The sequence below is a fragment of the Oryza sativa genome, chromosome 12, assembly GCF_034140825.1.
Source record: "Oryza sativa Japonica Group chromosome 12, ASM3414082v1".
Taxonomy (NCBI): domain Eukaryota; kingdom Viridiplantae; phylum Streptophyta; class Magnoliopsida; order Poales; family Poaceae; genus Oryza; species Oryza sativa.
Window position 1 is genome coordinate 23,585,116 of NC_089046.1, and position 117,372 is coordinate 23,702,487.

Consider the following 117,372-nt stretch of genomic DNA (forward strand, 5'->3'; position numbering starts at 1 on the left):
TTTGGCTGTCCCAAGAAAATTGTGTCAGACCGAGGCACTCAGTTCACCTCAAGGTTCTGGAAACAGTTGCATGAAGCCCTCGGAACCGATCTAAATTTTAGTACAGCCTACCATCCGCAGACCGATGGTCAGACAGAAAGGGTAAACCAAGTCCTAGAAGACATGCTACGAGCGTGTGCCCTGGATTTCGAAGGTACTTGGGATCGTTGTTTGCCGTATGCCGAGTTCTCATACAACAACAGTTACCAGGCTAGTATTCAGATGTCGCCGAATGAGGCAATGTTCGGAAGAAAGTGCCGCACCCCCTTGTGCTGGAATGAGGTGGGCGAAGCACTGGTATTCGGTCCTGACATACTCAAGTTAGCAGAAGAACAAGTTAAGCTGATCCGAGAACGTTTAAAGACAGCGCAGAACCGTCAGAAAAATTACGCTGACAATCGGAGACGTGACCTTGAGTTCGAAAAAGGAGATCATGTGTACCTGCGGGTATCACCCCTCCGTGGTATGAAGAGGTTTGGGATGTCCGGCAAGTTAGCACCCCGCTACATCGGCCCCTACCTCATAACCGCCAGACGTGGCGAAGTGGCTTATCAGCTCGAGTTACCTGAAGGTCTTGCAGATGTGCACAACGTGTTCCACGTATCCCAGTTAAAGAAATGTCTTCGAGTTCCAGAAGAGCAAGTTCCCCTGGGTAATATCCAGCTGGAAAAGAATCTAACCTACAAGGAAAGACCGGTCAAGGTTCTTGAAGAGGCAGAACGTCAGACTCGAAGGAAGACCATCAAGTTCTACAAAGTCCAATGGAGCAATCATTCTGAAGACGAGGCAACCTGGGAGCGAGAAGATCTTCTCCGCGCCGAGTTCCCGGAGCTGCTCCCTTAAGTGCTGAATCTCGGGGTCGAGATTCTTGTTAGGGGGGTTGGTCTGTAGCGCCCGTTCCGTCGTGGCGCCTAGCGGGAAAATTATCTCTTAAAAACCCTAATTGCGAAATATGTTTCTTTGCTTGTTGCCTAGTGTCCGTGCCATCTCAAGATCTCAATCCCCGATCTATCGCCGAGTCCAATTCCGAATCCAATCCTTCCAAATCAAATTCCTCCGCAAAAGACTATTTTGCCTCCCCTAGGGTCGACGGGCCGAATTTCGCTCGGCCCATCTTCCCCTCTCCCCGGCCCATCTCCCCCTCCCTCCCGGCTCTCTCTCTCTCTCCCTCTCTCCCTCCGCCCCGCGCCGCGCCGCGCGCGGGAGCGCGCGTCGCCGCGCCAAGCGCCCCTCCCTCGCGCGCCGCGCGCAAGCGCGTGAGCCGCGCCGCCGCGCCGAGCGCCTCCCTCCTCCTCCGCTCTGCCCGCGCGCGAGCGCGAGAGCCGCCCGCGCCGAGCCGAGCCCTCCTTTCTGCTCCCTCACTGCCGCTCCCCGCGCGCCGTTGTTCGCGCGCACGCCCGCGTGGTCGCCGCCCGGCCCCGCTGCCCTGCCGCGCGCGCGTGCCGAGTGGCCGACCGCCTGGTCGCCGCCGTCGTCAGCGCCTGCCGCGTCTGTCGCCCGTGTCGACGCGCCGCTCCAAACCGCCCGCCGTCATCGCCGTCGTCACCGCCTGGCCCCCGCCACTCCGCGCGCAAGCCACCAAGGGACGGAGGCAGCGCCCCTCCTCTCTCTGCCGCGACACCCCCGCTCCCCTCCTCTTTTTTCCCAAATCGGCAAAGGGGCAAGCCCCCTTTCTCCCCCTCCTTTTCCCCTTTTCCTCCTCGCCGGCGTCATCCTCCCTGTCGCCGCTTTGGCCGCGACCGCCGAGCGCCAGCTCACGCCTTTGACCGCCCTAAGTCGGTTCCCAAACCGACATTGCCGCCCCCTTTAAACCCCAGCTCCTTCCCCTCCAATCTCCCTCGTTTTCGCCTCCTCGCCATAGCTGCCGCCCCCGTGCTCTGTCTCGCCTCCGCCGTCCAACGCCAAGCGCCGGGAGAGCCGGTGCGTTCGAGGACGCGGAAGGGCACTTCGGCCGCGCCCTCTCCTTCCTCTTCCCCGGCCCGAGGCCGGAGAGATTACTCCCGCGCCGTCGGCCTCTCGTCACAGCGCCCCTCCTCTTCTCGGTGATGCCTCCCTCCGTTCTTCCTCCTCGCTCCATCTCCTCCCCCTAGCTTTCGGTAGTAGCTTGAGTAGCCTCCCCGTAGTTAGCCGGCGCCGCCCCGACCGTTGCCGTCGCTCGCCGTGTGCTCGCCGCCGTCGCCGCTCGAGCTCCGTAGCACCCGCACGTCGCCAGCCTCGCTCGGCGTAGCTCCGCCCAATCCGACGCTAGCATCGGATTCCCGTGGCCGCGTGGATGCTCTCACCGCCGGGAATCGACCCCTCGTGGCCTCGTCGCGGTTTCCCTCTTCCCTCCCCGCCGGTTGTCGTCGCCGCGATTCGCCGCCGTCAAGCTCCCTCCGGCGAATCCGAGCCGTTGGCTCGTCTCCCCTTGTCACGTGCAACCACCCGGTGTGCTCGCTTTTGCCCGTATCGCCGTGGTTCGCTCCGCCGCTCGCCGCCGCCGCCCGCCGTCCATTCGCGGCCGGGTCGTCGTCTACCTCCCGCCAGCCCACGTGGCCGCCACGTAGGCGCCACGTCGGCGCCAGCTCAGCCTAGACCGGGTCGAGCCGACCCCGGTCAGTCCCTCCCCGTGCGCGCGTTCCACCGCGAACCGTGAGGCTATGCGTGGGCCCGCCGCATCCGCGTCCTCCGCGAACCGCGCGCGTGCACCGCGTCCCTCCCCCGCCCGCGCGCATGAGCCGCGTACTCCCTCCGCACGGTGAGCTGCGCCGCTGACAAGCGGGTCCCGCCCGGGACCGCGCGTGGTGAGCCCGGTCCACCGGACTCTCTCTCCTCCCTCCGCGCGCGCGCGTCTTGGGCCGCTCTGGGCCGCCTTCTTGGGCCGGCCGGCCCGTTAAGCTCGGCCGAGCCACCCCATTTCCCTTGGGCCGTGCCTTAGCCGCCCGAGGAAAAGTCTATAATCCCTCCCTCTTTTCTTTTCTTTTCTTTTCTTTTCCAAAAGGATTTAATTAAATCCTTTTCCTTTAGACCAAAAATCCAATAATCTTAGAAATTCAATATCTTCCCAACCGTAAATCCGTTTGACTCCGTTCAACTTCCAAAATTCCTCAAATCTCGAGATCTTTCTAATCGCACGCTTAGAGGTCATTAATAGGGCTTTATTTTTCACCGTTTGTTGAGTTGTCCCGTTTCGCGTGTAGTTTCGGAGCCCGAAGACCCGCAGTGCGAGGATTTCGAGGATCAAGCTCCAGATCTCGAGCAAGGCAAGCCACCTTTGAACATCTTGAGCCTATATTTGAAATTTAATTATGTTGCTTGAAAAATATTATGCATTGATAGGATCGCACTTAATCTGTTTGTCCCGTCTGCAAGGCAGATTGGCGGACCTACCTAATTTGTCGCATTTGATCCTTCCTTTGTTAATTGCTATATCTTGTCCCCTTGTAACCATCTAGTTGCGTCTCGATATTCGTGCACCCTGTGCGAGTATCGACGGACGCCTTCAAACTTAAAATCTGAATAACAACTTGGGTAAAACTGGAGTTTTACAAAAGTCTTGGAAAAACCCAACACCTGGGTCGGTGTTTGTGAACTAAATGAATTTCCAAAACCGCGGATCGGGGAACGTACCGGGTGTACGGTTTTCCCGCTCTCGCACTTAAGGACCGATTCCTTGGAATTTCATCCAAACATAAGACAAGTACGACCACATGGGTGGAATGGGACACCCCCTGGCTGAGTAATTAGCTTATCAGGGGAGCCTTGATGCCGAGAGACATGTGGATTCGCCGGGGTGGTGTCGGGGAGGACCCCTGGGCTTCCTGGCACAGTATGGTCTGGGACCTAACCTGTTGTTGGTCTGGGACCCCTCTCGTCGGCATATGGTAAACCTGTATCGGCTTTCGAAATGCCTTGTCATGAAAGCTTGGAGGTCTCCCGACGTGGCTGATCCCCACGGGCTGGATGATCCGGGTTAGTAATGTCATGTGGGTAAAGTGTACCCCCTCTGCAGAGGTTAACAAACTGTTCGAACAGCCGTGCCCACGGTCATGGGCGGATGTGAGGTGATTCCTAGCGTAGTTTAGTTTGACTACTGCTTGTGAAATTGCTGTTGTGAAAAGGGGTTCGATGTTTGAAAAAAATCTGCAGCTGACGGGATCAGCTAGGCCTGGGTGGCCGTTTAAAAAGTTGTTGGCCCGGGTGGCCGTTTGAAAAGCTGTTGGCTGGGTGCCAACCTTGTTTCAAAATCTAAAGACTGATACATTGCACATACTCCGACCGGACGAGACGCACCGTCTCATCCGTGTCGTTTGAGAAGCACTCACCTAGATGTTTTTAGAAAAGAGTTCAAATAAAATCAATTACGAAAACAACAGCCTTTCCTTGAAGCCTGCATTAAACACTTAATTTCCATGGCTTGCTGAGTACTCCCGTACTCACCCTTGCTCTATATAAATAATCCCCCCCAGTTGCTGAAGAAGATGAAGCGCATCCTGCTGATGAGGAGTTCTTCCAGGAGCAAGCCGGCTACGATGAGTTTTAGGGTTTTGGCCTAGTTCCCAAGTCGCGCCTGTATTGTTTGGTCCAAGTCCTGGCTTCCGTTTCCCTTTTGTAATGCAGTTGTGAGCTCGGGATCTGTCCGCAGCCCAACATGACTGTACTCCTACTCTATAATAAAGAGACCTCTGTTGCTGTGATATTCTGTCTCCCTGTGATACCAGCACTGTTTCCTGGGACTGGTATCGATTAACAGGTTAATTTTGGAGCGTCACGGGCTAGTTCCAGTCGGGACTAGTTCGGGGCGTGACAGGGTACTGGAAAACCGGTTGCTCAGCATGAATTACTCGCGGTTACGGGCGTTGACGACGGCACGCAGCACGCGAGCGAAGAGGAAGACGAGCTGTTACGGTCGAACAGGGAGCAGTCGCGCGAAGCGCTTCTCAAAAACAGTATTGCTGCCTTCTCCCGGTGCAGGTTGTCGAAGGCGGAGGTTCCGGAGACCTGCTCTCCCGATTGTCGGTGCACGCCGACGAGCGGGATGGAATAGACTACGAGCGACGATGCAGTACAGAGGAGGAGGCAAACCCTAGATTGATTTCGTGTGTGTTGCGTGGAGGCGGCGGCTCAGCTTATATAGAGATATCAGGACGCCTGCAGAATCTCCACTCTGTGTAACCGAATAGGATAAGTCGCGCGAAACTTATCCGGACTACACGCCATTTCATGCACCGGATTTTTCGGAGTGCTTCCAAACAAACAAATCCGAATTTCACGCCGCAAAACAAAACTGCAAAAGGAGGCTGCATCTGCGCAAGGGTGAGGAGCCAATTTTGGCGGACCATTCGACGCGTACGCCGTGCACACGCGCCGCCAGGCCAGGCTAGGCCAGGCGAGCATGCATGTGTTCCCCCTCTTCTCTCCACCTCATATGCTTCAAGTGGCTAGAAGAGCATCCTCTCTTATAAGGAGATCTACCTCTCCTAGAATAAACAAGGTTGTTCTAAACTCCGTATACATGCCATCCTATGAGGTGGCTTTTATAATTTTCAAAAGAATTAATCTTCAAATGGGCTAAGGCCCATGTATTAATTCCAACACCATATATGTTTGACAGTAAATTCGAAGAAAACTATTGATCGGCACCCGATTCCTAAAAAAAGTCAAATAGTCAAATGTTTTAGTTGATCAATGAGTGCAACATTAAGTTATATACGCTGAAAAAAAATAGCAGTTGAAAACTTTAAATATTTTGTGAAACAAACGAAAACACATGTTGAAACATGTCACTCTCACATATGAAACAATGAGTTTTAACGATTTGAAACATATATTTTTCTTTCATCAAAATATAATCATGTGGCACCTTGTTGTAAATATTTAATTCCAACGAATATAATGATATGGTCGAATTATAGATCAGATAATTAGTTTAGGAGAGATTATTTTGAAGATCACTATATGCATGCATGCATAAATGGTGTGGAGAAAGAGAAAGTAGTATGGCATGAGAAAGAGTAAGAGTAGTTGCATAATGTTTGCAAAACACGGTGAAAACACATGCTGAAACACGTCGGTGTAGCCTATAAAACATGAAGTTTTAACAATTTGAAACATATATGTTTATCTTTAGTTAAAATATAAGCATGTGATATCTTGTTGTAAAGATTTAATTACAAGGAATATAATTGTGTAATCAGATCATAGATCGCATAAGTTGTTTAGGAGAAAAAATATTTGAAACATTAATACATGTATATATGGATGGATGGAGTGGAAAAAGTAGTGTTGTAGGTAGTTATTGGAGCGGCCGATAATTCTTCTTGCATCGGTCGACCGATCGGGAGTATTCTTACTCCGTAGTTTTTTCCCATGTGATTGCCCAACAAACCCTATTTATACAGTCTACACATACTGAACTAACCGAATTTTGTTCAATCAAATCGGTCATGGGCTTTGGTTAACCAAATTGACCAAATTAACCGAAATACCCTCCAAGCCTAATATACTCACCCATTAAGCTCAATAGAGAAACCCTAATTTCCTACCCCTATCAAGTCCAAAAACACCCCATGTCGCCACCCACCTGGCCTCCTGGTTGCTGCGTTCCTGCCTCCTTCTGCACCACTTCTTCCTACCTCTGCCCGACGATCGAGCCGGCTACCGCCTCCTGCTCCAACTCTGCCCAACAAGAATCGCCTCATCGTCGCCGCGTCGCACTCCCGCCTTCTCCTCGTACCATGCCGCCACCGTATAGCACGCGTCTGTCTTTTCCTCTAGCCACGAGTTCTGTGATTTTCTTAGTTTCTCTCTTGATTATTTCGATCATGACCTAGACCGAATTTGCTGCTTGACAATTTTTCCATTGTTATTTGGTTTTACCTTTTAGTGATCGAACTGACTGAAAGACCAAAAACCAAGACCAAAATTTTTAGTCGAACCGAATGCCCACCCCTACGTTTTGATTTTTGTGGAAATTGATTTTTGTATGTGGGGCTCTTAAGGAGCCGTATGCAACCGTATGCAAAAATACAAGCCGATTTTTGCAAACTCACCAATTACGGTCCGTCTGTAATTGTAATCTGAAGAGGGTCTCATCCAGAAAAATCATTTCTCTATTATTATTTTAATATCAATTGAATTAATTAGTTTTTGATAAATAAATTGTATCCAAACACATGTACAATTAAATTTTAATTAAAATATTTGCATTACAATAACATGTGGAATGAACATGTCGAAAATTTGTATTAAATAAAACATGCCATTGGAAATAGTATGAACCCTTTTGTTTTTAGTTTAACTAGAACTCAATAATATTAAATTTAGAATTAACAAATATGAAGTTGTAACTATGTTGGACCCTCGATTAAGCATTTTATTAACTTATTTTTTAATTTAGAATTAATTAATAATTAGCAAGTCGGTGGGCTCTTCTTTTGAATAATGCCTCCAAAATTTGGAAATTGACTACAAAAATGTAAAAGATTAGTATAATACAAGTAAATCGCCTGTGCAACGCACGAGTTTAGTGACTAGTATCATTAATTTGTGTTAGAGTTATCGCACCTACTACCAAGAGTCCAAGACTAACAACTAGCCATAACCGTACTTTTACATAAGTGAGTTTCCCATACATCTTGTACTACGTGTAGATTGTGAGAATTGTGAGAGAAAGATGATCCAATTAAGGAGATCATGCAAATAGGAGAAGCATTGGCCACACACCGAGTGAAGCAGAGCTTAGAGGCTGTCCTTGTCCTCTCTCTCTCTCTCTCTCTTTCTATCTCTCTCTCTGTGGGAACAGGAGCTGATAAGAAACGTGACTCAGGCCGGTGTGCTAGCCTGAGTGAGATTTCGGAGAGCCGACCGAACGTACGTATATACAGTATTACATACCGATCGGCAATGGCGACAGGCTACTCCCTTAGTGTGATGCCCCGAGTTTCATATTAGTATATTTCGTGGAATATTAGAACAAATACACAAAAGTTTAATTTTTTAAAACCGTTGTTCGAATAGGCGATCAGGAACCGTGGATGCGCAGAGCTCGTCGAGTAGTGCAAAATAGACTATAAGTTTATAGAAATCGTAGTCCGAACGAAGTCCCGGGGATTGAAACGATGTGGGCCGTTGGATCTCTATTTTGTCTCTTTATATAACTAACAAAAAAAAAGAAAAAAAAACTATCGCTACAGCCAGCCCTAGCCGCTCCTGTGCGCTTGCCGTCGCCGCCCTCGTCCCAGTTGCCGCCGCCGTCTTTGCGCCGCCGCCACGGGCCATAGCCGGAGACCGCAGCCACCATCATCCATCACAACTGGTGTTTTCTTTCCATTTTCCTTCTTCCAGGTGAGTTCCTGCTGCTGCTCCTTCTATCGTTGCCGATCTGCTGTTGCTGCTGCGGTTGCTGCCGATCTGCTGTTGCTGCTGCTTGTGCGTTGCTGCTGCTATTGGGTGTTGAGCCGATCTGCTGTTGCTGCTGCTTGATCAGAGAGAAGGGTACAGAGAGATTGTACAGGGGGAAGAAGGAAAGGAAAAGACAGAGTAACGTTGAGGAATTTCAGCGATTTCGCAAATTAGGGTAATTTGTCGCAAGGTAGTGTTCCTCCCTTGTAAAGGCAACTTCTCTTTAGTCCCTAGAAGTATAAGATTCAAATAGAAATTGATTTGATAGCTGCTCGTGCAATTTTTGAGGTGCTTGAATATAGGCTGAAACTGTATTTTCAATTCTGGTATTAAATCATTGGGATTCAGGTTAGTTGTCCTAAATAAAGTTTGTAGTCATCGCCGATGTCTTTCTAACGCCGCTGGTTTCGCTCTATTCTGATAAACGCTTTAGGAGAAACAACAGAAACAGTGCTACTGACCGGGTCCGGAAATCAGGACAGCACTTCGTTTTCCTTAATCTGGGATTTTCAGAGGCATAATCTGATTTTGTGCTCAACATGAAAGTGGTAGAAAATTTTGTCTAGATGTCCAAAGTTGTATTATTTGCTAGGTTCCATTAGACGGTTTGTGAGTTACGCATAAAACAGTAATGGAACAGTTATAGGTTATTTAATACAAATCGGTAAAAAAATTATATGAACTGGGTTTCGATTTTAGTAAATATCCTTGTAACTATCATTAGTTGAATATAGTGGTTTATGCGTAGTTTTGGCTCCACAGTTGTTGAGGGTTCCAACATTGGAGGAGTTGAGTCGGATTATCGAAGGAGTTAAGGCAAGTACAATACGGACTTGTGTGATGGATAAACTGTGTTACTTTGTTTGGTTTCACTTACCCAATTATTATTCAAAGCTTCCTATTATCAATTATGTGGTGTTGGTATTATGCTACATATTCATATTTCACTTTATGTTCAAGTTCACGACGTTATTCATGTTTCATTCTTCCGGAAGTTTTTGTTTACATTATTCAAATACCATGCGTAGTCATGGAAGTGCAATTTGGATCTTTATTCATGATCCTTGAGAAGCGATGATCACGCTTGCTCGGCTTACCGGTAATGCTAAAAGGATATTCACACCTGCCCGGGAGGGAACTACTACTTTTTGCCTCCTTCGTTTTAAATTAAAGGAAGTCAAATGTTCCATATTGGTTTTCTTATTGCATTAAACCTGTGTATATTTTACTAGTTCAATATTGTACTTGCTGAGTATTCTTTACTCACTCTTGTGTTTTATTTGGTTTTTAGGTACCTAATGATATTGATTGGCATGGGAAGGGAGTAGCACCCTTGAACTACACATTATTATTGCACACTATTGAAATTTAGTTTTAGACTATGTTTCTGCTTAGCATAATGTAACGCTCCGCTTTTCGTGAGTCGTTAAAAACTAATTCGGCAAAAATCCTAATTGCGAAAATTTCCGTTCTTTGTGTGCGAGTCTAAGTTGTGCCAAGATCTCAATTCAAATCCGTCCTTGATCCCTCTCATCACCATCAAAAATTGCCTCCTCGAAATTCCTCTTCCGACTCAAGTCTCCAAATCAAACTCTGAAATTCTATCCCTCTCTTTGAATCATCGCCAAATACTTCCCCAGATCCAAAATATCCAAAACCCCATCTTGAATCCTCCGTCTACTCCTTCCTCTCATCGAGATCACAATTCCAAAATCTAAGTCAAATTCCAAGTTCAAATTCTCTTCGAATCAAACTCCTCCGAAAAAGTCTATTTTGCCTCCCTCGGATTTTTGTGGGCCGTTTTCTCATCGGCCCATCTCCTCTCAGCCGCTCCTCCTCCTCCCCCTCGCACGTGCGTTGCGCGTGCGCCACGCTCGAGAGAGAGAGCGCCCACTCTCTTCTCATCCTCGCTCTCTCTCTCTCTGTTTCTCTCTCTCTCCGTTTCTCTCTCTCCCCCGTAGAAGCTCCCCCACCGGCGCCGATTTCCCGCCGCCGCCGTTCGAAATCCGGCCGCTCCCTCGCATCCGCGCGCGCGCGCTCGTGCGTGGCCGACCGCCCGGTCGCCGCCGCGTCGGCCCTGCCGCGCCTGCGCCTCCCGGCCCCGCTGCCCTGCCGCGCTGCAGCTGCACGGCCCCGCGCGCGTGCCTGAGCCGCTCCACGCGCGTCCTGCCAAAACCCGGAGGCCGAGCTCTCCCTCTCCCTCCTACTCCCTTCCCGAATCGGCTCGGAGCGAGCCTCTCTTTTCTCCCCCTCCTTTTTCCTTTTGCCCGACCACCATCGGCGTCACCGCCTGCCACCGCCTGGACCACGGGCGCGACCGCTAGCTCGCCGCCCCCACCTTGACCCAGCGTCAGCTCGCCCCGCGCCAGCCGGTGCTGCTCCTCCCGCTCCCGCGGTTCAATTTCGGCCGTCCGATCCACCGCCTTCGCCGCCCAAAGCATCCACGCCGTCGCCGCTTTCGCACCGCCCACAAAACCGCCGCTGCCGCCAGCCGAGCGCTTGACCGCCAAGGTCGGTTCTCCCCCTCCCAAACCGCTTCTTCTCCATCTATAAAGCCCAGGCCGAGCCTCCCTATCTCATTCTCTCTCGGCATCTCTCTTCCATCGCCGTCGCGCCTTTGTTGCCGCCTTGCAGCTGCCGACCCTCCCTTCGCCGTCGCGCGTGCTGGTGAAGCCGGCGTGTGCGCGAGGAGCCGAAGAGGACTCCGGCCACCCTTCTTCTTCCCCTTCCCTGGCCCAAGGCCGGAGAACTCGCCCCGCGCCGTCGACCGCCCATCACTGCCCGCCCGGCTCGGTAGTGCCTCCTCCCGTTTCCCTTCCTCGCTCTTCCTCGCCCCCTCTAGTCTGCGTGATAGCTCGGTGGCACTCCCGAACACGCGTAGACGCCGCCCCTAGACCCGCCGCCGCCCGGCATGGCCTCGCCGCCGTTGCCGCCCGCTCCCGGAGGCCGCCGCTCGTCGCCAGCCCTCCTTGGTGCTCTTCCGCCCCATCCGACGCCGGAAGCGGACTCCTTGAACCCCGGAGATGCTTCCACCGCCTCGAATTGAATCCTCGTCGCCCCTCCGCCGTTTGCCCTTTTTCTCACCGCCGGCGAGGGCCGCCGCGATTCGTCGTCGCCGGTCTCCCTTCCGTGAATTCGAGCCGGTGGCGCACTTTATCTCCTCCGTCTCATTATTCCGGTGTGCTCCCTCCCTCTCGAATCGTCGCGACAAGCACCGGTGAACTCGGCCGCCGTCCGCCGTCCATCTCGGCCTCCCCTTCTTCCTCCTCCCGCCGGCCCGCGTGGCTGCCACGTAGGCGCCACGTCAGAGCCACATCGGCCGCGACCGGGTCAGCACGACCAGCCTGCCGCCTCCCCCTCCCTCGATCGGTGCGCGCGGTCCACGGAGAGCCTTATGGCTGCGCGTGGGCCCGCCGCCTCTCGGTCCATCCGGCGCACCGCCCGTGCGCCATCTTCACCAAACCCTAGCGCCGCCCCCGCGTGAACGCATTCCTCCATGAACCCAGCCGCCGACAGGTGGGCCCGTCCCGGGACCCCGCATGGTGGACCGCGGTCCACCCGGTCGGTCTCCTCCCCCTCCCATGCCCCATTGGGCCGCCCTCCTCGCGGCCGTGCCGGCCCATTAGGCTCGCCCGAGCTGCGCAAGTCCCTCGGGCCGCGCCAATGCCACCCGAGACAAGTCTGATTGACATCCCTCCATCCTTTTCTTTTTCTAGGGATTTAATAAATCCTTTTTCCTTTGTCCCATAAATCAATTCCTTATTCCAAAATTCCATAAACCATTTCCTTTGGTCCCGTATGACAGTGACTGTCAATAATATTCTTGAGAATATTATTTCTATAAAATTCCATAAACCATTTCTCCTATTCCAAAAACTCCATTTAAACTTCCAAAATTCATATCACCCAATTCGCAACTCCGATTGACTCCGTTCAACTTCCAGTAATTCCGTAAAATTGAGATCTATTTAATGGCACTACTAATTAGTCTAAATATGATCTTTCTTTTGGTCCTTGTTTAGGTTTTCGATTGTTTGCGTATAGTTGCGGTTATCGGATTTTCGTCGATCGCGGGTTTTCTTGAAGGTTCGTGAAGCTTCGTGAAGACCTTGAGCAAGGCAAGTCACCCTTTGATCAATTGCCCCTATAATTGAAAAGTCATTATTATTTTGTTTGCAACTTGCATTATTAGAATCACACACTTAACTTGCTTGGCCTCGGTTTGCGTGCCAAACCGACGGACCTACCCAGTAGTCGCACTAATTTCCGTAGGTCGTACTACCCTGATTTCCTTGTCACTCCACCCTTGTGGTACCTCGGTATTCGTGCCCTCTGAGCGCGTATACCAAATATCCCACATACACCATTGTTTGTCGAAAACTTGGGAAATGGGTTTGTGAAGCCTTTAAAACCCGACATGTGGTGTCGGTGTGTTTGAAAATAAAATGAATTGTGAAAACTCGCGATGCGGGGGTTGTGCCTATGTGGCACTGTCCCGTATTCGCATATAAGGACCGATTCCTGTGGGAAACTCATCGAACATAATCAAAGTGCAACCACAAGGTGGAATGGGACACCCTGGCTAAGTAACTAGTCGGTTCAGGGAAACCTCGCATGCCAATAGTTGGGAACGCCGGGGCGGGGTCGGTTGGAGCCAAACCGGGTTCCTGGTAATGCAAGAACGAGAAGCTTGCTGAATTACCGATCGAGGTGGTTGGAGTTTGATTTGTGAACGCCTAAAATGGCCTATGTTTATGTGAGGATTTGATCCTTCTATGTGGCATGAGGTATCCCTGGGTCGGCTTGGGAAAGGCTTTGTCGCGAACCTCTGACACCGGCCAGTGTCTGGAGTAAGTTCGTGTCTTGTGGGTAAAGTGTACCCCTCTGCAGAGGTTAACTAACTGTTCGAACAGCCGTGCCCACGGTCATGGGCGGATGTGAGGTGGTTCCCGTTGCGTAGATTTGTTTGCCTGTGCTTTGTGAAAAGTTGTTGTGGTGTGGGAATCATAACCAGAATCAGCCTATGTGGCAGATGGATGACCTAAGTGGTCAGAAACGAATCTGTGTGATTCGGGATGTCTGTGGACATCATAGACTAGGCTTCCCGAGTGGAAGCGGATTGTTGTGCTGCTGGGCAGCTGGACTCTGGGAGTCCGAGAAAATGAAAAAGGCTCTGGGAGCCGATTAACCAAGTGAAATGGCTCTGGGAGCCGAGAAGTAATGATCTGACCCGGGAGGTCGGTACATTACCAAATGAGCTGTTGAAAAACATCTCTTAAAGTCGAATCGAGACGCAAGTCTCTTTTCGCCCCAAACTTAGAAAGAAATAAATCACTTAGTGATTTCAAAATGTCTTCAAATAAAAGATTTGCAAAACAACCTTACCTCTCTTCCAAGCTTGCATTAAACACCTAAGTTCCCGTGACTTGCTGAGTACGAAAGTACTCACCCTTGCTCTATATAAATATATAAATATATATAGTTCCCCGGCCCTGAAGAGAAGATAAAGTGAAGTGAAGATTAGGGTTTCGTCCTGGTTCCCAGCCGTCGCCTGTGGTGTTGGGTGTTAGTCCGTTGGTTCCGCTGCTGCTGCTGTTGTTGGTGTTTGCCTCGTCCGTGTCGTCGGTTGCATTCTCGGGCTGTCTGAGCTGCAACCTAAGTTAAGGTAAATAAGTCCTCTATTTATTTTAAGGATTTGCAATGATTCATATTTGTCACCGTGGGTATCAGCACTAAGTCCTGGGACTGGTACCGAGATCGCGGTTTCGTAGGAAGCGGTTCGCGCCGTTTTTCCTACGACACGCTCCTATCAGGTGCCGTTGTGCGGCGGTGCCGGATTGGGGTGTGACACATAAGTTTTGCGTAGAACTTGTAACGGTCATTTAAAGTTCTGGTCCTTATTTTCGAGTGGAATTTGTGGAGGTAGGATGGTTTGGATTGCGTGGATTATATTGTTATTGAGTTATCTTATAACTTTCTGTCGTGGATGTCCGTATTTTTAGGGGAGACTCTCCCGAAATTTCTAATAATTTTTGGAGTTAGTGATTTTTGAGTGTATTTTGGTGTGGCACTCTAGGTACGTGGCTACCTGGGGTGTTACACTTAGCAGCTCGTCCGAGACCCATCATTATTTATTTATGCTTATGTTTACAAGATAAATTTTAAGTTGTAAAATTTAATTTAAAGTTGATTATGCAGTATTTGCATCGTAATTTATTTTACAGCATTCGCTTTTAAATCGTTAAAGACACGTATATAAATATTTCACGTAAAATTATCTTTTAAATATCAATAAACCATATAGATATAAGCATTACTGGCTAAGTTCGTTAGAAGAAGATGGGAACAAATATCCTGCGCACAGAAATAAAGTGGTCTATTAGCGCGTGATTAATTAAATATTAGCTAACTTTTTTAAAAAAAAAAGGTTCGGTATGGTTTTTTTAAGCAACTTTCGTATATGAATTTTTAAAAAACACACTGTATACCAGTTTGAAAAATGTGCGCGTGGAACAAGAGAGAGAAGTTGGGAACACAGGTTGCCGAACACCGTTAGTGTTGGTTGGTAACCTTCCCCCTCCAGCACATAAAACGGAGCAGCTCATTAGTACATAAATTAATTAATTATTAACTAAAACAAACATGAAAAATAGATTAATACGATTTCCTATAGAAACTTTTGAAAAAAAAATACAACGTTTAACCGTTTGAAAAGCGTGCACAAACTAGCCAAAGGAGATGGAAACACAAACAAACAAACACAACATAATAAATTTTATGATGAATAAGCATAAACTAAATGTTGTGATAGTCAATTAGTGGAGAAGGAAGGAATCGTGTGCCACGTAATGTACACAAGCGGGCTGCGACGTGTCGACCGATCGATGGATCGCCTCGGTGAAAACCGGCGGTGCCTACCTGGACGGCTTTGTCGGACGCACGAGGTTTTTTCTTTTGTTGGGCCTGTGTCGTAGTAGAAGTACTTCCCACCACTCATCGGCGCGCACGGATATTATCCACTCACAAATTCAACGCATTTTTCATCTGCTCGTACGATGGAGTCATGTCATCTCTTTTTAATCTAATTGCTCTTAAAAATATTTATCGTTTTATACCATACTTATATTGAACTTTAAAATATTTGACTATGTATAACTCATAAATATATTATAAATATATTCTAGAGAATATAGATTAATCTTAAAAGTAACGATGAATGAAGCCCGCGCACATCTTATTTAGTGTTATTTACATATGATTTTTTAATGCATATGGGATTATTAAAAATATATTATAAACTTAGGAAAGAGTACGAATTACCCCCTCCCACAAACTATCGCGGCCATCCAAATTACCCCCTGAACCACAAAACCGGACATTCTTCACCCCCAACTATACAAACCGGACAAATTACCCTCCTCGACCCAATCCGTGGTGGTTTTGGTCTACGTGGCGTACGCGTGGCAGTCCAGTCAGCATTCTATATAAAAAAATTTGTGGGACCGACCTGTCATACGCTCTTCTCTCCAATCTCTCCCTCTCTCTCGGGGTGATGCAGGGCAGGAAGAGGGCGGCGGGGGTGCGCGGGGGCGGATGGTCAGTGGGCGGCGGTGGCAGAGGTGGGGATGATGGAGACGGCGGCGGCGGCGATGCTGGAGACCGGGGTGGGAAGGTTCCGGGGGCCGAGCCCCGACGATGACGACGACGAGGAGGGATCCGAGGCGAGCTCCTCCGGCGAGGAGGAGAAGGGGCGGCGGCGATAGAGGTGGATTGTGTACTACGAGGGCGTTGTCGCCGCCGACGACGACGGCTGCTTCTCGTGGGGTGGCGTCGTGGTGCGGACGTGCAGGATCTTCCCCGCCGCATCTCCGGCGGTGCAAGGCTGCTCGCGTCGGGGGCCTCCTCCGACGCAGCCCGCGCGCCCACGCGCGCCATCCGCTCGTCCGCCCCCGCGTGCCGTCCGGCCATCCGCCGCCGCCCTCCACCAGCCGCGCCCGCCGCTACCGCTCACATCGCCGCCCGCGAGAGAAAGAGGAGAAGAGAGAGGTGGGGGCGCCGCCGTCCTCCCTATTCCCTCCTCCTCGCTTCCGCTTCCGGCCACCGTTGGTCACAGCGGTGGAGACGGGGTCGTCTAGGCCGAGCGGCGATGTCACGCCCCCGAACTAATCCCGACCGGAATTAGCCCGAGACGCTCCAAATTAACCTGTTAATCGATACAAGTCCCAGGAAACAGTGCTGGTATCACAGGGAGACAGAATATCACAACAACAGAGGTCTCTTTATTATAAAGTAGAGGTACAGTCATGTTGGGCTGCGGACAGATCCCGAGCTCACAACTGCATTACAAAAGGGAAACGGAAGCCAGGACTAGGACCAAACAACACAGGCGCGACTTGGGAACTAGGCCGAAACCCTAAAACTCATCGTAGCCGGCTTGCTCCTGGAAGAACTCCTCATCAGCAGGGTCCGCTTCATCTTCTTCAGCAACTGGGGGGGATTATTTATATAGAGCAAGGGTGAGTACGGGAGTACTCAGCAAGCAAAGGAAAATAAGTGTTTAATGCAGGCTTCAAGGAAAGGCTGTTGTTTTTGCAATTGATTTTATTTGAACTCTTTTCTAAAAACAACTAAGTGAGTGCTTCTCAAACGACACGGATGAGACAGTGCGTCTCGTCCGGTCGGAGTATGTGCAATGTATCAGTCTTTAGAATTGGAACAAGGTTGGCACCCAGCCAACAGCTTTTCAAACGGCCACCCGGGCCAACAACTTTTCAAACGGCCACCCGGGCCTAGCTGATCCCATCAGCTGCAGATTTTTCAAACATCGAACCCCTTTCCACAACAGCAATTTCACAAGCAGTAGTCAAACAAAACTACGCTAGGAATCACCTCACATCCGCCCATGACCGTGGGCACGGCTGTTCGAACAGTTTGTTAACCTCTGCAGAGGGGGTACACTTTACCCACACGACATTACTAACCCGGATCACCCAGCCCGTGGGGATCAGCCACGTCGGGAGACCTCCAAGCTTTCATGACAAGGCATTTCCAAAGCCGACACAGGTTTATCATATGCCGACGAGAGGGGTCCCAGACCAACAACAGGTTAGGTCCCAGACCATACTGTGCTAGGAAGCCCAGGGGTCCTCCCCGACACCACCCCGGCAAATCCACATGTCTCTCGGCATCAAGGCTCCCCTGATAAGCTAGTTACTCAGCCAGGGGTGTCCCATTCCACCTATGTGGTCGTACTTGTCTTATGTTTGGATGAAATTCCAAGGAATCGGTCCTTAAGTGCGAGAGCGGGAAACCGTACACCCGGTACGTTCCCTGGTCCGCGGTTTTGGAAATTCATTTAGTTCGCAAGCACCGACCCAGGTGTCGGGTTTTCCAAATCTTTTGTAAAACCCAAGTTTTACCCAAGTTGTATTTCAGATTTTAAGTTTGAAGGCGTCCACTGATACTCGCACAGGGTGCGCGAATGTCGAGACGCAACTAGATGGTTACAAGGGGACATGATATAACAATTAACAAAGGAAGGGTCAAATGCAACGAATTAGGTAGGTCTGCCAATCTGCCTTGCAGACGGGACAACAGATCAAGTGCGATCCTATCAATGCATAATATTTCTCAGGCAACATAATTAAATTCAAATATAGGCTCGAGATGTTCAAAGGTGGCTTGCCTTGCTCGAGATCTGGAGCTTGATCCTCGAAATCCTCGCACTACGGGTCTTCGGGCTCCGAAGCTACACGCGAAACGGGACAACTCAACAAACGACGAGAATAAAGTCCTATTAACGACCTCTAAGTGTGCCATTAGATAGATCTCGAGATTTGAGGAATTTTGGAAGTTGAACGGAGTCAAACGGATTTACGGTTGGGAAGATATTGAATTTCTAAGATTATTGGATTTTTGGTCTAAAGGAAAAGGATTTAATTAAATCCTTTTTGGAAAAGAAAAAGAAAAGAAAAGAGGGAGGGAATATAGACTTTTCCTTGGGCGGCTAGGGCGCGGCCCAAGGGAAATGGAGCGGACCGGCCGAGCTAAATGGGCCGGCCGGCCCAAGGCGGCCCAAATGCGCGCGCGCAGGAGGGGAGGAGAGAGAGGGCCGGTGGACCGGGCTCACCGTGCGCGGTCCCGGGTGGGACCCGCTTGTCAGCGGCTCGGCTCACCGTGCGGAGGGAGCACGCGGCGCACGCGCGCGGGCGGGGGAGGGACGTGGTGCACGCGCGCGGTTCGCGGTGGATGCGGTGCGGCGGGCCCACGCGCAGCCTCATGGCTCGCGGTGGAACGCGCGCACTGGGAGGGGCTGACCGGGGTCGGCTCGACCCGGTCTTGGCTGAGCTGGCACCGACGTGGCGCCTACGTGGCTGCCACGCGGGCCGGCGGGAGGTAGACGACGACGCCGGCCGGAACGGACGGCGGACAACAGCGGCGAGCGGCGGAGCGAACCACGGCGATACAGGCGAAAGCGAGCACACCGGGTGGTTGCACGAGAAGAGGAGAGACGAGCCAACGGCTCGGATTCGCCGGAGGAAGCTTGACGGCGGCGAATCGCGGCGGCGGCAACCGGCGGGGAGGGAAGAGGGAAAGGGCGACGAGGTCACGAGGAGCCGATTCCCGGCGGTGAGAGCATCTACGCGGCTACGGGAATCCGATGCTAGCGTCGGATTGGGCGGAGCTACGCCGAGCGAGGCTGGCGACGAGCGGGTGCTACGGAGCTCGAGCGGCGACGGCGGCGAGCACACGGCGAGCGACGGCAACGGTCGGGGCGGCGCCGGCTAGCTACGGGGAGGCTACTCGTGCTACCACCGAAAACTAAGGGGGGGAGATGGAGCGAGGAGGAAGAACGGAGAGAGGCACTACCGTGCGGGTCGGGGCGCAGTGACGAGAGGCCGACGGCGCGGGAGTAATCTCTCCGGCCTCGGGCCGGGGAAGAGGAAGGAGAGGGTGCGGCCGAAGTCCCCTTCCGCGTCCACGAACGCACCGGCTCTCCCGGTGCTTGGCGATGAACGGCGGAGGCGAGACAGAGCACGGAAGGCGGCGGCAATGGCGCGGAGGCGAAAACGAGGGAGATTGGAGGAGAAGGAGCTGGGGTTTAAATGGGCGACAAGGTCGGTTTGGAAGAGAGGAACCGACATTGGACGGTCAAGCCGGCGAGCTGGCGCTCTGGCTAGCGGCCAAAACGGCGACAGGAGGAGGGAGGAGGATGATGCCGGCGGGGGAGAAAAAGGGGAAAAGAGGGAGAGAAAAGGGGGCTTGCCCCTTGCCTCTTTGGGAAAAGGAGGAGGGAGCGGAGGCGTCGCGGCAGAGGGAGGAGGGAGGCTCTGCCTCCGTCCCTTGGAGGCTAGCGCGGGAGTGGCGGGGCCGAGGCGATGACGACGGCGATGACGGCGGGGCGGTTTGGAGCGGCGCGATGACACGGGCGACAGGCGTGGGCTGGCGCGGCAGAGGGTGACGGCGGCGGCGACCAGGCGGTCGGCCACTCGGCACGCGCGCGCGGGAAACAACGGGCGGCGCGGCTGGGCACGCGCGCTGGCTCGCGGGGCCGAGTGGCTGCGCGGCTGCAGGCGCGGCAGGGCAGCGGGACCGGGTGACGCGGACGGCGCAGATGACGCGGCTCGGGCGGGGAACCACGCGGGCGCGCGCGCGAACAACGGCGCGCGGGAGCCGTCTTCGTGAGCGGGGAGCTCGCCAGGGATGGGGAGAAGGAGAGCAAGGGGAGGGGGCGCTCGGCGCGGGCGACTCACGCGCACGCGCGCGCGGCGCGCAGGCGGAGCGGAGGGGGAGGGGAGAGAGAGAGAGAGAGTCGGGGAGGGAGGGAGAGATGGGCCGAGCGAGATTCGGCCCATCGACCCCGGGGGAGGCAAAATAGACTTTTGCGGAGGAATTTGATTTGGAAGGATTGGATTCGGAATTGAACTCGACGATAGATCGGGGATTGAGATCTTGAGATGGCACGGACACTAGACAACAAGCAAAGAAACAAATTTCGCAATTAGGGTTTTTTTTTAGAGATAATTTTCCCGCTAGGCGCCACGACGGAACGGGCGCTACAGGCGACGCGGCGGCAACACCACCACCGGCACCTCCACCGCCCTCAGCCGCCGCCTCCGCGTTACCGTCCGACGCCACCGCAGCTCCGCGCCGAGGCCGCCGCCCTCAGCCGCTGCCCCTGCCTGCCGCTGACCATGAGAAAGAGAGGAAGAGTGAAGAGAGTGAGAGAGAAGAGCGTATGACAGGTAGGCCCACAATTTTTTTATATAGAATGCTGACTGGACTGCCACGCGTATGCCACGTAGACCAAAACCACCGCGGATTGGGTCGAGGGGGGTAATTCGTCCGGTTTGTATAGTTGGGGGTGAAGAATGTCTGGTTTTGTGGTTCAGGGGGTAATTCGGACAACCACGATAGTTCGGGGGTAATTCGTACTTTTTCCTTTAAACTTGTTATCTTTTCTCAGTATAATTTCTTTCAGGCTTCTTTGAATTTGGATAAGACGATTTTATTTTAGTTACCCTGTAGCATATAAGTTGTAAATTATAATTACTCGAATCCGTGGAATCTTAAACATATTATAGTATTTGTCACAAGAATGGAGTTGATTCCATTACAGTTCGTGCTATATGTGTTTTTATTTTTTGACTGTTCAATATATCTGGTTTTGAGTTTCCAAATTTTAGTAAGTACTGTAACATTTTTATGGATTTTACGATATATTAATTGAAGATATTTTTGTTCAAAATCATGGCTAGTACGGCAAAATTTGCTATACATCGTACTACCTCAGTACTAAAATATAAGTATTTTTAGCATAGTAATAAATCAAACATTTTTAACTTTGACCACTAATATGGATGTTACTAGATTTATCATTAAACAAACTATCATAATATGTAACACTTTTTATTTAAAACATCTTACTTTTATAGATATTGTTGGTCAAAGTAGCATCTTGAAGACCATATCCGGGTCTAAAAATGTTTATATTTTGTGATGGAGCGAGTAGATCTTTGGCATTTGTCATAGGACATCGTGGCAAATATAATACATTCTGGCTTAGTGCCAATATATTAAAATACACTATCACGATTATTTTAATATTTTTGGTTTACTTGGAGAACGGATTTTTTATGACCCTTTTACCCATGCCAAGTTAAAGTCAAATTTTCATACAATTGAATGTTATTCCCCCCCAAAATTCAGTTTTTCTATTTAAAAATTTTATTTAAATTCAGTCAAAACCACATGCGTTGTTTTGATGCCATGATTATTTGATGCAACCAGCGTGCTGTGCAAGGCTAGGCATGCTTGCTGATGTCAGCCATGATTAATTTAAATTTTAAAACTTAATTGTTGAATTTATTTTGAGTGTCTTTATTATAGTTTATTTTTAGTATCTGTTTTCTAGATCATAAATAACAGATTTACAGAAGTTTTACCAGAAAATTTTACAAAACTATGGATACTCAAAATTATTATAAAACTATAAATTTAAAGCGTTGTATCACAAATGTACATATTTAACATAAAATTTATCATAAAGACCAAGTATCACAAAGCTGTTATTGTATTATTGGAGTTTTCACAAAACTACAATTTTTATAGTTTAAATCCATGGCACTATTTTTTATGTTAGAGTTATCATATCTTACTATAAAGTTATAACCCGCTAATGCTAAAGCTCAACATGCAAACATGCTACCTCATCATCTACTAGTAATAATTACATGCAAAACTTATGCAAGCATGCAACATCATCTATAATTCATTGAATTCTACAAATCAACATCCAATCATCTTCCTTCATATTATTTTTCACAATATTTTTAATATTTATATATCCATCATTTTTATAATAACATATATTCATCCATATAATCAAAGTGCGGGATATCATATTTCATTCATCTACAATCTCATACAGAGTCTACTAAATGTATTTCTCTCTAAACATAGTTTGATAAATCAGTTTTATTTGTTGTTAATAACTAATATAATTTTTACTTTTAGCTTGATTATTAAAAATATTAAAAGTTACTTAGGAATTTCGGCGACAAAGCGCGGGGAATCACCTAGTAAATGTTATAGTCTTGTACTTGGTGAAAAACCTATAACTTTGCAACACTTTAATTTATTACTAAATCTGTTTTATGATATATATATATATATATATATATATATATATATATATATATATATATATATATATATATATATATATATATATATATATATATATATATATATATATACACACACACACACATATACATATACATACATATACACATACATATATATACACATACATATATACATACATATATATATACATATATGTATGTATGTATGTATGTATGTATGTATGGTTCTATGATAAATTTGGTTATAAATCTATGGTTTTATGAAAAAACATCTTTAGTTTTGTAAAATTTACTCGTTATTTTTGTTTGCTATGTCTTTTTTTTCTCTTCGGCGTGAATGACCTTATTGTACTCTCATTTATCTATATAACACGTGTCCACAATCCAGCCACAATTTTTTTTTAAAAAAAAAGTAGAAACATTTTGTGTAACATAGACCAAGCATCGCAGGTGTTCCCACATGTAGCATGTGCAGAGTTACATGCATGTACTGTGGTACGTTCCCTAGTCCGTCGTCCCTATAAATTGACATCCTGAGCATATGATCTTTCAAACATCTCTACCCTTCTTTACCTACTTTCATACGTTTGAAAGTGGAAGTAACACACACTAGCTACTTAGCCATAATGCTTATGGCCACACAGCCTCTAGGGCCAGTGCTATCCCCTAGCCATGGCGGCCCTTCTTCCTTCTCCAGCTCGGTCTCGCTAGGAGGCCAGTGGGCGCCTCGCCGCCCCGCTGTCTCCTCCAAAGTAAGCTGCACCCGCATCGGCTTGTCCGAGGTCGATAATAGAAAAGTAGTAGGCCATATAGACGTCGATGAAGAAGAACAGACCATGCAGGTACAGGGCATAACCACGGTGACGGCCACTGTGGCGGTGCGCTTGAAAGAGGGGATATCCACTCCCGAGAAGGTGGCCAACATGGTTAACCGAAACTGGCTTTTCCTTGATTTCTTTAGCTCGAGTACAGGTAAGAAACTCCCTATAGAGTACTCCATTTAGGAAAAGTCTAAATTATCCCCTAAACTATCACAGTCATTTGAATTACCCACCTAAATTCAAATACCAGACATTTTGTTCCCTCAACTATTCAAATCGAACAAATTATTATTGACTTTGATCTGCCGCACTTTTTAGTTTTACAAAAGTTTTACCTTGGGTATTATGGTCATGAAGTTTTACAAAACCACACTTTGATCATTTTGATCTACCATGCTTTTAGTTATACAATCACATCTCAAATTTATAAGTTCATCACATAAATGTTACATCTATGTAAGTATAGCTTTTAAAAATTTTGATATATAGCTAGGAGTGTATTAAATTGGTTAACGACATAGTTTTGTGAAACTTTAGGACCATAATACCTAGGGTTATATCTCACGTGTCAAAATTCCTATGATTTTCAGTAACTTGAACAATAATAGATACTACCTCCATCCTAAAATATAAGCATTTTTGAACTTCGACACAGTCTTCAATATACTACTTTGACCAATAATATTTTCAAAAATAAGTTAATTTAAATAAATGGAGTAGAATATTATGATAGTTTGTTTAGGGATAAATATAGTAACATCATTCTATCAATCTTTTTTTTTATTTTTTTTCACTATAAATAGTTAAAGTTAAAAATATTTGGTTTGTCACTATTTAAAAATGCTTATATTCTAAGGAGGACATATCCGGTGAAAATGAGCTAAGTGTTGAAAACTCGTGAAAATTATACCTAAAAGTTTCGTAAATTTATGAAAAAAATACTAGACATAGGTGTAGATATAAAATACATTCTCACCAAATCTCAACTCCAAACTCAAGTTCGTTTATGAGAAACAAAAAAGACAAATTTTAGGTGAATAGTGTCATGTTACTATTTACCTGAAATTTGTCTTTTTTGTTACTCCTAAACGAAGTTGAGTTTGAACTTGAGACTTGGTTAGAATGTATTTCATATCTACACCTATCTCTAAGTATTTTTTTCATGAATTTACAAAACTTTTAGGTATGATATTCATGAGTTTTTAACACTTAGCTCATTTTCACCGGATATGTCCCCTATTCTAGGACGGATGGAGGACGGTTTTATGAAATTTACTCGTATTTTTATCGATCTGCATGTAGAGAGGCACACGGAGCCCCAACCAGCAAAATACCTGCGCATGGACGACGTCACCGGCTCCTTCATATATGAGTCTAGCTTCGGCGTTCGATCATCATTCGGCGCCATCGGTGCCGTCGATGTCGTCAACCGCTTCAACACCGAGGTGTATATCTCGGACATCGAGGTCCACCTCCATGGCGGCCACCATCACTCGAGCGCCGTCACCTTCCAATGCAACTCGTGGATCGCCTGCAACAACCCCGACGATCGCCGCTTCTTCTTCCCTCTCAAGGCAACTTATTCCCTTCCCTATCGCCACCATCGATCAATCGGCTGCAAATTAGTCACACTGATTATTGTGATTGAGATTCTAATCGTCCAAGTGGAAACCCGTTTATTGCATATCAATTAAATAGTTTTAAAATTATTAATAACTGGTTAATTTGTAAGTATCACTTCAAAATATGTAACTTTAAATTCAGCTTTATTTTTTTATAATTAATTATAAAAATTGAATTTAAGCTAGCACATTTATAAAGTAATATATAAATGCATATATTGTTAGGTTTTTTTTAGAAAAATATAACTATTTAGTTAACATACGATAAACGAGGGGATGTCTGCTCGAGTAATTAAAACAGTTTCCTCATTGCTTTCATCTACATATGCGATATTGCAGTCGTCATACCTCCCGTCTCAGACGCCCAGGGGAGTGAAGAATCTGCGCAAGGAAGAGCTCAAGGCCATCCGCGGCAATGGCCGCGGCGAGCGCAAGGAGTGGGAGCGCGTCTACGACTACGATGTCTACAACGACCTCGGCGACCCCGACAATGACCCGGCCACTCGTCGGCCGGTGCTCGGCGGCCGTGAGCGCCCCTACCCACGCCGCTGCCGCACGGGCCGCCACCGCTGCAGGGCGGACCCGTCGTCGGAGTCGCCGCCGGCCACCGCCGACGGGATCTACGTGCCACGCGACGAGGCGTTCACGGAGCGGAGGGCCGGCGCGTTCGCCACCAAGAGGGCGCTGTCGATGCTGTCGGCGTTCACCACGGCGCGGAGGGTGTCCGGCGACCGGCGGCGGAGCTTCCCGTCGCTGGCGGCGATCGACGCGCTGTACGAGGACGGGTACAAGAACCGGCCGCCGTCGTCGCAGCCGGAGGCGGTCGACGTCGACGGCTACCTCGCCGGCATGGTCCAGAGGCAGGTGAAGCTGTTGCTCAAGGGCGAGGAGGAGGAGTTCAAGGAGGAGCTACGCAAATTGTTCAAGTTCCAAACGCCCGAGATTCACGACAGTACGCAACAGAGATCTTATTCAAAAAAAATTATGAAAATATGAAGAAATATAAGTCTTTCTAAAATTACATTTTTATTGATAAAACAATTCACAACAATATCAGCTATAATTACATATTTCAAAAAAAATAGTTTGTGGATTATATTAAATGTATATGATCAAAACTCAATGGTGTCAAATACTCCCTCTGTACTAAAATATATGCTATCGTTAACATTTTTTCATATCGTTTAACTATTCATGTTATTGAAAGAATAATATAAATATCATGTATTTTGTTGTGACTTATTTTATTATCGAAGAAAACTATAATCTCAATTTATACTTTTACATATGCCTACTGAATTTTTAAATAAAATAAATGGTAAAATGTTACAAAAATCAACGACGACATATAATTTTTTTTGTCCATTTTGGAACAGATGTAGTATTAAAAAGCGAAGATACCACTAATTCTATAATGAAGTACAACGGTCCGACCAGACTTATTATGTGAAATTGCAGAGGACAAGCTTGCATGGTTGAGAGACGAGGAGTTCGCGCGGAAAACGCTGGCAGGGATGAACCCTCTCAGCATCCAACTTGTCAGGGACACGGCACGTTCCTCATCCTGTCGATCGTTAATTCATTGACTAATTGTCTTTTTTTAATCCAAATCGATTAGTAATATTCAATTTCCTCATCAAATAATTGCTCAACACCAACATGAAACGTATGTACGTGCAGGAGTTCCCTATATTCAGCAAGCTGGACGAGGAAACCTACGGCCCAGGTGTCGAAACTAGATTTCGGCAATAATAAAAGGGGGTGGCTATCAAGCTAGAAAAGTGTATGGGTTTGGAGACAAAAGATTTATACAGGTTCAGGCCTTCTTATTCAAGAAGTAATACCCTACTCCTGTCCGGGGATGAATCCGCCGAGTGTATTATTGATTGTATGATTTAGAGAAAATCAACATCTGCCCCTAGAGGCACCCGGACCCCCCTTATATACGGGGAGGAGTCCGTGTTACAAAAGATATCTATATCCCTAACGGAATATGTAGATACAGATTAAATACAGCCGTAACCGACTAAGTCTCAAGGTGTTTCCTTGATGTACAAGTTAAGAAACAAACCCGAAATACAAATAAGATATTCTATCTATATTCGGTATCCTATATTCAGTCCAAATATCATCGCCGTGTAGATATGGGATATCCATAATCTCCACAGTAGCCCCCGAGACCTTTGCAGTCAACCATCAGAGCCTTCTCAAAGATAATAATCCGAGTGCTTCAAACTTTTCATGCCAAGGCCTGCCGAGTAGCGAAGACGAAGACTGTAAAGGGCGAAAAGATAAAGAATATGGTGCATCGAATAGATGCACCTAATTAGGTGTAGCCCCCAACTATGTGATTAGTTAACAAACTAAACATATAGTTGAAAACAAAATAATAGCACAATCGTGCATCATATGACAAAAGCATATGCGACGCCTAAAGAGGCATTCTAGCCGACTGCTTTTTAGCCATAATAAAAGAAATCCGAGTGGTTAACACTCTAAAAGGTTCACGAATGAACACACTTGACAGGCATCCGAATATAAAACTCTAAAGATTACCCACCAAATATCATAAAAATTATGGTAATGAATAAGTCTAATAGCCTAGGCTATGACTATTCACCATAATGAAAACAAGCATATAACATACCAAGGAAATGACTATGGTAAAAACAAGTCATTCCAAGTTAACCCAGACAGCTTTTGTAGCCTAAGAAAGCTTACAAAAACAGCATAACACCTTTCTGTCGGGCACCTTTTAATTTGCATTGCAATAATTCCAAAGAATTATATGACCGCATAAAAAAGGATTTTATCAGCATTGGGCAACACTATTGTGCGCATAAATTGCCAAAGCAAAAAAATATGCCTAAGTCCCTAAGGAACACAATGGGCCACGCTGTTAAAAGTATTGGGCTGAGGTACTGTTCAGGCCTAAGCCCATTTGCACCTCCGATACCCTTAACAAGAAGTCCCGAGATCCAAGCGACACTTCGTCTTCCCCGCCGGAACTATCGCCATTTTCCCCACTCCTTGCTGCAGTACAGAGCTGCGCCGGCAAACTAGGGTTCACCATTCCACTCAAATCCACCTTCAAAAAGTTCATCAAAATCCTTCCCGTGATCCACCGCCTCAATTCCTCACCTCTCCCAAGCCATCCCTCGAATCAAATCAGCACATTCGGGTAAAATCAATGGCGGAAGAGAAAGAAAGCTTTGAAGGCCAATGGGCGCCATCCGACGTAACGGAAGAAAACCTGAAGGAGATGGTGGCGCACGGCGTTCTCCCTGCCAAGGAGATCATCGGGTGGCGGCCAGCGTGCGGTGAGATTTTTCCGACCCCCGATACACACGAGATTGTGGTCTTCTCTCATTTCTTCTATGGCGGCTTCGCTCTTCCGACCTCAAAATTTTTCCGCGGGATATTAAACTTCTATGGAATCAGCTTGCATCACCTAAACCCAAATTCCATAGTCCATATCGCCAATTTCATCCATGTTTGTGAAGCCTTCTTGGGAATTAAACCCCACTTCGCTCTGTTCCGCCGAATCTTTTTCCTCAAGCCCCAACCGAACAAGAATAAGCCATGTGTAGTCGGAGGGGCAGGATTTCAGTTGAGGGTAACTCTGAGTCAGAAGTATTTCTCTATGCCCTTCAAGACCTCAAACAAAGGGTGGCATGCGAACTGGTTTTATGTTCAGAATCCTGAGACTGCTCTTCCCGAGTACTCTTGTCTTCCTCCGGTGTACCAAGATACTTGGAACTCTCTTCCAATCGGAGATGAAGCTGCTCAAGCCTTGGAATTGATGGACCGCATGCTAAAACTCAAAGAACAAGGCTTGCAAGGAGAGCAGATTACTCGGCATTTCATCAAATGCCGATTGGCACCAATTAAAGAAAGATCCCGTACAGCATTCGAGTTCGACGGCAAGCATGATCCCAATCGTGAAGAACCAGACCCTCTGGACTTTAAAATCATGAAGGAGAGAATGTATAAAATTTTCTCAAATGCTATTGTCGTCAGCTACTCACATCAGCTGCCAGTTGTGCCATATAATGCATTCAATCCGCCTCCGCAGGTATGCATCTGAAATCTTCAATCTATGACCAAAACATTATCTTGTCTTCATGTTGAATTAATTAACCGTGGAAGCATCTCATTTAGGAATATGCGTTGATGAAATCTGATCCCCCAATCACTCAGCGCCGGTCGCCTCGTCAGCACACCGTTCAGGGAGGTGGAGGGCCAAAAATCAGACCAGATCCGCAACCTCAAACCTCCAATCCAACTGGACAGACAGGTTCTCGCAAGAGAAAACTGGTGCTCGACAACGATGAAGGCGACGACGATAAATCTGGGGACAAGGGCTCGCCTAATAAATTCCCAAAGCGTACCATGCCCAAGAAAAAACTGGCTGGCCGCCAAATTCCAAAGATTAGAACATCTTCCAGGTATAAACCTCTCGGTACCATCTCCCTTTGACATACTTCTCTCATAGAAATTACGCTGAATGTTGAAAGGGCACTGTGCAGGAAACCATCCGACATAGATCCAACTGGAAAAGATCCTGATCCGGCTGTGACAGAGCCAAATTTATCCAAAGACGCTGAGCCGACTGCCGAAAACCAGCCGACTGCCGAAAGCCAGCCGACTGCCGAAAGCCAGCCGACTGGCGCCCATGCTTCGGATGACAAGGCCGATCCGAGTGACTAGCCGCCGACTGGAAACCAGTCGGAAGCAACTGAAACTGCAACAACCCAAGAACCCCCGACTGGAAACCAGTCGGATGTGGGTCTAAACCAAGAGATTCCTGAAGCTGAAGCGCAGACAACTTCTCAAGGACCAGAAGTTGGTAACGTCTCGGTGATTGGGTCTCCGGAAAAAGAGCAAGGATCACCTCACGCTCAGCTAGGCACATCTTCAGGTAACCCATCTTCTCAAGTGATGCCGTTCTGAATAACTCCAACTTGTTCGCCTAATGTTTTGGGAATACATCAGGTCCACTAGGCGGTGACGAAGAAGAAATTCTCCGCATAAAGGCAGCTGATGACTCTCGTCCTCCTATCTTACTCAAATGGTGGGACGAGAACTCTCAAGTTTCTGGCATTGTCATAAATCGCCAAAAAGAAGATGAGGAAGTGTGCCAGCTGAAGAAAGTACTTGGAGAAGCTACTCGCATTGTGAATGTAAGTCTTCTAGGTGACTGCCTTTGATGACTTTATTGTCTCGTTAGCAAAACTAATCCATGAACCACCGTGTAGAGGATCCATCTTCGCAATGAGGCCAAGACCACAACCTTAGAAAAGCTGGTTCCTCATTTGGGAACTCTTGAAGCCGTTAGGAGCCAGCTACACGAGGCCAAGGAGCATGCCAAGAAAACGGAGAAGGAATTAAGGGAGCGAATTGCTCAGCTCCAGGATTCAAACTTCGAGCTGAGTGGTTCATCAAAAGGTAATCTTCCAGATCTGTTCCATTGATTTATGCTGTCATAACTGCATCCTCAAATATTTGGATTTCAAACAGCGCAAGCCACCAGAATGGCTCAGATGGAGAAGCAAATTGAAGCCTTGAAAAGAGACAAGGTAGAACTGGCTACGGAAAGGGACTCAGCCTTGAAGGAGGTTGAAGGTACTGCCAGCTGACAATTTGAACTTTCCTCTCTTTAATGCAGCAGATTCTTATTATAAATGTGTTTTGTAGACCGTAAAATCAAATCTCAAGCTCAGTTTGATGTCCTGGTTGGTAAGATCAAGAAGCTTGAAGGAGCAAGAGACGAAGTCGCCAATGTCGCTACACCACTTGTCCAAGCTATGTTCCTTAATAACAGTGGTCCGAGTGCACTTGACGCAACCGAAATCTTTGACAAGCTGAGAGTTGCACCGGATGTATACTTCAAGAATATCAAGAAAGCTGGAAGTATGGGAGCTAGCATGGCATTGGCGATGACCAAATCCTTGTACCCGAGGATTGAAATCGACACCATTGATGGATTTGCAGACGGGACAAGCGAAGAAGTTGCTCTTGATCTTATCAGCAATGCTCAAAATGCGGCTGACAAGATTGCAAGTGATGTTGTAGATCAATTCCGCAACAACGACCTTCAGCCGAGCAACAATAACTCTGATGATGAAAGGACTGATTCTGACTGAGTATAAATGTAGCAAATGGAGGCTCAATTTGTACAATACTGGTGTATTTATGCTGTGCTTGATAACTCTAGCCAAGTCTTTGATTTCTTAAAAGCTTTTATCAAGCTCTGTTGAGCCTAAAACCCAAAGAAGCTATTAAAAACTTTCAGTCCTCGCAAACTAAGTAGAAAAATCGAACAAGGCAATGATAAACCAAGTAAGCAAATTGAATTGATAAAAAATCACACTCTATTATTATGATGATAGCCCCCGACTGACAACTTCGAGGAGAAAACTTGATGTTGACAGTCAAGATAGGGAAGTACAATGATAAGCCTAAGCATAGAAACGACGAAGATGTTCAATGTTCCAAGAGTTGTCGACGAGAGTACCGTCTTCGCGCTTGAGTCGATAGGAACCTGGCCGGGTGACTTCAGAGATGATAAATGGCCCCTCCCATAGAGGAGATAACTTGTGCCGATCCCGGGTAGTTTGAATTTTCCGCAAAACCAGGTCGCCAACTAAAAAGGCACGGGATCGAACATTGCGATTATGGTAACGCCGCAACCCTTGTAAGTATCGAGCCGACCGAATCAAAGCTGCTTCGCGGACTTCTTCCAATCGGTGCAAGTCATCCACTCGGTCCTCTTCGTAGCGTTCTTCACGGAAATTTTGAAAGCGCAAAGATTCAAATTCAACTTCACTCGGCAACATTGCTTCTGCCCCATAGACAAGGAAAAAAGGTGACTGGCCTGTGGCCCGACTGGGTGTAGTTCGCAAAGACCAAAGTACCGATGGCAGCTGTTGCACCCATTTGCCGGCATAGGGTTTTAGCCGGTCAAAGACACGCGCTTTAATCCCTTGAAGTATCATGCCATTGGCTCGCTCCACCTGTCCATTGCTCATGGGGTGTGCCACTGAGGCGTAGCAAATCTTAATTCCAAAGTTCTCACAAAAGTCTTTAAAAACTCCGCCAGTGAATTGTGTGCCATTATCAGTGATGATCCGATTGGGCACTCCAAATCTATGCACAATGTTGATGAAGAAGTCTCGAGCATTATCTGCTGTGATTGTGACAACCGGTTTAGCTTCAATCCACTTGGAAAATTTATCAATGGCCACAAAGAGATGCGTGTAACCGCCGACTGCCTTTTTAAACGGGCCAACCATGTCGAGCCCCCAAACCGCAAACGGCCAAGACAGCGGGATAGTTTGCAACTCTTGAGCTGGTAAGTGAATTTGTCTGGCGAAAAATTGGCAACCTTCGCACGTGCGCACAATTTTGTCGGCGTCGGACACTGCAGTAGGCCAAAAGAAACCCTGCCGGTAAGCTTTGCCGACAATGGTGCGTGCAGCAGCATGGTTTCCGTATATCCCAGAATGTATGTCTTTCAGCAATTGTCTCCCTTCCTCTAAAGATACGCAGCGTTGCAGAATTCCCGAAGGGCTTTTCTTGTATAACTCAGCTTCATGCATAACATAAAGTTTGCTCCGCCTTGAAATCCGCTCGGCTTCATCTTTGTCTTGAGGGAGTTCTTGAGAAGTCAAAAATCGTATGAGGGGCTCTCGCCAGTCGGTTTCAACCATAGCTACGTCATGAATGCCCGCAGCTTCAGTAGTATCTTTGTGAGGTACCGTCGGCGTATAAAGGTGTTCGACGAAAACATCAGAGGGCGCCACCTCGCGCTTGGATCCAAAGTTGGCAAGTCTGTCGGCGGCTTCATTATTGTGTCGAAGAACGTGACTGAGCTCGAGTCCATCGAACTTGTCTTCCAATTTGCGTACCTCTTGTCGATATGCCATCATATTGTCGTCGAGGCAGGACCACTCTTTCATAACCTGGTTGACAACCAGCTGTGAATCGCCTCGGACTATTAGACGCTTTATCCCTAGGGAAATTGCAATCCGCAGTCCATGAAGGAGGGCCTCATACTCGGCAACGTTGTGGGATGCCGAAAAATGTATCCAAAGCACATAGCTTAATCTTTCTCCAGTTGGGGAAATCAAAACCACTCCTGCTCCAGTGCCCGAAAGTCGTTTTGATCCGTCAAAATGCATGGTCCAGTGCTCCATCTTCTCCGCAGGGGTATCCTCCTGGCACTCAGTCCACTCGGCGACAAAATCAGCTAACGCTTGGGACTTGATTGAAATTCGAGGCTTGAATGATATGTCCAAAGACATCAACTCCAAAGCCCACTTAGCAATCCGTCCGTTTGCTTCGCGGTTGTGCAATATATCACCGAGCGGAAATGATGTGACCACCGTTACCGAGTGACCTTGAAAGTAGTGAGATAGCTTCCTGGTAGTAATTAGAATACCATATAACAGCTTCTGAACCTGAGGGTACCTCGTTTTGGAGTCGGCTAGGACTTCGCTAACAAAGTAAATCGGTCGCTGGACTTTCTGGACATGGCCTTCCTCCTCGCGCTCAACGACCAAGACCGTGCTCACAACCTGGGAGGTGGCTGATACATACAGCAACAACGGCTCCTGCGGATGTGGTGAAGCTAAGACTGGTGGCTCGGTGAGGAGTTTCTTGAAATCTTCAAAGGCTTTCTGTGCTTCGGGTCCCCACTGGAAATCATCTGTTTTCTTCAGTAGCTTAAAGAAGGGCATCCCCCGCTCGCCAAGTCTTGAAACAAATCGGCTGAGCGCCGCCATGCATCCAGTCAGCTTCTGAACATCTTTCTGGGTACTTGGCGGTTTCATGTTGAGGATAGCAGTAACTTTCTCCGGGTTGGCTTGGATGCCCCTATGAGACACCATAAAGCCAAGCAGCTTCCCTGACGGTACTCCGAAGGTGCACTTTTCAGGGTTCAATTTCATCCTGAAAGCACGGATGCTCGCAAAGGTTTCTTCTAGATCCGAGATCAAATCATCCTTTTGCTTGGTCTTGACGACTACATCATCCACATAGGCTTCAACGTTGCGGCCGATCTGCGTTGAGAAGCATCTTTGGATCATACGTTGATAAGTTGCTCCTGCGTTTTTTAGTCCGAACGGCATGGTGACGTAGCAGTATGCCCCAAAAGGCGTGATGAATGAAGTCTTCAAGCAGTCGGATTCCTTCAGTCGGATCTGATGATACCCCGAGTAGCAATCCAAAAAACTGAGAAGCTCACAGCCGGCGGTCGAGTCGACTACCTGGTCAATGCGAGGCAACCCAAAAGGATCTTTAGGGCAGTATTTGTTGAGGTCAGTATAATCAACACACATGCGCCATTGCCCTGTTTTCTTCCGAACTAGAACCGGGTTTGCCAGCCAGTCGGGATGAAGGACTTCTTTGATGAAGCCTGCTGCTAACAGCTTGGTTAATTCCTCCTTGATCGCGTCCTTCCTGTCTTGTGCGAATCGGCGGAGTCGTTGTTTGATAGGCTTGGCATCTTCTTTGACATGTAAGGAGTGCTCAATCACCTCTCTAGGAATACCGGGCATATCAGATGGTTTCCACGCAAAGATATCTTTATTGTTCTGAAGAAAGGTGATGAGCGCGCTTTCCTATTTACAATCTAACTCGGCGCCTATTACAGCAGTTTTAGTAGGATCAGAGGGATCTAGGGGAATCGTCTTAGTCTTGGCTTCGCTTTCTCCGCTCTTTGAAATCTTGGTAGCGGGCACTTCTCCTTCGCTCGCCGTGGCTGCAGCCAGTCGGATATCCTCTCGGGCAGACGCCATCTCGCGAGTTTGGGCCATGTCGCAACTCTCCTTGTCGCATGTGACGGCTTGCTTGATGTCGCTCCGTAGGGATAGGACTCCTCGGGGACCAGGCATCTTCATCATCATGTAAGTGTAGTGCGGGACGGCCATGAACTTGGCTAACGCCGGGCGTCCGAGTATGGCATGGTATGCTGTCTCGAAATCGGCGACTTCAAAGCTGATGTTCTCTGTGCGGAAGTTTTCCCGAGTGCCAAAAGTGACTGGGAGGGTGATCTGGCCGAGTGGAGTTGCGGATAATCCTGGAATTACTCCGTGAAAAGGCGCATTGCTTGGTTTTAGCTCGGAGCGAGGAATCTGCATATCATCCAAGGTCTTGGCGAAGAGGATATTGAGTGCACTGCCACCGTCGATGAGGGTTCTGCGAAGCTTGACATTACGGACCACTGGGTCTAGTACCAGGGGGTACCGCCCCGGGTGGACCACTCGGTCAGGATGATCCGAGCGGTCAAACTTGATTGCAATCTCTGACCATCGAAGATACTGGGGCGTGTCGGGCTGAACAGCATTGATCTCCCGTTCAGTCAACTTCTGCTTCCGTTTAGACTCATAAGCCAGGGGGTCGCCGAAGATATGGTTGAGCTCCTTGCGGTGATCTTGAAAACCTGCCGGGGTGTCGCCGTCGTCCTTCTTCCTCGACGTGCTTTGTTCTTCGTCAGAGTTCTTCCGTGCAGTCTTGGTGTATTGATCCGCGAATTGCTTGTAGACGAAACAATCTTTGGCCACGTGGTTGGAGTTAGGATGGTGCGGGCATTGGGAGTTCATGATCTTGTCGAACGTGTTGACGCGCGAACGCTGTCGAGAAGAGTGACTGGCGGTTGCAACAAGTTCCGCAGGCTTACGCTTGCGGTCCTTATGATTGTTACTTCCACCTCCTCCCGTAGCCGGCGTACCCTTGTTTTGCTTCCAACTGGGACCCGACTGCTTTGATGCGGTGACGGCGTCTTCAGCTTTGGCGTACTCGTTGGCTTTTTCAAACATAAGCTTGACTGTCCTAGGGGGCTTACGCCCGAACTTGCCGACCAATTCTTCGTGGCGAATCCCTTTGGTGAATGCGGCGATGATGACGTCATCGGTGATGTCGGAGATCTTGTTACGTTGTTCAGAAAATCGCCGGATGTAATCTCGAAGGGATTCTCCGGACTTCTGAATAACGTTGTAGAGGTCGTATTGTGTGCCGGGACGCTCAAAGGTGCCTTGGAAGTTGGCGATGAAGTGGTCGCGTAATTCAGCCCAGGATCCAATTGTACCACGGGGCAATCCATGGAGCCAAGATCGGGCGGAATCCGCTAAAGCCACTGGTAAATAATTCGCCATGGCCTTGCTGTCTCCTCCTGCTGCGCGGATTGCGAGACCGTAGACGGTAAGCCACGATTCTGGGTTAGTGGTACCGTCATACTTCTCTATTCCAGTCGGTTTGAAGCCGGCTGGCCAATCCACTCGACGCAGGTCGTCGGTGAAGGCTGCTACTCCGTCAAGGTCGTCGTCGTGGCGGTCTGGCGAATGATGATGGCCTCGAGCCGCTCGGCGCTGTATGATTGTGTCGCGAAGATCGACGGGGCGGCGACGAGGTGGTGAGCGAGGCCGTTCCACTCGGCGCTCCCTATGAAGGTCGGGAGGTGAGTGAACAGACCGCTCGTCGTGACCCCTGCTCCTGCGGTTGGATCCTGCGCCGGTGATGCTGAGGCTTGGATGACGGTAGTCATGAGATCGGAAGTGGGGGACTCGGCTGCCAGTCGGCGTGTGGACGCTTTCGGAGTTAACTGGGACTGAAGCCGCAATCATGGTCTTCGTCTGGTTCAAGATGTTGACGACGTGGTCGGATTGATTGAGCTCGTTTTGGTTGAGGAGGGTGTCGAGAAGGGTGATCGCGGCAACCGCATTCTGTTGAGGGGTGCGGAAAACCGGTGTCCCTTCGACATCTTGTTGGCCGATGAGATCACGCGCTCGGCGCCCTGCTTCCAAAGCTCGCTGACGTCGATCCTCAGCCTCCTTCGCGGTCCGCTCACGGTCCTGCTGCTCACACCGTAGCCGTTCTTGTTCTTGTGCTTGATGCTCCTCCTCCAGTTGGCGACGTTCTTCGGTCTCCCGGGCTTGGCGTTGCTCCTCCGTCTCATTATTGGCCATGAAAACGCCAAAGTAGAGAGGGGTGTAGTTGTCATCTAGGCTTCCGTCGAAGTCGTCGAAGTCGTCGAAGTCGTTGTAGCGAGAACTAAATTCGTCGTACTCCACGATGTCAGTAGGACGTGAGTCGACGGTGGGAGAGCTGTTGTAGTCATCCAGCTGATCCGTCGAAACCGTGCCGAGTGGTTGGAGGATGACGCCGACTTCCCTGAAGCTAGGCGAAATCGGTGTTGAAGCCGACTTCCGCCTAGGCCTACGGGATGAAGACGCTGTCGTGGTGGAGACGGCCGCTAAATCGTCGGGGAGCTTCATCAGGACTGGTGGGTAAGCCCCATCATCTTGATCTGGTGTCGTTGGAGAAGATGCGATCTCGGCCGAGTGGTTTGAAGCCGACTCGGTTGAGATGGTCTTGAAGTAGCTTTCAGCCGCGTTCGGGAATCCAAACGGGACCGAAATCCGGTTCTCTCCCGACTGGTCTGATTCCGAGTCGAGGAGAGAAATCTTGCCGAAGTTGTTGGTGACGAAGTCGAGGCTGCCGAACCGAAACGTCTGCCCGGGCGGGAAGACGAGGTCGTCGATGCCGGAGACGAAACCCATTGCACTGATCGGCGAAAAGCTTGACGCTACCCCTACCTGGCGCGCCAACTGTCGAAACTAGATTTCGGCAATAATAAAAGGGGGTGGCTATCAAGCTAGAAAAGTATATGGGTTTGGAGACAAAAGATTTATACAGGTTCAGGCCTTCTTATTCAAGAAGTAATACCCTACTCCTGTCCGGGGATGAATCCGCCGAGTGTATTATTGATTGTATGATTTAGAGAAAATCAACATCTGCCCCTAGAGGCACCCGGACCCCCCTTATATACGGGGAGGAGTCCGTGTTACAAAAGATATCTATATCCCTAACGGAATATGTAGATACAGATTAAATACAGCCGTAACCGACTAAGTCTCAAGGTGTTTCCTTGATGTACAAGTTAAGAAACAAACCCGAAATACAAATAAGATATTCTATCTATATTCGGTATCCTATATTCAGTCCAAATATCATCGCCGTGTAGATATGGGATATCCATAATCTCCACACCAGGGGACTCCCTCATCACCAAAGAGCTGATTGAAGAGCAGATTAATGGGGTCATGACAGCAGAGGAGGTGAATTAAAAGGCACATAAAAAAAGAGAATATATATATATATATACACACATATATATATTTAACTTGCTTTTAAAAGATAGAGAATACACTGTACAGGCCGTGGAGAAGAAGAAGCTGTTCATGCTGGACTACCACGACGTGCTCCTGCCGTTCGTGCACGCGGTGCGCGAGCTGGACGACACCACGCTGTACGCCTCGCGGACGCTCTTCTTCCTGACGGAGGACGGCACGCTGAGGCCGATCGCCATCGAGCTGACGAGGCCCAAGTCCCCCAACACGCCGCAGTGGCGCCAGGTCTTCACGCCGGGCTCCAGCGTCGCGGCGTCCTGGCTGTGGCAGCTCGCCAAAACGCACGTCCTCGCCCACGACACCGGCTACCACCAGCTCGTCAGCCACTGGTAATTTACGAGAAATTTTACCGTCCTTGAGAGATACTAAGACGTATAAAAAATAAACTGCACGTTTTCCGTATCTTCTAGTACCAATGGTAACGGGAGATACCATATTTTACTTTAAAAACAAACTGTATACCTCCTTAAATACTGTAAAATCACTCTTAGTAGTTGACTATTAATTTCATCATCTGTTGATTGCACTTGCATTGCTGCGAATCATGTTTGGGTGTTACAGGCTGAGGACGCACTGCTGCGTGGAGCCGTACGTGATCGCGGCGAACCGGCGGCTGAGCCAGATGCACCCCATCTACCGGCTGCTGCACCCGCACTTCCGCTTCACCATGGAGATCAACGCCCAAGCGCGCGGGATGCTCATCAACGCCAATGGAATCATCGAGAGCGCCTTCGCGCCGGGGAAGCTCTGCATGGAGCTCAGCTCGGCGGTTTACGACAAGTTTTGGAGGTTCGACATGGAGGCTCTGCCCGCCGATCTCATCCGGAGGTAATATGTGTGTTAATCACGTACACCCGTTTCGTGCATGTTACAAATAGAATAGATTTGGTAAGATGTAAATATGTAATATATCGCTCTGTAAATATGTGTGTTCAAATTAAATGTACCTATACACAAGTAGTAACAAATATGGCTGTCAAAATTGCGTTCGATATTTGTTACTTTGTTAGCTACTTATATAAATTGATTTTAAAATTACATGTCTATAAGGTGATATATATATTATATGCACGAAACTATTGTATATCCACTCGAGTGACAAAAAATGTTTTTTCTTATATGATATATAATTTGTTTCAAATTCAGGGGAATGGCATTCCATGGGGAGGATGGCAAGCTGAAGCTAACGATAGAGGACTACCCGTATGCCAACGACGGCCTGCTCGTCTGGGACTCTATCAAGGAGTGGGTGTCAGACCATGTGAACCATTACTACCCGTCAGCGTCGGACATTTACTCTGATGAGGAGCTCCATGGTTGGTGGAACGAGGTGCAAACGAATGGCCACCCGGACAAGAAGGACGGATGGCCAGAGCTGGACTGCCATGGGAGCCTCATCAAGGTCCTGACCACCATTATTTGGGTCGCATCGGGGCACCACGCAGCGGTGAACTTCGGCCAGTACCCCTACGCCGGCTACTTCCCCAACCGTCCCACCATCGCGCGGCGAAACATGCCGACGGAGGAGGAGCACGGGTGCGAGGGCATGCAACCGACATTCGTTGAGGATCCTGTCAGGGTTTTGCTGGACACGTTCCCGTCGCAGTACCAGACTACCCTCATCTTGCCAGCGCTCAACCTGTTGTCGTCGCACTCGCCAAGCGAGGAGTACATGGGCACGCACACGGAGGCGGCGTGGATGGCAAACAGGGAGGTGAGGGCGGCGTTCGGGAGGTTCAACGAGAGGATGATGAGGATCGCGGAGACGATCGACCGCCGGAACAGGGATCCGGAGCGGAGGAACCGGTGGGGCCCTGGTGTGGTGCCATATGTGCTGCTAAAGCCGTGCTATGGTGACCCCAAGGACATGTCGTCGGTGATGGAGATGGGCATCCCCAACAGCATCTCCATTTGAGCTACATGTATGTGCCTATGAGCCATGCATGTACGTGTAGGGGTGGTAATAGTCAAGGCGCATGGGTTGTTTTACAATTCTACCTAGTTCTTAAAAATATTTTTTTAGTTCAAAATGAATAAAAGTTCAACCCACCCGGCCTATTTACACCCAGCTCTTAAATTTTATAGTCTAAAAAGTTGGGTCCTTTACCATCCCTACGTATGTATCTGGTGTGCTCTCATACTACAATCATGAAATGAAATAACCCGGCATCAACCTGTTGCTAGCTCTTTCCTGTAAATACATCAATTCCGGCTTTTATGTTGTGTGCAATCACCAAATTATACGTTGATCCCTTCATCCTAAAATATGACAACATCGCGATTAAAATTTGTCCAAGAATATAACCTCTCTAGTACCTACTCCCTCATCTCATCAATCAAAACAATCTCTCATTTAATTTCTTTCACATACTTTCTCATCTCAAGCTATCACAATCATTCCTCATTCAATTCCATCTTATTTCCTAATTAATCCCCATGAAAAACTTGAAAAATCATTATATTTTGGAATGGAACGGAAGGATCGGTAGATAATTATAGGGTAATGCTACGTGACAGTATCCTTTCGGACAGGGTGATACCTTATATGTATCGCCTAATACCTAGTAGGTATACCTCGAAGGTATCATCTCATCTGAATGGGGTATCAGCCGATACTTAACAGGTATTAGACGATACCTCTGAGGTATCATCCCGTCCGAACGGCATAGCATTTCCCTAATTATATACGTCAAAGAAAAGAGTAAAATATTTTTTTCCTTTTATGTCTTTTTTTTTATCATGGTGCATTTTTTATTATTCGACTATGAATGCAGTTAGTCCTGTTAAAACCAAGTTCAGTCCCAAAAAGGCCGACCAGGGCCTGGCATGACATATACACCAGGATCGGGCCTCTATTTCGTGACCTGAAAATGGCCGAGGAAAACGACCGAGTAAAGCTAGGCCCGGCCCAAAAAGTTCCAGGTTCAAAACAAGGCTTGGGCCCTTTTTTGGCAAAATCACATAAATTTTTGTAACCATGCAATTTGCTATGTGATTCATTCTCGTCTTTATCTCTGGCAAACTCCATGGGCCTCCGAGTGGTTAGGTTTCAAGGTTAGACAAGGGGGCATCGGTGTGGGGAAGGTAGAAAGTATTCCCCAGCTTAAAAGGGATGGCTATAGCAGCGGTGGGATCCGAATCAGATGCAGTAGTAGTATGGACTGCAACTTAAGCAGTTGTAACAGCTACATTGGATCTAAATCTAACGGTAAGGATTAGATTGGTTACTGTAGCAAAGTACTATGCCATAAAGTACTATTCATGGGTACTGTAGGACGAACACTGTAGCAACCATTGATCCCAAAAATGAATGGCTGAAAATGCATGCGGTCGTAAGGTGCAGCCGCAGTTATGACTGCACCTAATCTCAATCCGTTGCCATGACCACTAGCCCACCTCCGCGGATTGAGATCAGGTGCAGTCGTAACTACAACTGCACCTTACGACCGTGGCAACAAGCGGTGATGGCACCACCTTAGCCATGAGAGAGGAGAGCGGTAGGTCAGTGTTGACGGTGGAAAGGCTCCTTATTGAAGTGGTTAGAGGCCGTGAATCCTAGAGGTGGGAGTTACCGAAAACTAAGCAGTATGAGTAATCGAAGCAATATAGTAGAAGAAAGTTTTTTTTTAGAAAATATATACTTGGAGAAGTATTTTGAAAATATGAGCATGAGCTTTCATCATGTGTTTCAAGGGGACAAGAATGGGTTAATTTGATCAGTACCACTGCAACTTTACAGATTTAGAAAAATATCATTACTATTATTCACGGTATCAGCTGGGTGCCATTGAAATTTTGCCAAATTAGAACTGCGCCATCGCCGTCACGTTTTCCATCACTTCCATCTTCTTTCTTCTTCTACCCGTCAAGGGGTCGGCTACAAGGAGGCTGGCCGGTGACCTCCAGCAAAGCAAACAAGGCTAGCGACATCAAAGCCCAGGAAATAGGAGAGGTCGACGACAGAGAGGGACGACATGGTGAGGGCAGCATCGGGATGGCGGAGCAGCAAGCCATGAGGGCCGCAGCCAGCGCCTGTGAAGGACATGGAGGCGGAGCAGCAAGCGACGCCGGCGGCGGCCACCATCACCTCCCCGTCCGCTTCTCCCTCCACAGATGAGGAGGTGGAGATGGTGGCAACACCTGGATTTGGCCTCCCCAAAGCTCGCACGAGGAGGAGTTGAAGATGGTGGCGGCGCTAGCCAGGGAGCACGCGCGCCTAGATCCAGCCTCCTCGTAACTCACGCGAGGAGGTGATTAGGTGAAGTGGCGGCAGGAGCATGCTGGGGTGGTAGGGGCAGCAGCAAGCGTGGTGGCATTTCACCGAGGAGCAGTAAGCACGGCCGACCAACGGGGAGGAGAATAAGACAAGGAAGGAAGAGAGGAGAAGAAAAGAAGATAAAAAACGTGACAGCGATGGTACAGTTTTAATTTTGTAAAATTTCAATGGCACCCAGCTAATATCGTGAATAGTACTGATATTTTTCTAAATCGGCATATTTGCAACTGGCAATGGCATGGATCAAATTAACCTAAAAAGAAAAGGTATACTTGGAAAAAGAACCAATATCCATGTCTCAGAGCCAGGGTTTCCCAAACCGCCGGGGCCGGGGTTACCACGCCCCGGCGGTAAGCACGGTTACCGCGCGGTAACCGCGACAAAACCGTGCAAAATTTATCAAAAATTCAAATTATTTTTTAAATTTATTTGAATTTAAGGAGGTTACCGCGGTATTTATATTACCGTACCCCCGCGGTAAGCCCGGTAACCACGGTAACCGCGCGGTTACCGGCGGTAAGTCGAACTCTGCTCGGAGCTCCCCACCACCGCCAATTTTGCTCCAATTTCAGGATGATTCCTCTGACGAGGATATATCAAATCAATGCTTTTAAAAAGATGTTTCTATATCTTTAAAAGTCACACTTTTTAATTAACTGAAGAAAAATCTAGCACAAATCCCAGTCTTTCGCTGCTTCCACCACATATGTACCGGAAGAACCATGAACCACCATGACCAGATTGCTAGCTATAGCTCTAGCTCCCTCCTAAAATCATCTCTGTGGTAAGGTGAAACAGGAGTATGAACTATGAAGACTACCTCAACATTTTTCCAGCAAAAACTAACAACACCCTACTTGATGTACTGTGACACCCACTTGAACCCATCCCCATAGCCCATCTTGCGGACGATGCTGCACATGAACACCTCCAGGGGGCGAACGTTGGACTCGCCGAGGCTCACCCTGCCCTTGCCGGTGGTGAAGTTGCTCAGCCCCATGTGGTAGCGGAGCTCCTCCTCCGACGCGGCGTAGGGGATGTCGATCTTGTTGCCCAGGATCAGGAAGGGGACGGTGGCCAGGGAGTCGTCCGAGAGGAGGGCGTCGAGCTCCTTCTTCGACTCGGAGAACCTCTCCTTGTCGTAGGCATCCACGAGGTAGACCACCGCGTCGACCTGATCATAGGAAGGTTGGAAGATGAATTAGAAGGATGTAGAAGGCAGGATAGTTACTGGTGCACCAGCATACATGATCGCGATACATCAAGTAGTAATAACAAAGGCATAAGCAAAGAAATAGATCAACTAGAAAACATTTGAAGATCCCCGCAGGAAAAAAAAAACTAGAAAACATTTGAAGATATCTCCAAGTCTCCAACCAATTTCATTTTCTATGAGACTTATAGAACTGAATTGAAGTCTATATGAACCAAGCGAAGTACCAAACCTACCAATTCTTGTTACTATAGCAGAACTATTATACTCCATGTATGACAACAAAGGTAATACTACTTACTATATCTGAAATTCACGAATCTGGATAGGGACATAATTGGTACTCCCTCCGTCCCATAAAAAACCAATTTTTGGCTACGAATCTGGACGTAGCCAGAAGTTGATCTTTTATGGGATGGAGGGAGTAAGTAGTAAGTACTTTCACTTAACAGCTGTTTCAAACCAACAGTAACATCTTATGCCCTGTTCAGATAAAAAACATACGTAGTATTTCTTACTCAATGTATTCCTAACTGTGACCTTCATAACAAAGTTTTCTACCATGAGTATGACCGTTGAGCTGATATGATGTGTATGAAATTATTTGAAGTTTTTAATATGAACACTCTGTAACTCTCCATCTTGGAACCTAATTATTCCTTCAGAGTTCAGCCCCTTTGCTAGCACAAGTGAAAAAAAAAAGAAAAAAAAAAACTAAACTTTACCCTCTTACACCAAACTCGTAAGTCCTAACACTTCCTGGCCTAGGAACATTAATCCCTGAGACTAAATATTTTCACCAAAATGATCCTACTGCAACATTCTAGTACAAATGCCTTCTACATCATAGTCTCTTGATACAGCATATTATTCTAACCTTCTATCATATATGAATGAGGAATATCGACCACTTGACCCCCTAAGCCAAAGCCACTATCTCATAGAACAGTAGTACAGCATCATGCTGTTTGGGGATAAAAAGAATATATGATGGATGGAGTAAAATGCTAGCCACAAGCCGATGTACCAGAAAACAGAAGAACGCTAGCATGCAAAACATGATGGTGGACAGACAACTACCAAAGCATATGTTTGCCATTCTACATCAGTCGCTAAATTACCAAATTACACATACATCACTTGTGTTATATTATGAATCTTCATAGCTACAATTACCAAATTGCACATACATCACTTGTGTTATATTATGAATCTTCATAGCTACACCGAGGTGGACAGCATATGGGAGTAGGCTACTTGCATTTTTATGCGCTATAACCCCACTAACTCAGTTGATGAAAATTCAGCAATAAGCATCAGGTGTGACATGTCAAAGGAAAAGGTAGACGCACATACTCTAGTGTTTCACTGCCAAATACTATCCACTGATAATGATATCTACTACACCTTTTCGTCCTAGCAAAAGCACACACTAATTTCCATATTTCATAAATTGCTATACGAGTACTAGATAATGACATATATCTCCAGAAATCAAACCCACATGAGATGAAACATTAAGCAAGTAGATCATAAGTTGACTTACTCATTTGCAGAAATAAAAATATAAAATTAAAAAGGAAGCTGAGACCTTAGCATAGTAGTCTTTCCACACACGGCGAGCAATTTGATGGCCTCCTAAATCAAACGCCTTGAACTTGATCTTCCCAATGCTCAGCTCTTCAGAAGTCGGATACTGCGTAGGTTGATGCTGCACCAATCTCTGCCAGAAGGAACACAAATCCCAATTACCAACTTATTCAGTAAACAGAAGCAAATAATCATAATAATTTTCATATGATTTCCTTGCATCGCTTCAATATATTCAGTTTCCCGATAGGATCACTTGGTTATAAAAAAAAACGTTTCAAATTTTGATATGGATATCTGTTCAAAATTACTAAGGTTACAATCAATTTAAAATTCTCCAGACTGGCATCTACACCAGATTCTAAACTGCAAGCCTCAGGCTTCGCAGCATGGAATCCTGTTGTGCACACATAACTGAAAGAGGCAAAGTTTATGCGGTAGCTATATGGAACTTGACCAGATCTTGCAAGAAATCTAGTGCGGCTCAGCTACCAAAATAAAGCCTGGAAGGTTTCTATATCCGCACCAATGGAAACCAAACTATCTGGAAAGTTAGATCACTAACTCCAAAATATAGGTTAAATGGAGGTACAAACTAAGCCTCCATCTAATAATCTCTCTTTTTTTCATAGCATAGTATAGAATCCCAAGAGGGGATTATTATTATTATTATTATTATTATTATTATTATTATTATTATTATTATTATTATTATTATTATTATTATTATTATTATTATTATTATTATTATTATTATTATTATTATTATTATTATTATTATTATTATTATTATTATTATTATTATTATTATTATTATTATTATTATTATTATTATTATTATTATTATTATTATTATTATTATTATTATTATTATTATTATTATTATTATTATTATTATTATTATTATTATTATTATTATTATTATTATTATTATTATTATTATTATTATTATTATTATTATTATTATTATTATTATTATTATTATTATTATTATTATTATTATTATTATTATTATTATTATTATTATTATTATTATTATTATTATTATTATTATTATTATTATTATTATTATTATTATTATTATTATTATTATTATTATTATTATTATTATTATTATTATTATTATTATTATTATTATTATTATTATTATTATTATTATTATTATTATTATTATTATTATTATTATTATTATTATTATTATTATTATTATTATTATTATTATTATTATTATTATTATTATTATTATTATTATTATTATTATTATTATTATTATTATTATTATTATTATTATTATTATTATTATTATTATTATTATTATTATTATTATTATTATTATTATTATTATTATTATTATTATTATTATTATTATTATTATTATTATTATTATTATTATTATTATTATTATTATTATTATTATTATTATTATTATTATTATTATTATTATTATTATTATTATTATTATTATTATTATTATTATTATTATTATTATTATTATTTAGATGATACATGGAAAATTCACAATTCTTGAACCTCGAAATGAAGAATTGCCAGCATAAAGACTTCCAATTATGATGGCAATCCAAAAACGCACTGCAATTGGAATTGTTCGATTTCCTAAAAAAATACATGGATGTATCCCCCATCCCGATCCACAAACTCGTCGCAATTCCTATCCACCAAAATCCATTTCGAATCAGAAACATCCATCAAAATTCTCATACATCAGCAAACCTATCGATCCCAAAAAAACCCAACTTATTTTTTTTCCGCATAAAAGAGTGAAACCCAAAAAAAAAAAAAATCCCGACCCAACTCAGTATAATCAATCCTTCTCTCAAACAAAAAAAAAACACTCAGCATAATCCAACCCAATCGAAACCGCATCAGATCACCTAACAACCAACAGATGAATCGACTGCTCAATTAAAACAAAAGGAAAGAAACTTCGTGGCGAACCTCGTCCTTGAGCATGTGGAGGAGCGTGGTCTTGCCGGCGTTGTCGAGGCCGAGGAAGAGGATCTTGGCCTCCTTCTGCCACAGCCCCAGCGACGCCAGCACCCCGTAGAACCAGTCCACCAGGAACATCTCCGCCCGCCGCCGCCGCCGGTGGCCTCTCTGTCGCCGGAGGAGAGGAAGAAGAAGGGTCTTAGCGGATCTTGATGCGGACCCGTTAACGAGCGAATGGGGTGTGGCGTGGTGACGTGGCGGGCGATCTCTCTCCGCCTCCGCGCCCGCGGGTTGAAATACGGTGGAGGCCAGAGGATGACACGTGGGCCCGGGTTTGGGTGTGGGGCCAGGTTGTCAGACGTGGGTAGGTGGGAGACTGGGAGTTGGGTTGTTTTGGAGCAATACCGCGGGTTGGAACGTTCACATTAGAAGCTTGATGATGATGATTCAGATCTGTGTAAATGTTTTACTACTATGATGTAAAATGGTGTGAATTGCTAAAATTGTGTTCCATTTTGGACGACTTTTGTACGGTTCGTTTTGTTTTGAGAATTTTTTTTCACGGTTCGTTTACGGGTTTAAAGTGCGTGTATTTAGTATTAACTTCGTTAACTCTAGATATATGTGGATAAGTATGAAATAGAAGTTGTTTTCTGCCTGTTCAGCTACATTAGCGAGTTACTCCCTCCGTCCCATAAAAAATGATCTAGCATTGGATGTGACATATTTTGGTACTATAAATCTGGATATATGGATGTCCAGATTAGTATATTAGGATGTGTTATATTCGGTATTAGATTGGTTTTTTATGGGACGGATGGAGTATATTTTAATAACTTTAATGTAATGAAAATGCATATCACCCGATACAATTAAACATAAATTTGTCAAAAAAATTAAACATAAACACTTCGGTAACCAAAATTCCATATTAATTTTAACACTTGGTTGGGTGAATTCATCACTATTGTTTTCTTCCCAGCTTCTACGAAGAAGCATTCGATTTTCCTAGCCACGCAGGACCGTCGTCAAAAAGCATGCTCTGAATAATTTTCGCTACGCTGACTAAACAGAATCAGCTACAGTGTCTGGATGTAGACCAACAGCACCATGTTTGACTGATAGGAGGAAAAAACGAAACTACGTATTCGCAAATGAAAATTAATTTATGAGTAAGACTTTTATATACATATTTTCAACAATATAAAAGTAAAATCTGAAAAATAAACTATGATAAAAAAATTTCAAAATCAACTTTAAATTTAAGATTAAAAATTTAAATTTTAGCTTATAAGTTTAAGCACAAGAGAAAATATGAGGCCGCAATTTGATCAGTGTTGGGATCAAATGTAAACCACGAGGAAACTGACACGTGATACGCTGTCAACCTTCCATTAGCAACTCGGAAAGTTTGAAAATCAAAGCTCTCTCAAGTACAGTATGAGAACAGCCCTAGCTTGCCTTCGTACGGAGGAAGAAGAGAGTACTCTCTCTGTTTTTCTTTAATATATGATTTCATTGTTTTTTAAGATAGTTTGACTATTTATTTTATTCAAAATTTGTGTAATTATTATTTATTTTATTGTGATTTTGATTTGTTGTTATAGATGTTTTAAACATGACTTATATGATTTATATTTTATATATTTAATTTTTTTAAAAAAATAAATAATTATGTTAAAAAAAGTTAACGATGTCTTGTATTAAAAAGGTGTGCTTGGCTACTACCTGTACGGCATAGGCTCCTAAATTTTATTTTCCAAAAACGTCATATCGAATCTTTAAACACATGTGTGGAGCATTAAATATAAATAAAAAATCTAATTGCACAGTTTGCATGAAAATCACGAGATGAATCTTTTGAGCCTGATTAGTCCATGATTAGCCATTAAGTGCTACAGTAACCTGCATTGCTAATGATGAATTATTTAGACTTAATAAATTCGTCTTGCGGTTTCCAGGCGAGTTATGAAATTAGTTTTTTTATTCGTGTCCGAAAACCCCTTCGACATCCGGTCAAACGTCCGATGTGACACCCCAAAATTTTAACCCATAGCATACTTTTCTTCCAAGCCTTCTAGGCTCTTCCATTTCGTCAGCCTGCCTGTCTCTCTTGGACAGCCTGGAAATCGCAGAAGCTTCTCTTTTCACTTGCTGGAGATTGGTTGCAAAGTTGCTTGTTTATTATTTGGATTTTGACAAGGAAAATGTTAGGCATTCCTTTGGAACGCAGAAACCTTATTGACCTTGATTTTCCTTCAAAATGTCTACGACCAAAACGAGGCCTGATCAAGTGGAATTCATGCCTCATCTCAGTTCTCGGTATAACTTCATAGTTACAAGATGTTTGTGTATGTGGTTGTGGGGTTCAATGCAAAAGTTTATGTGGTTATGCAGTAATTCAGGCTTGTAAATATCAGAATTTTTTTTCTAAAAAGAAAACAAATCATATGTGATTCAAGACTACAAACAAGTAAACAATAACCTGACCATTTGACAAAGTCGCCAAACAGCAATCTATGTAAGACCGATCTGACAAGATATCTGAAAATGTGACGGAGGAGGATCGATGCAACGCGTTGAAAGATCTTTATTTTGTTCAGAGATCTTCTATTTGTTGAAAGATCAACACGTTGGATGGTTGGAATGTCTTGCACCAAAGATTGTACAGGTTTAAAACACATCAGCAAAAACTATTGGCATTCAGTACTGTAGCAGGGAATGGGCTGAATAGTATCTCTGTTTCAGGTCAAATATATAGTTATTTACCAATCTTTGAAATACACACACACACACACTTGTACATAAGGTCTACTTTGAAGATAGTTTACATGGTAAGATTTTCATACTTATACTCAAGTACTCGTAACACGCCAAAAGCCAAAGCTGAATGAAAAGAATATGATGAAAAACTCGTAAATTAAGTTCAAATTTCAAAATTCGCCATGATTTATAAGTCGAAGCTAAAACAAGCAGCCTCGTAGAGACTCAAACTAAACGAATTTATTTGATAAGATTTGAGAAATAAGGTTGGTCAAACAAATCTCTCTCTCTCTCTCTCTCTCTCTCTCTCTCTCATGTCCCCACAGGCAGGCAGACAGCATCAAAGAGCAGCAGAAGCAAACAAGCCAATGAAGCCACCACAGCTTGGCAACTTGCATCAGAAAAGAATTATATTCATTTATTCTCCCTTCTCGGCTTTTCTCCAGGATGTGTTTTTCAATGTCCATGCTATTGGTGGCTAGCTACTCCTTGACCTTCTCACTAGTATAGCCATTAGTAAAACATCCCTTCTTCTTCTTCTTCACTAGCTTCTCACTCACTCACCTCCTCCATATTCCCCTTTCTTGCAAAGGAGAAAGGAACAAGAATAGGATTCAGCTCAGGTCAGCTCCATCACTGCAGAGAATATAAAGATCTGAAAGAGGCAAGCAGACAAGGTCAGGTCAGGTCAGGTCAGAGGAGAAGCTAGCAGCCATGAGTACCATGAAATTTTGCCGCGAATGGTGAGCTGATTCGTGATGCGTGTGCATATTTGATTGATAGTTTGTTTCCTTGTTTGGGTGAAGAGGTTTTGGTGATTGATTTGGTCTTGTTTTTGTTGGCAGCAACAACATACTGTATCCCAAGGAGGATAGGGACCAGAAGATTCTGCTCTATGCCTGCAGGAACTGTGACCACCAGGTTCTTTCTTGTTCATCTCCTCTCTCTCTTCCCAGCAAGATTTCTCTAGTTAGATCTCTACAACAATATTAGAAGATGAGAAATACCATAGATAAGCTAGAAGAGCTAAAGAGTGTGAGCAATTCAATCTGAAGCTTTAGGAGTAGAGTGCTATTTTTGTACTGAAAGACAATTGGACTGAAGCTTTGAGATTGATTTGGATGAAGATAAGCTATATTTGGAAGTAGAGATGAGGTTCATTTAATGAAAAAGATTATGAAAAGAATCTTGCTTTACACCCATTTTGTTAGGTGATTATTGTAGAACAAAATTTTGTCTTTGTTCTAATGCCATGGCAAAATGCAATGCTGAAAAATTCTCACAGGAGGTTGCAGACAACAACTGCGTCTACCGGAATGTGGTGCACCACAGCGCCGGAGAGTTCACCCAAGTGCTCCAGGATGTCGCCGGCGATCCGACTCTCCCTCGCACCAAGGCGGTCCGGTGCGCGGTCTGTGGCCACGGCGAGGCCGTGTTCTTCCAGGTCAGTTGAAGTTGCAAACAATCGCAGTTAAATATAATTCAGAAGTCAAGTGTGAAATTATGAACAAAACCTGATCATGGCTTCATATTGTTCTGCAGGCCACTGCCAGAGGGGAGGAAGGGATGACCCTGTTCTTCGTCTGCTGCAACCCGAGCTGCGGTCACAGATGGAGAGAATGAGATCAATTTGTAGTCAACCAAGTGAAGAAAGTCATTGATGCAAATGATCAGAGAGACATATGATTTTGATTTCATCCAAGAGACATTCCATAGAAGCATAGACTGATTGTATGTTTAAATTTTTAAAAACACATTCAGGCATCGGTATTTTGTGTAACTTCTGAAGGAAAAGGATCAAGACTACTAGGATAAAACATTCTGTGGTCTATTCCTTCCTTATAAACAAAGGATGGGATGAGGACAGTTTTCTTGGTGATTCAATTCTGCAGTAATTTCCGTAGACAATCTTGACAGGAACCATGTTCTGAATTTTCATCAGCTCAAGCAAACGATGAGCAACATTTTTTTTTTTTTTTGAAAACTTGGATATCATATGGCCATTAAAACTGGCTGCATATTTCGTTGTAAGCAATAACTGCTACTGGATGAAAATTATGCAGATCGTCAACCACAATAGTCTTGCTCAGGTGCAGAACTGCATTTAAGCAGCCAAAGTAAATGAAACATTCAATTTTAAGAATACTGAAGAGCACCTTTAGATCTGGGATCCTGAAATTACGGATGTTTGAACATCTCTTGAAGACATTTGTGTATATAATGTTCAATGGTAGAGTAGTACACAATGCATGCTTGGCTATATTTTCAACATCGGAACGATGCTATTACAACAATCTGAATCTCCTATGCTACAAAAGGCATTTCATGGTTACAGTTTCAGCACTCTAAACTCTCAACCCAAAATTGTGTTACAACAATCATATAACTAGGTTGTGTTTAGTTCAGCGCAAAGTTTGAATTTTGGTTGAAATTGAAGATGATGTGACTGAAAAGTTGTGTGTGTATGACATGTTGATGTAATAGAAAAGGACTGAAGTTTGGATCCAAACTTTGGATCTAAACACAGCCCTAGTTGAAGACTGGTAGTTTTTTTTTTCTTTCACAAAGTACTGATATCCACGAACAACGACCAAGAAGGCACTGTTTTGCTGGAGGAGATTGTTATATGACAACTGGGCACTGACCAATACTTCTCCCCGAAGATAGCTCCAAGAGTTGCTTTCGACAGTTTAGGGATGTGCTCTTGGTTAAAAAATAAAAAATCAGCATCAATTGGGAGGCAATGCATCCACAAGTTCATAATAACGTTGAAAGAACTTATGCCATCGTCGAAATAAATTCATTCGCCCATGAAGGGAGAGGTGACCGGAAGGTGACTGGCAATCCAGTGACTGGGTGTACAAATGACAAGCTCTCAGCATGCAATGCATGGCCATCATAATCCACACCATTCCACTCAATAACTCCGCTGTACTTCACATCACCTCTGATAGGGAACCCAAGATACTGACAGTGCAGACGAATCTGATGTGTTCGTCCACTCTGAGGATAGGCTCTAACCAAAATTATGCTGTTCTTCTCATCACCATCTGAAGTCAGGTCAGCTGCCTTCTCTTGTACGGTAATAGACTCTGTTTCATCAACTTCAAAATTAGATGGTTCTCTAAACTGTCCCTTGCCATTGATTCCCAGAACTTCAAATCGTGTACTCATGTCGCGTACAACGGAACCCCCTGGTAGTGATCGTCCAACATCAGACATAGCGTACACACGCCAAGCACCATGTTTTGATCGACCATGGCCAGAGCATATCTTAATCTTCTCCCATGCTGGTGGGTAACCTATGCAAAGAGCTAGATATGTTTTCTTAACTTTGTGCTCTGTAAACGCCTTCACTAGCTTCCCAGCAACCTTATTGCATTTGGTAATAACCATGAGCCCACTGGTATCACGGTCTAGCCTGTTGGCGAGGTGAAGGTTAGGTTTAGTTGCTTCATCCCCTGTAAATCATAAAAGATTTACCTTTAGTTACAAATAGCAAAGCGTAATACTAGGAACTCAAAAGAAATACTTGAGCCAGGACATTAAAGTAGGAATTGAAACAAATGCTTGAGCTAAGGCACTAAATTGTGAAGATCAAGATGAAAAAAAAGGGTACATCAATGTATTATCTCTGCTGTTAAAGTGCCCTAGCCTGTGGATACAGTGATGGTCAAAATTCAAAAGCTACCAGACAGAAAAAAAAAGAATGCTACCAGAAAGAATTATGCTGACTGGTGGGAATTCATTGGATAATTTCGCCAAATTGTGGAGTTCAGATGCCCAAAATGCCATGCAGTGTGATTTCAATTTCAGGCAATAATACTAGAATACACAACTGAGAACAAATTCCCTTGTGAGAACAAGTTGATACAGCACCACAGTATGACCCCGTTTATTACGATCTATACTGAGAAGAGAAATGGTCAGCTTGATTTCTATGACCAACACTTTCTGTTCCCTCCCTCTACACATGTATACAGAGCTCATATTTAGCCTCCTATATTCCAAAATACAACGATTTGGGACAACAACTACTCGACGAGAATCAACAACGGCACTCACAGAAAACCAATTCAAGGTGATGCCAGCAATATCCAATGTGTATAATGAACCAAACACTAACAATCACTAGACGATTGCGAGCAATAATAGTATAATGTTACAACTTTGGAGGTAAAACTTGCATACTCCATCAAACAACTAATTGTACATCGCCATCCTCCAAAGTCCAGACTAACTCCAGCCTCCAGGATTTTCTCTCACAGTTGAAACAAGAGTATATGTTTATGCGTTTCCTCTAGATGAATTTGAGCAACAACCTTTCGGCGTCGCTAATTGCTATCATTAAATACCTCTCAAGTCTCAACGTAACACTAGGAGATACTAATAACACAGTAATCACGAATCATTAATCAATTATTATCATAAACAAGTAATGAAATCACTAGCCACGAATTCATCAGCACCTCATTTGCATAATCTCGCAGAGCTCAACGAAGTATATAAGACATTTTGGATTACCTAATGTGGCAGCGGAGCAAGGGAGAGCGGAGAGGAGGGCGTCGCAGTAGACTCCCGCGGGCTTGTCGACGACGGCGAGCCACTCGTCCTCGAACACGACGGGCGCGGAGGAGTAGGCGGCGGAGCGCGCCGAGGCCGTCATGGCGCGCCGGAGCTCCACGTCCTTGGACGCCGCCGGGTAGGGAGGGGAGACCGGGACCGGGTACTCCCCGGTTGCCGCCGACATCGCGAGCGATAGGTCTCCTCCTGCAGCGGCGGCGACGAGGCGGCGCGCCGGTGGCAGCGGCGGCGGCGGCGGCGTGGTCAGTGCGGCGGCGAAGCGGGGCGAGTGGAGGAGGAGGGGTAGTCTCGTCATTTGCCACTCCCAAGGAAGAAAATAAAGTCGAGTTTAGCCCCTAAACTATATGCGATTTTCTTGTTGGGTTTAAACTTTTTTTAATAAGGGGGTTTACAAGACTAAATATCGTAAAACTACATATTTACTAATAATAAAATTATCACAAAACTTCAAATTTTAGGATTTAAATTCTTAGCACTAATATTATATTTGAGTTACATATATTCAAGTTTTTTGGATTAAATTGATAATTAATCTATAGTTTTCTAATAGTTTTGTTATAAAATCTGTAGTTTTGCGATATTTCATATTAAAATTGTAGTTCTATAGTAAATTTAGTATTGAATCTATAGTTGTTAAATATGTGGGGCCTGTTCACTTTGATGCAATTTTCAACCATATCAATTTTTTTAGTAAAATTAAAAAAATGTATATGTTTAGTTTGTTGCTAAATTTAGTCAATACATAAGAAATTCTGTCAAAATTTTGGCAATTGCTAAAACTTGATAAGGTTTATTTTAGCTATAATCTAAACAAACCCGTGATTTTGCGATAATTTGATAAAAATATCTATAATTCTGTGAGATTTACTTTTTTTCCTTTCTCAAAACGTCCTAGCGGGTGTATAACTGTATATCCTGTTCTACCCTTCTCCCCCAACCGAAACCGGAAAGAAACCCTAGACCTCCGTCTCCGGCGACCCTCCCCTCACCTCCTCGCCGCGGCTCCCCCCGCCTGACCTCCGCGCGCCCCCCGTCGACTCCCCCCCGCGAATCCGGATCCCGCGCGCGCGAGGAAGGAGGGGGGGAGGAGGAGCGGGAGATGGGGTCGTCGTCGAAGGTGGTGCGGCCGGAGGAGGTGCTGGATTCGCTCGCCAACGACGGCACCATCGACGCGCTCCGCATGAAGATCATCGCCCAGCTCAAGGCCAACGTGCGTTGCAGCAGCCGATTTCCCCTCTCCAATCGATTCCTCCTCCTCCTTTTCCTCGCCCTGCTTGCTTGCTTCCCTGTTCTTGTTTATAGAAGATCGCTTCTTCTTGTGTGATATTTAGCATTGCGGTAGCTGGAACTACACTTTCTTGTTGAGTGAGAGCGGTCGGCGCTAGCTAGGAGAGGTGGTGTAACTGTAAGCAACTCCGGTGCTTTGCGGAAGCATTAGGATTCATGCTTTTGCTGTCCTGATTGGCTTGACTGAATTAGATTAGTGGGGTTTTGAAGTGTGGCTGAATTACTCCTTGTTAAGTTTGTGTTTGGTTGGTTTGGTATTTCTGTTCAGTTTGTATGAGTTTAGTTTGTTCTTTTTTTCCCTCCTCTTGAACTTCTGTCAAGAAACTGATTTTGAGTGGTGATGTAATGTCTCAAGTTATATTTTCTATCACCCGTTGTCAGTGTGATTTATCAGTGATTTCTGAAATTCTAATTGTGCTCTAATTTACTTGTGTATATAGATTTGTAATATGGTAAGATTCTTCTAACAGTGTAGAATGTGGGATTTTCACTAATTCATGATGTTAATGTCTTTGTCTGCTGTTTTCCTTACATTGCTTTTGTGCCAAAATCACACTATCAATTTAGAAACAGGAACTTTGCGATGAACTTTCTAAGTATTGTTTCAGGAGGATATGAAGAAAAATACTATGATGATGGTGGAGCAAAGCAGAGTTCTAAACACTCCTGGAGCTGAGAAGAAGACCAAGAGGGAGTTGTTTGATGCCCTTCGGCAGGAATTGGAGTAAGCACTCATCTTCGTTTAATCGATTTGTTAATGCATTATGCCGTTATTATCACATTGAGCAACTCAATAAAAACTAGGAGAACATTGATTGGTTTTTATTTGAATTTTAATAGTTAACTTGCGCAACTCTGAAATCTATATGTGTGTATATTTTTTTGTATTAATAGCAAATTGTTTTGGGAGAAAGAGAATTTGCATTAGTCTGACTATTTTTAGTTCACAGTAACATATGCTACCTGTTCTGAAAGTAGTGATTATCTACCTTCCCATGATAATAGTAGGGATACTGGGATAGAGAGACTCTAGTTTTCTGCTGTACCTATTTTGTTGTTGGGCTGTTGGCATACTGTGTGGCCTGCATTTGGTTGACACAGATTTGAACTGATGCACCTCAGAAGATATATGTGTTTGTTACTGTGTAGAATGTAATTATCCAGTACTTGCAGTTATTTTTTTGTTCAACATCACCTGAAGCAGAAGGTGTTTGTAAAAAAAAAAAAGGTGAAAACTAGAGCATTCTTAACAGATTTATGCGAATGCAGAAATCCAGTCCTTGAGAAAGCTTCAAGGGAAGTCTGGGATCTGATACTTGAGAATGGTGGACTGGGGAAAGAGATTACTGACACTATTGAGAGTGTCTTCTGCCGCCTCAGCGGGATCGACATGATGCCACCTCCACCTTCAACATCTATTCCTTCTCACCAAGAGAGAGAAAGAAACATGGCTGCAGATGGGGGTGAGAAGAGCAAGGAGATTGATACCCCGGAAAAACCATCGTCATCATCAAGGAAGAGACCCTATTCTGATACCACTACAAAAGGGGCAGGTGCTGTACCAAATGGCGGTGCTACAAGCCAGCATGATGGGTCTGAGGATAGCAGCCAGAAGTGATGCTTGTCGATGCTGCAGAATTTTTTCCTTCCAACAGGCTGAATAAGCCATTGTGTTTTTATGGTTTAATTACAAAAATCCTTCATATCCGTGTAGTTCACAATGTACAATAGAGTAAAATGTGTTTATGATTGCTGTTTATGCTAGCCAGATTCTATGTGACTTGACTGCTATAGGATGTTTCACCTTTCAGTATAGCTAACTTCGTTCTGAATGTATAAAAAGTTAAGTTAATATTTCAGTTAGAATAGACTAGTTTCCTGTAGTGCTGGATGCTACTAAAAACTGTGAATGGTAATCTTGGTTTCTTGAAACTATCTCATTGCATGGTGAGGAACTAACTAAACTCCAGGGGCGTTCAGGACTTCAGGTGGGTAGTAAATAGAAAAACCGATATTCTTCTGAAATTTTCTGTTTTTTTTAATCGCTGCTGTCTGAGAACATAAATGCCAGCAACTAAACACAACATGATACATACACTTCAGTATCAAGTGTTGAACAAGAGTCAAGAATATGGCTGAAAAAACCACAATGCTTCTCACAAGGTGGACAATGATAGCAATGGCTCCCTCTACTAATACATTTCTCACAGGCTACATCTACCCAGAATAACATCATTGAAAATTATAGTTTATCTAAGATCCCTAGTACTTTTACAGCCTTGTTAGACCTTGATCAATGGCTTCCCTAGCCATGGTCACAACTTCCTGGAGCTTCAAACTCTAGATTTTCCATCATGAGCTCATCATGGGTATGTTAGAACTTTGAAGGAGAGGAGATCGATCGATCAATTCTTCCTGCATTACGCGTCGATGAAATGGATATCAAAGGTGTTGGGGTGGATCTGCCAAACATTCAGGGAAGCATACTCCTCCAAGCATTCCTTCAGTTGAGCCTCGCTGTAACCCTGTTTTGTTACATCCATACAGGCAGAAGAAGATTGCTTTTGTTAGAATTTAGGCCACATTGAGCTTTAGCAATGGCACCAGCTGATTGATGTATGAAATGCAGGAACTGTACCTTTCTGGAGATCAAGTTAAGGGCATGAGCATATCTGACATCCATGCTGTTAGTTCTTGCAGCTTCATCTCTCAGAATGGAATATATGTCAGAAATCGCGTCCAATCCAGACCGCTGGCGGTCATCTGAGTATAGGGAGTACTTTGACATCTGCATCAGCCGAAGCGCTTCATCGACATCGCTCTGAGCGACGGTTTCTGAGAATCTAAGCCTTGCCAAGGCCTGAAAGAAACAGGTACCATTGTGTTTTGTGAGAAGAGATTCATATGCTTGCAGTTAACAAAAGACAAAGTATGAAGTTTGCTTACAATAGAAATCCGGAGTATGCTCAAAAGTGTCCTGATAGTTGTGTAGGAGTGTGGTGCATTTGATTTTGCTTCCTCTTGGCGGATGCTCGAATAGGCAGTTGCAATGTATTCCTCAAGCTCTCGAGGAACAGAAGGAACAACTCTTCTCGCAGTAGATATGTATGCCCTGTGATCAGATCAAGATTGTTAACACAAACTCCTAAAATATTCTAGTTCAGCCTATTTACAAGATTGCTTTCAAGGAAAAACTTTTAGCTATTTGTAAATTGTAATGCACATTTTTTTACATAAAATCAGGACAAAGTAACAAGACCCTAGGGAAAGTGTACTTGCCTAAGAACTGGTGGTTCAAGTGGTGTGAACCCCAGAGCTGGTGATTCAAGGTTTTGATGTACATGAACAACATGTCTTGCCATTTCAAGATCGGTTTCCATGTCCGCGCGATCCAGGATCAACCAAAGGAGGTCAAAACGAGACAGAAGTGCTGGAGGTAGATTGATGTTTTCAGCTGGGGTCCTCCTCATATCATACCTTCCCCTGAATGGTTAAAAGCAATTGCAATTGTTACAACTCTGGTATCTTTCTTGTTATCCTCTAGAGTCTAGCAAGAAGAAAAATGTTGAGATCAAATCTTACCATGCTGGATTTGCAGCAGCCAAAACTGCCGTTCTTGCATTGAGGGAGGTGGTGATTCCAGCCTTCGCAATACTAACAGTCTGCTGCTCCATCACCTCATGGATTGCTGTCCTGTCTGACTCTTCCATCTTGTCAAACTCATCTATTGCACAAATACCCATATCTGCCAGTACCTGAAACCCAAGAATTCGCAATAGAGATTAACCATTGAGGATTACAGGCTGTGCCATGCTCTCAAATAAAATGCTTCAGTTCGCATGAGTGAAACAAAATATTTGCATCAGTGAAACTTAAGTATGAAAAATCTTAATTGATGTCAAAGCAACTTTCATTGACATATTCTCTTAACATCCCAAGTCAGGACTTGAACATAGTTTCATATAAACACTTGATACAACCAAACTTTTGTACAGTTAACCAGCAGCAAAAAGAAGTAAAGTGTGATCTGAATCGTACCAGTGCTCCTCCCTCAAGAACAAACTCATTTGTAACTGGATCTTTCTGGACGGCAGCAGTAAGACCAACACCACTGCTTCCACGCCCTGTGGTATACACTCCTCTTGGAGCAACATTGATGATATGCTTCAGAAGTTGACTCTTTGCAACACCAGGATCTCCCATCAGGCATATGTGCAAGTCTCCTCTTATCTGCACATTAAGAGGGTTAACATTAAGTATACAAGCAGTTGGAGATATTAAAGTTTTATTACTGAATACAAGTGATCACAAGTCCTGGCAACACAACATGCATACCTTCATGCCATCTGTAAGCTTCCGATGAGGTGCGCCAACAAGTAGCAACAGCAGTGCTTTCTTGACATCTTCATGTCCAAATATTTCAGGTGCCAAAGACCTTGCCAACTTATTGTAGATATCACCATCCTCAGCCAAACGGTCAATTTGTTCTTGTTCATCACCTTTAAGTTCATATCTGCAATGATTTTTTGCAACAAATTTGTAATGTCAAATGGCGCTGAGAGACAAGCTGAATAGACTGGATGGCTAGGCTGAGATGGTTTACTCTTCATATTTTTTCTTGAAATGGGTGATAGACATTGATTCCAAGTAGGTATCAGCAACCAATCCTGCACGCATGGCTCGGAATCCATAGTAAGGCATGGGGAGGAAAATGCCTGACATCTCAACCACATCTCCAGGTGCAACCTGGTAATAACAGCATTTAGTACTTGGAGCCATTAATGAATATTTCCTGCTTATGTGGCAGCATTAAGATAATGGATATTTAGTAAATGAAAACCAGAAATCTTATAGCAGCCTCTTCTCAAATTCAGAGGTGGATCCTATGGAAAAACATCAATTTTGTGGTCCCACTCACAAAGCAACACAGAGAACAAAAGCAAAGGGAAAGTTGCAAGTTGATGTACCTTTCTAGTCAGCTCTCCTCTAAGATGAACAGTCAGAGAACGTGGGATGTGACCCTTTGGTACATGTTCTGCTAACTCTTGGAGTTTCACCTACAAGAAAGTGTTGCAGTTCTACGATTGAGTACAATTTGGAATATGCCTAAGTAAGAATAGTTTTGCCTGTTGAAGGTAAACTTTCACAGATTGTGGAGAAGGGTTATTACCTCTTGAAATTTCAGAAATTTTGATGCTCGCAGTTGAAGGATTAGATTCCCTTTGGCTTTGTTCAGCTTGCACCTTTGAGATGGGCATTCAAAGAGAGGCATAAATACTCTAGCAGTCACTTCCTGTCAAATTCAGAACAATACAATGTTAATAGTCATTCTAGAATTTTTCTTCCAGAAGGCACATATAAATATATCTCAGCAAGTGAAAACCACTAGCTCCACAGCTCAATTAAATTTAGCACAAAGTGAAAAATAGCATCCGATGAATTAGACGTTAAACTAGTCTAGGAATATAGGCTAAAAGTTAAGGACAATATGCCTGACACATGGAGTAGAGTATCCAATGAATTATAGGCTAAAGTGGTCTAGGATTATAGGCTAAAGATTAACACATGGAGTGGAGTGGAAAATCATTAAAGCGCTAATCCTTGAGGGGGGCAAATAATCGATACAGTCAACACATAGTCATCACTTCATCAAAACTACTTATGGAAAAAGGAACCTGGAAGAGATGAATACCTGGTATATCTCAAAACCACATTCTTCACATGTATAAACAGCAACTTGCATCAAGGGCTTCACATCCGAGCAGCGAGTCACGATTCCAGATATTTTGACAAGCTGCCCGATGTTGGATGCCTTCACTTGCCTAATGGTGAGTGGAGTCACCTTTGAGAAAGCCTTGATGTACACCTCACTGCAATGTCAAAACCACTTGGTATTCAGATAAAAGCTCAACACAAAACCAACAAAATCATAGTACAAAAACAAGCAATGATTTTTTAAGGACAAAAATAATAAGCAATGCATGAGCACAGACAATTTTAGCTTTCAATATAAGATGGGCAAACGTTCCGGTGGCATTCAAGAATCTGTCACATTACATTATCACATAATCCATGGAAGCACAAATAATTGCAGAACATGCACCAACTGTTGTTAACATACCAAACTGTGCTCAATAGCATCTTTTAGGTAGTGTTCACTGTTCAGTTCCTAGGTCAAGGTGGGACATGGCAATCCTAGGACCATCTAAATTATGTAATCTCACCAACCAAGACCATCTAAAAATCTGTTTGCACAACTTCGTAACTCTCGCGACACTATTTTCCTTCTACAAGTGGGGCGGGCACAGTTTTTTTTTTTTTGCCTGCTTATCATAATTCTACTTCATTTTTTTCTTCCAAATTTTTGTGCTAGCAAGTACGAAATGAACTATTAAGCGGGTTCTTATACGGGTAGTAGGATTGCCCGCTTGCATCCCTAATCACAGCTACTACTATTCATTCTCCAAAAAGGGAAATCACATTTTCATGAGAAATTCAGAGGCAGCACACTCACAAGAACCGCCTGATCTCCGGCGGCATCCTCTGCAGGGGGTCAGTGCCGTCTGCGCCGCCATCGGCTCCCTCGTCGACGCGCTGCGTCATCAAGATGTCCCTGTCCTCGTCGACGGCGTACGCCTCGGTGGACTCCGGCATGAGCTCGTCGATGGCGTCCGCGAATATGCCGATGTAGCGCTTCGTGTTCTCCGTGACCCTCTGCAAGAACTCGTCATCCGCATCCTTGTACTACACAAACACACAAGAAAAAAAAAATTCCACGCCCCAAAAACAATATCAGACTTTTTGCATCTCAAAATAATTGTAGATCTGGAGGAGATGGAGGATTCAGAGATTCCGTACGTGGAACAGGTCGTCCAGCTCGATCTGGACCGCGCGGATCTTCCGGTTCGCGACATCTTGCTGGAGTTGGGACACAACAAAAGAACAGTAAATTCAGTAATTACAGTAACAAATCGGTGGAAAATAAAGAAATTCAGATCCTCAATCGGTAGAACGCGAGGTGGAGATCATTACGAGGATGTTGAGGTACTTGGGCTCGCCGCGCGGGCCGGCGAAGTTGGCGAGGAAGTCCTTGGCGAGCGCTGCGGAGACGAACAAATCACAACGTGAGTTGGGATTTGTTCTGGAAGGTTCCAAGAAGAGATGTTCCGGAAGGTTCTGGAGGGGAGGGGAGGGGGGCGCGTCGCGTACCTCTCTCCGCGGCGAAGTCGATGGTCTTCGTCGCGGTGGCGGCCATGGCGTAGTCGGCGGCGGCGGCGGCGGAGGCGGGAGGAGGAGGAGGGGAGGAGAGGGAAAGGGAGGGAAATTCAGAGGGGTTGGGGGAAATGGCGGGAAGAGGGGGATAAGAGGGAGCGTTTTGGCGGGAAAGGAGGGGGTGCAGTGGCGGGAAGCTTAGGTGGGCCTAGTTGGGCCTGGATTAAATGGGCTTGGATTTGGGCTACTTTGTTCTGGATGTTTGGTGAGTTAAGGCCCAATAGTGTAGTAATTTGTGTGGCTGCGTTAGGTCAATTTATTGCCTTTCTGTTACTAATTCTTTTTTTTAAAAAAAAAACTTTCACTTTTGTAAAAAATGTGGATTTGTTGTACCTAGTCTAATCTGCAAGAATCTAACCATAACAACACTGTACACTTCTGTTATGATATGCTTATGTATTTCTTAGGGATACCAATAACTAATATGCAATATTATAAATTTGATATTTTATTTAGTTTTTTATTATATTTTCACTAATACATGGAAAATTGGTGAGACCGTGAAATATATTGTAATATTTTTCACCCAAAAGATGAACAAGCATGAATTTCTCTGTATGAATATGGTAAAGACCCACAATGTTGCAGCAGCCAATCTGCCAATGGTTTGTGATTTACAGATGCATAGAATTTCCATGTAGATTTTTTTATTTATGTGTAGTGATATTTTCCACAGCCTCATCCTAGCTCATATGTCAACTTCAATCTTTGGTCTAACTCCTAATCTCCTATCCATCCAGGAATCGAATAAGATCATGGAGACAGGGTAGGTTGGTCGATTTGTCAAAACCCTAAAAGAAAAAAAAAAGAAAAAGATAAAACCTGGATGCCTAAGCATGAACAGTGCATGCACCTGAGATATCACAATCACAATCCACCCAAAACTTCCAAAACCATTGGCCCCACTTGCCATCGTTCAAGAATTTTTCTTTTCAATTACCATGACAAATTATGCTTAGTTTGTGTATTTTTATGTAGTTTTTGTGGTATTAGAAAAAAAAGGTATCATAAGGTATAACAAATTATTATGGTATCTTATAATGCAGTAACTCCTCGAAAACTCCAAAAAAAATGGTTTGCTTGGTATAGTATATTAGCATGACAGCAAAAATATCCTGTTCAAATTAGAAAACATATCAGAAAGGTATAACAAATTAATATGATATCTTGTATAGTAGTTGCTTCTAGAAAACTGAAATATAGCTTTCAGTATGTTATGTTAGCATCTAAAACAGCGACTGCTCCTGAAGTTAAACCTGACCTTAAACGTGTCTTAAAAAGAGAGAGATTGTGCAGATCAGTGCATTGCAGCAAGCCATAGTGGCCACTGGATTCAAGCACGTTTATGGTGATCTTTTCAGAGACAAGCCATGGCCCCACTTGACTTTCTCAGTTTTCTTTGCTTAGTTTCCTCTTAATTTTGCTTTCTTAGTCCTTCTCTAAGCTCTAACTAGGAGTACTTTGTCATGCAAATGTTTTTTTAATTTAAATTAATTAGTACTACTAATTCCTTGATGGTCTCTAATAATACAAGTGTGTTGATCTGGTTGTGTGATTGTGTATTCAAGTTGAGCTTCCTATTTTTGTTCATGGAGATTGTGATCACCATTATTTTGTTTCCTGTCCTCTGATCCTTTTGTTAGGTTTTTCCTCTTGTTTCTTGATCAGAAGAATGCCAGTTGGAAAGAATGCAGAAAGGTGTAGTTTTGTGGAGAAAAGAAGAAGTTAGTGTTTTAAGTGGCTGCTTAGCAAAGCTCCTTTTGCACAATCAAAAGAGAGGGGCTTTGCCTTTTACTTTTGAGTGATGGCTGTACCATAAGAAAATTAAGTCAAAAAACATGTAGTACTAATACATAGTGCTGAAAGAGGTGTCATACTCTGCTTGCTGAGAACTTTCCAATTCCACAATGCATGGGTTGCCTACCATGTCATTATTTTTGCTTAATTGATGTTGGATAAGCCTCTTGAAATCAGGTGTTATTATATTAATTATGTACCCATGTTGCATCAATGTAACAGGTGTTCTAGAAAAAGTAGAGCTAGGAAAATTAAATAAGTTCCCACTGTATTTGAGCAGCTACTGGTAGTATTTGACACACTTGACAGAGAAAATAGCAGCTGACTGTTTTAGCTCCAATAGAATTGGTGGTCAATTGGGATACTTCTTCTCATGTCTAATCTCATCCTCAATTTAGTATCTTTTTATTGTTCTAGATCTTTCTTAGTTTCTTCCTTCTTGGTCTTATCCATTTCTAACATGAAGCTGAATCGGTTTGACCAATAAGGCCGCCACTGAAAAGCATTCAAGAACTAAGTGACAGATGGTTTCAGAAATTCAGAAATAAAGATGAGGATAATTTCAGAAAGAAAGAACCATCAGGCTTACCTCTCCGGTATCCCCATGGAGTTACTTCCTAATATAATTTCATCTTCTCATGGAGGATAATTGAATAGTTATTTTCTTTCCATCTCATCTCAAAAAGAAAATGATGGCAAATCATTTGGTATCATTTGCAGGGGAAAAGTTCAGCATCATGTGTGTTTGTCTGAAAACACACATCACATTTACAAGAAGGTTAGGACAATAAACACACTCTTGCAGACAGCCAATGTGCACTAGATATGTCTTCTGTTTGTTTGAAATAGTATAGTAATGGTTAATAGCCTTTTCTTAATGGCCATTAATTTACTTGCCGTCTAAGCTCATCATGAATTCTCATCAAGGCTGTGTTTAGTTCCACGCTAAAATTGGAAGTTCGAAGAAATTGGAACGATGTGATAGAAAAGTTGGAAGTTTATGTGTGTAGAAAAGTTCGATGTGACGGAAAAGTTGAAAATTTGAAGAAAAAAATTGAGAATTAAACAAGGCCCAAGTAAACAGACTCTATAAAAGCATTTTTTTAATGTTAGTGAGTTCTTAGTGTTACCACAACAGTACAATCTCCACTTTGCTTTTCTGAATTTAACAAATCAGCTGCTCCTGGTTACATACTCCCATTTCCTCGGTGGGATCATAATGTGCATAAACCAATGCGTGTTTACCTAATTCAAATTGTACTACAATCATGCTGCAAAATATATACATGAAAAAGATATAGCATGAAAAGGAGGTCAATTTATTGGTGCCATGTTTGCATCAAAATTCCTTTTGGGATTTATTTGTCCACTCTTGTGTGGACCAATCAATTGGCCAAAACATGGGGAGGCAAACTTTTTTTTTCTGACAAGTCCATAATAAGAATTGATATTGTAGAATATACCTCAGAATCATAAGCAATGGCCTTCTTTCGATGTAGGATTTTTTTAAGTGTAGGAACATGTGGCCGTAGCATATGAGTTGGTGGATGCCCACCGACATTGGCATTTGAAGTTTGTTAAATCATTTTATTATGAGAATACTTTAAAATGAGTTTTACTAGAGTGTGAATGAAGGGCCTGTTTACTTTGCTGCCAAAAAAAAACCTTACCAAAATTTAGCATTGCTAAAATTTTGACAACTATGATAAAATTTTGGTAACTTGCCAAAATTTTGGCAGGATTTCTTATATAGTTACCAAAATTTGGCAGCAAACTAAATGTAGCCATTTTTTTACAACTTTACCAAAATTTGATAAGGTTGAAAATGGCACCAAAGTGAACAGTCCCGAAGGACACTGTAATTCTGCCTTGTAAGTATGCAATTGTATGGTTAACAACCAGTTAGTATTAGGATATTTTACTGGGTAGGGAAATCCTTGTCAGGTTATTATCTTTCACAACGGTGGATCCAAGGCTGCTCGGGCTTGTCGGCGGATCACATTTTTTGTATTTTTTTAGTGTTCAACAATGTCTAAGATTGTATATATTTGTTTATTTGGACTCTGGAAAATTAATAGATCCGCCACTGATCTGTCAGAATCTTACAAAATTGTTTTGCAAATATTACGCCATTAGTTTTTCTAAAAAGACCTCCATCTAAATCTAAATATGGGTCCAGGAGCTGCTAGAATTGTGCGATAAAATCATCCAGATTTCAAACACAAGCTCAAAAGCAGTTTGAATGTATGACCCAGTTTATATAACCAAACAGAGATCCACTCCGGTGCCTTCTACTTGTAGTAGAAAATAATCTGAACCGTTGATCTCATTTGATCATAGGGTTCAGATCTATTTCTACTACCATCACACTTAATGGTAGTAGAATTGTAGAGGGATATTTTTGTCTATAAAAAATTATTTGCAGAGGGATATTTTCGTCTTTCCCGGGCTCCAGCTGCCGCCGCCCCACGTGCTGCTCCTCCTGCTGGCCATCCATGTCGCCACCGCCACCCGCTCGCCACCGCGACGACTCGCAAGGGGAAGCTTCATGAACTGGATCGCTGGAATGGGTTTCACGCAGAATTCCAGCGAGATGGGCCTATTCACGTTACATTAGCTCGGGTAAAGAGGAAGCAAAGCACAAATTTAATGGACCAGGCTCACGGAAGTTGAGCTACTTCTTTTCATAGCAAATTCAGGTTCTTGATTCTGGTATAGCAATAGAGCATACTGTCCATGTCCAAATTAAATTCTTATTCAGATTCAGAATCAGATTCTTGATTCTGGTGAAGTCATCCACGAAAATTAACATTACCGTGCCTGCTGATGCTGAGGCTACAGAAACTCCTACTCTCCCGCACCAGCCTCCTCAACAGCCGGCTCCACGCACGCCTGTAGCTGTCGTCGCAGTTGCCGCCGCCGCCGGCGGCGTCGCGCGAGAGGAGGTAGAACCACGCGGGGCTCCTCTGCACCGCCGCCCCTGTGCGCACGCCGGAAGTCGTCAGGGCGGCACCAGAAGCTCCTGCGGCAGGGAAGCGGACGCCGGCAGAGAAGGGAACAGAACAAGAGGGGGCGCCGGAGAGTATTGCCGCCGGCGGAAGGGAACGTGATGCACAAGCGCCGGCAGCGGAAGGAGTCGCTCTCTCCACCTCCGCTCGAATGCGATGGATGAGGAAGCGGTGGCAGCGCTGCTTTTCCTGAAACATCCGAGCGATCCACGACGAGAAATAAATTAAGTGCCAAATTTATCCCAAATCTATCTCAGAACTTTACTAATCTACCCTTAAAAATAAACGGTTCAGATTAGTTCTACTCGTAGTATAATACTACCAGTAGAAAGCACCGGAGCATTGCTCAACTTTTTTTTCCCTCGAACACTCTAAAACCATATATGCTTATACAATAACACAAGTGAGGAATTAAGTATCTCACTAATTAACCGCCACACTTATACAAGGGAATAAGCATGTCCCTAATTAGCTACTGCAAGTATGATTTAGCTGCATTCTCATTCGGTTTCTCTCCCCAATTAAACTCCAATCATTGCAACACATTTCACTGCAGCAAAACCATATTCTGCACAAAAATTATGCACAAGATGTCAAGATGTTCCTTCCCATGAGCAATCATGGAGGGATCACATTCAAGCAAGGTGGGCCCCACAATGTTAGGCCCAAACATAACACCCTGCACAACGAAATAATAGAGGGGTGGCCACGTTTGTCTCTGTTTTTTTGTCACTCAAAAAAAATAATGATTAATGAACAAGAAGAGAAATAAAATTTCCAGCTCATGTAAATTTGTCAGTTGTCTAATGCATGCATGCATACATATGCTATACTACCATGGGTTGGACTTTGGAGTCTAGACTCTTCCTCTCCCAAATATTATTTTTGAGTGGTTATGAATTGAGTGAGAGATTCTCTCTATAATTATTTTTCTCTTGAAGTCATGTGAAGCCATTAGCAAAATATTGAAGATATAGAGTGATGAGTATGATGTCCTCTTTATTCTTTTATATGGGTCTTGGTAGATAATTTATTATAAGTTTGGTTCAAGAATGATTAGTACACTGAACTGTTGGCCAAGAAAGTCAATTAAAAGTATCCTCTCAATTCTTTTATGCATTGCAGAAGGATTTATAATTTAGCTAATCTTTTGATGTGACTATTGTTGATGAAAATATTCCATCCGATATATCTTGTGTGTTGACACGTATCATTACGCAGGGAGATCAAAAACGTGGATTAAGTTCATTTTTGTCAACTGAAAAATACAGCATTGGTTTTCATAATTGGGTCATTTCAATTATAATAAAAAAAACAAATGAAACCATGGTTTTCTCATGAGCCTCTGGAAAGAGTGGGAGAAATGCTATGGGTCCTTTTTTCCAAGTGTTTGGTACTTATCCCACAAAACAGTAGTAATTAAATGTGTTATTAAATGTTGGAGCTCTTCAATTTGAACAGGAACTACTATTTTTTGCACTTTGAGAATACATTGAACCTAGATGATGTCTGCTGACTACTTCAGTACAAAGATATCATCATCAAACCATGTACAGATACTTACCTTGATCGGGACATAATTCTTTTTGTTCTCTGTAGTAATCGAAGGTGTGGAAACTGAAGAACCTCAGTAAAATTTCTTATATAAAAACATACCGAGCTTCTAACTGTATATTCATATTTATATCACCTTAGTTTAAATTTGCAGTAGAATAGGTATACCATCTGTATGAACCTTTTATTTGTTGTATGATTAAGTAGTTTTAAATACATAATTAAAGGTATAGACATATAGTTGATCTAAGGCATTTTTTTAACGAAATTGCTATACGTCCGACCTATCCATCCGACTAGTGTATGTATAAACATATATGCTGCTTGTCTGGGTCAGCATGGTAGTAACAAGCCCAGTGATTGGTTGCATGACACAGTCGGACACAGACGGCTCGGTCGTACGTGTAGCAAGATTTTTTTTTTAATTTAGATTGGAATGATAATATGGCGTGTTTAGAGAAAAATCGACTGCATACTTGCTTAAATTTTGATCTCTAACAAAGGAATTTCAAAACATACATGTTGTACTTCCCTAAATTCTTGGCCATCAACATTCATGCTGGGTAACTTAGCCTGAAAGAGAGAAGAAAAATATCTAAATCAAGTACGAGAGAAATCTCCTTTCATCACTTGGTGTTAGTTGGTTCTGATTGCACTTTTGGAAAAGTGCAAGATTCCTTGCAGGGGCATTCTTGGGAAAGGCACCCACAGTTCCATGAGACACATAGAAGTTTTACACAAGTGGTTTGTGCACCGTGCACCCGAGCTGGTTATTATTATAAGTGATCACTTGTACCATGTAGGATAAATAATCTAGGTATAATTTTATGTTTAGCAGCACAGAATCGTTCCAGCTAGCTAAGATAAGTTTTACAATAGGAGCAATCTATTTTTTTTACACCAGATCACAACCTTCATGTGAAAACTGTTGGAAGGCTTAAATTTAATTGATCGAACTAAGGCTAAACAACAAGGGAATCACTTTTTTCGAAAAAAAATGTACATAAACACTACAAGCATGCATAAATGTCAAATTAATACTTTAAATGCATTATGAATTTATTTTGACACAACCAAGCAAAAAATATTATCTAAATTATGGAGCAATTTAATGGCAAAATATGTTGAAGAACTCAAGTTGTTCGCATTAAATAAACCTTGCAATTAATTCGCCTACAATTCTTATTAGCTGAAAGCTTGTAATAATACATAAATAACCCCACATAAATTATCACATAAATCCAAACCCATGAAACACACTATACGAAAAACGCCAAATAAAATACAATATCATATTCTACCAATCAGACACATCACACGGTCTACCAAACCTACAAACCGCCAAGCGACACATAAAAACGCATGATGCCTCCCCCCGGCACCCTGGTACACCACCCTTGGTAACCTTAACAAATGGACCTATCCATCACTGAAAACAACCCTTGCATTTGCATACTAGCATTTTGCAATGCATCCCCAAAGGGCCACGGAAAGCCACCCAAGACCAGACTAGTAAAGATTCCTTCACCTTTCTTCTCCTCCATCCATCCAGAAAAAAAATATATTGTACTACTAACCTCTTTTGCACACAATTTACCAAAACACCCATGGGGTGTAAAATGACTAAAATACCCTCGCTTCATCAATAAATAACCCCTCCAACCTGAACCTGATCCCCTCCCCCTTCTTCCCCTCATCCTTTGATTTGGGTGGTTGCCATTCATCTCCATCTCTCGATCCATTTCTCCCCCCAAATTCTTCTCCAATCAGCTCGATTCCGTCCTCTTCGAGCAGATCAGCTCCCGCTGATCGAATCGGTGTCGAATTTTGGTTGTGGTTGCTGTTCTTGGGTTGGATCTTGGTGGTGAGAAAGATCGTGATTTTTGTTGTTGGGATTTGGGAGGAATTGTTTGCGCTGGAGGGAGGAGTTGAGCTCGCTGGCCATGGTTTGCCGAGGCGAGCAGAGAAGAAATCTCTGAGCTTTATGAAGATCGCCACTCACCTGCGCCGCTCCTGCTTCCTCCACTCCTTCTCGGTTGTCTTCCTCTACTGGTTTTATGTGATCTCATAATTCTGGGGGAATCATCTTCTCCGCGTCAATCCGCCATTGTTACTAGTAGTAGTAGAGCTCTCTTGTTGTTGTTCTTCTTCTTCGTGTTCTTCTTCGGTTGATTAAATAATCGTAGCAGCAGAAGAAGCAGCTGTTTGTAGACAAGGTGTTTGTGGAAATGTCGTCGTCGTCGCTGTCGCCGGCGGGGTCGTCGGACGGGGACTCGGCGGGGGTGGTGGTGGCGGCGGACCACCGGAGGGAGAAGCGGCGGCTGTCGAACAGGGAGTCGGCGAGGCGGTCGCGGCTGCGGAAGCAGCAGCACCTGGACGAGCTGGTGCAGGAGGTGGCGAGGCTGCAGGCGGACAACGCGCGCGTGCTGGCGCGCGCCAGCGAAATCGCCGGGCAGTACGCGCGCGTGGAGCAGGAGAACACGGTGCTCCGGGCGCGCGCCGCCGAGCTCGGCGACAGGCTGCGCAGCGTCAACGAGGTGCTCCGCGTCGTCGAGGAGTTCAGCGGCGTCGCCATGGACATCCAGGAGGAGTGCCCCCCCGACGACCCGCTGCTCCGGCCATGGCAGATCCCCTGCCCCGCCGCCGCGCACATGCTCCAGTACTGAACGAACGCCGCGCCATGGGAGAGTGAGCTCTGAGCTAAGCTGTGGTTGGCATCAAGAAGTCTTCATCTTTTTTCTTCTCTTGGCTGCTTTGAGAATTTCAAGGCTTTAATCTGCTGCTGCTCTATGGTCTTCTTCTACTACTCTTCTGATGATGATTTTGTGTCTGAATAAGTGATGGTCTTTTGTCTGTGTCCATGTGGTGTTTTGTAAGGGTTAATTATGTTGTTTGTGTTATGTAATGTTATAAACTATGTCATTATATCAATTCCTCTTGTGATCATCAATGTAAAATTGCGTTGGAAATTCATCTGGTCTGACGGTATGTGTTGTTCATGGCTCATGGAGTTGTTGGCTGAAGAATCTGCCAGATTTGCAGCTTCACATGGGCTCCTGCCAAAACAAAAAAAGTACAGTGACTTCATATCAAATCATAAAACAAGGTGAACAAATTTAATTTGTTTTTGGTTAGATGAACAATCAGATTGGATAAAGCAGGGGCTGATCTTCAGTTTCAAAGATCTTCCTGGATTCTGTCTGAAATCTTGATGATAACACTTCTAGTATGTTGCTATGATTTCTTGCTTGGCATCTAAGCAAAAACAGATTAAACCAACTAGGTCGAAAAATATTCTGTTTTTTCACGGCATAAAGGAGGTATAGCCACAAAGGGCATCAGCATACACTGCCTGCTCACTTTAGCTATTCCCAGTAATAAACAAGCAATAATTGTTAATGTCTGCTATGTAAGCAAGCAAAATGAAAATGACATCAATCAGGGAAGAAACCAAATCCATGATGCATGCAAAAGCGATGGTGAAAAGCACATGAAAACCTTAAAAACTCATCTTTGGCCAAACCATTGACATCACCAAATAAAACAGAACCGGTTTATAGGTCAGGAGCGATGGTGTGCCTGTTCCACTCACAATGACACAATAAATTTTCAAATGACTCATTAGGTATCCAATTTCCACCATCGCATCCACACTGAAAAGGATGGGCATAATCACAATCTCAAATGGTGACAGGAAAATAAGCAAAAGAAACTAAATCAGATTAATGTCAGGGGGAAGCCATCCAATCCCTTAAGCTGTTACTGGCATATATTAAAGACAGATTTTAAGATAATACAAGAAAAGAAGCAAATTCAACGAGATCAAATGTTCTCAAATTGCTATGCTTATTTTTCATGACAATCTCCACGGCACTAGCTTTGTCATGCTCTCCAGAGAGTTTCAGAAATAACTTGCAAAAAACAAAGGCAAAAGACTTTCAACACAAAAGACTACTCCTCGACGACAACACTGATCTGGCCCTTCTCGAGCATGTCGTAGAAGGATCTAGTCTTCCTCTGCTCGTTCCAGTGATGCATCTTCCACAGACCACCAGCGACCAGCCCAAGGGTGAGCCCAATGCAGATCTCCTTCACCACGCTCGGCCCCTTGAGGGTCGCATGTGCAATTCTGCCACCTGCCATTTGCTTGCTGTTGAGCTCAGATGCCTACAGAAAATGATAAGATTCTGTGAGCTGATTTCATAGCAGCAACAGGCCGAGAGAATATCATTAGGGCAGCAAGATACTTTTAATAAATGCAAAATGTCCATACAAACAATTAGTTCACCATTCCATGACTCTTTTTATATAAAAAGCCCCTCCAAAGGTGACCGGAGTGAATTTCACAGAAGTGACATAAAAGTTCAGATTGAAACTGGAAGAAAACTTAAATAAAACCATTGAAATAGTAGTGAAGCTATGTTAAATCCAACATATATTTAGACATGGTAAAGAAAGAGGCTCTGGTTCCTCAATGCTCAGAAACCTGTCTCAAGAACAATAATCACCGAAAGAATCATGTTCTCAAGTTCATCTCCTAATATCAACAAATTCCACCACAAATGCTTTTATGGGATATCTTAGCATTTCGAATAAAAAAATGGCACAACAAACACTTCTAGCCTTATGGTTAATCATTGCTTCTCTATGCAAAAACGAATGTATACAGTATACCCTTCACCTAACCTGCCAATCATCCAAAGAGTGAAAGACACAGCCACAAACGATGCAAAGCAAATTTGTTAGGAGGAATGTCCATATCACTTAACATCAAACAAACAGGATCACAGGTTCTCACCAAGTCACAATCCCAGCATATGCAACAATTACAGTTCAAATTACACATCATTCAAACACGAAGCCTTGAACCAAATTAAACAAATGACAACATCAAACTTGTGCAATGCAACATCATTAGGTATATTAGGTCACTATAATGAGTAGCAGTAAGTCATTTTCTTGCACCTTAATACAAATTTTAGGAGTTAAAGATAAGCTCCAACAAATGCCAACTACAGTGAAAACAGGAAATTCATTGCCAACAAAGCAGACCCAAAGAAAAAAGGATACATGACAAATTCATTACACTGAAGTTTGCATTAGAAAGTTGATAGCTTCATACAACCAAGAAATTTCCTATTTTGGAATAGGGGGACAACAGGAAGCTAACTTCTGTATGCTTATAGTGAAGCTAGGTATAACTGACAGAGATCTACCAAGATGTCTATAGGTTTATGTTGTGCTCAATAGGAGAGATTGATACCACCACCGTGGCAAGAGCTTTGCTAAAGTGCTTTGTTAAGTTAAATGTCCCATGAAAGGTTAAACAGCAGAAAAGCTATTTACAATTCTAACACCTCATAGAACACAATCAACATATAATTTCACTGCTGATGGCTGTAAATATCAGCAGTTCAGCACAAGTGCAAACAATGTAATCAAAATGATGTTCGACCAATCTTATAAGCTGCACAAACATCAGATGAAAGTAGAATATCCAATCATAATGTGCTTAACTGTTGTGGAAACAACATGGGTTTTTGAACAATTTTGAGAAGTTTGAAACTATTAAGAAAGCACTGTCGTGCCAAAGCCTGTGATGCACATGCCGAGAACAGATATAAATTTACAAAGTAACACTACAAGGATACGATGATGTAAGTGCTTAGCAAAAGGTAGCACTCGTCATGGATGCTTTCTCAAATACTAGAAGCTAATAACTCGCTAAGACAAAAAAGGCCAAGTTGGCACAAGATACGAATCATGGCAGCCTTACATATGTAACACTATATGATGCACATAATAAAACCCAGGTATGCAACACTACAGAACCAAAGAATAAGAAGCCCCCCTATGAACAATGCACAGAGGGCATGAGCCTATATCCTATGACGCGCGGCACCGAAAGGTGGAGATAGCCATTCCATTGTCTAAAGGCTATCTAGCAAGCCATCATGCATCAGAGCTGTTCCGTTCGTGATGCGGATTCGGGAAGGTCAACATAAGGGACACATCAACCAAAGTCAACGAGCACCACCACTATCACTACTAACATTTCCACACCCAATTATCACAGCGAAAAAATCCCCATTTTCCGCCACCAATTCCCCAATCCGAATCGCGGAGGCGAACAATACAGACCATCTCGTTATCATCACCACTCGCAAGAACACGAACTAATCTCACACAAAAAGCTTCGCGCGTGACCGATTAATCATACTAACAACTCCCAACATCCCAAGAACCAAATCCCTCCACGCAAATCAAATTCGAGGCGTAACCTGCCGCATCCCCCCTCCCTAACGTAAAACCTAAATCCTCCCCGCCTAGAATCCCTCAACATCGCATCACAAAACGGATCACCCACGCGAACCTAAACGTTTGCTCACCAAGAAACCAGATCCAGACGATTCTTGAATAAAAAAAGAAGAAAAAAAGAACACCACCTAGGGTTCGCGCGCTAGGATCGGCCACACGGAACAGGATACAGCCGAGCGATCGGGGGCGGGAGAACGGATCGGCGGGGGTGGAGAGGGAGGAGGGGGATCTGACCTTGCCGCCGGTGGAGGAGGATAGACGCCGCGCCGCCGCCGCGAGGGAGAGGAGGAGGAAGCCTTTGGATTTCTGCGTGGAGGAGGGGAGTTTTTGCGGAAAGGCCCTTAAAAGGGCCCGAATTAGCGGGCGGGCCCAGTCCACGCGCCCGCCCCCCGCCACTTGGCCACTGGATCGGCCACCGGCTCATGGCTCGAGCTCAGCGCAGCGGCTCGGCTCGGCTCGGATAAAATAGTTTTAAATAGGTTGATGTGAAGAAAGTAATCAAACAAGGGCATTTGGTCTAGTGGTATGATTCTCGCTTAGGGTGCGAGAGGTCCCGAGTTCAATTCTCGGAATGCCCCAGATTTTATTTTGAATTTTGATATATTTTGCCGTCTGAAACACTATTCCCAATTTTAATATCTTTGCATTCTGCAATTTTATTCCCAATTTTAATATATTTTGCCTTCATTTTGAATTTTGATATATTTTGCCGTCTGAAACATTATTCCCAATTTTAGTATCTTTGCATTCTGAGGCATTATTTCAATTTTTAATATTATTGTTATTCCTTTTTTGCATTACGCAGCATTTACAATTAACTTAGGCTAGCTTTCTTTTTTTCTCCCTCTCTCTTTTGCATTCTGCGGCATTATTTCAAATTTTAAAATTTTTGCATTCTGCAGCATTTACAATCGGGTTATACACAAACGACATGATGGCCGAGTGTGTGCATAAACTGAATGAAGAAGTGAACAAACACAAGGAACTTTGGTACAACAACTTATTCTACATTTCTGCTCCTTCATATGTGTATATGTCTACTATCTGCAATACAGGTATCAGAGGGCAGCAGCAGTACATCTGCTCACAAGCCCTGAAAACAGGTTGACAAATCTATATGTATGTAAATATGCATACATGATACACATGTATATGCACTTATTGGACAGCTGTATCTTTCTATCAACTCAACCAAAAATGTGCATCTCCGCGGCTGATGATCATCCTATCTTATTTCCACCAGTATATAGACGAGAATGCTTTCTTGAGGGAACATTATAGATCAGAGTTGATTGCGAAACCGGGAAATAGGCACGGCCCGAGCGTCCCGTCAATCAAGCGTTGCCATTGACGGCTTTGTAGCATTTCAGGCTGCAGAGAGGGAGATTCAGCTTGGAGTCCCTATACCGGTATGCGTTCGTGCATGATGGTCCGGCACATTTCTCTCGCGGGGGAGGGTAGCTGCGTGATGGATGAACGGTGATAAGAAATGATATGTCATGAGGCACATTTCTGGGGCGATTTCTTTAAGAAAGAGTACAGAGTTTGTGAGGATTACTTGCAAGGCTTGGAGTTGAAGATGCTGGGAAGGCCTACTTCTTCCGGGAATGAAACCACGGTGCCCTTTGGGCCCATGACCCACCTGATGGTGTTTTCAGGAATAGTTTGTGCTCTGGCTGCTCTCTCCTGGAAGGGGGAAGTAAGAGTCTAGTTCAGAAGCTAGTAGCAGAAGATACATTGATAAGGGTACTATTATTGATAAGGGTACTAAAACGCATTAGAGAAAATAAGGGTACAAAAACAGCATGATCGAATGATGCAATAAACCTTATCTTCTCGCTCCTTTTGCTTTCTTTCTTCTTTCTTCTTCTCAGAATCCAGGCCCAAAATTTTCCTTATAGCTTCAGCCTGCAGAGATTAACAATGTTGAGAACACCTTGAAATCGAGGCTTTAATATATGCTTAAAAGGAAGGCAGGCAAACATTTTTCTGACCTCGCTTTCTTTAGTAGCCTTCTCGACTTGCATCTTGCGCCGCTGAGCAGCCTCTGCCTTCTTGGCAAGCATTTCCGCATCAGAAAGCTTATCCTTCTTGCCTGGATTGACAAAAAACGCAAATCAAAACAAATCAGCACAGGACTGAAGGTGAAGGTGTCACTTTTCTAATGGAAAAAAGGGTAGCTAGGATAGGCATATCAGCATATGTACCTCTTGAAGGAGCTGGTGGCAAACCATCAGGGAACTCAATAGCACTGTTGCTGTTTCCATCCATCCATGATTGAAGGGCACGGCGACGTGTTGTCAGAGGCTCGCTTCTTACATTAGCAGGTGATTCAGTGACTGCTTTCTGCTTCCTGTTTTGTGCATCAAGCTCACTGTCAGATGTAGGTTCCTCTTCACTATTATCAGCATCAGTAGATTCCCTAGACCTTTTATTGCCATCCCTTTTTGATCTGGAGGTAACAAAATCATTATCGATCTCGTATGATGTGCTCTTAGTTTTAGCTTTCTTTGCAGCATTCTTCTTAGAGCTACTTCCTGTTTTTTTTGCAGGCTCACGAGTATGGACTTCCACACCTTCAGAAGTTCCAAAATCATCAAGAATATTTGTATCATAGTCCTCATCTAATTCACTGTCCAAGATGGATTTCTTAGCAATCCTCCTACTCTTCCGGACAGGATCTGAAGATGGTTCCCTGTGAACTTTGGCTGGTTGTTCTGGAGTTAGCGCGTCATCAATTGACTTCTCCTTTTTGGTTTTCTTGTCTCGGGAAGATGCCAACCTACTGGAATCTTTTACTCCTTCAGCCTGAAAGTAATTCATCTTTTGTTTCATCAATTATCATTACAGGTCACATACTCACATGTTGAAGAAAATAGAGGGAGGAGATTTGCAAAGAACCCATATGCCCCCTAAATTGGAAAAGATCAAAACAATGACCAATTGACCAGGAGAGGTACACAGCCTAGATTTATGTCATAGCAGCATCGTCTAATTTCCATTATATAAATTTTATTTATCTTGAAATCAAGTAATGAATCAACAAAGTGCAAGTAGATTACAAAACAAACGAAATGGATGACTCGGCGCATACCTGACTAGAATGCTTTTGCCGTTGCTGCGAATCTCCTGGCCGCGGAGGCTTCACAGGCAAAGACCTGGAATGCGACATATCAGGGCTTGGTTTCGCCGGCACGCTACGGCGGATTCCGCCGATCTTGAGCTTCAACTTCCTTGTTTTATCACCGGTCGACGACTCACGATTCCCTGCCGAAACAACCGCACCATGGCCGCTCTCGCCCTTCCTGGAGCTACCACCACCACCACCACCCGAGCCCTCGGAATGCAGCTGGTTGCTCCCCTTGGTCTTGTGCGAGCTTCTCGGGTTAGGATTGGAGGACATAGCGCCGCCCTCCATCGCCGCACGCCTCGCGGCACGATCCGGGGAAGGGGCATTCAGATGGATCTCTCGCCTCTGGTGCTCCTCCCCATCGGAGTTGGCATCCTCATCCGAGCCAATCGCCGACGAAGAAGACGAGGAGTAGCCGTCTCGCTGCTGCTGCTGCTGCTGCTGCTGCTGCTGCTCCACATCCACGACATGATTGCTCTCCGGCCTCGGCCGCCGCCTCGCCGTGCTGCTGCTCCGGCGCTTCCTCGTGAGCGAATTGTCCAACCTAGAGCCCTCACGGCCTTCCATTTCGCCCCTCTCTCTCATCACCTAGACATTGGGGACACAAAAGGGGAAGAGACCATGAACCCTAAATCGAGAAATTCACACACACAAAAAAAAAATTAGGATCTCGCGATGTCATGTCAGGTTTTCCCGGAAGGCAGAGATCAACGAATTCGCCATCCACAAGGTCTAAATCTCCTAAATCCTATTCTGATTTTTGGCTACAAGATCGACGGAATTGGTAGCTACATGTAGATCAAGAACCCGAAATTTGGGGGGTGGGGAGATTACATCGAGGGACAAGAAGCACGTACCACGACACGAGAGGCTGGTCGCGAAAGCCACGAAAATCGAGTAGGTCCGAGGGACGATTTGAGACGGCCCTAGAAGGAATTACACGGCCATCGCCGCCGCCGCCGCCGCCGCCGCCGCAGTTGTCCTCGTCGCCGACGACGAGGAACACAAGGATACTAGAGAAAGAGAGAGAGAGAAGGAGAGGGAGAGACGATGTAAATATTTGGCGTTTTTCTTGTGCGTGTGGCATTTTTCTGTACTTTGCACCCAATGCTAGCCATGGGATTTGGGACTCTTCTTACAGCGGAATAATTAACTATTTACCACTTTTACGACGAGTGATTTTAAATAATTTTTTATTGGATTCACATGTCATAGGTATGTGATGGCCCACATATTATAGACATCGAGTGACAAGTCCTTAATTGGCACATATTAAAAGTGGCAAATAATTAAATATCCTTCTTATAGTGGGTACCTCCAGCTCGTACCTTCGCTCACGGCGTCGCGGTTTCATCCCCGAGCCGTGCCCCTGGAAGGAGGTGCGAGTGCGCGATGCGACCCCCAGGAGGGGAATGCGTGCCTCTGGCTCCTACACTCCTTTTTCTTGAGGGACGGCTCGAGCTATACCCTGTCCCCCGCCTCCTCCCCCTATATTTTCCCTTCTTGCCTTTCTCACCTTGGCGTGGTGAGTCGGAGCCGGCAACGGGCACGGCGAGGCAAAGCCGGAGGCATCGTGGTGGTCGGAGCCAGCGACGGGCATAGTGGGGTGGAGCTGGAGACGGTTGCGGTGGGGCGGAGCCGACGGCGTCGCAGCAGGGTGGAACTGGAGGCGGTGCGAGGTGGAGAGATCTGGTCGGCGGCGTGGTGGACGGTGGCAGCGCGAGGCAGGGAAGTCGGCGATGGCGACAGGCAGGTGGATAGAGAGAGACGAGCGAGAGGTAGGTGGGAGAGAGACGGGCAACAAAGAAAAAAAGAGAGGAGAAATGGACGGTCGGTGGATGGGCTAGAAAAAATATACATGTACCTTCATGAGCTAGGATACGGCCGTTGTGGGCTAGAGCATGTTGCCTCAGATTTGATAGGGCTGGTTGGAGTACCCTCCATTGGGAGATCCGGAGATGGATGTCCCATGCCTTGGCCCATTTGACCCACATGAGGATACTACTAGACGTGGTTTACATTGTACATGCCCTTAAGGTTTTGTTTGAGTGAAAGAAAAAAGAGAATAGTAAAATACGTTAAATAAGGTGAGCTATTAACACATGTTTAATTAAATATTAATCAACTTTAAAATGATTAATATGATTTTTTTTCAAATATCTTTCTTGCATAACGTTTTCTAAAAAAAAGAAAACATACCATTTAGCAGTTTGGGAAACATGGCGTGAAAAATGATAAATCTTTTCTATCTTTTCTTTGCTATAGAACGCAATGGTCTGACTTTTAACTGGATGATTGATAGGTTATATAAATAGAGAAAAATTACTCATATGGATAAATCAAATATTATATATAAAACCAATAAATAGCTTTAAAAAGTTAGTTTTTTTTTTAAAAAAATCATCGTATATTTTGAAGTGTGACATGAATAATCCACGTCCCAATTAGCTGTTTACTCCAAAGGAATTATTGACATTCCACACGGTTAACAGGATGTTATCTAAAACTTTGGAGAAATGCAAAGACAACAGGTCAGTCAGGAAAAAAGAAAGAATAATACATCAAACTCATGACGAGGTTACCAATTTACCATGAACAGTGTAATAAAACAAATGCTCATCACTTCTAAATTTATTAAGTCATACTCAGGACGTTTCCCTCGAGTAGAGCATTCACAATTCCACCGTGAGACAACTCACACCAATGTTCAAAACTTTTTTTAAAAGTAAATTTCATAACACTAAACATAATTTTACCAAACTATCACAAAATTACAGATTTAAGGCGTTGTATCACAAAACTACATATTTACTGTGTTATTTGAGGCTAAGTATCACAAAATTATATATTTAACGTTAAAGTTATCACAACACTATATATTTTAGAGTTTAAATCCATAGCACTCCTGTTATGTAAGAGTTGTAAATGTTGTAGTTTTGTGATTAAATTGACACTTAATCTTTGTGATTAAATTTGTAGTTTTGTGAAAAATTTTATGTTAAATACGTAGTTTTGTGATATAACACCTTAAATGTATAGTTTTACGATAGTTTTATCAATGTATATGTAGTTTTGTAAATTTTCTCCTTTTTTTGAAGAACACTCAAAGAGCCACTTACAATGACAATATCAAGAAACTGAGATTGGGTGCTCCCTCCGTATCAATATGTAGCTACTTTTAAGATTTCATTTATCTTAAACGCAACTACTTCTCCACCTGCGGACATACCTATTCATCGTAAGAAATCACAACACTCTCAATTTAATTTCTTCATCTACTACTCCATCTCATTCTCGCCTCAACATTAATCTCTTTAAGAAAATGCATAGTAATTAGTTGTATTTTGAGAGGAAATGAGATTATCCTTTTCCTTTTGTCAGGGGAATATATATATATATATATATATATATATATATATATATATATATATATATATATATATATATATATATATATATATATATATATATATATATATATATATATATATATATATATATATATATATATATATATATATATATATATATATATATATATATATATATATATATATATATATATATATATATATATATATATATATATATATATATATATATATGTTTCAGATGATGTAAAGTCCTACTCGGTACTCACCGTATGCCTCACCTATCTATCTTTTTAGAAGCAACTTAAAAAGATATTCCAAGTCACACTTGTTCTAGCTAAGAGTTTATCGTCTCCCCAGGCAGTTCCACCCGAAGGGAACACTTCTCTACGGATACCGATTCTCCATACGCCTATGCAAGATGCAGGCTAAAAACGAGAACAAACCGAAGAGGTTTCTCCTATAGGGTCCTTAGCATAAACACTTGTCTAGAACAAACGTGCAGGAATACTTAAGGAAAATTACTTCATATTAAACAGATAAGCTTACATACGGTTTTCCCTTTCGGGAAACCCGAAGGTAGGTACAAGCAAGCTGTTCTTACCTTACACAGCGTTATAACACAACTCCTTGCTTCAATATACTATGCAAGGTAGGCTAAAGTCACTACTACTAAGAATGGTGGAATGGAGGGTGAGAGCGCGCTTGGAAGCTTTGCTCTGAATGGTGTCTTCGTTGTTGTGTTGTTATTGTTGTTGTTATTCTTGTTTTCTCAGCTGGGCAAACCCCTCCTTTTATAGAGGTCAGGGGTGGCGTCGCCTGTTACCACACTTATGCTCCTTATACCTCAGACAATATTTCAAGAATCTGTTACTGTTCAAAACTACTATTTATTCGGCTGATTACTATTCAGTTTACTGTTTATTCGGCTGATTACTATTCAGTTTACTGTTCAAATTACTGTTCAGTACTGTTCACTTCGAGAGATATTTTAACTTTAGGATCTTTGCAGGGTGGCGAATCCTATTTAGACAGCCTCAGAAGCTTGCTTCGGATGATGTAAAGTCCTACTCGGTACTCACCGTATGCCTCACCTATCTGTCTTTTTAGAAGCAACTTAAAAAGATATTCCAAGTCACACTTGTTCTAGCTAAGAGTTTATCGTCTCCCCAGGCAGTTCCACCCGAAGGGAACACTTCTCTACGGATACCGATTCTCCAGACGCCTATGCAAGATGCAGGCTAAAAACGAGAACAAACCGAAGAGGTTTCTCCTATAGGGTCCTTAGCATAAACACTTGTCTAGAACAAACGTGCAGGAATACTTAAGGAAAATTACTTCATATTAAACAGATAAGCTTACATACGGTTTTCCCTTTCGGGAAACCCGAAGGTAGGTACAAGCAAGCTGTTCTTACCTTACACAGCGTTATAACACACCTCCTTGCTTCAATATACTATGCAAGGTAGGCTAAAGTCACTACTACTAAGAACGGTGGAATGGAGGGTGAGAGCGCGCTTGGAAGCTTTGCTCTGAATGGTGTCTTCGTTGTTGTGTTGTTATTGTTGTTGTTATTCTTGTTTTCTCAGCTGGGCAAACCCCTCCTTTTATAGAGGTCAGGGGTGGCGTCGCCTGTGCCTCCTGCTTATCTCTTCGCTACTGTGGATTCACGAGAGCAGGCTAAAGTTGAGGCCTTTCCTGCCGAAAGTTTTATTCTTCACAGGGATATGTCATTCACCGCACCCTATATTGTTCCTTTATGCTTATAGGGTGTCCTTCTGGATTCCTTCTTCTGGATTCCTCCTTGAGTAGTCTTCTGAAATCTTCGTTTTTTCTTCTTCCACGCCCAAATTATTGATATTCTATTATCAATATATATTGAAAAACATATTTAGCTTAAAGAATTCTATTCATCTGGCTGCCCATGACCACCAAGATCCATACTTATCTGGAATAGTGTAGATTCCTTATCTTGAATAGTGATCTTTGTCGGGGATGACAAGATCTTTATTCATTATCTTCGTTGATTATCATTGGTGCTGATTGCACCGTGTCAATCTCTGATGGCTCTGTTTTCTGAAACCACTGAGCCAGGCTTCTGTAGTAACTTTTCTTGGAGCATTCATTTCCAAAATCCGGTTTAATTATGCGCCCTGCTCCCTTGAAGTATTCATAACTTTGGTTGTAGAATTTGCTGATAAAAATCCTTGTGATCTTGTTTTGGAAAACCAGCTGATATTCATAATCTGTGGTGATAGCTTCTTCAATTTCTGCAGCTTCAGAAAATAATCTCCAATTTTCATGATTAGCAACTGTTGTATATATTTCTTCCTCTTCATCCGATAGTTTGCTAGGACCGTCTTCTTGAAAATTAAATTGTCCCTTCATGATATATATATATAATGAATTGCTGGACGAACAGGTGGTGTGAATTTTGGTGGTATTGAGGAGAAGATAATCATGTATCTTCCATGTCCAAGTCTCCTGCATACATCTTTCACAGCGTTTCCTAAATCAGATTGAAGGATCTGATCGAGGGTTGCATATATGGAATTCACAAGACCATGATCTATAATGGTTTGGAGAGATATTTCTTCATGGTTGTATGTGGGTAGGTTCCGGAATCTTTGAAGATTTATCTCAGCTTTGAGAACCAGGAATCTATAGGATGGGTCAGAAATTGCCTGATCATCTAGTCTTAAGAGAGGGAGCATATATATGATTACTCGTATGGCTGGGTTTCTTTCTCTCCCTTCTAAGAGATCAAAGAAATAATCTTGGAGTCCAAGGAATATTTTCATTTGTCTCTCCTTAAACTTTTGCCAAACAAGATCGAGGATGTCTTGCCCAAAGCAGGATAAAGTTTGTTCCGTTTTGAAGCTTAATCTGGGTTGGAGATTTTCGTATGTAGTACTCATGGGATTTTGGCTTTTAAGTTTCTTTTTGCAAGAATCTTTGTAGGCACAAGATCTACATGGTGCTTTTGGCTGGGTCCGGAGTATATATTGTGGAAGGAATAAATTAGGATGATTATGCAGTATGTATGGTGTTTGGGGAATGGTATCATGCCTTTTTGTGGATGATGATGGTTTATTATGTGGAAAAGATTGCAATAGGTTATTGATATTTATGTGGAAAGCAACCATGCTCGAAGCAGGATCTGCTGAGATCAAAATCTTATCTGAGAATACCTTGGTATTCTTATCTGTTGCCATAGATTGTTCAACTTCCATGCGAAGTTTATCTTGGCCATCACGGGATTTCTCCTCGCGATAATCTAGTAACCTTTCCTCATGATGAGGGATATCTTGTATTTTAGCCCTTTTTTCTGTTATCTTTTGATCTGAGGGCACGAAATTTTTGAAATAATATGCCAGGCCATTTAAGGCATGAGCTTTTTCTTTTTTGTTTTTTGTTTGCCACAAGAGGTTTAATAACCCTTGTTGTAGCTCTGTTATTCTGAAATTGTGATTAAATCGTTCTCCATGGCCTCTGGGCAGTTGGGGCAGTCTCCATGAACTCATATTTGTGAGCCATTCAGACTTCTGTGAAGCCATTTCCCTGCATATATATTCAAAATCTTTAGTAGCTTTTAATAAATATCTATCTTCCCATGATGTCTTACCTGGCAATTCCATAGATTTTGGAAGATATGATGAGAAAGAATAGTTGTCTATATTCTCACTAAGCTCATATTCATTAATTCTTTCTTCAGACTCAAGATTAGGTACTTCTAAGTTGTCGAGTTTGGGGGAGATTCCACCACGCTTTCGTACCTCTGAGATATATGGAACATTATTTTGATATGGGATAAAAGTAATTCCTTGCTCATGTATTACTGTGGTTTGTACTGATTGTTGAAGGAACCTTAGGCCAATTATCATGTCATCATTAATCATTGACAAATCTCTTATTGTAATCTCATCTATTATATATTTAGTTGCATTAATGTAAACCTCCATATTATAAGCTAACTGATTATGAATTTTCTTTATTCCGGACATGTCTGTGGAAACTTCTGCCTTATTGTCGTCAATTGTGTGAACTATTTCAGGACATCTTGTGAAATATTTGTCATGAATAATATTCTTTGTACACCCAGTGTCTACTAGTGCTAATATTTTATAAGATACTTTGGGTGTCAATTTTACTTTAACAGGGATTCTTATACCTAATATTTCTTTGAAAGGCAATCTTACTATATATTTATTTCCAAAATTAGTTATGGCATCTCTTAGTTGAATTATTTTAGCAGTATTACTGTCTTTTAGTGTTATCAATTGCTCTTTAAATTCGGTGTTTTGTATGTCCTTATTTTCTGGTAATGCTTTAATATCACAATTATTTTTTAGGTTCTCTAATTCTATTTCTAATTTATTTAGTCTATTTTCTAACACTCGTACTCTACTAGATAAAATCTTTTCATCTGATTCTAATTCTATTTCTTTTCTCCATTTTTGTTTATTTGCTTTTATACATTCAGCACAAGCTTGTTTTAGACATATACTACAAGTCACTCTATTTTCTTGACTAGGGTAATATATGCAAAAAGCACATTTGATATTATAGTCACCCTTTCCTCTAATCCAATCATGTTCACAATTTAATTGATCCATCTGACGGAGCTCGTGGCTCCTCACCGGGAGACCGCGCAGGCCCCCCTTTGCCGGTTCGGCCGGGGGCTTAGGGTGCGATCTCAAGCTCTCTCTCTCCCTCTGGACGAGAAAAGATCACCTCCCGCAAGACACACGAGACACGGCGAAGTATACAGGTTCGGGCCGCTGCGAAGCGTAATACCCTACTCCTGTGTTTTTGTGGATTTGTGTATGAATGAGCTACAAAGTGTCAGCCCACTTCTCCCCCGCTCTAGGCTCTAAATCTGGCAAGAATCAACCAACCCCCTCTCTATGGGCAAGGTCCTCCTTTTATACTTCAAGGGGATACCACATGCACCCTTCCCTTTCCAAACTGGACTGTTCTTTTTCTCTTTAATGGGCGGAGATTGGTATGGCTGTCGTCCAAATGACACTTCGATGGGACAGCTCACACCTACCTCCACTCCCGGCGGAGACGGGCGCAACGTGAGATCGTGGCTGCCCGTTGCTGATGCGACCAGTGTCAGACCGGTCATTCTTGTCCACCACGCGTCCGTTTAACAACGTGCATGTTTGCCCTTCTTCGCGTAACACCTTGCCTGTAATGGTTAGGATGAAGCCTGGTATAAATCTAACCGGGGCTAACGTGCCATCTCTAAGAGATAACACGCTAGCTCCGGCTTGAGACGAGTTGCCTTGAGGCTTTCGTCTTGACGGGATGGGGCGAGGCGTGCGTCAGACCGCCAGTCGCCACCTAACCCTTGATTTGACCGGTCTGTGACTGGTCACAGACCGGATAAAAGAGCGTGCTGTACTGCGTTGCACGCAGCGTGACACGCTTGACCAGACTACAATAAATGCTGTTAGGTGAGCACAGCTGTGCTCACTTATCCCATATATGTGGCGCAGACTTCTTTAAGGGGTCGGGGTGCCCCGGCCCTCGGGGCCGGGGCAAGCGCAACCCGACCCCCCCTCGGGGGAAATCACGAGGAGGGCGGACACCTCACCCTCGGGCCCGACGTCCCCGAAGGTGCCAGGCCACGTGGGCGATTGCGTCTGCCTCAAGCCTCTGGTCATGATACTCCCGGTCCCATATCACCGACAGTAGCCCCCGGCGTTATGCCAGAGCAATTTCCCTTCCCAAGGGAAGCGGTCAGGTGTGACGCCACCCCTAAAGCCTGGTGACAGGTGGGACCGGTCTCCATAGTTGGGCAAAATACCCAACGGTCTCAATCCATGCATATTGGTATTGGTAACTTTGGTTGTCCATAATGGGCGGTCTATTCAAGACTGCCACATCACTTGAGCAGCGCGCGAATCTGGGTGAGCAGATTTGTCTCGCTTGGAGATACGGTAACGCCGCTTCGGACGGCGAGCGTAATTAACGCGCGCACGATACAATCCATTTCGATTGCCACAACCGCATATCCACTTCATGCGCCGTAAGCGGGCGAATGGGATTAGTGGAAGCGTGGGCACGGGAAACGAGGGAGCGAGATAGCGAGATACGAGGGAGCGAAGTAGTGGGCGCGAGAAACGAGGAGCCAGGCCCAGCGATTGCAAGGGTATAAAAGCATCGAGAAAAGGATTTGCTCCCTTCCTTTCGCCATTGTTCCTCTTGCCTTCGCCGCCTGAGCTCTAACTCTTTCTCTGCTACGCCCTACTTTCGCCACACGCGCTCGTTCCCAATCATCTCTTCCTCCACCGCCATGGCACGGGGCTCTGCTTTGCTCGACGGCAGTGTACTGCCGCCTTCCCGCATCGTGAACGAGAGGCACGCCGGACTGCCGCGCCGCTTCATGCCGGAGTCCGCCACCGGTCGGGAGATAGTGATGCTGGGCGAGGGGCGCCCGGCACCAGACTACCCGGGGCGGTCCATCTTCTTCCTCCCCTTCGCAATGGCTGGGCTGGTCCCGCCATTTTCTCATTTCTTCATGGATGTCCTGGAGTTCTACGATCTCCAGACGGCGCACCTCACCCCCAATGCGGTGATGACATTGGCCATCTTCGCACACCTGTGCGAGATGTTCATTGGGGTGCGCCCCTCTCTTCAGCTGTTCCGGTGGTTCTTCACCGTGCAGTCGGTGTCACCGCCGTCGGTGGTTGGCGGCTGCTACTTCCAGCCGCGGGGGCCGGTGTTGAACCGCTACATCCCCTGCGTCCTCCGCAAGAAGTGGGACGACTGGAAGAGCGACTGGTTCTACACCCCCCTCGCCGACGAAGCGCGCCTCCGACTTCCAAGCCAGCCCCCGGCGCAGGTCTCCAGCTGGCGGGCGCCGGTAGATCTGGGGGAGGAGTACGACGCCGTCCTCGACCGCCTGGCGGGCCTGCGATCCCAAGGGCTCACCGGGGCCATGGTGTACGGCGATTACCTCCGTCGCCGGATTGCGCCGCTCCAACGGCGCGCCCGGAGCGCCTGGGAGTACACTGGGCCTGAAGACTACATGCGGACCCACCAGGGAGCCAGATGGGATTGGGCTCCCGAGGACTTCAAGATCGTAGTCCAAAGGGTGCTGAATCTTAGCTCTGCGGAGGCGTCTCGCCTTCCTCAGGAGATCCTCCCCCTCTGCATAGATCCCGACCGCGTCTCCATTCTAACCATTATGTTGGGGGTCGGGGCCTCAGAGGAGAGAGCCCCTAAGGGCCACGACGGCGCGGGCGATCGCCGCCGGGGGGAACAATCTGCCCCAGGAGGGGGTCGTGCTTCTGGGCCCCGCGTCGGGGGCTCGGGGAGCAGCCGCCCTGCCGACGCCCAGGGGAAGAGGAAGCTGGGAGGTACACCTCCCCCATCTCCTCCCCGAGGGGGCGGGGCGGCGCGTGCCAGCAGTCGGCGCCCGGAGGGGGCCGCGCCGACGTCGCAGCCCGAGGGGGTGCGCAAGAAGAAGCGGCTCCGCAAGACGGGGGAGACGGAACCATGCCGGGGAAACCTGATTTCCCCTCCAAAGTGGTCATTCAACCGACCCCCTCGCAGGTTCGCCCCATTCTCATTGCGACCGTCTTTCTTCTATCCCATTAAACAAGTTTTCTCTTATCCATCTTGTTTGTCTTCTGGTTTTTTATTCTGCTTCAGCGATGTCCCGTCGCACTCCTCCCGCCACCCCAAGTCCGGCCAGTCCGAGGCCGAAGATCCGGCGGCCGCAGAAGAGCGGAGGCGAGAAGCTGACCGGCGTGAAGCCGCAGATCGCCTTCGGGGAGCTGAAGAGGCCGCCCGGGAGGCCGCCCGGGAGGCCGCCCGGGTTCGCCAAGCGGAGGAAGCTGCTCGGGAGGAGGCCGCCCGGGCTCGCCGGGCTGAGGCGACAGCTGCTGCTGGCGCGTCACTTGGGCCCACTCCCTCGGGCGGCCCTCAGGCGACATCCTCCGAGGCGGCTCGCGACGAGGCCGTGGGCGCATCGCCTGGGCCTACCTCACCGGGCGACGCCCAGGACCAAACGGGCCCGGGGGACATCCCCGAGCCCAGCGCATCCTCCGGGGGGCCAAGCCGCGTCGCATTTTCTCCAAGGCGGCTCTTCTCCTCCTCTTCCGTCGCCCCGGTGAGCGCCGAGCCCATTATGCAGGCCTTGGCCGCCGCAAACACCGCGGTGCTAGATGGATTTAGCGCCCAGGTGGAGGCCTTGCGAGCGGAACGAGCGGAGCTCGAGGCCGCATGGGCACGCGTCGAGGAGGGGCGGCGCTCGATGGACGCCATGGTGGAGGTGGGCCGTAAGGCCCACCGCCGCCACATCTCGGAACTTGAAGCCCGCAAGACGGCGCTGGCGGAGATCGCCCGAGAGGTGGAGGAGGAGCGAGAGGCCGCCCTCGTCGCCACCACCGCGATGATCGAGGCGCAGGACTCCCTCCGCCTTCAACACGGGAGCTGGGAGGCGGAGTTGAAGAACAAGCTCGACGCCGCCCAAGGGGTTCTCGACTCCGCTGCTGCCCGAGAGCGGCGGGCAACGGAAGCCGAAGCGGCGTCCCGGCGGCGCGAGGAGGCCCTTGAGGCCCGTGCCATGGCGCTGGAAGAACACGCCGGCACCGTGGAGAAGGGCTTCACGGACCGCGAGGCCGCTACTGCTCTCCGGGAGGCGACGCTGGCGGCGCACGAGGCCGCCTGCGCCGAGGAGGAGTCCGCGCTCCGCCTTCGCGAGGATGCACTCGCTGAGCGGGAGCGAGCTCTCGAGGAGGCCGAGGCCACGACGCAACGGCTGGCGGACAGCCTCTCCCTCCGGGAGGCGGCGCAAGAGGAGCAGGCGCGCCGCAACCTTGAATGCGTCCGTGCCGAGAGAGCCGCGCTGGAGCAGCGGGCTGCCAACCTCGAGGCACGGGAGAAAGAGCTGGCCGCGAGGGCGCGCATCGGTGGGGCGGCTGCGGGCGAAAGCGACTTAGCCGCTCGCCTCGCGGCTGCCGAACACACCGTCGCTGACATGCAGCGCGCGCTGGATTCTTCCATCGGGGAGGCCGAGGCCCTCCGCTTGGCGGGCGAGATGGGGCCCGACATGCTTTGGGACTCGGTCTCCCGCATGGATCGCGCCGGTCGGCAAGCGGGCCTCTGGAAAGGCCAGACGAGGACGCGCCCTAGCAACCTGGAAGGCCTCGCTCCGCACCTCAACAGGATGGCCTGGGTCCTCGAACGACTCCCCGAGGAGCTCGAGAAGACCATCAAGTCATCCTCGAGGGACCTCGCTCGGGGGGCGGTCGAACTCGTGCTAGCGAGTTACCAGGCCCGGGACCCCGATTTCTCTCCCTGGATGGCGCTGGAGGAGTTCCCTCCCGGGACCGAGGACGACGCGCGCGCGCGCGTCCGGGATGCTGCCGACCATATCGTCGACGGCTTCGAGGGGTCGGCCCCTCTGCTCGCGTTCGCCCCCAGCTCCGACGAGGAGGGCGACGCCAGCGATGAGGATGACGGCGGCGACGAGGCCGGCGACCCGGGCGCATTGGAATGAGCCCCCAGGCCCCCGCCAATCTTAACTTTTTTCTTGTTCTTTCTTCTAAGGCCTTCATGCCTCTTTTTTGTATAAATTAACTCAATCTGCAATCAGAAACGAAATGATGAAAAAATTTTTGTGTTAGTTTTATTTTGCTATACATATGCGATGAGGATGATCTATGCCATGGTCCTTTTGCGCCTTAGCTTGAAATAAGGGCTCGTGCCCAAGTCCCAGTCCTCGAATGGCTCGGGTCGGGGCCAGTGCCTGGGGAGATCCACATGTCGAGACTGGCCAGGCCGGGAACGTGGTGACCGAGGGGTATGGGTGACCCGATTGTGGGTTTTTGCCGATTCCCCCCCGGAGTTCACCACGCCCCGGGGCACGGCTCGGTTCTGGGCCCCGTTTGGCGATTTTAGCTGACCGAACCGAGCCCCCGAGGGCAAGGTTGAGCACGAGTGACCTTATTTCAAGTTAAGATTCTTCAGAAGGAAAAACGGCACAGACACAACCTTTAGGAAATTGAAACTGCTTCTATTGAAATGCTGAAATAAAGGAAAAAGGAATATATGTGCATGTGTGGTAGCCCCCGGCTAACCCGGCACACCCGAGGGGGGTGCGGGGTTAGCCCGAGCCAAAACCTGACACCCGACCCCCCCCTTCAGGGGTAGAAGCGACGAAGGTGTTCAATGTTCCACGGGTTTGGCAGCTCCGTGCCGTCGCCCGTGGCCAGCCGTACCGAGCCCGGCCGGGGGACACCGACCACTCGATACGGACCCTCCCACATTGGTGAGAGTTTGCTCAATCCAGCACGCGTTTGGACGCGGCGTAGGACGAGGTCGTTGACGCAGAGTGATCGGGCCCGGACGTGGCGCTGATGGTAGCGCCGCAGGCTCTGCTGGTAGCGCGCAGCTCGGAGGGCCGCGCGCCGCCTTCGCTCTTCCAAGTAGTCGAGGTCATCTCTACGAAGCTGATCTTGATCAGCCTCGCAGTACATGGTGGCCCGAGGAGACCTCAGGGTGAGCTCAGATGGGAGAACCGCTTCTGCGCCGTAGACGAGGAAGAAAGGCGTTTCCCCGGTCGCTCGGCTTGGTGTGGTTCGGTTCGCCCAGAGCACCGCTGGCAACTCCTCGATCCATGAATCGCCGTGCTTCTTGAGAATATTGAAGGTCTTGGTTTTAAGGCCTTTGAGGATTTCTGCATTGGCGCGCTCCACTTGGCCATTGCTTCTGGGGTGGGCAGGTGAGGCGAAGCAGAGCTTGATGCCCATGTCTTTGCAGTAGTCGCCGAAGAGTTCACTAGTGAATTGGGTGCCATTATCCGTAATAATACGGTTAGGCACTCCAAAACGGGCCGTGATGCCCTTAATGAATTTAAGAGCAGAGTGCTTATCGATCTTGACAACCGGATAAGCCTCGGGCCACTTAGGGAACTTGTCGATCGCAACATACAGATACTCAAACCCGCCCGGGGCCCGTTTGAACGGTCCCAGGATATCAAGCCCCCAGACAGCAAATGGCCATGACAGTGGTATGATCTGCAGGGCCTGGGCCGGCTGATGAATTTGCTTGGCGTGGAACTGACACGCTCTGCATCGCCGGACCAGATCGACTGCGTCATTGAGAGCTGTCGGCCAATAAAATCCTTGACGAAAGGCCTTGCCAACCAGGGTACGCGAGGCGGAATGGGCTCCGCACTCGCCCTCATGGATGTCCGCAAGAAGCTCAACGCCTTGTTCCTGAGGAATGCACTTCAGGAGGATTCCGTTAGCCGCGCGCCGATAGAGGGTCCCTTCTACCAGCACATAGCGTTTGGAAATGCGTTGTACGCGTTCACTCCCTTCGCGGTCCTCAGGTAGAGTCTTATCTGTGAGGTATGTTTGGATCTCAGAGATCCAAGCAATCAATCTAAGGGAGCTTGGAGCGCTCCCTTCGGGTCCCGAGGCCTGGACTCCGACGGGCCTCGGGGGCCGGTCAGGCGCATCCGTCTCCCCTAAGGGATCGGGTCGCGCCGACGGCTGGGTAAGCCTTTCTTCAAAGGCGCCCGGTGGGGTCTGGGCTCGCGAGGACGCGAGCCGTGAGAGTTCGTCGGCAATCACATTATCCCGTCTGGGCACATGCCGAAGCTCTATCCCGTCAAAATGGCGCTCCATACGCCGTACTTGGCGCACGTAGGCGTCCATCTGCGGGTCGGAGCACCGGTACTCCTTACAGACTTGGTTAACAACCAGCTGAGAGTCGCCTAACACCAGGAGGCGGCGGATCCCCAGCCCGGCTGCCACCCTGAGCCCGGCAAGGAGTCCCTCGTACTCTGCCATATTATTAGTCGCTCGAAAATCGAGACGGACCAAGTATCTGAGGACGTCTCCGTTTGGAGAGGTCAACGTGACCCCTGCACCGGCGCCCTGAAGAGACAGAGAACCGTCGAATTGCATCACCCAGTGGGCGGCATGAGGCAGCTGTGAGGGGTTCGCGCTGGCCTCGGGCATTGAGACGGTCTCTGGAGCCGGGGTCCACTCTGCCACAAAATCGGCGAGGGCCTGGCTCTTGATAGCATGGCGTGGTTCAAAGTGCAGATCGAACTCAGAAAGCTCGATTGCCCATTTTACCACTCGCCCTGTACCCTCTCGATTATGCAAGATTTGACCGAGGGGGTAAGACGTAACCACAGTGACCCGATGCGCCTGGAAATAATGGCGCAGTTTCCTCGAGGCCATCAGAATAGCATAAAGCATCTTCTGGGCCTGTGGGTATCGGGTCTTGGCGTCCCGGAGGGCCTCACTAACAAAGTAGACAGGCCGCTGCACCCTTCGGTGGGGCCGATCCTCTTTGCTAGGGGCCGTACCCCCGGGGCGTTCTTCGTCCAAGTGGCCCCTTGGGGCGCACTCGTCTTCTGTGCCGATGACCTCGGGGTCGGAGGACGACAGGAGCGGCCTTCCCACAGTGGCCTCGGGGCCGTCCTGGGGGTCGGGGGCTCCTGGCATCGTCGGACAAGCGGGCAAAGGGCCAACTCCGGTCGTCAGGGGCCTCTGGCCTCCGTTCGGCTCGGGGGCCTCTTCTCCCTGCTCTTTCCCGGGTCGGCTCAGCACAGGGTTAGCCTCGGGGTCAAAGGGCGTTAAGTGCGGCCTTCCCGCAGTGGCCTCGGGGCCTTCCTGAGGGTCGGGGACACCCAGCACCGTTTGACAAGCGGGCAGAGGGCCGTCTCCGGTCGTCAGGGGCCTTAGGCCACCGTTTGACTCGGGGGCCCCTCCTCCCTGCCTGCTCCCGGGCCAAGTCGGCACAGAGTGGGGGTGCGCAGAATGAGGATTGTCCTCATCGCGCTCCACAACCAACGCTGCACTAACTACTTGGGGGGTCGCTGCTAAGTAAAGTAGCAGGGACTCATTTGGCTCCGGGGCGACTAGAACCGGAGGAGAGCTGAGATACGCCTTCAACTGGGCGAGGGCATTTTCAGCTTCCTCCGTCCAAGTGAACGGCCCCGAGCGCTTGAGGAGCTTAAACAAGGGTAGCGCCTTCTCTCCCAGCCTTGATATGAAACGACTTAGGGCGGCCATGCAACCGGTGACGCATTGCACATCCCTAAGTTTGCTAGGGGGGCGCATCCGCTCGATAGCTCGAATCTTCTCGGGGTTAGCCTCAATGCCTCGGGCAGAGACCAAGAACCCGAGAAGCTTGCCCGCAGGTACACCAAACACACACTTATCGGGGTTCAGCTTTATACGGGCGGAGCGGAGGTTCTCAAAAGTTTCCGCTAGATCTGAAAGTAAAGTTTCTTGGTTGCGCGTTTTTACAACCAAATCATCGACATACGCCTCAACATTACGTCCTATTTGGCTACCCAAAGAAATTCGAGTAGTACGCTGAAAAGTGGGGCCTGCATTCTTTAACCCGAAGGGCATTGATGTATAACAATAGGTTCCTACGGGGGTAATGAACGCAGTTTTTTCCTCATCCTCCCTAGCCATGCGAATCTGATGATAACCAGAGTATGCATCTAGAAAACACAAAAGGTCGCACCCCGCAGTGGAGTCGACGATCTGATCTATGCGAGGCAGGGGGTAAGGATCCTTAGGACATGCCTTGTTAAGGTCGGTGTAGTCGATGCACATCCGAAGCTTGCCGTTCGCCTTGGGAACGACCACCGGGTTCGCCAGCCACTCCGGATGGATGACTTCACGGATGAATCCAGCCTCCAGAAGTCTCGCCACCTCCTCGCGGATGAAGGCTTGACGTTCCGGGGCCTGCCGCCGCACTTTCTGCCGGACCGGCCTTACGCCCGGCCGCACGGCGAGACGGTGCTCAATCACCTCCCTGGGGACCCCGGGCATGTCCGCTGGTCTCCATGCGAAGACGTCAGCGTTTGCCCGCAGGAAGGAGACGAGCGCGTCTTCCTATTTGCCATCCAGAAGACCACCGATCCGTGTGGTCTTGGATGGGCCGTCGCCCAAGGCAACCTCCTTGACCGGGACCTCGTCGCATGTGGCGATCCGCTGCCTCGGGGCGGTGGGGGCAGAGGTGCCAAGCCTCTCGTCACCACCCTCGGGCTTGGTCGCGGCAGCGAGGTGGTCCGCGCGCTGCTCCATGCAAGCAAGCGCGACTTTAAGGTCGCCACGGACAGAGATGGGGCCACCAGGGCCCGGCATCTTCATCTGGAGGTAGGCATAGTGGACCGCCGCCATGAACTTCACCAACGCGGGCCTCCCGAGGACCGCGTTGTAGGGCAGACTGAGGTCCGCCACATCGAAGCTTACCCGCTCCGTGCGGAAGTTGGCGGGTCCACCGAAGGTGACCGGTAGGTCGATGTGACCTAATGGCCACGTGTGCCCCGGCGTCACACCGATGATCGGTTGAGACGGCTGGAGCACCATCCCCGGGGCCTTGATAGCATCAAAGGCCGCGGGGGAAAGAATGTTGAGAGCCGCTCCTCCATCTATGAGGACACGTCCCAACTTCACGTTGCAGATGGTGGGGGAAACCACCATCGCAACCTGCCCTCCCCGGGCAATGCACGGTGGGTGGTCGGTCTGGTCGAAAGTGAGAGCAACCTCTGACCACCGCGCCCGACGCATCGCCTCATGAGTAGGGGCCATGGCCAGAAGCTCTCGCTTCATAGCCTTGAAGCTCCGGCGAGAGACGTGAGCACGCGCTCCTCCATCGACGGTGGCAATGGTGGCCCCAGGTTCTTGGAAACCTAGGTCATCTTCACCATCATCGATGTCAACAGCGGGGGCCTTCTGCTTGGCCTCACTTCGCCGTTTGCCGGAAGGAACCGCCGGGGACTTGCCCTCACGGCGTTCCTGCCTCCTGTCCTCCTCCCACTTCCTCATTCGCTCAGCCAAATTTTTGACTGCGCGACAGTCCGCGAGATCGTGGAGGGAGGTATTGTGGACGGAGCACCACCTGCCGGCGGGGCGCTCCCTGCTGGGAGTACCAGCCTCTTTCTTTTTGTCGCTCGCAGGCCTCCCCTTTCGGGTGGCCCGCGGAGCGCCCTCGACGGCGAGGACATGACCCTCGTCGCCGGAACGGTCCGACCTCTTCTTCCTCCTCCTGTCACGCCGCCCTGTCTGAGCGGCGGATCCGGGGGCGGCCGAAGCTGCCACTCCGGAACCGGAGGAGTTCCATGTCCACGCTTCCTCCTTACGAGCCACTCGGTCCGCAAGCTGAAAAAGCTCCGCGGTAGTCTGGGGCTCTTTGGAAGCGATCTTTTCGAGCATGCGGTTGTGCCGCACGCCCCCCCTGAACGCGTAGATCACCGCGTGTGCAGGGATGCATGGTATAGTATTGCGGACTTGGCAAAACCGCTGAATGTACGAGCGAAGCGACTCATCATCGCCTCGCTGTACTGCATGCAAGTCCGCTTCTTCGCCTGGGCGCGGATATGTGCCTTGGAAGTTCATGGTGAACTGTTGGCACAAATCTTCCCAGGAGTGGACCGACGCGGGTGGCAGGTTCATTAGCCAACCCCGCGCCTGTCCTTTTAGGGCCATGGGAAAGAAGTTCGCCATGACCCTGTCGTCACCCCCAGCGGCCTCGATCCCGGTCGTATAGACCTGGAGAAACTCGGTGGGATTGACGCTCCCATCGTACTTCTCGGTGATGGTGGGCCGGAACCTTGGGGGCCAACGGACATTCCGAAGACTCGCCACAAAGGCTCTACAGCCAACACCACCAGCCGGAGGCACGGAGGGCTGGTCCTCACGTCCATGTCGAGGTGACACTCTGGACGAGGAGGCACCCTCCGTTGCACGGGGGGTACGCCGGCTATTACGCCGGCGCTCGATGTTGAGGCGGGCATCCGGCTCCCCATGCTGATCCTCCCGAGTCGAAGGTGTCGACGAGGGAGTAGCAGCCGAATGACGTGCAGCCGCCGCCGCTCGCCGCGCCCTCCGCCTTGACGACACGGAGCCGGTGGTAGCGGCGCCGGAGGTCTTGGTGGTGGCTGACCGTCCACCAGCACCCAAGCGCTGCTGAGCCGTCATGACCAAGTTGGCCACGTCTTCCAGCCATCGTTGGGCTGGAGACTCCGGGTCATGGACGACAGGCGGGTGTCGTAGGAGCGCGCCAGCAGCCTGAAGCGCGCCCTGAGGCGTGCTGCCGTCGCCGTAGACGAGGAGGCGACGCCCCCCATCTCGCCGTTCTCCTGCATCACCTGCGGCTGGTGACGCCGCGAATTTGTCGACCCTCTCAAGCGCCTCCCCCTGCTTAGGGCTTTGGCGCGGAGGAGGTGGAGGAGTACGAGCTCGACGGCGTGGATTCGGCTCCCCATCGTCGCCGCTTACACTCGGCGAGAGGTCGTGCGTTTTTCCTTGCTCGGCCATTAGGCTGAACAAGAAAAACTTGGGGCGCACGGAAGAGTCTGAGAGCTCAGAAAGCACACGCTGAGCCCCCTACCTGGCGCGCCAGATGACGGAGCTCGTGGCTCCTCACCGGGAGACCGCGCAGGCCCCCCTTTGCCGGTTCGGCCGGGGGCTTAGGGTGCGATCTCAAGCTCTCTCTCTCCCTCTGGACGAGAAAAGATCACCTCCCGCAAGACACACGAGACACGGCGAAGTATACAGGTTCGGGCCGCTGCGAAGCGTAATACCCTACTCCTGTGTTTTTGTGGATTTGTGTATGAATGAGCTACAAAGTGTCAGCCCACTTCTCCCCCGCTCTAGGCTCTAAATCTGGCAAGAATCAACCAACCCCCTCTCTATGGGCAAGGTCCTCCTTTTATACTTCAAGGGGATACCACATGCACCCTTCCCTTTCCAAACTGGACTGTTCTTTTTCTCTTTAATGGGCGGAGATTGGTATGGCTGTCGTCCAAATGACACTTCGATGGGACAGCTCACACCTACCTCCACTCCCGGCGGAGACGGGCGCAACGTGAGATCGTGGCTGCCCGTTGCTGATGCGACCAGTGTCAGACCGGTCATTCTTGTCCACCACGCGTCCGTTTAACAACGTGCATGTTTGCCCTTCTTCGCGTAACACCTTGCCTGTAATGGTTAGGATGAAGCCTGGTATAAATCTAACCGGGGCTAACGTGCCATCTCTAAGAGATAACACGCTAGCTCCGGCTTGAGACGAGTTGCCTTGAGGCTTTCGTCTTGACGGGATGGGGCGAGGCGTGCGTCAGACCGCCAGTCGCCACCTAACCCTTGATTTGACCGGTCTGTGACTGGTCACAGACCGGATAAAAGAGCGTGCTGTACTGCGTTGCACGCAGCGTGACACGCTTGACCAGACTACAATAAATGCTGTTAGGTGAGCACAGCTGTGCTCACTTATCCCATATATGTGGCGCAGACTTCTTTAAGGGGTCGGGGTGCCCCGGCCCTCGGGGCCGGGGCAAGCGCAACCCGACCCCCCCTCGGGGGAAATCACGAGGAGGGCGGACACCTCACCCTCGGGCCCGACGTCCCCGAAGGTGCCAGGCCACGTGGGCGATTGCGTCTGCCTCAAGCCTCTGGTCATGATACTCCCGGTCCCATATCACCGACACCATCATTTCAAACTTTAAACCTGCTAATTCGTCAATTAAATCTAACTCTTCATCGGATGATTCATATTCTTCGTTGATGGTTTCAACTTCGTCTGTTTCTATGATAGAATATATTGACTCGTCATCTTTTATTTCATCATCACATACTAATATGTTTTCATTTACGCTATCTATAATTAGAACCCTCTCTTGTTCTTCATATTTACTAGAATATCTCTTTTGATCTTTATTTGGGCATGTTCTACTTAAATGATCTGGCGAGTTGCATATAAAATATCTGCATGTTTTATCATAGGTTTTCTTTGGATTATATCTTCTTACATTTCTTTTATGTAAGAAGGGTGCTCTATTATCTGATCTTCTTAAGAAATACCTTTTCTTTGTTCTAATATTATTGTTGTTTCTATTTTGATGTTTATAAATCCTTTTACTTCTAGGCTTGTCTTCTCCATATGACAAGGGTATTTGAACTATTTTATTGCAGAAATTGTAATCCGAGTGTTTCATAGATCTTTGGGCTTGGATACCCGTGCATATTTTTCTTAGTTGCTTAAACACAAAAGTTATGGCTTGAGAGATGTTGATTTCAGCTCCTTCAGTTTCCTTTTTATATTCTTCAAATATCATACTTCCTAGTGGGTCAGGTAATTTATTGAAATAACGTTCAACTATACCCCTGTTATATCCTTGTTTAGCAGTTGTAGCATTATATAAATAATGTTGGGAGAATTCTTTTATGCCTTTCCAACTTGTTAACGTTAATTTTTCTATTTCTTTTAACCTTTCATTTTGCAAAGTTGTATAACCTAATTCCGGATCTTCAGCTATAATAATGTTAGATATAACATTTGCAAAATTATGCGGATTGCTACCAGCTCTTTTCAATTCTTCATAATTATTAGGATTCTTTTCAACCCATTGTTCCCATAGAACCTTAGCAGATTCACCTAAGAATGTTTCTAAGTAGGTTATCATATCTTCAACTTTACTTCCTATATTGTGCTGGTTTTGTATATATTTTTGAACTATTAAACCTTTCCAAATACTAATAATATTAGGCCAATCAATAGGGTCATGTGCGGCTAAATTTAATATAGCACCATCACTCCTCTGGTTTTGAAATTTAACAGGCTTCTCAAAGTCTCTTCTCTTTGTACCCATATGCCTATATTGACCTGGTATATAGTTATATGAAAATTCTTCTCTATCAGGGGGCCATTTTCCTGCTGCCCTAGCTGGTCTTTCTCTTTCTCCTTCGTTTTCACAGTACCTTCTCCATATCTTTTTCTCTTTCCTGTTCCTAAGTCCACTTCCATAGCTTCCATTGCATTATCAAGATTATGTAACCCTACTTCATCTAATGTGTTTATAAAATCATTATATTGTTCTGCATTGTCTATTTCATTTTTTATGTTCTCCATCTCATTTATTAGATTAATTTCTTCTTCATAACTTTCAAGAAATAATCTTTCATTCTCTGCCCATTGCTCTTCTTCACTTAAAATTTTACCAAGATTTTGCTCTTCTTTGCCATGCTTATCTTGCTCTTTCCTCTTTATCTGTTCTATCTTGGTTTGTTGGTTTTTAAAAATTTCTACTGCCATATCTTCGTTCTTCTTTACTTTCTTTACTCTAGCTAATTCTCTATAGAAATAAAGTTCTTTATCTCTTATTTTAGGCCACTCACACTTCATAGAGTTATTATATTCTTCATTTATTTCCTTTAATTTATTTTCGTAATATTTTATCTCACTTTCTTGATCTAATTTTTCCATAAACTCTGAAACACTATGTCTTCTATTATCTATTATATTTCTATCAGATGCTTCTGTTTCTAAGTCATCTGTGGTTTTGGGTTTGTAATTTATAAATCTAATGCTGGTATTTCCTTTACTATTTTGATAACTTATATAATTTTCAGGCTGACTCAAAGTTTTACTTTCAATTAAATCACTAATTTTCCATTCTTCTCCTGCCCTTTCTTCAGAACTTATTTTTAAAGGGCTCATGAAAGTTATTCCCTTAGAGTGCATATTTTCAATCACGTCATTTACATTTATTTTGTATTTGGAGGCACTTCTATTAGTTAATCTTCCTATAAATTCTATGCTTACTAGCAAATTTGTTCCTTTAAATTCCTCGTATCCCTTTGTTTGAAAACCAAAACTCATTTTATCTATAAATTCTTTTATAGGCATCATTAGATCTGGGGCTATATATGTTATCAACATATTCTCATTCATGTCACCTTCTAAAAATCCTAATGCTGCTTTATCTATTGTGTCCCACCTTTTATCTAACAGAGTTATTAAAACTTTAGCTCCTAATTTCTTTCTTGTCATACCTTTGATTCCTATTATATACATACCTTGGTGAATATATTTATACCCTGAATACTTTAATCCATTTTCAAATTCCTTGGCTATAATTTTTAACTCAACTGGCTTTGTTAAAACGCTTAACTCTACTTCTCTAGATATTCTGTATAACCCATTTTTATTCTCAAAAAATCCCATGCAATATATTTGTTGAGGTCTTATTGCCCTCAGAGTATCTTTTTGATATCTTTCGAGCTGTTTGTCTACTTCTGCAATATCTTCAAGCTCATCTATGTCTTCATTTTTACCTTTTTGTTTATCAATACAACTTAAAGATTTATCGTCTCTGCTTGCTATTCTTCTAAACAAACTCCTAGATAGGTCCATTTTTCTGAATTAATAGCTTGAGACGAGGTAATTATGCCTGTTGAAGCCAAAACTATCTCTTTTCCTTTACTAGAATATATTATTTCTAATAATTCTTTGATATAGTCACTGTTTTGTAATATCTTATTCTGCCTTGTCTTATATTCCTCTAGCTCTTTTAGCACTGAATTTAATTTATTACTGACAAGCAAATATTGTTCTTCAGATTGCTTTCGTTCTTTAAACAAATCTTCAATCCTTCGCTCTAAATCTTCCTGCTTTTTATCCCAATTTATATAAAAATTATATATCAGATCAACAATTAAATTTAATTGACTATTGTTAGAGTGCCAACTATGGTCTTCAATGTGATTTAGCCTACACCTTATATTCAGATTATCTTTGGTAGTAATTACCTTTCCAATATTAGCTTCTGAATTTGATTTCTCTATGATGACTGGCTCTGATACCACACTTATGCTCCTTATACCTCAGACAATATTTCAAGAATCTGTTACTGTTCAAAACTACTATTTATTCGGCTGATTACTATTCAGTTTACTGTTTATTCGGCTGATTACTATTCAGTTTACTGTTCAAATTACTGTTCAGTACTGTTCACTTCGAGAGATATTTTAACTTTAGGATCTTTGCAGGGTGGCGAATCCTATTTAGACAGCCTCAGAAGCTTGCTTCAGATGATGTAAAGTCCTACTCGGTACTCACCGTATGCCTCACCTATCTATCTTTTTAAGTTGCTTCTAAAAGGACAGATAGGTGAGGCATACGGTGAGTACCGAGTAGGACTTTACATCATCTGAAGCAAGCTTCTGAGGCTGTCTAAATAGGATTCGCCATCCTGCAAAGATCCTAAAGTTAAAATATCTCTCGAAGTGAACAGTATCTCATCATATCTTCCAAAATCTATGGAATTGCCAGGTAAGACATCATGGGAAGATAGATATTTATTAAAAGCTACTAAAGATTTTGAATATATATGCAGGGAAATGGCTTCACAGAAGTCTGAATGGCTCACAGATATGAGTTCATGGAGACTGCCCCAACTGCCCAGAGGCCATGGAGAACGATTTAATCACAATTTCAGAATAACAGAGCTACAACAAGGGTTATTAAACCTCTTGTGGCAAACAAAAAAACAAAAAAGAAAAAACTCATGCCTTAAATGGCCTGGCATATATATATATATATATATATATATATATATATATATATATATATATATATATATATATATATATATATATATATATATATATATATATATATATATATATATATATATATATATATATATATATATATATATATATATATATATATATATATATATATATATATATATATATAATGTCATTTTGTCATTATCCACATTATCATCAACTCCACAAACATTGAGAGAAAATCAAGACATTGCAACAATACATGAACACACAAACATAATCAAGACGCTTCCACTAACATTTGTGAGGTGTGAAGGATGGATTTGATACACGGTCATCATAATAATTACTTCCTCCATTTCATATTATAAAACTTTGTAACATTATCCATATTCATATATATATTAATGAATCTTTTTTTAGATAATATATGTTAATAAATATAGACACACACATATATATATATACATATATATATATATACATATATATATATATATTATATATATATATATAATATATATATATATATGTATGTGTGTGTTTAGATTTATTAACATCTATATAAATGTGAGCAATACTAAAAATTCTTATAACCTGAAACGTAGGAAATAATAATTAAGGTGCCAAAGTCTAGGTTTTCTTTCTATCGCTATATATATATATGTACGTAGTAGTATACTATATATAGGATCATATCGATCGGTCGCCGGCCGGCGGCGTGCGTCTAGCTGCTGGAGCGGAGGCCGGCGGCGACGGCGATGGCGATGCAGTTGCTGGCGAGCTTGGCGAGCTCGGCGTCCTGCTTGGACATGAGCGGCGGGATGTCGCCGTCGCGTTCCTCGAAGCCCTGGTCGCAGGTGTCGACGTCGGTGCGGGCCGTGTCGAGCATGGTGCCCGTCGTGTCCTTGTCGCCGGCGGCCATGGCCTTGTCGGCCTCGTCGAGGCTGTACGCGATGTCGTCGTACGAGTCCATGCAGTCCCGGAGCACCGGCTTCGCCAGCGCCGGCGTCCTCGCGTCCGCGGCGAGCGCCCCCGCCGCCTTCTTCGCCGCCGCCGCCTTGGCGCGCACCGCGCCCATCGCCAGCCGCAGCACCGCCGTGGCGTCCAGCTTCGCCGCCGCCCCCGCCGCCGGCGGCGGCACCACCGTCATCTGGCACACCACCGGGTAGTCCGTCTTCGCGCACAGCGCCTTCACGAGGTCGCCGCCGGGGCCGGGAAGGATCGGCTTCGCCTTCGGCGGCGGCGTCGTCGGCGGCGCGGGCGTCAGCTTCTTCGGCGGCGCCGGTGACATCCCGGGCTTCCCCGGCGCCGCCTTCCCGTTGCGCGGAACGCAGACGGCGCCCGCCGGCGGCGGCGCCACGGCGGTGAAAACGACGGCGGCGAGGAGGACGCAGGCGACAAGCGGCGGCGACGACGCCATGGCGACGAGATGGAGGTTGCAAAATTGCAGTGGTTGTGATTAACTGTTACTAATAATAATTTGATGGATTTTTTTGTATTTATTTGAATATGGAGGGAAAGGAGGAGATTAGTTGGCTTTGGCTGCATTTTTTTTCCCGGGAAAAGTGGGGGCAATGGTGGCCAGTGGTAAGTAACTGCTATTTTTGGATAAAAATAGTAAAAGTGGTGATTAGGCGCCTAACTTTGCCATTTTGGTTGTATCATTGGCATGAATGAGAAGATTAAGAGGATTATTGCAGAGGAAGATGAAGGGGAAGGGATTGGATATATTGGATCTATATGATCTTGGTGATTAATTGCTCTTGATGAATGTAGGAGGGAATTGAAGTAGTGGAGATCAATTGTAGTAATGGAATGCTAAAAATGCAAACTAGAAAGACAGAAAAAGGCATAGCATGCTTAACTAGTGGCCTAGGTAGATTGAACATTGGCCGTAGAAAGATAGCCTTGTTCTCTTTTTTTTTTCTGTTTTTTTTTTTTTTTTTTTGAAATCAAAGAGAGATAGCCTTGTGAAGATATACACATATCTTTAGGGTGAGGTCCAAATAAATACATAGCCAATTAATAACATCAAAGGAATTATGTTGGTAGTACATACTAGTATAGGATAAGATGAGTAGTTAACACTATATTCTACATCTATATACTAACATAGGAATTAGTGTCAATTATGCCCATTCAAATGACCAGAACTAAATAGACCCACCAAAATCAAATAATCACGTATACTCCTCTACTCACAATTTCTCTCAAGCTGCATTAAATACCCTCCTAACACCATCCCAATTAATTACTCACCCCGTTTCAAAATATAAGGAATTTTGGGTGGATGTAACACTTTCTAGGACAGGAAGTGTCACATCCACCCAAAATTTCTTATATTTTGGGACGCGATGGAGTAGCTTCCTAGCTGAAATTATTATCTTCATCAAGATGATATGGGTAAGTGATGTAGATTATCATTGATCCGTAGAATTGGGAAGATCACAATAACAAGGGAAAAGAGTAAATGGTCATTCAAGAAGGCTCACATCCTCATTTTTTCACTTATGTTTATACTTATAAGCCAAAATTTTTATTTTTAGCTTTAAATTTAGAGTTGATTTCGGGGTTTTCATCAAAGTTTATTTTTATGCATTTGTGTTTAGATCACTAAGAACATGTATGAAAGTTTTATTCACAAACTATTTTTTTGTTTGCAACTATGTCGTTTGGTTTATTCCATGGATAAGCCAATAAGCCAAACGATGGGAGCGTCAAAATCCTGAGTAAAATATAAAATGGGCAAGAGACTAAACCCAATATTTAAAACGAAAAATAAGCTTATAGAAAATAATAAAATAATATTTGAAGTGGTCGATATTTAAGAACTGTGAACGAGTGGACTCACTGGCCAAAGACCAATCACTTCAGTTGAGCCTAGCCAAAGAAGATGGACACATAAGGAATTTGAATTCAAGGATATTTGGATCAATATCGTGGTAAATTCAGAAAAAACCAGCAAATTACACGGAATCCACGGCAAATTTGAAAGGAACTTGAATTCGCGCGCTTGGTAAATGGCAGCCAAGCACCACGGCGGCGTCGGCGCCACGGCGGCCAGCCGCGCCAGGAGCGCCCTGCCGCCGCCCGCCGGCCTCGGCGGCGGCGCCACCACCTGCAGCCTGTACGACGCGCACGTGTTCCACAGGCTCACGCACGCCCACGCGCCGTCGCCGCCGTCGCCGCCGCCGCCGCCGGCGAAGCGCGCCATCCACGTGCCTAGGCTGGGCGCCGCGCCCAGGACGGCGTCCACGTCGGACGGGCACAGCGGCTCGCCGCCGAACCGCCGCTTGTACAGCATCGCCGCCTGCTCGACGGCAAGCCTCTCGATCCTCACGTCGCTCCTGGACGAGGCCGCCGCCGGCGGCGGCCTGACGTCGGCGAGGGGCTGGACGAGGATGGACAGGCGTGCCGCCGTCGCGTAGCCGCGCCGCCCGACGAAGAGCCCCCGCGACGCGGCGTTCGCGGCGTCGGCCGCCGCGACGACGTGGCGCGCGCCGTGGCGCGCCGCCCACGCCTCGACGGACTCGACCAGCTTCAAGCCGATGCCCTTCCGCCTGTGCACCGGAGACACCCGGAGGCCGAGGACGTAGCCGGCGAGCACGGTGTCGCCGTCGACGACGCCGGTGGCGACGCGCTTGACGCAGCCTCGCGCCACGCCGACGAGCTCCCCTCCTCCCCCTGTGAGCTCAGCTACCTACTTATGGAAGGGCCAGAATTTATAATGAAAATTTCAGACAAATTTGAATAAATGTTCACTAATTTTTGTACAGATTTGAATGTTTTAGCCTAGAGAACTAGAGAATTAATTGCTACAAGTTATGAACACGCATGCATATGAATTCATATGAGCCTATTAGCTTCTAAGCATGGTCAAACCTAGTTGGAATCCCTAATTAAGATCAAAGACTCACTTGATTGAAAGTATCTCTATTCTCAAATAGATTTTTTAAAAAAAAACTCAAATATATAACGTCCTAAAATGAATAGAGTCAAACCTCGATATATTAAATCATCGATACAATAAAAATGTTATGATTTAATATTTACAAATGGGACTTTATCATGAGAAATCCTTTCATGTAACTATATTTTTATTAATTTATGTAAACATATTATCAGAAATGTAACGGTCGGACACTTGCGACATTGAAGACTATGTCAAAGTTTAAAAAAGTCAAGTAGAAAAGAACAGAGATGGTAGCATGTAAGTCTGAACCTAATTCATATGACTAGCCTTTGCAAGATTGGCTATATACTTAGGGTAACTGTGCAATTAGCAAGTAGCCAGTGAGGTGAAACAAACATTCCATTTCCATATTTGGGGGCATGTAAAGCCTAAAGTGAAAAGGTAACTCCTAGCTTATGAAGACCACTCTTTAGGGCAGTTATAGAATTGTAGACAAGAGGTATCATATCATAGCTAGCTTATGATCATGTCAAGCTTATGATGTCAAAGATCTAGCTTTAGCTAGCTAGGTACATGAAGCAAACACACAAAAATCACATTGTTAACCCATGTCTATATATATATATATGGTCTAGAAACATACCATCATGACATGGAGCTGGAAGAGCCTGATCCTGCACAAGGGATCACCCATCATGTTGGTGACAATGGAGAAACCCTTCCCCGCGCCGATTTCGCAGCTCCTCTCGAGCTTTTCGATGGCCTCCATGTCGCGTTCCCGGTCATACTCCCTTATCGAGACCTCGCTCTTCGCCATGGCGATGGCGGTGGTGCTGTCATTGAGATTGAGAGCCATGTTCTTGTTTTTCTTGCTGATGCTGCCCTTGCTTGGTCTTGTGGCACATGGATGGCTTGTCATCTGTGGTCCTTTTTTCAATTGTAGTTTCAAATGCTTGATGTTTGCTTGAGGCTGCTCACATGCACCTCCTTTGCTTCTTATAGAGATCACATCAACAAGAACTAATCAGCAACTTTTGCTAATAGTGATGATGTTAATGACACAAGAACTAGATTGTTTTCTGATTAAACTTGCAACCTTGCTAATATATCTATGTCAATTGTCAGAGTGTCTTTATAGTAATATCACAGCAAGTAATACAGAATCTTAGTTATGTTCTGGACTAGTAGAGCCATCAGGCTTTTGCATTGTACAATTTATAACAAAGTCAAACTGCAACTTATTGCAGAAAGAAAGTTATTCCTTTAATTTCTCTAGAACAAAATTATTGGAATGAAATACTTCATCCAAATCTTTTGCTCATATTAGAGTGGCATCTACACACATACCTCAGAGTCAGAATGCATAAATACAATTTTGTATTGAACAAATAAAAAAATCGGTGATTTCTTTATCATCGGAAATTCTCGGATTTCTTGAAAAAAAAATCAGAAATCTTTTCATCGGAATGTACTTGATAGCAGAGTTTGCATGACACTAATCAATTTAGTCTTACTTCTAGAAGCGAATCATTTGTACATTGTTACTTCCGTCCCAAAATATAAGGGATCCTAGCCGGAGGTGGTATATAAGAAGTTTCAATCTTACTTGCAGCATTCAAACAAGTTTCCATATTTTGGATGTTGGATGAAGCATGCTCATCATCCTTCATAAGAGTTGTGAAGTTAAGCAAGGTTTACATAAAAGTTTCGCTTTCGCAGCTTGGTCAAACACAGTCAAAGAACCCAAGGTACAGAGCACTATGCTGTGTATCCTCCTTTGGGCAGCAAAAGTTTGTGATTTGAGGTGTCTACACCATGAATGATCTGATGCAGTGGGCTATTACCATGTCCCATCAGTCGGCTTCAGTTTCAGGAATGGGGCTCCTTTTGACGGCCCACGATCATGAACCCCAGCAATTGGCCTGGATTCAACTGTAAATTCAATTTTTCAGCAGAATTTGTTGCATGCGGGAATGTCATTTTGATCAGTTAATTGATTGGTATTGATGCAAATTGTCTGATAAGAAACTGTACTTGCAGGTTAATGTGTCAGACTAATCAGCCTGTCAATGTCTTCTGCAGCTAAGACTTTTTTTTGTTTGGGAGGACAGCTAAGACTTAATTGAATGCTTTCAATTATTTCTGCACAATGAAGCATCAGAAGTAAACAAAGACCATATAAAAGTAAACTAGCTAAGTATCCAGATCAGTAATTGTACTCTGCATATTGTTTTGTCTGGCTACTGTTTCCTGACAATGTTTCTTGCCACCATGAGTCAGATTCACAGTGTCAAGATTTGGTTGATTTGATTTACTTGTGAGTACTGAGCAGTATGCGATGTTTCACATGGTTCTATTTTATCCATTAGTTTTATTGCATCTAAACTTTATGCATTTCTTTTTTGAAAGAAATAAACTTAATTGTATAGATATTGAAAGCCTTAACCCGAGCTTGTGCTTAGTTTCTTCACTGGCACATGTATTCTATTTCTGTCCAATTTTGACAAACATCCTATTTCAATGGAAGAACTTATCTATGCCAGAATGATAACAAAATATGCTCTTTCTTTTCTGTGAAGAACAAAATATGTTCTTTCAAAACTCTATGGTAGTCAGGGAAGTATTTCTGATACTTACCGACAAGTTCAGTTCTGCATTTCTGCAGCTTATGAAGTTACTAAATGTTACCACTGAAAAGTACTGATTTTGATGTTTACCACATTCATCAAACATCACATACTGGTTAGATGAATTTGAAAAAGGTGGAGCAGTGTAAAATCCAGGTAAGTCCTTCTCCCATGAGGGCTCACAGTTATGCATGTGATGTGAAGCTGTCCTGCCTTACTTTGCAGTCATATTCTGAAAGTTTTGCGAAAAAAAAAAACTGACGAAAAGCAGCCAAGCAGGACTACATTCTTTGAATGGGACCAATGGATTGACCAGATGACACAACCCTTAGTAATCTTTTTGTCACTGCAAAGTGTTAATCATGTTAGAGAAAAATAAGTATTCCAAGGAGGAACTTGGCATCAAATTAATAGGGAAGAAATAGGTGCCAAAGTTAAGCCGGAGGATTTGAACTAGCTAGACTCAGTTCCCACAAATCATGTTCAGGTAAATCATTGTGCTTAAACATTCTTGATTTGTCAGGATTTGGCGATTTGTCGTACCAAATTTGTCCAATTAACCATTTACAGCAAAGGAGAAAACCATCACCAGGGGTTCAATTTTTAGCCTAATAAGATTGTTTCTGAACCTTCACCATTGAGGACTTGAGGTTAAGTTTTGAAGAAGATAATGGACAAAACGATTCTGACCTGGAGCACAGAAAATCAAGAACAGATTCTTCTTTTCTTTAAGAATCAGTGGATAATTTGAACCGGAAATGTTCTTTCTGTTTTGAATTCTGAAACAATGAAGATCTATCATAAGCTAGTGATTCCTGATAATCTGAAAGTACTATCATAAGGAGTAGGTTATAACAGAAACAAAGAATTAACTATCACAAAATTACCTTACCTGCCAAAATGTTGTGCCAAGTTTGTTGCCTCCAATGAAGATTGTGTTTTCCAAAGAAATTTGATGTTAACTTAAAATGATTGATTCCACAGTTAAATTCTTTGCATGGCTAGCAGTTCAGACAAGTTGTTGAACAGCAGACCTATGCTGCAGCGCCGCAATTTGTGCTGTTCAAATAATGAAGAAACAGCACCATTTTTTGTCGGTTGCTATTTGGCGCAGCAGCTTTGGAGCTAAACTTTTTCATAAATTGTTTTTCTTCTCTTCAATGAAATGACCCGCAAGGCTTTTGCGTGTTCCCCGAATATGAAAAAGAATAACTGCAAAAGGCTTCTACAGCGGCAAATCGATGGAAACACTTCTCATCAAGAATTTTAGCCTGCATGATATGAGAACATTCACTGGGCAATGGCAGAGAAATACTCTGTCATAGACGATTTACAAGAACAGTACATCAATCTAAATTCCTATTTCAACAGTGAATTCCAAAGTGATTGAATTGATGTTCAACTAATTATCGCTTCCACCACGCTTAGTTCTTCTACTGCTCGGCATGCAAGAAGCATCAATTTCAACAGGATATCCAGTCCATGGTTGCAAGCGGCAAACCAATCAAAAACACATGCATCAATCAGGAATCCTTGTCTTGGGATTTGAAAATTCTGAGTAACAAATGATTCTATTATGCAAGACATACCCATCACTCATTGACAAGAGTGATTAGTTGTCTAACACTAAATAAGCCCTAGTTCCTAGCATATTTTGTATGCAATGTTTCAGGATAATTGAAATGGTAAGGTTGTATCAGAATTGAACAGTTGTGATACTAATTTTCTGTACAATGTGCCAGAAATAAGTTCTTAGGCACCTGTAACTACATATCTTGGCTCTAGAGAAGTTTTGTATTTCTAATTTAGTACTGTAAATTTGTAATGCTTTCTTCAACTGCAGCCGCATTTTCTCACTATGTGTGATGTGATGGTACAGCTGGTGAGTGGTGATCAGTACTGTTCATTTCTTCTGGTCAAGCAGTCATCCAATGTCATGTATCACCACAGTTTGGCTGTCAAAGATGAATGTCCAAGGACCAAGGTCCCCCCTACACAACATGATGTGAGATTGCCCCATTGCAATCACTCTAACATGAGAAACTTTTAATCAAATTGGCACTACTGGCCTGCCCTAGTAGATAATTTCTTTTAGTGTTTCTATTCTATCTTTGCCATTAACCTTAACAGCCCATTGTTCAAGAACATGTCCCTCCCTTCATACTTGTCTGGGTTTTGATCACATTCTATGTTCACAATACTTTCCAATTTTTGTTTCATGAGATGTTATTTTATTTTCCTTTGCCCTTCCTCCATGAGTCCATGTTAATATGTTATAGAGATGGAAACTTGTAGAGCACCATTGATGTCTGATGGTGACCCACGGGTAACTGTCGGCCTACTTTAGTTCAATCAAATAAACTAAATTTTATTTTGAATCCCTCAAAACTGAAAATCGGTTCATTCAGTTGAACTAAAATGGGCCCACCATTGTCCGCGGTCCGACCTGGACACAATCAACAAATCTCTAGAATGTCCAGTAAAAAATGTAGCTTGCACAAATATTGAGAGAATCACAAGGGCAGTTTCGTCATATCAGGTAAAAAGCCTTGGCATTTGTGCCAGGATCAATATTTTATGTCATGATAATCCAAATTTATTTTCTAATCCACTTGTTCAATGACAAGAGACATTCTTGGTTTCATTTTGTTATCGACCTTTTGTAATTCGTTTGGGCCTAGCTGTCTACCTTTGTTGGGATTAGGGAATATGATGTAACTTTGATGGATGAGTGCTCATTACTTATGCTCACAAGTTAAAATTGCCGGTTTAGAATAATATGTTTGAATAGGTTACTGTCATTTTTTTCATATGCAAATATGATATATTAGCACTTTTTTACAAGTCCTGAAGTGGAGAAAAACATCAGTAAAGGTACTGAGCAGTTAGTTTGGGGACACATCTGATGTTCTTATGCTCATCTGCTGTTAAAAGTCTCAATTTTATGTTTTGAATGACCAGCTGATCCAGAAAGCTCCATATTGGCAGTACTTCAATTGATTAAGAGCAAAAGTGCTACTAAAGTGTATTAAAAAAATAGGTGTAATCAAATGGAAGGAATGTTGTGATTGGTTAAAAAGGTAATGTAGGTGAAATTGTTGTATTTTGAGATAAATTTTGAATGCTAGAAGTTGCTATATTTTGGAACCGATGGAGTAGTCAATTTTAGTTCATCATGATATGCTGATGCATGTTTCCAGTATCACACACGCATAGAGAAAAATGGTATTTGATTTTGTTATTGCAACTGATTGTTATAGGGCTCTACATCAGCTACAAGGCTACAAGAAACAAACTAAGCCGATGGTAGATGAACTGTACAAACATGTGAGGTGAAAAAAAAATGGGTGTACAAGTTGAATTCTACGCATGGCTGGGGGCTAACAGTAACAAATGAGTGTATCCTAAGTGTATATTGTATATTGAATCAAAATGTCACAGCATCTTCAGGGCATTGCAAAACCCTCTTCCTGACGCCAAGCACACGCAGCATGCAACTTTCCCGGCTGCATTAGAACATCATGCCTTGTTCATTATCTGCAAGATGAGATAGTGGTGTTTTCTGTAAGTTTCATTTCTATGTAACAGGAGCTCAATTCAGCCATTTAACTATATTTAAGGGACACCTTACATGGTTTTCATATAGTACATTTCTTTGCGCAATCAGCGAATTGTGATGTAATGTTCAGTAAATCATACCAGGAATTTAGGGTTGTTCAATGCACTTTCTTTTTTGAGGAAATGTGGTGCACTTTCTATGGAGTTTGATATTTTGTAATTTCAATATTCAAGATCATATGGTAAATTGGAAAAGAAAAGTGGCACAAAGTTCTTGCCAAGTCCAGTATGGAAGTCAGATACTCTGAACTTTAGTATCTTTCTTAACAACTAACAAGGTGATGGCATGAATGGTGTTTTTTTTTTTTACTTACATTGGTTCAACTTGGAAATGGGGATCAAATATGAAGAGTACCCTCTGCTCATCTGTAGAATTTCCCAGCCACTGGCAGAACATCCATGCTGCTCCAGCAACCGATGACACGGACAGGATCGCCAGGAAACCGAAATGAGAGACGTCGTTTGCGATGATGGCCATAACCGAGCATGACTAACTCTGCAAGGCTTGATATTGAGACCTCCATTCCACCAATAAGATTTGCTTTTGAAGCAGGAACACATGTTTAGAGAATCTGTGTACCCACAACATCGTATGACATGTGCCCCAACCGAGATAATGCCTGCAAAAACAACACGGAACATGCACATGGATTAGTACTCTAGTTTTGTTAAAAGTCTATCGAATTGGAAGAATAGGAAGTTTATATGGAGCAATGAGCGGGAAGCACCCACCCTAGAAAGAAATGACAGAGTTTTCTGTAATGTCGATGGCGACATCCTCTTTTCCAACCACACATTGCAGGCACTCTCCTCATCTTGCTCAGACCATTGTCCTTTGCTGCTAGCTTCCATGGTCAGCCCATCCACAAGGGCAATCTTCCGTTTTGAGAATTTCTGGGTCCGAATCCCGGGCTTCATGGAGGTTGTGCAACAAGCTTTGTCCTCCCACGCCTTCGGTGGACACCCTTTTACAGAGCTTAGCCACAAGTTGACAGCCACGGCTAAAGCTCTCAGAAAGTGGAGTAGAAGTCTATTTGGAGAGATCAAACTACAATTCCACATGGCTCAGGAAGCGATCCTTCTGTTGGACTTGGCCCAGGAGAACATGATCCTCTCTTCTGATGAACACCTGCTCAGGAAGGACCTCAACTTAAGGATCCTAGGGTTGGCAGCAATGGCAAAGTCAAAGAAGAGGCAGAGATCTGTTGATGCAAAAAACACGAGGCTTGGAAGATCTGCTTAACTTTAGTGCAGGTCCAAACAAGATCCTGACTGACATGGCTAAAGGAAGGAGATGCCAACACGGAGTTTTTCCACATACATGCCAACTCAAGGAGAAGGAAAAACCACATCCACCAACTCCACACAACAAATGCTATCCTGACAGAACATGAAGAGAAGAGTGAGGCACTTTTCCGCCACTTCAACTCAATCTTAGGCAGCAAGGAGACACGAAATTGTATTCTAAACTGGGAAGCGATGGATTTGCCCCAGGTGAACCCAGGCGAATTAGATGGACCCTTCATAGTGGAGGAAATTTGGGCCGCAATAAAGCAGATGCCGGCAGAAAAGGCTCCAGGCCTAGATGGTTTTAATGGTATTTTCTACAAGAGATGCTAGCAGCTAATTAAGCAAGATATTATGGATGTTTTCCAGTGCTTGTATGATCTAGCAGTAGGGAACTTTGGAGCACTCAATAGAGCAGCAATCACCTTGCTACCAAAGAGGAACACACCTACATGGGTCACTGATTTTAGACCAATTAGCCTCATTCACTCTGTGGCTAAGCTGATATCCAAAGTGCCGGCGATGAGACCTACTAAACAGCTAGATGGCCTGATCTCGGTTGCACAGAGCGCCTTTATCAGAAAAAAGGTGCATCCAAGACAACTTCCTGTATGTCAAAAATGTGGTCAGGAACCTAAGTGCCAACAGAAAGCTGACATTCTTTTTCAAGCTAGACATTGCTAGGGCTTTTAACTTGGTTTCATGTGAATATTTGATTGAAGTGATGGAACACATAGGCTTTGGTTCCCGGTGGAGAAACTGGATTTGTTTGCTCTTCGCCACCGTGACCTCTAAGGTAGTCTTGAATGGAGACCATGGGGAATGCATTGCACATAGACGTGGCCTAAGGCAAGGGAACTCACTCTCTCCATATCTCTTTATCCTGGCAATTGACCCCCCTTCAAAGGCTTTTACGTCTGGCAACCGAGCGCGGACAACTGACTAACATTGGGAGTCGCCATGTCAAATTAAGGACTTCACTATATGCAAACGATGTAGCTGCCTTCCTCAATCCTGCACAAAACGAGGTGGATGTTCTCATTAGCATTCTTAGGGACTTTGGCAAGGTGACATGGCTGCATGTTAACCTTGAAAAGAGTCTGGTAGCACCAATCCGATGCCAAGAAGTGGATCTAGATGTCGTTTTGCGCAGTTTTTCTGGGTCAAGAACCAGCTTCTCACTGACTTATCTAGGACTTCCACTCACGCCTGGCCAACTGCGCAAGGTACACTTCCAGCCCCTCCAGGATAAGATCAAGGGTCGGCTGTCGGGATGGAAACCATCATTGCTACATATTGGGGGAGGGGGTGAATTCAGTCCTCAGTGCCATTCCGACATACATCCTCACGATTTTGAAACCGCTGAAGCAATACCTCCAATAAATTGATAAAGCAAGGAGACGCTTCATATGGGTAGGTAATGAGGACATGCATGGTGGGAAATGTAAGGTCAATTGGAATAAGGTTTGCTCTCCCATTTGGTATGGCTGTCTAGGGGTTCCAAACCTAGAAAAAAAATGCTAGAGCTCTTCGGTTGAGATGGCTATGTTTTGAATGGAGGACGCTAGAAAAGCCTTGGATAGGATCTAAAACACCTTGTGATGATTTGGATAAGGATCTAAGTGCGGCATCGACAAGAATCCAAATTGGTGATGGACAATAGGCAAGCTTCTGGGAATTAAACTGGATTGGTGGCCAAAGCTTAAAAAGTCTAGCGCCGAACCTCTGTAGACACTCTAAGAGGAAAAACCGCACTGTCCAGGAGGCCCTACAACATGGAAGATGGATCAACGACATCCGCCATAGCCTCACTATCCTCCATTCAAATAAGACCGGCCATTTGAAAAAAAAAGAATTCCAACTCTTTTCACCAAGCTTGAGGAGATGAATGTCACAACAAGGCCCATGATAGAACACAATCCACTAAAAGCACCAACAATCGATGCACTAATACCTATAAATTATCAAAACAATTACGAAATTGCTATATTTTGTGTCGCCACAAATTTGTTAATTTTATAGTCAGATCACAGACCATCCATGTTTTGCTAGTATTTGCAGTCGACTATCTTCAACATTTGTGCTAGTATTTGCTTTCACTTGGAGATTAAACTATATCACTAATGGATAAATTACTCATACTAATTACATCGTACTTGCACTATAATTACATACTGATTACATATGTAATTTTGGGACTTACATATGTAATTTTGAGACTTACATTGTAAATACACTAAAATTACATATGTAATTTAGG

At 45.2% G+C, this 117,372-nt stretch overlaps 11 protein-coding genes and 1 non-coding gene across 16 annotated transcripts; 5 read left to right on the forward strand and 7 right to left on the reverse strand.

The window, feature by feature from the left end:
* Positions 1 to 23,128: 23,128 nt before the first annotated feature.
* Positions 23,129 to 40,402, forward strand: LOC4352509 (lipoxygenase 2.2, chloroplastic). 2 transcript variants are annotated; one of them, XR_010738493.1, is made up of 6 exons: positions 23,129 to 23,543; positions 24,695 to 24,966; positions 25,354 to 25,966; positions 26,473 to 26,740; positions 38,068 to 38,132; positions 38,216 to 38,340. XR_010738493.1 is itself a non-coding variant. In XM_015763380.3 (5 exons), the coding sequence occupies exons 1-5, from the start codon at positions 26,674 to 26,676 to the stop codon at positions 40,117 to 40,119; spliced, it is 1,470 nt and encodes a 489-aa protein (XP_015618866.3). In that variant the 5' UTR covers positions 26,659 to 26,673; the 3' UTR covers positions 40,120 to 40,402. The 2 variants fall into 2 exon arrangements, 1 of the variants encoding a protein (XP_015618866.3); XM_015763380.3 differs by lacking the exons at positions 23,129 to 23,543; positions 24,695 to 24,966; positions 25,354 to 25,966 and adding exons at positions 38,766 to 39,032; positions 39,351 to 40,402 and having other exon boundaries at positions 26,659 to 26,740; positions 38,232 to 38,533.
* A 2,686-nt stretch (positions 40,403 to 43,088) lies between these two features.
* LOC4352510 (small COPII coat GTPase SAR1A) lies at positions 43,089 to 47,493 on the reverse strand. The gene is made up of 3 exons (XM_015762712.3): positions 47,240 to 47,493; positions 45,285 to 45,416; positions 43,089 to 43,654 (listed from the first exon to the last, which is right to left on the reverse strand). The coding sequence occupies exons 1-3, from the start codon at positions 47,366 to 47,368 to the stop codon at positions 43,334 to 43,336; spliced, it is 582 nt and encodes a 193-aa protein (XP_015618198.1). The 5' UTR covers positions 47,369 to 47,493; the 3' UTR covers positions 43,089 to 43,333.
* Positions 47,494 to 50,442: 2,949 nt separating this feature from the next.
* LOC4352511 (DNA-directed RNA polymerases II, IV and V subunit 9B) lies at positions 50,443 to 51,875 on the forward strand. The gene is made up of 4 exons (NM_001423563.1): positions 50,443 to 50,736; positions 50,839 to 50,914; positions 51,279 to 51,437; positions 51,536 to 51,875. Exons 1-4 carry the CDS (start codon positions 50,708 to 50,710, stop codon positions 51,614 to 51,616), a joined length of 345 nt encoding a protein of 114 aa, NP_001410492.1. The 5' UTR covers positions 50,443 to 50,707; the 3' UTR covers positions 51,617 to 51,875.
* A 297-nt stretch (positions 51,876 to 52,172) lies between these two features.
* On the reverse strand, positions 52,173 to 54,883 carry LOC4352512 (RNA pseudouridine synthase 1-like). Its single transcript, NM_001423564.1, has 2 exons — positions 54,518 to 54,883; positions 52,173 to 53,454 (listed from the first exon to the last, which is right to left on the reverse strand). Exons 1-2 carry the CDS (start codon positions 54,870 to 54,872, stop codon positions 52,772 to 52,774), a joined length of 1,038 nt encoding a protein of 345 aa, NP_001410493.1. The 5' UTR covers positions 54,873 to 54,883; the 3' UTR covers positions 52,173 to 52,771.
* A 629-nt stretch (positions 54,884 to 55,512) lies between these two features.
* On the forward strand, positions 55,513 to 57,791 carry LOC4352513 (uncharacterized). Its single transcript, NM_001423565.1, has 3 exons — positions 55,513 to 55,787; positions 56,473 to 56,588; positions 57,134 to 57,791. The coding sequence occupies exons 1-3, from the start codon at positions 55,677 to 55,679 to the stop codon at positions 57,480 to 57,482; spliced, it is 576 nt and encodes a 191-aa protein (NP_001410494.1). The 5' UTR covers positions 55,513 to 55,676; the 3' UTR covers positions 57,483 to 57,791.
* Positions 57,792 to 57,885: 94 nt separating this feature from the next.
* On the reverse strand, positions 57,886 to 63,212 carry LOC4352514 (DNA replication licensing factor MCM7-like). Its single transcript, NM_001423567.1, has 15 exons — positions 63,074 to 63,212; positions 62,897 to 62,964; positions 62,723 to 62,782; positions 62,379 to 62,608; positions 61,557 to 61,734; positions 61,035 to 61,157; positions 60,832 to 60,921; positions 60,468 to 60,610; positions 60,200 to 60,377; positions 59,903 to 60,094; positions 59,447 to 59,619; positions 59,144 to 59,347; positions 58,811 to 58,976; positions 58,503 to 58,724; positions 57,886 to 58,389 (listed from the first exon to the last, which is right to left on the reverse strand). Exons 1-15 carry the CDS (start codon positions 63,117 to 63,119, stop codon positions 58,285 to 58,287), a joined length of 2,178 nt encoding a protein of 725 aa, NP_001410496.1. The 5' UTR covers positions 63,120 to 63,212; the 3' UTR covers positions 57,886 to 58,284.
* Positions 63,213 to 71,193: 7,981 nt separating this feature from the next.
* On the forward strand, positions 71,194 to 72,468 carry LOC9271102 (ocs element-binding factor 1). Its single transcript, NM_001423570.1, has one exon. It carries the CDS (start codon positions 71,724 to 71,726, stop codon positions 72,159 to 72,161), a length of 438 nt encoding a protein of 145 aa, NP_001410499.1. The 5' UTR covers positions 71,194 to 71,723; the 3' UTR covers positions 72,162 to 72,468.
* Positions 72,469 to 73,183: 715 nt separating this feature from the next.
* LOC4352516 (cytochrome c oxidase subunit 5C-like) lies at positions 73,184 to 76,129 on the reverse strand. Its single transcript, NM_001423571.1, has 2 exons — positions 76,048 to 76,129; positions 73,184 to 73,662 (listed from the first exon to the last, which is right to left on the reverse strand). Exon 2 carries the CDS (start codon positions 73,636 to 73,638, stop codon positions 73,447 to 73,449), a length of 192 nt encoding a protein of 63 aa, NP_001410500.1. The 5' UTR covers positions 73,639 to 73,662; positions 76,048 to 76,129; the 3' UTR covers positions 73,184 to 73,446.
* A 190-nt stretch (positions 76,130 to 76,319) lies between these two features.
* On the forward strand, positions 76,320 to 76,391 carry TRNAP-AGG (transfer RNA proline (anticodon AGG)). The gene has a single exon. It is a non-coding gene; the product is annotated as a tRNA-Pro (tRNA).
* Positions 76,392 to 76,732: 341 nt separating this feature from the next.
* On the reverse strand, positions 76,733 to 80,151 carry LOC4352518 (serine/arginine repetitive matrix protein 2). 4 transcript variants are annotated; one of them, NM_001423572.1, is made up of 7 exons: positions 79,801 to 79,952; positions 78,908 to 79,531; positions 78,021 to 78,621; positions 77,808 to 77,908; positions 77,641 to 77,721; positions 77,372 to 77,499; positions 76,733 to 77,274 (listed from the first exon to the last, which is right to left on the reverse strand). In NM_001423572.1, the coding sequence occupies exons 2-7, from the start codon at positions 79,526 to 79,528 to the stop codon at positions 77,148 to 77,150; spliced, it is 1,659 nt and encodes a 552-aa protein (NP_001410501.1). In that variant the 5' UTR covers positions 79,529 to 79,531; positions 79,801 to 79,952; the 3' UTR covers positions 76,733 to 77,147. The 4 variants fall into 4 exon arrangements, with proteins under 4 accessions (NP_001410501.1, XP_015620608.1, XP_066162090.1 ...); XM_015765122.3 differs by having other exon boundaries at positions 76,800 to 77,274; positions 78,021 to 78,636; positions 79,801 to 80,151; XM_066305993.1 differs by having other exon boundaries at positions 76,800 to 77,274; positions 78,908 to 79,571; positions 79,801 to 80,005.
* Positions 80,152 to 104,391: 24,240 nt separating this feature from the next.
* LOC4352519 (pectinesterase inhibitor 10) lies at positions 104,392 to 105,087 on the reverse strand. The gene has a single exon (XM_015763806.3). The coding sequence runs from the start codon at positions 105,085 to 105,087 to the stop codon at positions 104,392 to 104,394; it is 696 nt and encodes a 231-aa protein (XP_015619292.1).
* A 1,404-nt stretch (positions 105,088 to 106,491) lies between these two features.
* On the reverse strand, positions 106,492 to 108,499 carry LOC107275832 (probable N-acetyltransferase HLS1-like). The gene is made up of 2 exons (XM_066306105.1): positions 108,224 to 108,499; positions 106,492 to 107,367 (listed from the first exon to the last, which is right to left on the reverse strand). The coding sequence occupies exons 1-2, from the start codon at positions 108,497 to 108,499 to the stop codon at positions 106,492 to 106,494; spliced, it is 1,152 nt and encodes a 383-aa protein (XP_066162202.1).
* Positions 108,500 to 117,372: the final 8,873 nt, after the last annotated feature.

Excerpts from the sequence above, each read along its gene's own strand:
- LOC4352509 (XM_015763380.3), top strand. The coding sequence starts at position 26,674 with ATGAAACGTATGTACGTGCAGGAGTTCCCTATATTCAGCAAGCTGGAC. Across the intron at positions 26,741-38,067 it reads CGAGGAAACCTACGGCCCAG|GGGACTCCCTCATCACCAAA; the intron begins GTGTCGAAACTA and ends TCTCCACACCAG. Across the intron at positions 38,534-38,765 it reads CACCAGCTCGTCAGCCACTG|GCTGAGGACGCACTGCTGCG; the intron begins GTAATTTACGAG and ends TGGGTGTTACAG.
- LOC4352510 (XM_015762712.3), bottom strand. The coding sequence starts at position 47,368 with ATGTTCCTGGTGGACTGGTTCTACGGGGTGCTGGCGTCGCTGGGGCTG. Across the intron at positions 45,417-47,239 it reads TCCACATGCTCAAGGACGAG|AGATTGGTGCAGCATCAACC; the intron begins GTTCGCCACGAA and ends TCCTTCTGGCAG. Across the intron at positions 43,655-45,284 it reads GGAAAGACTACTATGCTAAG|GTCGACGCGGTGGTCTACCT; the intron begins GTCTCAGCTTCC and ends TCCTATGATCAG.
- LOC4352511 (NM_001423563.1), top strand. The coding sequence starts at position 50,708 with ATGAGTACCATGAAATTTTGCCGCGAATG. Across the intron at positions 50,737-50,838 it reads ATGAAATTTTGCCGCGAATG|CAACAACATACTGTATCCCA; the intron begins GTGAGCTGATTC and ends TTTTGTTGGCAG. Across the intron at positions 51,438-51,535 it reads GCGAGGCCGTGTTCTTCCAG|GCCACTGCCAGAGGGGAGGA; the intron begins GTCAGTTGAAGT and ends ATTGTTCTGCAG.
- LOC4352512 (NM_001423564.1), bottom strand. The coding sequence starts at position 54,872 with ATGACGAGACTACCCCTCCTCCTCCACTCGCCCCGCTTCGCCGCCGCA. Across the intron at positions 53,455-54,517 it reads TTGCTCCGCTGCCACATTAG|GGGATGAAGCAACTAAACCT; the intron begins GTAATCCAAAAT and ends TATGATTTACAG.
- LOC4352513 (NM_001423565.1), top strand. The coding sequence starts at position 55,677 with ATGGGGTCGTCGTCGAAGGTGGTGCGGCCGGAGGAGGTGCTGGATTCG. Across the intron at positions 55,788-56,472 it reads TCGCCCAGCTCAAGGCCAAC|GAGGATATGAAGAAAAATAC; the intron begins GTGCGTTGCAGC and ends GTATTGTTTCAG. Across the intron at positions 56,589-57,133 it reads GCCCTTCGGCAGGAATTGGA|AAATCCAGTCCTTGAGAAAG; the intron begins GTAAGCACTCAT and ends ATGCGAATGCAG.
- LOC4352514 (NM_001423567.1), bottom strand. The coding sequence starts at position 63,119 with ATGGCCGCCACCGCGACGAAGACCATCGACTTCGCCGCGGAGAGAG. Across the intron at positions 62,783-62,896 it reads CCAAGTACCTCAACATCCTC|CAAGATGTCGCGAACCGGAA; the intron begins GTAATGATCTCC and ends TCCCAACTCCAG. Across the intron at positions 61,735-62,378 it reads CCGGAGATCAGGCGGTTCTT|TGAGGTGTACATCAAGGCTT; the intron begins GTGAGTGTGCTG and ends TTGACATTGCAG.
- LOC9271102 (NM_001423570.1), top strand. The coding sequence starts at position 71,724 with ATGTCGTCGTCGTCGCTGTCGCCGGCGGGGTCGTCGGACGGGGACTCG.
- LOC4352516 (NM_001423571.1), bottom strand. The coding sequence starts at position 73,638 with ATGGCAGGTGGCAGAATTGCACATGCGACCCTCAAGGGGCCGAGCGTG.
- LOC4352518 (XM_015765122.3), bottom strand. The coding sequence starts at position 79,528 with ATGAGAGAGAGGGGCGAAATGGAAGGCCGTGAGGGCTCTAGGTTGGAC. Across the intron at positions 78,637-78,907 it reads GGCAAAAGCATTCTAGTCAG|ATGAATTACTTTCAGGCTGA; the intron begins GTATGCGCCGAG and ends ATGAAACAAAAG. Across the intron at positions 77,909-78,020 it reads GCCACCAGCTCCTTCAAGAG|GCAAGAAGGATAAGCTTTCT; the intron begins GTACATATGCTG and ends TTGTCAATCCAG.
- LOC4352519 (XM_015763806.3), bottom strand. The coding sequence starts at position 105,087 with ATGGCGTCGTCGCCGCCGCTTGTCGCCTGCGTCCTCCTCGCCGCCGTC.
- LOC107275832 (XM_066306105.1), bottom strand. The coding sequence starts at position 108,499 with ATGACAAGCCATCCATGTGCCACAAGACCAAGCAAGGGCAGCATCAGC. Across the intron at positions 107,368-108,223 it reads TCCAGCTCCATGTCATGATG|GTAGCTGAGCTCACAGGGGG; the intron begins GTATGTTTCTAG and ends TTCCATAAGTAG.